Source organism: Polypterus senegalus, chromosome 1 (assembly GCF_016835505.1).
Source record: "Polypterus senegalus isolate Bchr_013 chromosome 1, ASM1683550v1, whole genome shotgun sequence".
Lineage (NCBI taxonomy): Eukaryota > Metazoa > Chordata > Cladistia > Polypteriformes > Polypteridae > Polypterus > Polypterus senegalus.
Window position 1 is genome coordinate 284,732,347 of NC_053154.1, and position 113,044 is coordinate 284,845,390.

The 113,044-nt window shown below is 40.0% G+C and overlaps 1 protein-coding gene across 3 annotated transcripts; it reads right to left on the minus strand.

The window, feature by feature from the left end:
• Positions 1-423: 423 nt before the first annotated feature.
• plekhs1.2 (pleckstrin homology domain containing S1, tandem duplicate 2) lies at positions 424-70,205 on the minus strand. Of its 3 annotated transcripts, XM_039742357.1 has the most exons (12): positions 70,167-70,205; positions 69,002-69,136; positions 62,521-62,599; positions 54,930-55,028; positions 52,486-52,584; positions 49,428-49,526; positions 30,503-30,589; positions 23,131-23,180; positions 15,157-15,249; positions 7,369-7,504; positions 2,200-2,288; positions 424-519 (listed from the first exon to the last, which is right to left on the minus strand). In XM_039742357.1, the coding sequence occupies exons 2-11, from the start codon at positions 69,076-69,078 to the stop codon at positions 2,247-2,249; spliced, it is 861 nt and encodes a 286-aa protein (XP_039598291.1). In that variant the 5' UTR covers positions 69,079-69,136; positions 70,167-70,205; the 3' UTR covers positions 424-519; positions 2,200-2,246. The 3 variants fall into 3 exon arrangements, with proteins under 3 accessions (XP_039598291.1, XP_039598301.1, XP_039598304.1); XM_039742367.1 differs by lacking the exon at positions 30,503-30,589; XM_039742370.1 differs by lacking the exon at positions 70,167-70,205 and having other exon boundaries at positions 68,991-69,063.
• Between the last annotated feature and the right edge of the window lie 42,839 nt (positions 70,206-113,044).

A 113,044-nucleotide genomic window follows, 5' to 3' on the forward strand; every position in this document is an offset into this window, starting at 1 on the left:
CATTGACTGAAAACACCTGACTCGAATTTCACCTTCAAACTAACTGCTAATCCTAGAGGTTCACATACTTCTGTCACACACAAATATGTAATATTCAATCATTTTCCTCAATAAATAAATGACCAAGTATAATATTTTTGTCTCATTCGTTTAACTGGTTTCTCTTTATCTACTTTTAGGACTTGAGTGAAAATCTGATGATGTTTTAGGTCATACGTATGCAGAAATAGAGAAAATTCTAAAGGGTTCACAAACTTTCAAGCACAACTGTAGGTGCATTGGTGATTCTAAATTGTCCCTACTGTGTGGGTGTGTGTGTGCCCTGTGGTGGGCTGGCGCTCTGCTTGGGGTTTGTTTCCTGCCTTTGTTGGCTGGGAATGGCTCCAGCAGACCCCCGTGACCCTGTAGTTAGGGGGTAGCGGGTTGGATAATGGATGGATGGATGGTAATCCACAGACACACATTAGGATATTCTCCTTTAGACTCCTGAAGATCAGTCTCCTTTAGAATGGCAGCACCCTGCAATGGTAAGAGTCAGAAAATCACTCAGACTAGTGCCGCTCTTGATGTATATGATGTATAACTAAGATTATCCCCAAGAAACCACACAAGTAAAAAAAAAAACCTTACACAAATGGTTCCCAGTTTTAGGGCACATTCACATTTGAGCGTTTGAAATTTCCAGTGTTTGTTTAATGTGTTCCAAAATGTCTAACGTTTTCAAATGCTGTTCAGGCTTTTTTGGCCATTTTTCAAGCATTTTCAAAGAAGCATTAGGGAGGGAAGATAAGATTGACATCATTTCCATTTTCTGAGATAACTGCTGTGTCTCCAAGATGTCTTCTATGACTTTAATGCCTTTAATCCTGGAGAACACAGTCCTGAAGTGCAGTTGTTGTTGGCATCATGAGTGAACATATCGGGTTCATCCTGTTATGCAGCAAAGGAAGTCGAGAGGACAATTTTGGGCTCTCTTTGAAAAACTTTGGTCATTTCGAAGTATGTAAGTAGTGATATGTGGAAAAAAATTGCATTATTTCACAAAAAATAAAAAAGCTGTCGGTGCCACATCGTGCAAACGTGTAAACTGGTCATCTAGTGACAGCTGGTGAGGAAGAGGGCATCAAGCACAGCAGTACACGACTCAAAAGAACTGAACACACATTGTATTCATATACAATTAATCCTGCATGGGCTGAGGCGTAAATTGAATCTGCCCAGTTTAGGGTCACTGGGAATCAGTGATTATCGCAGCAGCAGCACTGGGTGTAAGTAAAGAAGCAAATGTGGTGAATGGCATGCTGATCCTTTTCAGGGTTTGATCGCAGAGCCAAGCAAAAGAGAGTGTGCTGCCTGCAATCTGGTAACAGAAACATATTATTAAAGTATATGTTTAGCTTTAACTCAGTTATTTCCTAAATAAATTTTAAAATAGCGTGATTTGGTGGCATAGTTGACATCGTTCACCCGGGGACTCAGATTGGGGATTTACTTCATGAAAGACTAAAGATATTTTCTTAATTGAGAAGTACCTGTAAGACATATTAATATTCAGTGTTAAAACTCAGTTCAACACGCTCAATAATGCCAATCAATCCAGAAGTGCATGGACACATGCCAATCTTATTCTGCCTATTTGTTAAAACATCTGTACGAATCTTGAACCTGATTAACAGCAAGTGTATACCTATAACTTCTGTGGAATTCTTATCATTTGATTACTTTAATCTGTCCCTCAATAGTTTTAACAAGAAGGCCAATATGTATGTGTGCACAACGACATTGCCATGTTTTTTTTTTGTTTCAATGAACTACTTCGTCCAGGAAGAGGCAGTGACTTCCTGTAAAAACACTTCCAAAACGCTCTTTGGTTTTCTTTTACCATTGATTTCAGTGGAACAAGCAAGCACTTGGCCGAAAACACTCAAAAAGTGCTGCATGCAAGTCTTAGGTCTGAACAGTGTCATTGAGAACAATGGAACACAACTTTACAAGCAATTTAGGAGCATTCTGGTTTAGTGCTATAACTCTAGAAAACGCTTAGGTGTGAATGGGCCCTTAAAACTAAAAACGTTTGTGTGTCTATATAGAAATCGAAAGACAGTGTCTCTAAACTGTTATATCACAGATGCAAATAAACACAGATGTAGGTAAGAATAGACAATTCCGATGTATTATCAGTATATTTTGTCTGCTTACCATTCATTATACACAGAGTCTCTCTAAAGGCTGATCTGTTACTGATTTTAAAGCTGGCTTTCTTGTGTTCGTTGGATTTTCATTTTTACCTGAACAAAGAAAAAAAGACATAGCATAATTTTAAAGGAACATTGAGTGTAATAGAGCTAACATAAACACGTTAGAAAATGTACTTATGGTGTAATATTTAGGTGTGTTCAATGACTTTAGTTAACTGTTATGAAATTTAGAACATTTCACATATTTTATTTACTTCATCTAAGAGTAGGTTATTACATCTTTGTTTATTAAATATCTTTGCAACAATGACGCATATTCAAAAATAATAGTAATAATAGAATGCAAGTACTACATTAAATACTGCTTTTTAACAGTACAGGTAGTCTCCAGGTTACGGACCTCTGACCTACGACTTACGAACGGGGCAGCAGCTGCGATGCATGTGCCTCAGTAACAGCCGCTCGTCATCTTTGGCCTGGGGACGCTGCAAACAGTGGCTAGAGCGGGACGATTTCACTGCTTGGGCAGTGTAGTGTCCCTTGGGCGGCTCCTGGAAGCAAGCGGTGACCCTTGGTCCATAGTCACCGGGGCCACAGCTATCACTCGTGTGCAGGACAGAGGCTTGATGGGGCGGTTTGCTGCCCGCCCAGTACACTGCCGCAAATACCACTCCTGACTGGATGCAGGCTGGATGGAGCGGAGAGGGGCATTTCACTACCCGTCCACCACACACGGCTGCCCCGCTCATTCTCGGTGGACGGCTGGTGATGCTGCAAGCGGTGACCCGGCCATTGAGGGAGAACGGGGGGGCGGAGGGGTAGCATTGTAGTGTGCCTCGGATGGCTGCCTGTTGAATGGGGGCAATGGTGGCCGATTCACTACCCGCCTTTGGCCGCACCGTGTTCGTTCTCGGATAGCAGATGCTGCAGGCAGCATACTGTAACGGAAGTGACTGTGTGGTGGGCGCCCCATTCATTCTCAATAGCAAGCCTGCTTGTTCTGTTACGCACATAGCAGGAAGTTGCCTCTTGTCAGTACATCAGACGTGTTGATGACGGGTGCCTTCCTGCTGTGATAGCGTGTAGAGTGCTGTGCAGAAGAGATCCTCTTAACCTTTTGTCTTTACCCTTCAAGAATGTCTCTGAAACACAAATCTGATGCAAGTGTTGGTGATAAAGTAAAGAAAAGAAAAACCATCACCATTGAATAAAATTAGAAATAATAAAAAGGTCAGAGAGAGGTGAAACTCCATCATTCATTGGCAGAGCACTTGGTTACAGTCGGTCAACAGTAGCATTTATTAAAATAATGTACCTGTTCCGACTTACATACAAATTCAACTTAAGTACAAAACTACAGTCCATATCTCGTACATAACCCGGGGACTGCCTGTACTTTACAATGAAACACAAATAGGCTTGCAGTAGCTGAATAGCTTCCACAGACAGCACATTGCAATTCAAGTGATGTAACAATGGCATCAGTGGATGTGTGTTAGTGGTGGACGGTCTGTGACTAACTGTTGATTAGTTTTCTTCAACATTTTTGGAAGTAATTCCAATAGAGTAGTACCCAATAATTAACAAATGAAAAATAACTATCAATACAAAATGACCAATACAAGTATAAAATCATTATTAATATTACAATATGGAAGTATAAAAGTAAGTAAAAAAAGTTATACATCTAGATATTAAAATACATAAAATAAGTAACACATTAAAATAGCTTGCCTTAATGCTAGAAGTATTAAAATAAAACAAGCAAGTTGGAGTTGTATGTAGCTGAGCATAATTATGATATTATAGGAATAACAGAAACTTGGCTAAATAACAAGGAGTGACAGAACATAACAGAAAAGGAGGTGGGGTTGCCATTTATATAAAAGAGAATTTAAATGTAAGTCTTCTTCTGTTGGAGCATAAGCCACATCTTAGTGAGGATGTCTGGATTTGTATGGAAAGTACTAAGGAAAGATGTCTTATTTTAGGAGTGTGCTATAGACCCCCTTATGCAGACAGGAATTTACATGCACATCTTTTTAACAATATTAAAAAGTCAAGTATACAGGGGGATATTATAATCATTGGCGACTTTAACTGACCAAATATTAATTGGGCTAACCTTGCAAATAGCAGAGTACAAAAGCACGAGCTTATAGACGTAATCAGGGACTGGTTTTTAACACATAAAATATCCCATTGTATAAAAAGGGTGATCAGGCAGATCAAAGTAACTTAATGCCACTTAGGCAAGTAAGCTTAATGTGCATCACAGATAACTTATACAAGTGGATAGGACTGGCGAGCTCTGTTGGCTTGTAATATTTCTAATGTTCTAAATACACACAGAAAGAAGAAGCACAGACTTTGTGGTCTTTGTATTGACACCAGAGATGGCAATTAGCACATCCAAATGGTTGGACAGGAAGATAAAGAAAATGTGAGGTTGAACCAAAATAGTATTTCTCCAACCAATAACAGTTTGTAAATTATATAGCTATTCAAAAGCTTGAACTGATATGATACTAACGAAAACGCATTTTTCCTGCTGTGTATAAAATTTTATTTTACAGTTCTTTATAACTTTTTGGAAGGTTAATCTTTACAAGGTTTTTTCAAGTTTTGTATGGATGTGACATTGGGACTACAGTGGATGATTTATGAGGAAAGATTGAGAGAATTGAACCTTTTCATTTTAAGCAAAAGGAGATTAAAAGGTACATGAATGAAGTGTTTAAAAGTATGAAAGGAATGAGTACAGTGGATTGTTGAGTTCAAATGAGTTCAAGAACACGGGGAGACAGTTAGAAACTTGTTAGGGTTACATTTTACACAAACATTAGGAAGTTTTTCTTTGCACACAGAGAACCATAGACACATGGAATAAGATACCAAGTAGTGTGGTAGATAGTAGGACTTTATGAACCTTCAAAGCTAGACTTGATGTTATTTTTTAAGAATTAAGTGGTTGGGACTGGCAAATTTTGTTGGTCTGAATGGTCTGTTCTCTTCTACATTTTTCTAATGCTGGTTTTTTTTTCCCCAGTGTCAAGCTTGTGCTCAGCATTTTTGCAACAACAACCATTTTTTTTCTAAGCTAATAAGGCTAAGCCTTATTTTGTAATAACCTTTAATATGCAACTACAGTGGTGCCTTGGTTTGCGAGCGTAATTCATTCCGGAAATGTGCTTGTAATCCAAAGCACTCGTATATCAAAGCGAATTTCCCCATAACAAATAAGGGAAACTCAGATGATTCATTCTACAACCCAAAACTATTCATATAACAATGATTAATACAAAATATAATGTAAAAATACATCAAACAAATTAACTTGCACTGTACCTTTGAAAATAATCGTGGCTGGTGTGATGGAGACGACAGAGAGGAAAGGAGGTGTGTTGTGTAGGACGACTTTCACTCTAACTAACAGAATCACTGCTATCTGTTGGTTCACTGGAATCTTTTTCTTTTTTTGCAACAAGGAACTAATCACATGACAGATGCTTTTGCCTGACGAGTCACTACACTTGGACATAAAGTACTGTAAGGTTTCTAAACTCTTTTGGGACTTCTCCCCAATGGGATGACACATTGAAGAGTGTCCAGAAGCAACCGCAGGCTCCCAGCACTGCAGCAGTTCGCCACAAAAGTGAATCAGAAAAGAGTGCGGACATGCTATAAGCGCCTACCGTTGATGGGTGTTACAAGGAACATTATAAATGCGCAGGGCACAGTATTACTTAGCCACTAACCTGGCCATGACGCTGCCTGACTGTTGTGTTTGTATATAGGGGAGTGGCAGATCCCGCTACAATAAATAACCGTGCTGTTCCTGTTTCAAGCTGAATAAAACTGGTGTTGCTAAAGTACTGAGATTCAGCTTTGTGTTTTGGGATGCAAGACAGGGACTCACATGTTACAACACACACACACAGTCACAATGCTATAGTAAACAGTATACCCTCGTACAGGTGTTGACTGTACAAGTGAGGCACACCGACTGAAACCGAGCATGGGAGATGATTACCCAGAATCCCACAGAGGGAGAAAAATTTGTGATCACGTGATGCTCGGCAGACAAAATGTATACGTACTACTCGTATTGCAAGACCTCGTTTGTTTAGCAAGTTAAAATTTATTAAAATTTTAGCTCGTTTTGCAAAACACTCGCAGACCAAGTTACTTGCAATCCAAGGTTTTACTGTAATAGCATAGTTAGTGCAGGATAGACATGCATCTAATTTTAATTAACGTGCTTTCCTCCTGATTTTGGATTTCATTCTGAGTAAAAATAAGAATTCTGTTTGTCAGTTTACCAAAATATTTAAACATGTTTGTATTTATATTTATATGTTAAGAAGAACTGCAGACTCGGGGAAGGGAAAACTGCAGGCACTGGAGTCTGCCTCCCTTTGATATAGTTACTTTCAAGGCACTTTACACAAACTTTAATTCAAAAGCATATACCTACAACATTCTAAAACCAGAATAATTTAAATTGGGGTTGTGGTGTTGGTGGGGTAAACGGTATCCTGGCAATGTTGGCAAATGAAAGAAATCAGCCCTGAGCAGTGCGCCATTCCATCACAGGGCCCACTCAAACACACCCATTCCCAGACTGGGGCCAACTGTGAGAGGTCAATTAATCAAACTAGCAAGTCTTTGAGGATATGGGAGGTAAACACTGAAGACACATCAAAAATGTCCAAACTCCCCACATACTTAATAACTGTGCGTGCAATTCAAACCCAGGAGGCTGGACCCTTGAAGCGGCAGCATTCACTACTGCCCTGCTACGCCACCCACAAAGATAAATTGATCTCTTTAATTTTATTTTTGGAATCGCTGGGAGATCTGCCCACTTGCAGTATATGACTGGCTTGAAATAACCTTGAGAGCTAGCTGTAGGAATGAAATCTGTGGCATGGTGGTCTACATTCCATTGCCTTAGCATCTAAGCCACAATGCTAGCATTCATCTTTAAAAAATTCACATGTTTAATTATCACCATATTATTGGCAATACAAATACATTGTTCTTTTTCTCTAACAGGTTAGTGATGATAAATAGCAAAAATGTAAAACAAAGAAAACGTGTTCAATTGTCCATCCTATCTGGAGGAGCTCGGAGGCACATTTGAGTTTTTTCTTACAGAATTACTTACTTGTGTTTTCATCACTTTGTTCAAGTAGAGCTCCACATCCTTTGCTGTCTCAGTTCTGAGGTCATTAACGGCTAGAATGCGATCCCCTCTACAGAACAGGTGCCGGACGTGAGGGGCTCCTCTCCACTGAGTGATGCTAAAGAGGGAAGAGAGCAGTGAGGCCAGAAGTGTAGGCTGTGCATGTTATGCTCTCAAAGCACCAACCCACCATTATCATACTAGTAAAGACTTACTTTCTTTTTATCTCTCTTGTAAAATGCACTAAACAGACACCTGACCCAATACAGACTCACACCGGAGGCACAAATAAAAACCAAAGAAAGTTTTATTTGTCTTCACCTGTGCGGCACGTCTTCCCCGTGACCCCCACAGGCACAACACAGTCCCAAAACACCAAAAATGCCACCTTTCTTCCACCACCACTTCTCCGTCAAGCTTCATCCTCCTCCTCCCAACTCTGGCCATTGACTGGTGGTTGCTGGCCCCTTTTGTAGTCCACCCGGAAGTGCTCCAGGTGGTTGACCGCAGAGTTCCGGCTGCACTTCTGGGTGTGGCGAATATACTGCCCATACGGGCTCAGGAGTACCAGCTGCAGCACCACCTGGCGGCACCTGCAGGACCCAACAGGGCTACACCCAACTCCAATTCCCATGGAGCCCTGCGGGAAACCGAGGCACCGCTCCAACCCAGGGGGGCAGCCATCTAGCATCCTGGGGGAGGTATTACACAGTCCATGGCTGCTCCCCCTGAACATATAGCAAGGGGGTGTCCTGGCCCGGCATGGATCCCAGCCGTCTGCCACACTCTACATAACATTTGTGTTATACTGTATAGCTAAACCTAATTCATTCAGTTAAAATGTGAAGTTAACATTAATGGAGACTGGTGGTACATAAAGGTGCAAACTGCATTTGGAATCTTTTGTTTCATTCTAGGCATGCTTTTTTTAATTTTCTGAATATTGTTTTTCAATTTTTGTTTATCTTTGTGATATCACATCTCCACTTTTTTTTATCACATCTCCATTTTTCACATGATCACTATTGTACTGTTGGTGCTACCACCTTATTGTTAGCAATGACCCCATTTCTTGTCACCTGCATTGCTCTACCCCTATAAAAGATAGTGGTGAAGTGGGAATGACATCCAAGTTTTGGATTCATTCAAAACAAAAACAAATATGAATGTTAGCATACAGATCAGTCGGGGAAAAGGTAATAAGACAGGTTTGGTCGTTTTGTGGTTAGAATATAGGCTTTCTGATTTACTTTTTTGCTCTTTGAACTTGGTGCCTGGATTTTCATTTTGTGAAGTGGCAGCTGTCATTTTCTGCCCATTTACTCAAATGTTTGCCTTAAGGTACATTGTTTTCTTTTTTGTTCCATAAAACAAATGAACACTTGACTGCTGATAAACTAAATTGACCCAACGTTCTCTTCTCATTTGTTGAAAATCTGGAGTCAAAATGGGAGACAGCTTGTGGCGGAAATGCTTCCTTGTGGTACCAAGGCAATCTCTTGTCACAGAGCTCTCATGTCAAGCCCAAATCATTACAGGGTCATTATAAGATTCATTATTGTCAGGTGTACAGTGAAATTTTTACTTGTATGTGCTAAGCAACCTCCAACACGTCCCCACTCTCTGACACCATAATAATGACTATAACAAACCTTACTTTGAATCCTCTGTCTTTTTTACCTGAAAAATCTCAGAACCCATATTATATAATATACTATATTACTATATATATACAGTGGTGTGAAAAACTATTTGCCCCCTTCCTGATTTCTTATTCTTCTGCATGTTTGTCACACAAAATGTTTCTGATCATCAAACACATTTAACCATTAGTCAAATATAACACAAGTAAACACAAAATGCAGTTTTTAAATGATGGTTTTATTATTTAGGGAGAAAAAAAAATCCAAACCTACATGGCCCTGTGTGAAAAAGTAATTGGCCCCTGAACCTAATAACTGGTTGGGCCACCCTTAGCAGCAATAACTGCAATCAAGCGTTTGCGATAACTTGCAATGAGTCTTTTACAGCGCTCTGGAGGAATTTTGGCCCACTCATCTTTGCAGAATTGTTGTAATTCAGCTTTATTTGAGGGTTTTCTAGCATGAACCGCCTTTTAAGGTCATGCCATAGCATCTCAATTGGATTCAGGTCAGGACTTTGACTAGGCCACTCCAAAGTCTTCATTTTGTTTTTCTTCAGCCATTCAGAGGTGGATTTGCTGGTGTGTTTTGGGTCATTGTCCTGTTGCAGCACCCAAGATCGCTTCAGCTTGAGTTGACGAACAGATGGCCGGACATTCTCCTTCAGGATTTTTTGGTAGAATTCATGGTTCCATCTATCACAGCAAGCCTTCCAGGTCCTGAAGCAGCAAAACAACCCCAGACCATCACACTACCACCACCATATTTTACTGTTGGTATGATGTTCTTTTTCTGAAATGCTGCGTTCCTTTTACGCCAGATGTAACGGACATTTGCCTTCCAAAAAGTTCAACTTTTGTCTCATCAGTCCACAAGGTATTTTCCCAAAAGTCTTGGCAATCATTGAGATGTTTCTTAGAAAAATTGAGACGAGCCCTAATGTTCTTTTTGCTTAACAGTGGTTTGCGTCTTGGAAATCTGCCATGCAGGCCGTTTTTGCCCAGTCTCTTTCTTATGGTGGAGTCGTGAACACTGACTTTAATTGAGGCAAGTGAAGCCTGCAGTTCTTTAGACGTTGTCCTGGGGTCTTTTGTGACCTCTCGGATGAGTCGTCTGTGCGCTCTTGGGGTAATTTTGGTCGGCCGGCCACTCCTGGGAAGGTTCACCACTGTTCCATGTTTTTGCCATTTGTGGATAATGGCTCTCACTGTGGTTCGCTGGAGTCCCAAAGCTTTAGAAATGGCTTTATAACCTTTACCAGCCTGATAGATCTCAATTACTTCTGTTCTCATTTGTTCCTGAATTTCTTTGGATCTTGGCATGATGTCTAGCTTTTGAGGTGCTTTTGGTCTACTTCTCTGTGTCAGGCAGCTCCTATTTAAGTGATTTCTTGATTGAAACAGGTGTGGCAGTAATCAGGCCTGGGGTGGCTATGGAAATTGAACTCAGGTGTGATACACCACAGTTAGGTTATTTTTAACAAGGGGGCAATTACTTTTTCACACAGGGCCATGTAGGTTTAGATTTTTTTTTCTCCCTAAATAATAAAAACCATCATTTAAAAACTGCATTTGACTAATGGTTAAAAGTGTTTGATGATCAGAAACATTTTGTGTGACAAACATGCAAAAGAATAAGAAATCAGGAAGGGGGCAAATAGTTTTTCGCACCACTGTATATATATATATATATATATATATATATATATATATATATATATATAATAAAAACAAAGAAAGATACTGATAACTGAAATGAAAACTTTCAGCAGTAATTAGGGAAAAATACTTAGTATGTGATGTTACATTATGGCATTATAAAGATTGTGGATTGGTTATAGCTTAGAATACTAAATCTGCACATGCAGAATATGCCACTGCTATGAAAAGCAATACTAAGACTACCTTACTACAGCTGGCATTCTGATAGTGGATGGATAAAATAAAAGCTGGAGGAAAAATCCAACACAGACCAGTAAAGTTTTACTCTTGAAAATAAACGGCTAATAGATGAGGCCGGAAAGAACACATCCTGGAGGCAAAAAAACAAATAAGGTCGACCTCTCTAGGGATGTGTTGCTCAACCCAGATGTTAGTCTAAAATATGAGGAAACCAGAAAATAAGCACAATGTGTCCCAAGAAGCCCAGATGAAAAACAAAGAATGTTCTGCTGCAGGGTGTAAGAATGGAAGGCCACAAGAGCTAGCTGGTACAGGGATCGGAAGATGAATTGGAAAGAGCTATAGAATCAATAACCAAAACACATAAACCCAAACATAATTCAGAAATCAAAGTCAAATAGAAAAAAAATGAAAGTCAAAATCATAACCGAAAAAATAAGTTTGCACTTATCAAATGTCTTTGTTAAATTATAGATGATGCCATACTGTGTGACGTCTACAACACACCAGTGTGACAGATTGGGGCGCGTCGTCCCCCTGAACCCTCAAATCAGACACCAGACATTAGATAAAAGTCCAAATTATGAATTTATTTGAACAATACAGTGCCTAAAGCACCCTCGTCTCCACAATACTCATATAAATCACCAATACTAAACAATACACAATCCTCCACTCTCCCAGACGCGTTGCCACCCTTCCACCCAGCTCAGCTCGCCCATCTGGGATTTCTCAAAGTCCTTTATAGTCCTTGACCCGGAAGTGCTTCTGAACCCTCAGTCCCTGTGACTCCCCAGCACCTCCGGGTCAGATCAAAAGCTCTTCTTTTTCATCCCAGAAGTACGTCATTTCCTCTGTCCCTGTGACCAGGACGTACTTCCGGGTTATAGGGCACATAAAAGTCTCTGAGCCTCTCTGCAGCATTCCCTTGTGGCCCCCATGGTATCCAGCAGGGCTGTGAAGGAAAACTCCAATATCTATGATGCCGTGCTGGAATTCGAGGCACCTCCATGCTGCCGGAAGGGCTCCATCTAGCGGCGTGGGGGTATTGGCCGGGATGAACAGCTGGCCATATCTCACACCAGCTGATAATGGATCACAGCATTGTAGCAATGAGGCCACAAAATTGTGTAGACCACAAAAAACAAAATGGTGTCTTAAATTATAAATATACTGAGCAAATGATAATAACAAAGGATTGTGTTAAACAAGATTCTTAGAATTTAATTAAAAGTAAAATAAAATGTATTTAGAACAAAAACAAAATTCACATACAATGTTGACATATTGTAATAAATAAGGTCTGTCGGTTAGGGAATTAAACAGCACACTCAAGCCACACAAGCCCAACAGGTGAGAACACCTATAGAAAAAAACGCAATTAAAACTGCAGCAGACACATGCAGCCTCACAGGACAACCTTCATTTTGAAACCAGGACTATCCCTGGAGTTACTGAGCTTGACTGCAGAATACACTGGTTTTCGCCAATGAAACCCTAACCCTAAGCTTAACCCAGAAATAAAATCAACTAACCTTAAAAAACACACCCTAAGCTTAAAAAAATATCTACCTAAAGCTAAAATTAAATTAACCTACTGTAACAATAGTATACTTACTAAAAAAAAAAAAACACAAACTCTGTGACTCCCAGACACTTTAAATTATAGGCCCACAGACAAACCCAAACTGGACGAACAGGAAGAGACAACAACGGGAGATGGTAATCGGCCTAAACATAATACTTATAGGCTTGAAAAAAAAACAAAATATAGAGATGGCCCATACATTCTTAGATCACCCAAGAGACCCAAAATACAACAGCTACTACTAGGCAATGTAAAGGGGGCTCAGTATCACCCAGACCTAAACATGACATTCACAATATTGAGACAATTTTGTCAAAACACAGGAGGTACCATGCAATTCTGTATGTTGCAGATAGATTGCATGACCATGTAACAGTAAATAGTAGAAAAATGGCCCTGAAAATTATTGTTACTAATTGTTAGCCTTACAAAGAAGAGGCGAACAAGTTTAAAGGGGATGACCAGGAGACCAGCAGAAAGTCCCAAGCAGAAAGTCAAAACCAAAGATCAGTCCATTTGAACATCAATAACTAAATATATATCTAACAATCATAGTATGAGCGATGAACGCAAGTCACAAGCTGTGAAATCTTAACAGCAAAGCTAACACATGCACAAAGATAGATTTTTCTTTGATAATCCACAAACTTGGATAGTGAAGCTTAACACTTGCTGATTCTTATAATTTCATAATGATGATGTCAACCACATAACCTCTGGGATGTCATACCATAATAACCATCCATCCATCTATTTTCTTAATCATCATCACGTTGTGACAAGGGCCAAAAAAGGAGGCTTTCAGGGAAAACAAAATGGTGACAAAAGCAGCACAAAATATTTTCTAAGTGCAGGTTAGGTGCATTGGCGAATCTAAATTTTCCCTAGTGTGTGCTTGGTGTGTGTGGATGTGTGTGTGTGAGCCTTGCGGTGGGCTGGCGCCCTGCCCAAGGTTTGTTTCCTGCCTGTGCCCTGTGTTAGCTGGGATTGGCTCCAGCAGACCCCTGTGACCCTGTAGTTAGGATATAGCGGGTTGGATAATGGATGGATGGATAATAAAATGAACTGCAAAAATCTAATTCAGCATCTTAAAACCCCATAATGGGGCATTAACCATTAATAGAAGGCTTAAGCAAGGATACAAAAATGCAGAATTATAACACTGTTAAACAATGTAGACCAAACTGGATTATTTCCATAACCTAAATGTGTGGGAAATGAAGGTCCCTACCAACAAATCTGCACAGTTCCCAGCAGTGGCAGCACTAGGTATGGTGTCATCCAGTGCAGTGGCTAAGGCTGGGCTTCAGGAACAGAGCTGCTTAACAGAGAGCTGATCAAAGTCTAAACAATGCAGTGTGCAAACACTCTGCCATTTAATGCAGTGAGACAATTTCCACTATTAATGGTGCACAGACTCTCAGTTATTTTGTTGAGAGTTCCACTGTAGTGAATGCGTTTATTCATTTCATTGTTAGATGGGGCTGGGGTGGTCTCATTTTAGTGATCTGAGCCACAAACATTGCACCCAACGTTTACAGATGGTCATTTAAGTGTCATCCCTCTGACTGTATCACCACGTGTGATCCACACCCCACTTGTAACCCCCTAGGGATTCCATTGGCTCACTCTAAAGAGGACTGTTTCATTTATGTTAGGTAGAATGCCCAGAGGGGACTGGACGGTCTCATGGTCTGGAATCCCTAAAGATTTTATTTTTTCTCCAGCTGTCTGGAGTTTTTTTGTTTTTTCTGCCCCCCCTGGCCATTGAACCTTACTCTTATTCGATGTTAATGTTGATTTATTTTGTTTTATAATTGTGTCTTTCATTTTTCTATTCTTTAATATGTAAAGCACTTTGAGCTACTGTTTGTATGAAAATGTGCTATATAAATAAATGTTGTTGTTGTTGTCGTTGTTGTTCACCTGCATCTGGTTCACTGTCCAAAATCTTCTTTGAAAAGAACAGCAGGCAGATGATCTTGGGTCTCAGAAAGAGGACAGGAGTCTTCCTTATAGAAACTGTCCTTTGTAAAACCCAGACAGCGTACAAAATCATTAACTGAATAATGCTTCAAGCTCTTCAGGGGTCTTCTGTTTATGTCTGTGAAACACCTGACTGATATGGCAGAGGCTGACCAAGTGATAATGACTAATATTTGGCTTGAAGTCACCAAATGATCTAGCGTGTATGTGATCTTGTGGGAAGGGTGCAAGAGAAAGTAGAAGAATATTTGGGCTGAATTTTGTGCTGAGAAAAAAGGACCATCCACTGAGGGGGACAGAGACACGGAATTAGGTCTGGCTATCAACAAGCCCTCTTTTCCAATAAGAACCCATTTACTCGCTAAAATGTAACATGAAGGATTAGCCAGATGCAAATTACACTACTTTGTTACCATCTTGAACTTTAATGGCTCACAAGCATTAACTGAGTGCTCTTCATATACAGTCTCTGTCTAAAAGCTACCATCCAAATACATGTTGAAAATGAATGTGCTTTACGGCCAAGCATTTTAGCCTGAAATTCATTTGAAAGTGTTTTGCAAATTTATGCTAAGTGGAAAAACTAAACATAAACTGCCAGCAGCTAAATTTAAAATCGCATTCTGTTTCTTTGTCAGAATGAATCACTTACCAGCATCTTCCATCTATGTCACTGATTTTCATACAGTTTTTCAGGTCTTCTAGATTCACTTGCACATCCTTTTCCTCAATCTTCACAAGATTTCTAAAAAAGTAAGCCCAAAAACAGGCATACATTCTTCATATGTTTCTTGACACATATCAGTTTATAGAGAAAAAAGAAGTTTTGTTTTTCCATATCCTGAAAGACAGATTTTCAGCTGTATTCATCCAAACAACCATCCATTTTCAAACCAAATTCATCTTGTTCAGGGATTGAAGAGATTCCTGTTTAGTCTGCAGGGTTTTCATTTTAACCATATTATTACTGAATAAACTGAGGGAAAGATGGAACTTTAAAGAAAACCAATTTACATCAACCTTACACTAGTGTTTGAGAATTTAATTGAGCAAGTAGATTGCTTCATGAATTACTTATTGTTTGATTTTCTTATTTAGTAATTGATTGATGAACAACCTTCCTAATGAATTGAATACTTGACTGTTTATTGAATCTTTACTAAACTTAAACAAGAGAATGACACCCATACAAATCATTATAAGTTAAAAGTTAATAATTAACATAAGTATTAAAACAACCAGCACACATCTTCCACTCTTGGCACCAAACAGCCCAGAGAAAGAGGTCAGTAGAGGATCAAAAGTAAGTGATGGCCATGTAAACTGGAGAGAAGAGCACAAGAGACACAGCAAGTTTGATAACAGACAGAGCAAAAGAGACAAATTATAAATTATGACTGAAAAAGTGACGCTGACCACCGGCCAATCAGCTACTAAACAAGCAAACAACGGACTACTACTTGAAGTAGTAGTAGTAGTAGTAGTAGTAGTTGTATTGAAGCATCTTGATTTGCATGACTGAAAGTTCAAGCAGGACTACATTAAAGACAGAGGATTTCTAGAAATTTACAGAGAAAGAGCATCAGGAGATTTTCAGTGAGGGACTGGGACTACTTTAGCAGAGGTCGTATCCAGACAAAGTAGTTTGAGAGTAAGTGCAGAAATATCCAGGATAAGGAATGTATGAGACAAAAAGTAATATTAACAGAGGGAATTGGAGGCAGGCTGTCAGTGATGGATGACCGAAATACATAAACTAGGGAACAATCCCAAAACATATGAAGAATTGTGCCAGGGATCAGCAGCCAAATGCATGCAATTAAGTCAGAGTGTGGTAAGATATAAAGTATAAATTTCAATTAAACATGCTGAATATTCACTACTTGATAAATTGATTATTTGATTGATTGATTGATTAGTAGACTGTTTTGTGTTTACTTGATTAATCAATTTACTGTTAAGTGGCTTGTACTATTGACTCTGTGATCAGTACATCATCTATTCATTTAATAATTATTTATCTTAATAAATAAGTAGCTGACTGCCTGACAATTAACATACTGTCTTAGAGAAGGGAGACAATACTGTAATGAGATGGATCAAAAGAATGAGATATAGTCAAAAAAATATGCAAAGTTCATAGCCAAAAGGTCAGATTACACTTTTACCAAATCCAATAATCTTAGTCAAAAACTGCAGCAAGATAGAGAACAGAGAGAACAGAAACACAAATTGCACAAAAGCCTTTAAGGGGATTTATCTGCAAAATTGACACTAGTGACATTTTGAGCCATTGTGTTACTGACGTCAGACACTGTGACTCCAACGGCCATGAGTCATGAAATGCTAGTGCCTATCTATATACAAAACAAAATAGTGATGGAAATGACACAACATATTTTCAACTACATTAAGATACATTTTTCTCACAAAAAATAATTCACATTTTTGGAATCCTCATATTTAAAAAATTGTTAAACTGAATGAAATAAGGGATAAGCACTCGGCTAGAAATACAATGAGTACAATGCTACCTCCAACAGGAAGAAGGAGAGCTGATGTTCTGGATCGCACAAACAAAAGAAAGATGCCTGCCAATGTCCACTCATAGCATTCTGGGAATCATTGCAAGGGAGATGGCAAATACAAAATCTCTAAAATAGTGGCATATGTCAGAATAAACAAATGGTGACACAGTAAAGCATTAACAAAACATGAACTTAATATGCCAGATACACCATTTCTAACCAAATACAGTGGAACCTCAGTTCCAAAACTCTGGTCGTAAATCGATTTGGTCGTGAACCAAAGTAATTTCCCCCATAGGATTGTATGTACATACAATTAATCCATTCCAGACCGTACAAACTGTATGTAAAATATATTTTTTAAAAGATTTTTAAGCACAAATATAGTTAATTAAACCATAGAATGCACAGTGTAATAGTAAACTAAAAGTAAAAAAATTGAATAACACTGCGAAAACCTTGAACAACAGAGAAAACTAACACTGTAAGAGTTCGTGCTATAGCGCTAGGAACCACTCGCTAAAAACACTTTTTTTTAATGAGTTTTAAGCACAGGGAAAAAAATTATCATTTCAAAAATCCGTAATTTAATAAACCACCAAGAAAAGTAACATTGCAACAATGCACGCTATGAACTGATCACTGTACACAGAAGTGAAGTGGAGGTTAAAATCCAATAGAAAAAAGTCTTCATTAAATACAACGAGGTTAAAACAATGCTCGGATCTATGTCTTTAAAAACAAGCCCAGTGCATTCTTTAACTGCCTTCTCGGCCTTATGTGGCCACCCGTCTCTCTCTCTCTTTCTCGCGTGTATGTGTGTGTGTGTCTCTCGCTCACATGTATGTGTGTGTGTCTCTTTCTCTTGCTTGCGCGTGCGTGTGTGTGTCTCTCTCGCAAGCGTCTGTGTGTGTGTCTCTCTCACCACGTCTGTGTGTGTCTCGTATGCGTCTATGTGTGTGCCTCTCTTGTGCATGCGTCTGTGTGTGTGTGTGTCTCTCTCGTGCGCGTCTGTGTGTGTGTCTGTGTGTCTCTCTCACATGCCTCTGTGTGTGTTTCTCTCACTCATGTCTGTGTGCGTCTCTCTCTCTCGCTGCACAGCGAATGCACAGGGAGAGACTGAACACGTGCGGAATTCATCGGCGCGCACAAACCGAAAGGGAAACTGGCTTGTTTGTATACCAAGTGTGTGGTCGTGAACAGATGCAAACGTTTGGCGAACTTTTTGGTTGTAAACCGATTTGTATGTGTTCTGAGACGTTCGTGAACCGAGGTTCCACTGTATTCAGAATTCTTGAGTGTCAAAACCACTGATTCCATATATGGATTGTCTCGATTATATTCAACAAGATCTTAAATAATTTATAAAAAATCAGAGATCATAACAATGCTTGTAGTACTATGATAGAATTGAAAAAAGACAGGCAAAGATTGCGACAGCTTCCAGAGCTGTCAAGAAGCACTTTATTTGAATGACAAAATACAGTCAGCTCACAACACTTTGGAAATTTGAAACGGCACTGAAAAATCACAGGGAAGTCATATAATCCATTATCCCTTGTGATTTCTAGTCATGTCACCTGATAACCCTAAAGAAGTGAGATTCAGCAATTACAGCTGCTAAGTGTGACATTGTCTCCAACTCAAAGATGTGTAGTTTAGGCTAACTAGATGTGTTCAGTGTAAGTGCCTGCCTATTTAAGCTAATTCCTACAGAGCAAAAAGACCAAAACTGTGAAGCACAGTAAAGAGATAAATAAGCCTAAAATAAACAGTACTTTCCAATACTCATTAAGACTCATTAAGAAGTTGGACTTAGCCACAAACAAGGAAGTGAAATGGAAAAGACATTACAAAAAAACTTGTCACTTTCTAATAGGACCAAAAAGCAGTCTTTGTTTATAGGATTGTTTTATTGGGCCACAATTGTTATGCTCAGGCAAAATATTGATGGTCACCATGACTATGCAATGATGGATCATTGAAAAACAAGAAGTTGATTGCAACAAAACGTAAAAAAAAACAAAGAACTAAACTAAAAAAACTTTAAAATCACTAGAAAGTGCACTCACATGGCTGGTGAACATAACAGATCGATAGTCCTTATAACTGGATTGGCTGACTGATTCATTGATTTGGTTCTTTTGTTAACTTACTGTCTGATTGCCTGGTTGACCAAGTACTTAATCAATTGATTGAGTGTTTTGTTGACTTGACTGAATGATGCGTGCCTGATTAATTGATTGAATGTTTATATAATTGGCTGACCGAATGGTTGAATGATTGTGAGGCTGCAGGGCTAACCATGGTGCCACAATGCTACACTTCTTTCAGTGTTTTACTTTTGATATAACTAAGTGTTTTTAAGAATTTGAATGAGATATTTTAATTTATTTTGATTAAGAGGCGGTCAGGTTTAAAAAAGAAAAATCAAACTTCTTCATAGATTTAAGGGAGAAGGACATTAGGCTTTGACACACTTTTAATGGGTCTTCCCAGGTTACAAAAATTCTGATATTGGGATTGTGGATTCAAACATACTGTACATCACTATCAGGTATTATTGCATAAATAGAAGCCAACATTCCTGTAATTCTTTTTTCTAATCACTTTTGTCTACAAAATGTACAAGTGACTCAGACCCTACTAGACATTTAGTTTTACTTTGCTGGTGTCTAATCATTTTCTAATTGCCTTCTTTGGAGTTCTGCCAGATGAAACACTCTTTAATAAACTGTTAGCTCACCATCTTATTTTACTCAGTTGGAAAAATTCCATTCCATCATCTCTTTCACAGTTGTTTATGGATGTAATTTATTATCCAAATTGAAAAAGTGTGATTTACTCAATGGGGTCGAGTCCATCTATTTTGAAAAAGCACAGCAGTTTTTTCTCTAATGTATCTCTTTAATTTCAACCTGGAGAACTGTCTTTATTTTTATTTCGGGACATTTTTAGGAACCTGGGGGTGGGGAATGACTACTGGTTAAGGGGAATATCTAACAAAAACAGAAGTAACTATTGTATAATAAACATAATTATTTTATATTATAGTTCATTATAGTACTCTAGAAAAACTCAGCCCTGAAAGATTATGAAAACAAAAATAACACAGAGCATTAGCAAGATTTAAACAAAAGCACAATGTGGTGAGCTGCATGTGCCACTTGTCACAGGCTGCTAATTTGTTTTGTGGATGCACCCATCCTCCATTAGAAGACTTTATTAATTTTAAAAATAATAATTTGTTTCACAAAATAAATTGAACTGATATATTCAAACATCCATCCATCCATCCATTTTCTAACCCGCTGAATCCGAATACAGGGTCACGGGGGTCTGCTGGAGCCAATCCCAGCCAACACAGGGCACAAGGCAGGAACCAATCCTGGGCAGGGTGCCAACCCACCGCAGGACACACACAAACACACCCACACACCAAGCACACACTAGGGCCAATTTAGAATCGCCAATCCACCTAACCTGCATGTCTTTGGATTGTGGGAGGAAACCGGCGCCGGAGGAAACACACGCAGACACGGGGAGAACATGCAAACTCCACGCAGGGAGGACCCGGGAAGCGGACCCGGGAAGCGAACCCGGGTCTCCTAACTGCGAGGCAGCAGCGCTACCACTGCGCCACCGTGCCACCCTATATTCAAACAGGTAAAACTAAATTGATACACAAACAATCATGAAGCACACACTGTTATCAACACTCAGTATGGCCTGCTAGACATATAGAAAGTGAGTGGAGTGGACAAGGAGCTGAGGGACCAAGAAGGATATCGAGGGAATGATCAAAATAATCAAAGCCTAGAAAACATAGATTGATAGATATTGTGACTGTCATGCTGGATGGTCTGGCGTCCTGACCAGGATGGAACCTGGTTTCTTGCCAGGACATGAGGCCATAATGGAAGAACGGAGATGGAATAGAATCCTGACCGGGAAAGAAATTGGTTCCTTGTAGAAAAGTGAGGGTGTAATGGAAGGATGAGGATGGACTAACATCCTAATCAGAAAGGTGCTGGTTCCTTGCAAGGCCAGGAGGCCTGCTCAGAAGGAGAGTGGGTGGCTGCTTCCCAGGGCTATGCTTTTCCTTCGTTCACACAATGGGAGCATGCCACTAGTGGAGCTCTCATATAGATATCCGCAAGGCAGGCTGTGAATTGCAGTTCCATAGTACAGGCCTGTCGGGGTTTTTGGTTGCCACCTGATTGAGCTGCAGGGGAACAATATACCTTCTTTGAAGGGCTTCTGCTTGACCCAGAAGTGCTTCCAACATACAAGGCTGAGGTTCTGGAAGAACTCCTGGGTCCAACATAAAAGAAGTCAGTTTTCATGCCTCAGCAATCAGTTATTAGGAGATACCTGAAAGGTATGGAAGGAGAGTAAAACTTGTTGTTATACTGTGTACTGTTAAGGTATATAGACACATGCCAAAGAGTTTTAATCGTGTTTCAGTGTCCAAGTTGTGCAAAAGGCAGGAAGGAGAGAACTGAGCAGGAAGACCTCTATTCTGGCACTTGTTCTTGCAGTGGGATTCAGCTGCAGAGAAACAGGCACACTGGTTGCAATGGAGCCAGATGTGGTCAGCACAAGACAGAGAAAAAAACAGAAGACCAGGCGAGTAAAGTGCGATAAGTAATACATGATACATGACACATGGTTACAGTTACATGATACAGATAACAGCCATCGGGCAATCCTGCAGAAGCAAACACTTAAGCAAATAGAGTGTGTGTTTCATTCTGTGGCTGAACAGGATCAGTGCAATTAGGTACAATATATAAAAGATATAGGTACAGTATGTTAAATATTACACCATTTATCTGTATGCTGGTTGATGCTAAGTGATGTGTTTCTTGACTGTGTTACATAAATGAACCTAACTTACTTAAAATAACTGCTATGTTATATTCTGCGATCTTGCCATAATTAATTGAACTATTCACATGGGAGGCTTCCTCATGCTTGTTGTAATAAATGGATGCTCATCTTTGATTAATCAGTTATCTTCATCACAGCTATTTTTTATTTAACTTGGAATTTCTCAACAGTGACACAGCTGGGAGGTGTTTGTTTGAGGAAAAAGAACTGAAGATGCTGTAAATGATAAGAGAACATCACATAAAATGACTGGAGAACACCTTTGAAAGGCCAATGTGACGTCACCATGGGGTAATAACAATAGGCAGTTTTACAGATGGGAGTAACAAATTGAACAGCAAGTATAGGACGTATAGGGTGGTCCAGATCTAATTATGCAAATTTTTATTCCGCTATAACTTATTAAGTTTATTATATAGAAAATCACCCGAAAAATCCCAGACCATCGAGAAGTGTGCAAACTGACGACATGAAGAATCGTCTTCGCGCCGAACTGGAATCGTCCCCATATAAATCAGAGTCATCCAGACGATCTGGATCTGCATAATTAGATCTGGACCACCCTGTATATAAGCTCAATGTTTTTAAATTGGAGGAAAAACAATTAAAAAACTCTGATGGAAAGAAACAGGCAATGATCTAAGGGGCTTTTCAATAGAGAACACTGCTGTCCAAGTCCTCTCAAAATTATTTGATGCAAAAAAAGCAGATTTGGATGAAGTAGTACAAGTGCAAAATACAGCACATTACTTTCAGCAGCAGTGACAGAGTCTTCACTACTATTAGCGTATTAGCGTAGCGTATTATGAGTCAGGAAGGAGAGAATACAGAATGGACCAGGTTTTGAAGAAAAAGATAAGCCTTTGCTGATTTATAGGAAACACAACTCACAAGTTGATGGTGTAGTTTTATGTCAATGGACATGGTACAAAGATAAGGAAGTATAACTAGCTAGGAATGAAACGAAAGACATAAATTAGCCTGGATATAAATGAATATACAAATAGAGCAGCCATAAGAGACTTGCCTAGGACAAATCTAGACAGTCAAGCCGAGAAGAGTTTAGGATCAGATTACTTGTGAGGCTGTACCTTACACTTCTGCAGCGTAGTTTGTTTTAAGCCAGCCTGATATGAAATGGGCTATTTAAAATGAACTGAAACAAAGACTGACACATAAATGGCAGAAGTCTTTTTAATACTCACAGGGGGTTGATTTTCATAGACGGGTTCTCAGTGTCCAGCTGTCCGCTTTCCTGAAGATGACAGAACAAGACATAAAATAAAAATTGGACATTGTTGTGGGTAGAGCTACAGTACTACCTCATAGATCCAGCATTATTTTGTTTCTATTTATGTTTTATGCTTTAACACAGTTTTGTTGCATGTTGGTGGGGTCATCTAGGGCAGCCATTTTAGAACTGATTTCTGTAATGCCATGTGTCTCTGAAGATTGTCTCCTACAAGTGGTGCATGTGAGTCGTGGAGATGGGTGGCCACACGGATATGGTGGCCTTCTTATCCATGACAGTCTCGTACTCAGTAACTGTTTTCAATTTGTTTCAGTTGAAAACCTTTAATTTAGGTTGATGAAAAATAGTTTCTCTTGCAATTTCTTGTTTTTGACATAATTTAGTGTGCTTTAAATTCATTTAGTTTTAGTTTTGGTTGCAGATTTCTTTGACTATGCGTATCAACCCTTGCTTTGCCTAGAGTACTATATTTGTTTGGCCTACATTTATTAAAAGAGTTACAACAAATATTTAACAACTCCTCCCCAAATCTCTGCACAAAGAGCCAAGGTGGACTTCCCCTTGCTCCATAAGGGTTTTTGTTTGGATGAAGTGATTTACTATACCTTCTGGCTGGTGGTACTGAACAGAGTGACCCGCTTTGCTATGGCTTTCATGATGTAAGCAATGATCTACTACAGTTGATAGCACAGTGATGAACCTGATATACTGGGGCTTGACATTAGCAGGTAAAATACAAAACAAAAGCTATGAATACTGTATATGCATTCCAAAAATTCCCAAACTTAAAAATTCCAAAAACTGTCAACTGCCACAAAAACACAAACAAAATCTAAACATTATGCACAGGTGTGTAGAAAAATAACTAAATTAAGGACTGCACAAAAGGCACTTGTTTTCTTAAACTTGTTTTGTTAATATTATAATGTTTCACGTTCTTCTTGTCTATTTATAATATCTAGCATTTGTGATAATTGTCTGTAAAATGTCTTTAAAGGATGAGCTTGACCAGATTGCTTAAAAGAAAGAAGCAGCTTTCTGATGCATAAGTAGTAAGTGAAAAGTGTAAAAAGACTCTTAGGTATTGTAAGTCGAGAGTTTTTACAACTACTGTATGTGTTTCACTGATAAGAACTGTTGTGTTTTATGTTTTCAAAAGTCACTATGCACTAACTCCAGAGCTGTGGAGTGCCGAGGCATTTCTAATGTGCCACTTCTGAATGAGAAGTATCACAATTGCTTTTGGATGCATGGTAACTACCACAAACAAACCTTACCATCTACTTCTGGCTGATTTTTGAATCTCTGTTTCTGAGTAACTGTTTGTGGCAGCGTGAGAAGAGACAGGAGTTTAGATCTTATAAGCTTCTAGAAAAGGAGGACAGGTTTCAGATGGATGAGCTTACCTTTCTCCTCCAGGAAGATAGTCTGGGTGATGCGTGACAGGTAGAATTTAGGAGTGTCAGTGATAGGAGGACAACACAATTTCAGAAGACAGATGACTTAAAAGAAGGGAGCTTTCCAGAGATAAGCAAACAGAACGGGGAAGTCAAACAAGACTTCAAATCACAACACGATTATTGGCCTCCTGGGAAACATTTTCTACAAGTGCCACAATAACAACCTACATTTTAACTTTTCTTTAGCATTGGTGAAAATGATCAGTGTTGAATGTTTACTTTGAAGCTTAAGCTTAATGGTGGGCTTTAGAAACCATGGGACTCCCCTTTAGGAGTGCAAAACCATACTGGTGCCGGCATCTACTGCGTGTTTAAGAAAAGGGGATGGCTACAATACTTTGAATGGTTTTGTCGTGCAACCACATTGGAATATGACTATGTGTAATATCTTTAAAAGTAAAACAAAACCTCCAGTTTGGCAGTGACAATTGCCTCAAATGAGGCAAATATGTCTTAAATAAAAAAGGCTATAATATGCTTCAGATTGCAAGGGTCTTCTGAAATCTATAATGGAATTACCCATGGAGATGGATTTAAGTATTAAAAAAATGAAATTAAATCTGCTTTATTCTGATGGAAAACATGAACTGCAATGGAGTGTTGGTTCAGTATAAAGAAATCTGGATGCAATAAACTTATTGTTGTTATTGCAATTCACAAAATATTGTATACATCTGTTCAAATTCTGGTATTATTAGGTTTGATTTGATTTGAACTGCATATTTTAAAATATTCAGCTTGTGATTCTGTTCTCCTTTGCCCTTACATCTTCACACAAATGTCTACTTTATCTTTATATTGATCTGTAATGTTAATCTTTCAATTTTATCTCATTTTTTAAGGTAGTTAAAAAAGTCAAACTACAAAAAGGAATTATAAATCATATTTACCTGCAACTAATTTCTGGGTGTCATGGTGGCAGATTAGTTAGCACTGTCACCTGATCGATGTCTGGGCAGATCTGGACACACACACCCACGGCACAATTTAGAATCGGCAATGCACCAAACCTGCATGTCTTTGGACTGTGGGAGGAAACTGGAGAACATGCAAACTCCACGCAGGGAGGACCCAGGAACTGAACCCACGTCTCATAACTGCGAAGCTGCAACACTACCACTGCACCACCCCGTGATTCTAAATTAGCCTGCGTGTGTGACTGAGCCCTTTAATGTACTGGACCCCACCTAGGGTCTGTTCTTGTTTTGTACTTCTGGGTTATGTCTGGACTTCTCGCACAACCCTGAATTAGATCAAGTAGTCTGAAGAATGTTACGTTACATTAAGAGAAACTTCTACTGAACTGTGAACAGTGCTAGGAGCCCCTTTATTTTAAAGGGCACTATGAAATGACAATAAGAACTAATCAACAATGCATTTGCTGGGTCCACTTGATTAAATCTAGTAACAACCCAGCTTTCTTCTACTGAGCAGAGTACTATATATTTTAACTGTTTTATTAATAAAAGTGAGCACATAAACCATTCTTTCTCCTTTACTTCTTCCTTTGACTCAGGTTTCTCCAATCCATACCCTCTATTATATCCTCACGTTTCACTACTGTAAAATTTGAACGTGTGTTTATTTTTGTTTTGCTGGTTATTGTATTTTTTGCCTGTTTGTTTGCCTTTGGAACTCATGTACGTGATTGCTTCGAATTGTCTTTCAGGTAAATCTTTTTCCTATTTTGAGCATTTTTCTCCTTTTACTGCATTTAGTTATATAAATTACTAGCAAAATACCCGCGCTTCGCAGCGGAGAAGTAGTGTGTTAAAGAAGCAATGAAAAGAAAAGGAAACATTTTGAAAATAACGTAACCTGATTGTCAATGTAATTGTTTTGTCACTGTTGTGAGTGATGAGTGTTGCTGTCATATATATATATATATATTTACACACACACACATAAACATATATATATATATATACATATCTATACATATACACATATATACATACATATATATCTACATACATACACACACATATATACACACAAATACATATATATATATCTACATACATACACACACAGCTATTTCGTATCAGTGCAATACGCTGTTTGTTAAAACGGTTGACTCCCGCTCTTACGTGCAATAACAAATCAAATCATTCAGTTGTCTTTGCTCATATGTCATTTTAGAGCTGGACGCCTGGCATCTTTTTTTGGCCACAAGTTCGTTTCTGTTTGGTGTGAGGTTCTGTGTTGTGGAGATTCTCAGGATGGATTGCAGGTGCTCATCAGTGAGGCGACTCCTGTGTGCTGTTTTGTTAGTCTTTATCACTGAGAAGAGCTTCTCACACAGATATGTGCTACCAAACATGCACAAGGTTCGAGCCGCATGTAGACGGACTTTTTTTGTTCTTCAAAGTCACCAAAGCTCCGTGCAAACTCAGTGCGCAATAACTCTAGTAAGCGGTAAGTGTTCGGCAAGGCAGCTGAAGCGCTGCATTATGGGATCTGTAGTTTATTGTGTTACCAGCGCTTCATATACCCGGGCTTTAATAACAATAATCCAGTATATAAAATGATCTCGGGCGGATATAATTACACCGGGCGGATGTGGCCCGCGGCCCTTGAGTTTGACACATATGGACTAAATAGAACTTGAAAAGATATATTTTTTCAAATGTGATCGCGCAATTCAGATAGAGTTGACGCACTACAGCCTGCATGCCTCAATGAGTCATCCTCCCCTTGCCCTTACTTTTTACCGTTCATCTAATGAATACACTGAGTATGGCTTTACCAAAACAATCATTGATGGCAAATAAAGTATCCATTATTCGAGTATGTAGATCGGGATATATATATACATATATATATACCTGTGTATCGCAGCGGAGAAGTAGTGTGTTAAAAAAGGTAGAAAAAGAAAAGGGAACATTTTAAAAATAACGTAACATGACTGTCAATATACAGTATTTGTTTTGTGAGTGTTACTGAGTGTTGCTGTCATCAAGGATTTGATTATCATTATTTCTTTCAATCAGGTTCGTATTTGTAGGATGTGTTGTGTTCAAGTTACATTCCGTGTTTGTCAATCGTTGTAAAGATGACAGGTTTCATTCATCGATTCGTTTCTTACTGCATCAATAAACAGCTCGTCTTCTTCTTTATCTGAGACCTGACACACTGCATGCACGGGTTTTTTACACTGTCTTCCTTTAGCGGGACATTGACTTTTTCCACCGTGTGCTTTGTTTCCACAGTAGCTGCATTTATGAATATGCTTATCAGACGCTTCATATTTTTTGCTGCCTTTTCAATTGTGTAATTCGGTTTTGTTCAGCGCTCTTTGGAACTGTTGCTTTTATCTGTGCACTCGTCAGTTCACGTGAGCCACTCGGTGTACATGCATCGAAGGTTCCCAGCTGTGCTGGTGCCATCTCGTGCTATGTCCATAGCTTTATTTAATGTTACCTTAGTCCTGGCACTTAAAACTTTCTCTCGCAGTTTCGCTGAGTTTGTGTCAAACACCACCCTGACCATCTCATCTTCCTCTCCATAAGCACAGTCCTTCACCCGTGAATATTTACCCGTGGCAGTTTGCTATTGGATTGCCACTGACGGACGGCCTTATATGGGCAGGCACTAAATTACAAACGCCAGCGGCAGCCTGTCTATGAACTTAATTTAAAGTGTAGGTTTACATCGTGCTTTGTTTCAAGTAGCAGAACTCATGAATATGGTTGTATATGTCACTCGCTCGCTTCTTATTGTTTCGCTGCCTTCTCAATTATATAATGCATGTTTTCTTGAGCGCTTTTTTGAGGTCTTCCTGGTTTTCTATGTACTGCGTGATTACGTGGGAGGCGTGATGATGTCACACGAAACTCCGCCCCGGCGTTGAAGCTCATCTCCATTACAGTAAATGGAGAAAAACTGCTTCCAGTTATGACCATTACGCGTAGAATTTCGATATAAAACCTGCCCAACTTTTGTAAGGAAGCTGTAAGGAATGAACCTGCCAAATTTCAGCCTTCCACCCCCACGGGAAGTTGGAGAATTAGTGATGAGTCTGTGAGTGAGTGAGTGAGTGAGTGAGTGAGTGAGGGCCTTGCCTTTTATTAGTATAGATTCCTTGATAAAGATTTTTTGTTGACCTTCTGTTTACAAGCATGGAGTCTGCTGTCATCCCCTTCCTGATCGGGCCTTTTGATATATTTTGGCACATTTCCTTTTGTTTTAAATTGTTAAGCTAGTTCTCACCACTTTGGACCTAGCCAGGCCAAAGTCGTCAGGTAGTTGTCTAATGCAGGCTGGACTGGGTGTGCCTCACCTGGGCTTGCTGGGAAAGGTGCTGGCTTGCCTTTATATCCCTTTTAGGAGGAACATAAACCCTTTTTCATCATGTTTGTGTTTCTTTCTCAACAACAACTGCCTCGTCAGTACCCATTAGACATGACCCCACTCTTGACTGGTTTAAGACCTTTTCAAAGTAGCTTTTAAAAATTCTTATATCTTAAGAATTTTAATAAAAAGAAATACCTAAATCATTTCATGCTGTATGCTTTACTCTGTTCTTACTGCTGTTCAATTTTACCACAGCATTGCAATGCCATGTCTCCTACAGGTGTGCAGCGTTTGACACCATTGTTTTAATGGGATAAAAATTTGATGTCCAGCAGTTCCTGGTCATCTGGTCATCATTAGAAAAAAGTTTGATATTTGGTTAATGGGCGGCATGGTGGCACAGTGGTAGCGCTGCTGACTTGCAGTTAGGAGACCCGGGTTCGCTTCCCTGGTCCTCCCTGTGTAGAGTTTGCATGTTCTCCCTGTGTCTGTCTGGGTTTCCTCCCAAAGACATGCAGGTTAGGTGGATTGGCGATTCTAAATTGGCCCTAGTGTGTGCTTGGTTTGTGTGTGTCCTGCAGTGGGTTGGCACCCTGCCCGGGATTGGCTTGTGCCCTCTGTTGGCTGGGATTGGCTCCAGCAGACCCCCTTGACCCTGGGTTTGGATTCAGTGGGTTGGAAAATGGATAGATTTGGTAATGTTTTGGACTGATGAAAGATAGGATAGACCTTCTATTAATGACTATTTTTGGCTAGTTTTCTTTTCATGTTTCCTCTGCTGCTCACCTTCATTCCTTTTATTGTGCAATTTCTAGTGGAAGATGTAACAGAAAAGGTGTGATTTTTACTCTGTAAGAGAAGCTCATGCAATGCCCTATGGAAAGTGTCTTAGAAGGTAAGACCTACATAGCTAAAGAAGTGTTGGCTCACTTTTTTGGCTAAGATGTCATCACTTAGCAGAGCACACAGGAACCAGGCTCACACATGTCTGTGAGTGGGATGAACTACATGGATCAACAGAGTGTATTATGCAGTAGCCATGTATCAAAAAGCATGTGTTCTACATCAAATTATAAAAAACACAGTTTTTTTCTTGATTTTACAAATGCTCAATATGTACCCCCCTTGTGCCACATGCCACATGTCAATCCTGAAGCCTAATTCATCCCAGACCCTTTATAGCATATCATCATCATCAATGGATAGCACGACAGACATAATGCATTCCCTTGTTTACTCATGTACCAAAAGCTGGAAAAAAATGAACAATAAAAGTACAGTTTGATATATACTACAAAGTCATGATTCTTAGTTACTGGGTAATGCATTTTTGAAAGTGTTCAATACTCTGAATGAGCCTTTATTTTGGGTGGGTGCAGCTCTGCTAAAGTGTTTATATAATGCAAATAAAAGTTTGACTTTTCAGAATCTACAAGCAATGCTTCAAAAGTAGTTGTGCTAAAGGGAACGTATCCCAAAGCAATCTTAAACTCCCATTTTAAAAGCAATGGTGAACACGATGTCATGACACCATGAAAACTCAGCATATCCCAACACCAAAATAAGTACCAGAGCTTCCCTGAACGTTCTAGGCATGTCATAGTAGTACTCCAGTAGCTTCTTGTTTTCTACTGGACTTGATAATGATGCATCATCCTAGGAACACAAAAAATGTCCAACATGTTTACATCTGCAGGTAACAACAGTAACACTTCATGACATGCACAGCAAAAAATGTAAAGAAAATCAACGAATTAGTGTCCACATGTCTGTTCCAATCAATCTCTGCTACCACAAATCAAGAGCTTTCAGGGTATTTCTGATAACACAGCTGTCAACTGAGAGTGCAAAGGAGATCCTTTGTTATGGGATTATATGGTGGTACAGAACAACCTAATTAACCACCAAAACACATATCTTTATAAACAGCTGAATAGGACACTTTGTGTCACACACAGAACATTTGTCATGAGTTAGTATCATGGCTTTCTTAGAGCTTTTAAGTTGCATTTTTGTCACCACACAATGAAGGTGGCCATATTGTTTATTGTTTATTTGTTGTTTGCTGTGCCCTTTTCTGGTCACTTGACAGTGATCTTTGGTAAACAGTAATGCTGACCACAAAACTGTATGTATATTCATCCAATGCTCTGGGATGGTACAAAGGCCACTGATATCCTTTCGAGTACTTTTGGGACAAAGTCGAACTGTTCAGGTTTTGTTTCCATTCTTTGTTAAAATTATGTTTTAGAATCCAGCCACAGGGAATGCACAAACCAGTATGTTTCTTTGTGCTGGTGCCAAACCGGGATAAATGGGGAGGGTTACATGAGTAAGGGCATCCTGTGTAAAATTTTGTAAGATGAATATGCGGACAACGATGCAGATTTCCATACTGGATTGGTCGAGGCCCGGGCTAACAATGGCCACCACCAGAACTGTTAACCGTCACAGTGCTGGGGGAAACTGGCCAAAGAAGCTGAAGAAGAGGGGGAAGGAATGTCCTGAGACAGGGGGAGAGGAGGAAGGTTAAGAGAGTGGAAGTGAGAGTAGGAACTTTGAATGTTGACAGTATGACTGGTAAGGGGAGAGAGTTAGCAGATATGATGGAGAAAAGGAAGGTTGATATGTTGTGCGTGAAAGAGACCACATGTAACGGGAGTAAGGCCAGGTGTATCAGAGGTGGGTTCAAATTGTTCTATCATAGTGTAGATGGGAGGAGAAATGGGGTAGGGGTTATGCTGAAGGAACAGTGTGTCAAGAGTGTTTAAGAGGTGAACAGAGTGTCAGACAGTGATGATTATGAAGCAGGAAATTGAAGGTTTGATGGTGAAGTTTGTTAGTGCATGTGCCCAGCAAGTTGGGTGTGCAATGGATGAGAAAGAAGATTTCTAGAGTGGGTAGGGTGAAGTGGTGGAGAGTTTACCCAAGGGAGAATGAGTGGTGATTGGAGCAGATTTCAACAGATATGTTAATGAAGGGAACAGAGAAGATGAGGAGGTGATGGGTAGGTATGGTGTCAAGAAGAGGAATGGAAAAGGTAAGATGGTAGTGGATTTTGCAAAAAGGATGAACATGACTGCGGTGAGTACGTATTTTAAAAAGAGGGAAGTACAAGAGTGGAGGGAGATGCAAACAGGTGGATTATATCCTATGCAGGAGGGTCAGTCTGTCTGAAGGAGACTATAAAGTGGTGGCAGGGGAAAGCGCAGCTAGACAGCATAGAATGTTGGTCTGTAGGATGACATTGGAGATCAAGAAGAGGAGGAGAGTGAGGGCAGAGCCAAGGATCAAATGGTAGAATTTGAAAAAGGAAGACTGTAAGTTTGAGTTCAGAGAGTAGGTAAGACAGTGAAGAGTTACCAGACAGCTGGGCAACTACAGCAGAATAGTAGGGTTGGCAGCAAGAAGGGAGTTTGGTGTGACATCTGGACAGAGGAAGGAGGATAAGGAAACCTGATGGTGGAATGGGGAAGTACACAGAGTATACAGAGGAAAAGGTTGTCGTAGACGAAATGTGATAGACAGAGAGATGCAAAAAGTAGACAGAAAAACAAGGAGACAATGCATAAGATGAAGAGAGAGGTGGTGAAGGCTAAAGAAAAGGCATATGGTGAGCTGTATTAAAGGATGGACACTAAGGAGGGAGAAAAGGACCTGTACCGATTGGCTAGACAGAGGATTTAAGGAAAGATGTGCAGCAGGTTAGGGTGATAAAGGATAAAGAAGGAAACATGCTCTCAAGTGAGGAGAATGTGTTGAACAGATGGAAAGAGTACTTTGAGAGGCTGATGAATAAAGACAGAGAGATAGAGAGAGAGAGAGAAGGTTGGATGTTGAGGAGATAATGAATCAGGAAGTGCAACGGATTAGCAAGGGGGAAGTAAGAACAGCTATGAAGAGGATGAAGAATGGAAAGACTGCTGGTCCAGAAGACACACATGTGGAAGCATGGATGTATTTAGCAGATATGGCAGTGGAGTTTTTAACTCAATTCTTTAGTGCAATTTTGGAAAGTGAGAGGATGACTGGAGAGTGGAGAAGTAGCGCACTGGGACTGATTTTTAGGAATAAAAGAGATGTGCAGAACTGTAGTAACTACAGAGGGATAACACTGATAAGCCACAGCATTAAGTTATGGGATAGAGTATTGGAAGCTAGGTTAAGAAGGGAGGTGAAGATTAGTGAGCAGTAGTATAGTTTAATGCTGGGAAAGAGCACTACAGATGCAATGTTTGTTTTGTCGGTGTTGATGGAGAAGTTTAGAGAACTCGAAAAGGAGTTGCATTGTGTCTTTGTGGACATAGAGAAGCAGAGTGTATAAAGAGGAGTTGTGATACTATATGAGGAAGTTGGGAGTGGCATAGAAGTATGCAAGAGTGGTACAGGATATGTGCGAAGGATGAGTGACAGTGGTGAGGTCTGACAGGATAGGAGTGACAGGATGCATTGAAGGTAGTGGAGGGATTACATCAGGGATCAGCTCTTGTTTGCAACGGTGATGGATAGGTTGACAGACGAGATTAGACAGGAGTCCCCATGGACTATAATGTTTGAGGATGACATTGTGATCTGTAGCAAGAGTAGTGAGCAGGTTGAGGAGACCCTGAAAAGGTGGAGATATGCTCTAGAGAGGAGAGGAATGAAGGTCAGTAGGAACAAGACAGAATACATGTGTGTGAATGAAAGGCAGGTCAGAGGAATGGTGTGGATGCAAGGAGTAGAGTTGGAGAAGGTGGGAAAGTTTAAATACTTGGTCGTCAACAATACATAATTACGAGGAGTGTGGAAAAGGTCAAGAAGAGAATGCAGTCAGGTTGGAGTGAACGGTGAAGAGTGTCAGGAGTGATTTGTGACAGATAGATGCTATCAAGAATGAAGGGGAAGGTCTACAAGATGGTAGTGAGACCAGCTATGGAGACGGTGGCATTGACAAAAAGACAGGAGAGAGAGCTGGAGGTGGCAGAGTTAAAGACTATAAGATGTGCATTGGGTGTGACAAGGATGGACAGGATTAGAAATGAGTATATTAGAGGGTCAACTAAGGCTGGATGGTTGAGAGACAAAGTCAGAGAAGCGAGACTGTATTGGTTTTGGACATGTACAGAGGAGAGATGGGGAAGTTGGGATAAGGATGTTAATGATGGAGCTGCCAAATAAGAGGAAAAGAGGAAGTGCAGGTTTATGGATGTGGTGAGAGAGGATATGAAGATGGTGGATGTAACGGAGCAAGACGCAGAGGACAGGAAGATATGGAAAAGGATGATCTGCTATGACCCCTAACAGAAGCAGCCAAAAGAAGATGAAGTTAATATTATGTTTTTGCTGTAATATTAACCACCCTGTCTACAACAATGATTACCTTCTGGTTTATATGTTGTATTTTATAGCACAAATGACTTCGAAAATCTCTAGCATTCTGACTGGAGGTAACAATTTACAAATCAAAAATATCCAAAAGCAATAGGAGAAAACTAAAATTTCCAAAAAATTTGCTTGTATATAAATCTGAAACTGGTGATTGTTTTAGACCATAGATCTTCTGAGTGCATGATTTGAGAATACAGAATTCTGTAATTTCTAGTAGCAGCTGCAAAAAGTTACTCACCAGATTTTCTTGTACAGTGGCCAGAAACAAGCCATCATTTATCATTGACTCGACATTACTGTTATTGTTAGAAACAGTGGGTTCTCCCCTGAAGAGACACCATTCTTTCTCTGTAACACCCCTGTATGAGGACAGATTGACACAACATTTCATTTATCCAACGTTTTAATGTCTCAGTGAAGTTCACATCACCAGTAAAAGAATGTGAACACTACTCAGAGCCCCCAATCCACTTGCTGCTTTCTCCTGACTCTGTGCATCTGGTTGTGTTGATAAGTCGCACAGACCATATGTCAATCATGTGACGGGGCATATTAAAATAGTATCAAACCCTTTGGTGGATGGTCAAACATTTTGTTTTTCTTTGTAAACAAAGGCTTACATTTTCTTGTGTTTTGCTTGTTAGTTTTTTTGTTCTTTGCTTTTGTATTCCTCCTTTCATTACTTTTGCTCACCCGAGTTTTTTTAACTACTGCTATGTTCCGACTTTGTCTCTGCTTTATGGAAATGAAAAGATTCTTACCCTGATTTATGACATTGGACCACCTGAATTCACCCTCTTAGCATGACACATTTGACATGTTAAGCTTAGTTCCCACTAAACAAAGTCCAAAGTGGATTCTTGACTTGCACTCAGTGGGCAAAGCAATGCTAACAACAGAGCGCAGACAATAACGTTCTGCAAATCCTCTTTCTATCTCTCTCTTTATATATTTAAAGCTAGTTCATCATACCCAAGTATACAAAAGACTGCCTGTTATTCCTGCCTGGATCTTAAATATAGTGTCAGAGATTTTTTGGGACATTACATAAGTGAAGTCTGATGTTGGCTTAGTCAAAACACAAGACCTCAATGTACCAAATTTACAGGAGTTCTCAAGATTCATATGTAACATTAAATTTAAATCAATACCAGGAATTTTTGAACAGGGATTGCTTGAGCACATTATTCTTTATCAAAGTCTTCCCTTTGTTTTATAAAAAACTTTAGATAGTACTTTAACTGCACTGCCATCTTATATAATTTCTCAAATATTGTAAGTTGCTCCGGATAAAGGTGTCAGCCAAATAAGCAAATAATAATAGTAATAATAATGAAACCAGAAACAATAAATAATTTTTCAGCTTTTATGGGGTCTAAATTAACACTAGAATCCATGAAGCCTATGAAAACATTCGTAATGCAGGCCATCTTAAATTCCCTCACACCTCCTTGTCAGTGCCTTTGTTTTGCAAATGTGTCAATCAGCACTGGCAGCAGGCAGCCTGCTCACTCATCCCGCATCGAGGCATTTGAAGTCAGACAAAAAATTCTCAGAGCTGCAGTCTGTGTATCTTGGAGTTAGGTGTCTGAAATTGTATAGGGTAAATAATCTATCTATCTATCTATCTATCTATCTATCTATCTATCTATCTATCTATCTATCTATCTATCTATCTATCTATCTATCTATCTATCTATCTATCTATCTAAACACTTTCACAAAAGGTATAACAAAACAATTGTTCTTTTATTCAAGAACAATAAAGAAATTGTTCAGTTCACATGTTGCTGTCAATGTGTAAAAACTGAAGCCCAAATATCAATCGATACTAATGTCATTTGCTTGGCTGGTGCAGAGGTAAGAACCGTTGTCTCATAATTAAGAGGTCACTGGTTTGAGCCTTTGTTCTCCATGCTCTTAATATTTTGAGTAGTGAGCAGCTAATATTATTACTATTATGTAATAAAAACATACATTTGATTTTTGTCTGTAACAGCCAGTGTAAATTTAGGGTACTTGTAAAAGTTAGTGTTTTTTTTTGTTTTATTCACTTTTATTCTCTCACTCACATTCATACTTCCCCCTGATCTGACACTGTTAGTTTTCAAATAAAGATGTTAGCAAGGGGTTAGCAGTAGCAGCTTTGGATGTAGTGAGTTTTTCTGTGGAGGAAACCTAATAATGTGCACAGCATTGTCTTCATAGATAATAAGAAGCATGGTACATTTTTAAAAAACGTACTGCACTCCTTCATGGTGATAGCTTCCATTGCCTTTACATAAAGAGCATCTGGTTTGTGTATAGCATGTGGAAATGGCCTGGACACAGACAGGCAGACATGTTGTAAAGTCACCACCACACGTTTATTTTACAACTATTTACAATTCAAAGTGCACACACCCCAAGTCCCCAAAGTCCTGGCCACACACACCTTTTTTCTGGCCGCCTCCACACTCTCCTCTTGCTTCGTCCTACTTCCACCTGACTCCAGCCTCGAATGAAGGGAGGCGGCCCCTTTTATCCGCACCCGGATGTGCTCCAGGTGTTCCCCGGCAATCTCCCGCTGACACGCCCCAGTGTGGTGGAGGTGCCGGCTGTTCTCCCGGGAGCTCTCCGGGTGTCCCTGCTTCTCTTCCCCCCAGCACTTCCGCCACACCAGGGTCCCAAGGCATTGGGGCGCCCCCTGGCGGTGACCACGGGCCCCTACAGGGTTGGGCTTCCAAGCCCTCTACCTGTGGCTCCCAAAGCAACCAGGGTGGCGGCCCCCACGTGATCCAGGGCGGGCGTAGACCCTCTTCCAGTCCTTCAGGGCGTCCCGGCCGGGTCGTCGCCCCTGGCATCCCTGACAAGCAATATCCATAAACTAAAGTGCCTTTCTTGTATTTACCCAAACACTATCACTTTACAGCTGCCTTATGCAGTTTCAGAAAACAACACAGGTAAACACAGAAGTGATGCTTTAGGAATCAGTTTTCTGCCGGGGAAAAAAAAATCAAAAATTTCCGAAACACTCTTTTTTGGCGCGTTTCATGTTTTGCAGTTACAAAAAGGTCTGCAAAACATATTTTAATGTCAGATTCAGATAACTATATGAGAATCATAACTTGCCTGTTTTACTCATTAATATTCCTGATGAACTGCGCTGTTGATTATTTAGGTTGGCTGTCCAAATTGGCAAAAGGCAATACCTTTTTGTCCATCACTTCAGTTTGGTTCTGCTCAGAGTAATAGGAGTGTAATTCTTAGAATTGTAATAATTGAAACCGATGCTGCTCTGCAGCTGGAACTGGTTGCAAGAAGATTGACAATAATCAGTGAAAAGATGAAACGAACAGACTTAATGTTTTTTAATCTTTATTTTTTAAATTGCATTTCTCTATATTTACCAGGAAAATACCCCATGGATGTAAACATTTGACTTCAGAACTATCAATAACTTTCTTCTAAATTAAATAACTGCTTGACTGGATTTTGGTGATTTGTAAATGAAAATAAAACCTCAGTGTGGTCTCTTCTACAAGTAAAATATTTTATTAAAATCTCTCTCTTTTTTTTCAGCATTGCATCTTTAATAAAGGCGGTACACACCCTGTAATGCACTAAGCAGCTGTACAGTGATAGTGCTTGGGTAAATACAAGAAAGGCACTTTAGTTTATGGATATTGCAGGAGACACAAAACAGATGCTCTTTATGTAAAGGCAATGGAAGCTCTCCAAAATCACAACCTGAGGGAACAACACAGCTGCAATGAGTGTCACCTGTTTTGTGAGCCTGGAATATTTTAGCCAGAAGATGTGAAGTGAGATATAGCCCTAGGCATGATGTCATTTTTACCACTGAAATCAGTTTCTATGAAATATTCATCTTCATTTGATCTTTTCCAGATACGTCTGCTGCGATTCTTCTAGCCAGCACCTCCAGACACATCCACTCAGCAGTCAACCTCCCTCTAGGTCATTAAGGGACTTCTGTTAAGAAAGAGCTAATGCAGCTTCTCTGTAATTATCTGCTTGAGATGTGAGGGCTCATTAAAACGGCTTGGTACCTGACCTTTCTTCTAACACTCAGGTTCATGCCAAACTGAACAAATGACTAACACTCGGGCCTCCATAAAAACCTTAACAGAGCACAACAGTTAAGTCTTACTTCTGTGTTGCATGGCTAACAGTCTTTCTTGTTTGTATTTAGTTACAAAGAAATTAATGGCATCAAGTGAAGAACAGAAATATATTACTCACAAAGAATCATTCAGCATCTTCCATTTATCGTCAGTCTGCAGGAAATGTGTTTTCTAAAGTATTTAAGAAATGACAGAGTTGTACATTTATGTAAGTAAAGTTTTTAATATATCATAATTAAAAATGGCAGATTTTCAAATTAAAGTAAGCTTTTATGTTCTGTATAAATTGTCTTTCTGAACAATTGACTTGAAACCAACAAACTGTGCTGCAGGATCAATTATAATCAAATATCATTATCACACCCTGTAATGCCATTAATCTGGTTAAAGATGTCCATGTCTAGAGACGCCTTTTTCTGCAGATTCGTTCAGTTGAGCCTTCGGCACAGAGGTGAACAGCAGGGCTTCGCTGAACAAAGTGGACACTAAGACCCAATAGCAGCGATCTTTTATATGAATCTGAAATTGTACAATTGTGAAGAATTTATGTCCCAGTTTAGAAGTGTATTTTGGTTATTATTCATTCGAGAAACTTCTGAAATAATCTCACTTTTTAATTTGAATTTATATTATTACTTTTCCTGCGGTGGGCTGGCGCCCTGCCCGGGGTTTGTTGCCTGCCATCCACCCTGTTTGGCTGGGATTGGCTCCAGCAGACTCCCGTGACCCTGTAGTTAGGATTTAGCAGTTTGGATAATGGATGGATGGATGGATTATTACTTTTCATGCCATTATTTTGGTTTCATGAGTGACAGCATTTTGTAATTTTTACACACAGGTGCTGCAATGCTATTATGACACACGTTACATGAGCAGGGCGTACAATGTCATCGCACACACAAGGAAAAAGGATGGGAAATAAAAAATCCCCTAAAAATGTCATAGTATCGTAGCACAGTCAAATCACATCAGCGTTTTTAAATTCAATTGTCCATGCTACAATGAGAGGCTGGCGGAAAAGAATCAGGAGACGGATCATAATCTTAAATGTAGCAAGAGTCGAAAACAGAAGATCAAGAAAATTAGGCACCAGAATGCTAGGCAAAATCTTAGTCAAATAAGACTCGCTACAAGTCCGTCCATCCATCCATCCATTGTCTAACCCGCTGAATCCAAACAGGGTCACGGGGGTCTGCTGGAGCCAATCCCAACCAACACAGGGCACAAGGCAGGAACCAATCCTGGGCAGGGTGCCAACCCACCGCAGGACACACACAAACACCAAGCACACACTAGGGCCAATTTAGAATCACCAATCCACCTAACCTGCATGTCTTTGGATTGTGGGAGGAAACCGGAGCGCCCGGAGGAAACCCACGCAGACACGGGGAGAACATGCAAACTCCACGCAGGGAGGACCTGGGAAGCGAACCCGGGTCTCCTAACTGCGAGGCAGCAGCACTACCACTGCGCCACCGTGCCGCCCTTGCTACAAGTCTTGATTGGTAATTCACATAGAAGAAATCTCGGGTATCAATCATGGATGATATAACATGAGATGACTTCAAGGGGACTTGGCCAAGCAATCTGGAACCACATCTTAGCACCATCTATTCAAATGGTGGCACCCATGCATAAACTGTTCTTGTAGAAGTGGAGAGATAGCAATTTTAAAAAGGTGTTGGACAAGGAGATTAAACATAGTCAAAACATAAAAAAAAGTAGTGACTGGGAATATAAAGATATTGTTGTTGTAACTAAAACATGATTCAAAAATTGTAGTTAAACTTTCAAAGCCAAAAGATCATAGAAATGTAAGGAATTTGACAAACACGAGGAGACCATTTAATCTATTGGACTTGTTTGTTTACCTAATGTCCCAAAATCTTATTTGGATACTTCTTAAAGGTTTTAAAGGTTTCTGCTTCAATGGAAGTACAGTGGAACCTCGGTTTGCGAGCATAATTCGTTCCGGAAACGTGCTCGCAGTCCAAAGCACTCGTATATCAAAGTAAATTTCCCCATAAGAAATAATGGAAACTCAGATGATTTGTTCCACAACCCAAAACTATTCATATAAAAATGATTAATACAAAATATAAAGTAAAGATACATAAAACAAATTAACCTGCACTTTACCTTTAAAAAGAATTATGGCTGGTGTGAGTGAGTTTCTAAACTCTTGTGGGATTCCACGCAACGCGGAAGAGTGTCCCAAAGCAATCGCAGTCTCCCAGCGCTGTAGCAGTTCACCGTATAAGCGTATCCGAAAAGATCGCGGACATGCTATAAGCGCTTGTCGTCAATTGGTCATACAAGGAACATTATAAAGATCCCGCTACAATAAATAACTGCGCTGTTGCTGTTTCAAGCTGAAAAAAGCTGGTGTTGTTAAAGTACTGAGACTCAGCTTCGTGTTTTGGGGCGCAAGACGGGGACTCGCACTTCACAGCACACACGTGCGCGCGCGCACACACAAACACACACACACACACACAGTCACAATGCTGCAGTAAACAGTATACGCTCGTACAGATGTGGACTATATGAGTGAGGCACACGGACTCAGACGGAGAATAGGAGACGATTGCCCTCAAAAGAAGAGAGAGAGGAAGAGAGAGACAGAGAGACGCGCGAGAGAGAGACGCGCACGAAACCGAGAGAGATAAGGAGAGAGAGAGACGTGCGAGAGAGAGACGCGCACGAAACCGAGAGAGATAAGGAGAGAGAGACACGCGCGAGAGAGAGAAGAACCATCAGCTCAGTTGTAATCACATGACGCTCAGCAGACAAAGTGTATCAATACTACTCGTATTGCAAGACATCGCTCGTTTTGCAAGACGAGCTAAATGTTTTAATAAATTTTGACTTGATAAACACTCGTAAACCAAGTTACTTGTAAACCGAGGTTCCACTGTAGTTTGTTCTGGATCTCCACAACTCTTTGCATAAATAAATGCTTCCTGGCTTCTGTCCTAAATGTGCTTCCCTTTAATTTCCACTGGTGTTCTCAAATACATGATTCACTGTTAAGTTGAAAGAATTCTGCTGGATCTTGATCAATCCCTTTGAGTATTTTGAAGACCTGAATTACGTCCCCAATGCAGTCTCCTTCTTGAGACTAAACAAGTTTAGTTCTCTAAGTCAGTCAAAGTATGCCATGTATGTAAGTACTGGAATACACTTGGTTGCTCTCCTCTGCGCAGCTCCAAGTGCTGCTTTGTGTTTTTTGTAGTGTGCTGACCAGAACTGCACACAATACTCCAGAGAATCCTTAACAAGAGAAACTTATAAACAGAGAGGTGCTAACAAAAAGTAGTTTCCATCTAAAATGTTTGGAAATAAATGCCAGAGCTGTTCTTTTAACCTGTTGCATAAACATTTTGCAAACCTGTTGCACTCTATTGATGGGGCTTGCAAAATGGCCAAATCCTAGAGTAAACAAAATGGTGCTGGAACTGGGCAAATAGATTTTAATCACTTTAATTACTTACTGAATTCAAAAATTAACACCAACTTCAGATTCCTTATGATAAAAAATGTATATGTGCATAAAAGATCCATATTTATTAAAAATGTCCTGAAATGATCATTCAGGACATTCTCAGATGTCCAAAACCATCCAACAGTGTTAAATAACTGTGAAACTAAATTTTGTACAGAGCGGGATAATAAATTTTATTTTCACCAGTATCATATCAATTCAAGCTTTTGGATAGCTATAAAAATGAAATAAATTTTTTGGAAACAATTATTGATTGGAGAAAGGCTATTTTCGTTCACCCCTGCATTCTCTTTACCTTCCTGTCCAACCTTTTGGATGTGCCAATTGCCATCTCTGGCCTCAAAACAGACAGCACAAAGTCGAAATTCTGTGCTTCTACTCCTTGTGCATCTTTAAAACATTAGAAACATTAGATAAAATATTGACGCGAACAGGCAATTCAGCCCAACAAAGCTCGCCAATCCTATCCAACCTATCCCTATAAAATAACAACAAAATCAGGTCTTGAAGGTTCCTAATGTCCTACTGGCCACTGCACTACTTGGTAACTAATTTGTGTCTATGGCTCTCTACATTTTTGTGCAAAACTTACCCTTAGCAAGTTGCCAACTGTGTCCCCAGTTCTTGATGAACTCATTTAAAGTAACAGTCTCAATCCACCATACTAATTCCTCTCGCTATTTAAAAAAAATAAATAAATGTCACCTCTTAAATCAAAAAGGTTCAACTCTCTCTCTCTGTCTTTCTTCATGACTCATCCCCTGCATTCTAGTTGCTCTTCTCTTGCCTTTTTCGTGTAGTGCCCAGAGACCAAAACTGCATACAGTACTCCAGATTAGGCCTCACCAGTGTGTTGTAAAGCTTAGATTTAACCTCCCTTGACATCAGGAAACTACATAACTTAACATTCTGTTGGCCTTCATAATGGCTTCTGGTATTAATTACAACATGTGTAATTTCTTTTATTTTATGTCACTAATAATAATATTTATAGATTCAAACTTATTAAGCCTGTTTTCATGGCTGTACGTTTTGTTCTACTTGTGCTGCCAGCAGCCAGAAAAATAGTTCTTTTCCCAGCTAGATAGATCAAGGATGTAAGAAATAAGCTACAGTGACAGTCATACCTGGGTGGAGTCTTAGGCCACACTAGCAGTGTACGTACTTTATGTAAATCTGGAAGATTCCAGCAGGTGGCAGTGTGAGACATCATCATGATTAGAAAACGTTCAGCTCCTTTGTGTTGTGAATTGCCTGAAACATCTATTAAATTCCGAGGACACTTTGCCACAATATCTCTGAAAAGGATGGATATATAATGACGACATCCATCAATCCAGGGATGTGGCCATTCCAGCAAGCATCGGCGTGAAACAACAATTTACACAAGGTGAATTCAAACAAACACATACACTAACATCAAATCCCCAAACCTTCATGTTTTTGGAAAGAAGCCGGAGCACACTGTTGAAACCCACCAGGAAAACATGGAAACACCAGGCAGGGAACACAAGGGATATGACACCCTGCGAGACAGCAGCATTACTGCTCCTTCACCATGCCGCCCCTACATGTGTGTTTATTAACAGTATTGATTATTTAAATTAATGACTTATCTGTAAAATGTAATATACTGTATATACTTTAATGCATTTCATCCTAAAATTGATATCATGTATAAATCTAAGGATTCTAAATGTGCAGAAAGCTAGAATATCATAAATGCAATGTGTTCCGTGTGGCAGTTGCTGCTTGCTGCTGCTGTTAGATCAGGAGGAAGCCCCAGAAGCACATAACGAATAACAACTGGGTTGGTTTTAAGATGACATTTACGACGGTCTCCTTTAATGACAAAATAAACTATATGATTAAAGTGGAAATTTTGAGATTAAATATATTGTGTCATTATGACGTCCTCCTCGAACCGCCACCTTATCGTGGTGGAAGGGTTTGCGTGTCCCAATGATCCTAGGAGCTCTGTTGTCCAGGGCTTTATGCCCCTGGTAGGGTCAAGCCAAGGCAAACTGGTCCTAGATGAGGGATGAGACAAAGAGCGGTTCAACCAAACCTCCTATGAAGATCAAAAACCTTGGACGATGATTTCCCTCGGCTGGGCACAGCCCAAAGAGACAACGTGGGTCCCCCTTTCCATGGGCTCACCACCTATGGGAGGGGCCAAGGACGTCGGGTGCAGTGTGTGTTGGGTGGTGGCCAGAGGCGGTGACCTTGGCTGTTCAATCCTCGGCTAAAGAAGCTGGCTCTAGGGACGTGGAATGTCATCTCTCTGAAAGGGAAGGAGCCTGAGCTAGTGTGTGAGGTCGAGATGTTCCGGCTAGATAGTCGGGCTCACTTTGACGCACAGCTTGGACTCCGAAACCAATCTTCTTGAGAGGGGCTGGACTCTCTACTACTCTGGAGTTGCCCCCGGTGACAGGCACCGAGCAGGTGTGGGTATACTTATTGCCCCCCGACTTGGAGCCTGCTCATTGGGTTTTACCCCGGTGGACGAGAGGGTAGCCTCCCTCCGCCTTTGGGTGGGGGGACGGGTCCTAACTGTTGTTTGTGTGTATGTGCCGAATGGCAGTTTGGAGTACCCACCCTTTTTGGAGTCCCTGGAGGGGGTGCTAGAGGGCATACCTTCTGGGGACTTCCTCGTTCTGCTGGGAGACTTCGTGTGCAATGACAGTGAGACCTGGAAGGGCGTGATTGGGAGGAATGGCCCCCCCGATCTGAACCTGAGCGGTGTTTTGTTATTGGACTTCTGTGCTCATCATGGGTTGTCCATAACGAACACCATGTTCAAGCATAGGGGTGTTCATATGTGTACTTGGCACCACGACACCCTAGGCCTAAGTTCGATGATCGACTTTGGGGTCGTGTCATCGGACTTGCAGCCACAGGTCTTGGACACTCGGGTGAAGAGAGAGGTGGAGCTGTCAACTGATCACCACCTGGTGGTGAGTAGGCTTCGATGGTGGGGGAGGATGCCGGTCAAGCCTGGTAGGCCCAAATGTGTTGTGAGGGTCTGCTGGGAACGTCTGGCAGAGTCTTCTGTCAGAAGTAGCTTCAACTCACACCTCCCGCAGAACTTCAATCACGTCCCGAGGGAGGTGGGGGACATCGAGTCCGAATGGGCCACGTTCCGTGCCTCTATTGTTGAGGCGGCTGACCGGAGCTGTGCCCGTAAGGTGGTCGGTGCCTGTCGTGGCGGCAATCCCGAACCCGTTGGTGGACACTGGTGGTAAGGCATACCGTCAAGCTGAAGAAGGAGTCCTTACAGACCCTTTTGTCCTGTGGGACTCTGGAGGCAGCTGATAGGTACAGGCAGGCCAAGCGGAATGCGGCTTTGGTGGTTGCTGACGCAAAAACTGAGGCGTGGGAGGAGTTTGGGGAGGCCATGGAGAACGACTTTTGGACGGCTTCGAGGAGATTCTAGTCCACCGTCCGGCGTCTCAGTAGGGTGGAGCAGTGCAGTGTCAACACTGTATATGTTGGGGATGGTGCAAGTACTAGTCTCTAAAGAACACTGACCTGAGTGGGCAGATTTCAAGTACTGGAAGTGTATTACAGTGGGCGGTTTCAAAGCGTTGTTCTGACTGGCTAAAACAAACACTGGGTGGATTTCAAGCGGAGTAGGCGGGTTCCATTGGAGTTTCTGATTGGCTAAAACGACAACTGGGCGGATTTCAAGTTAAGTATCTGATTGGCTGTGTGACGGGACTTCTTATCATACCGGAAAAAGAATCTTAGTCTGGATGCATGCAGAAACAATGGCGGTGGATTGGATGCAGTACATGACCCGGTGCAATGTGCCTGCTTTGCTCTGTATTACGCGGTACAGTTCCAATTTATAACCACACACATCCACATGCGATCTCCTGCTGAGCACGCTTTTTTTAATCAATCTACCATTCTTCCCGATGTCAATGTCAGATACGCTGCACATTACATTTATTCTCGTCACTGTGCGCCTTGCTAGTAGCGGGTTGGACCCCCTTTTACTGTATACAATGACACTGCAAGTCCCCATCTCAGTTGAATTAAACATTGAAATCATACAGCACAAGACTTGGCATGAAAAAAACATATAAACCACAACCAAGGCAGGTAAAAGTTAGTAAAATTGACAATCATGTAAAAGATAAAAATATAAAGTGCTTAAAAGTGTACGGTGTAATGAGTGCCAGATTACAGCAGCCAGTACATGTATTATAAACAAGATTTATGAGTATGGATATTAAAGACGTTCAAAGTTATTATTGAACGACTGGAATTCTTTTTGAAATAAGCTGTTCGCCAGCCTGTTAGTGTGTATTTTGATTGACGTTACATTTTCGTGAGGGCAGAGGTTCGAAGTGTTGATGACCGGGATGAGACGTGTCCTTGATGATGTTCTTTGCTCTGCTATGGTACCGGGTGTTGGCAATGTCCTCGAGTGAGGGAGCCTTTTGTTTTAAAAGCTGGTGTTAGGTTTGTGGAATATCTACACATGAATAATCGTATAAAAGGTAAAGTGCATGAGCATTGCACGGAGACAGAATATTATATAGGAGCTAAATACGCATTCATTTGAATATTGTAGCAGAATATAAATATATATTGGACAAAAAAATATAGGTATTGTACAGTCATGTTACTGTGCTAAGGGGATGGGGAGGTAGACAGAATGTACACATAACACAGTGACGAGAATAAATGTAATGTGCAGCGTATCTGACATTGACATCCGGAAGAATGGTAGGTTGATTAAAAAAAAGCGTGCTCAGCAGGAGATCACGTGTGGATGTGTGTGGTTATAAATTGAACAGTACCGCTTAATGCAGAGCAAAGCAGGCACATTACACATCTCAGCTCATTGCATTTTAAATATTGAAAGTTAGTGTCGGAACCAAGCCGTTAAAGTTGAATTTTGCAGGTTGCGTTCCAGTTTCTGTGTTTTTTGTCACTGAAAAAAAGGTTTAACGATGATTGGATGCTTAAAACCAGCCCATACAGCTTGGGGAACGCCCATTACATTCTCTGATTGGATGCTTGAAACCCGCCCATACTGCTTGGGGAACGCCCATGTTGTTCTGCAGAGACTCCCTTCTCAGATGGTGTGCTGCTGACCTCGACTTGGGATGTTGTGGGTCGGTGGGGGGAGTACTTCGAAGACCTCCTCAATCCCACTAACATGCCTTCCAATGAGGAAGCAGAGCCTGGGGACTTGGAGGTGGGCTCCCCAATCTCTGGGACTGAGGTCACCGAGGTGGTTAAAAAACTCCTTGGTGGCAGGGCCCTGGGGGTGGATGTGATACGCCTGGAGTTCCTCAAGGCTCTGGATGTTGTAGGACTGTCCTGGTTGACATGTCTCTGCAACATCTCATGGACATCGGGGCCAGTGCCTCTGGATTGGCAGACCGGGGTGGTGGTCCCCCTCTTTAAGAAAGGGGACCGGAGGGTGTGTTCCAACTACAGAGGGATCACACTCCTCAGCCTCCCTGGAAAAGTCTATTCGGGGGTCCTGGAGAGGAGGGTCCATCGGATAGTCGAACCTCGGATTCAGGAGGAACAGTGTGGTTTTCATCCTGGTCGTGGAACAGTGGACCAGCTCTACACCCTTAGCAGGATCCTGGAGGGTGCATGGGAGTTTGCCCAACCAGTCTACATGTGTCTTGTGGACTTGGAAAAGGCGTTCGACCGTGTCCCTCGGGGAATCCTGTGGGGGCTGCTCCGGGAGTATGGGGTACTGGACCCCCTGATAAGAGCTGTTCGGTCCCTGTACAACCAGTGTCAGAGCTTGGTCCGCATTGCCGGTAGTAAGTCAAACCCGTTTCCAGTGAGAGTTGGACTCCGCCAGGGCTGCCCTTTGTCACCGATTCTGTTCATAACTTTTATGGACAGAATTTGTAGGTGCAGCCAGGGTGTTGAGGGGGTCCAGTTTGGTGGACTCAGGATTGGGTCATTGCTTTTTGCAGATGATGTTGTCCTGTTTGCTTCATCAGGCCGTGATCTTCAGCTCTCTCTGAATTTGTTCGCAGCTGAGTTTGAAGCGGCTGGGATGGGAATCAGCACCTCCAAATCCGAGACCATGGTCCTCAGCCGGAAAAGGGTGGAGTGCCCTCTCAGGGTTGGGAGCGAGATTAAAGTTAAAGTATCTTGGGGTCTTGTTCACGAGTGACGGAAGAATGGAGCATGAGATCGACAGGCGGATCGGTGCGGCGTCTGCAGTGATGTGGGCTCTGCATCGGTCTGTCGTGGTGAAAAAGGAGCTGATCTGTAAGGCAAAGCTCTCAATTTACCAGTCGATCTATGTTCCTACTCTCACCTATGGTCATGAGCTATGGGTAGTGACCAAAAGAACAAGATCGCGAATACAAGCGGCTGAAATGAGTTTCCTCCGCACGGTGCCTGGGGTTTCCCTTAAAGATAGGGTGAGAAGCTCAGTCATCCGGGAGGTGCTCAGAGTAGAGCTGCTGCTTCTCCGCATCAAAAGGAGTCAGATGAGGTGGCTCGGCCATCTGATCAGGATGCCTCCTGGACACCTCCCTGGCACGTCCAACTGGGAGGAGGCCCCAGGGAAGACCCAGGACACACTGGAGGGACTATGTCTCTCAGCTGGCCTGGGAATGCCTTGGGATTCCCCTGGAAGAGCTAGAAGAAATAGCAGAGGAGAGGGAAGTCTGGGCATCTCTGATCAAGCTGCTGCCCCCGCTACCCGACCTTGGATAACCGGAAGAGGATGGATGGATGGTGTCATTATGATGGGGAATAGGCGGCACTTGAATATAAAAGCACTATGAATGCATTTGTATATCAGCATTTTGCTTCAACACATCGAACCATTCACCAAACATTGAAGCACGCACATTGAGCTTGTAGGACCTGATCAAGTGGCTTGCACGATTGTGCAGTGGTTAGTGCTCCTACCTCACCGAGTCCTGTCTTGGGTCTGTAAAATGTTTCCCACGTTTCTCCATGTTCTCATGGACTGCACAATTTTTCCCCACAGCCTAGAGATGCACCAGCTTGGTTGACTACTATCTGTAAGTTGTCTGAGTGTGTATGTGTGCGTGTGTATGTATGTGTGGATGCACTGAGAATTACTAGCGTCCAATCCCGAACTGATTGATGCCTTGTGCTGCAATGGGCTCCAGGCCCACATCATCCTGTATTAAAATTGTAAGGTTTGGAAAATGAATAATTTAATGACTGCTCAGAATAATGTGATTCAAATTAAAGACCACTGAATAAAATCAACCTTCTCAATTTATTCTTCTTTTATCATAAAAATTCATACTGCCACAAAAACAATGCTTAGGGCATAATGGAGAACCTAATGATGGCTGACTCAGTCTGATGTTGGCAATAAAAGTAAAACAAATCAATAAAAAAGCACCTTAAGTTAAATGTGACCTGTCAAAGTGATAGAAAAACTTTCAGTCTCTTCATTAAATATGTCCATACTCATGAAATGCACAGAATTAAGTTTAGAAACGAAAATTCAATGAGATACCGGTAGTTGAGGTCCCCGGAACTGAGGAGGCTCCACCGAGGTGGTGTCCGTGAACAGAGACCTGGGGTAAGGCACTGGCTTGGATGAAGACGCAGCCACCTAGAAACACAAAGACATAAAATAAACACAAACCATATAGAAATCTTTACTAATGCAGGGCGGAAATCTAGGAGGTTTCTAGGCATTGAACTATGTAGTTAAGATAAGTAAAAAGTAATTTACATAGTGATGTTTTCAAGAAGAAAGACAAAGCAAAAAGAAGAAAAATAGAGAAAACTCTTACATTAAAAGTGGTTGCTTTTATCTTATTTAGTTCAGATTCCTGTGTTACATGTGTAAGGATTTGTAGTTTAAACCTTATAACACAAAATATGGATATGGAAGCAGAGAAATGCTCATGGGGTTAGAAATTCGGCTCTTAACGGTGTATTTTTATTAGAACATTAGAAAAACTGTGACACAAACAGGTCATTCAGCCCAACAAGCCCGTCCATCCCATTCCCCTAGATTGTCCAAAATGGCATCAAGTTGAGATGTGAAGGTCTCTAATAGAGATTTGAAGATTCAAAAACACATGCAGTTTCTTTAACTTAGCAGGCCTAACTAAAACTTCCCTGCTGTTATGAGCACAGAAAATTCCACCAGCATGACAAATGGCCACCCTTAATACTATCACAAGTCTGAGTCTTCTTCTCCTTTTCCCATTTACACTCCTTTCAGGACATGTGTGACTCCTCCAGCAGCATCCTCTCTTTGCTCAACCCCGACTCCTCTTTCTTCCATTGCACTTTTATTTAATTCATTTACCTCACCACTGGAAAGATTCTTCTACAAAATGATAAATGAGGATAAATGAGGTTCTTCTGGATGTGATGAAGTCAACTTTGCTTTAAGTTTTTATCTTTTGTTCTGTTTTGTTCATCTAGTGCACTGCAGGGGTCACCAGGTTCAGTCCTGGAGCACAGCTATGGCTGCAGGTTTCCATTCTTACCCATTCCTTTAGCGACCTGTTTTTTTTGCTGCTAATTAATTTCTTTTCCCTTCATTTCAATTGACTTGTTTATTAAGATTTACGTGTAAATCCTTGAATTGCTTTATTTTTTCCTTAAATGGCACCCAAGCAGAAATGAAATGTGAAGCGAGCTAACAGATGAGAAGCTAAGTCAGGGCTTCAAACTCCAACCAATTTCTAATTAGAAGCTGAATCTTGTTAATTAAACCCGTTATTTAATTCCATGGCTTGCTTCTGCTCTTATTTTACCACTAGCGACTGGGAGCCCGATCGAATCGGGCTACAAATTCTACGTTTGTGAAATCCATACTTTCTCTGCAAAGAATTATTTGTTTTTTTAAGTCCTTGAAATGATTTTGTTATCATGGCACTGATTTGTGCTTAAAAGACCTTTTCGGCTGATATAATGAAGAGCTTCCTGTTTAAACGGGGCTGCGAGATGTGAACTCAGCTCTTCGGCGCACCTCATTTGATTTGTTCCGGCAAACAAATTTTCAAAGCAAACCGTATTTTACAACTCTAATCAGAGTCGAAGTAATAATTATGTTGGCGTGGTCACTTTAGATCTGAGATCGGCTAAAATTTAAACAATGACCGTTGTTAATACTCAGCCGTCATTACTCAGTTTGCCAACAGATGTCAGAAGGACGGATGCCAAAACCGAACTGCCCAGAGAATGATTTCGATGTTCCAAGTAAATGGTGATACGTTCTAAATTACTTACAGTTCCGGAGTTGTCAAAGGTTTTAAGTCAGTCGACGATGTTAGTCCTGGAAAGTACGCTCCACCAAACCAACGTTCCAAAAACCAACCGCACTTACTGTTATCTGCTCGAACCAACACCGACTTACTATACTCGGCCGTCCAGCAGCGTCACTGAAGCATTTGAACATTCTTAGCCAATCATTCAATACTGCGTCCGCGTTTGCCACGTTACGTTCTAACTACAGAGGCAGAGTCCCATTGCATGGTTCTAACTTGTATTGAGTCGAGGTATTGACACGAACAACGTACATACGGGGTATTGACGTGAACATCATACATATGGATAGTATCAAATTATATATAAGGATACCAGACATTTTCAAAACAGTGCGTCCTAACTGTAGGGCCTTGCCTGAAGATTTTGGCAGAGCTAAATTACAGTGAGGTGCTCTGGTAGTTTGGCAAAATGGTAAAGTGCTTGCACTGAAATGGAAGGAGAAAAAAGATGTTTGTCTTCATAGCATTGTACATAATGCAACTACAATCACTGTTCATGCAAAAGGCAACAAGAAGGTTACAAAGCCTTGTGCTGTGGTCGACTACAATAGCACAATGGGTGGCGTAGACCATGCTGATCAAGAATTGACTTCCCACATAGCCCTGTATTAACATAAGAAGAAGGTTTGGAAAATGAATAATTTAATGACTGTTCAGAATATTGTGATTCAAATTAAAGACCACTGAATAAAATCAACCCATCCATTCATCATCCAACCCGCTATATCACAACTACAGGGTCATGGGGGTCTGCTGGAGCCAATCCCTGCCAACACAGGGCGCAAGGCAGGAAACAAACCCTAGGCAGGGCACCAGCCCACCGCAGGGCGCGCACACACACACGGGACAATTTAGGATCGCCAATGCACCTAACCTGCATGTCTTTGGACTGTGGGAAGAAACCTACGCAGACACGGGGAGAACATGCAAACTCCACGCAGGGAGGACCCGGGAATCGAACCCGGGGTCTCCTAGCTGCGAGGCAGCAGCGCTACTCACTGCACCACCGTGCCGCCCTAAAATCAACCGTCTCAATTTATTCTTCTTTTATCATAAAAATTCATACTGCCACAAAAAACAATGCTTAGGGCATAAATGGAGAACCTAATGATGGCTGACTCAGTCTGACGTTGGCAATAAAAGTAAAACAAATCAATTAAAAAGCACCTTAAGTTAAATGTGAGCTGTCAAAGTGATAGAAAAACTTTCAGTCTCTTCATTAAATATGTCCATACTCATGAAATGCACAGAATTAAGTTTAGAAACGAAAATTCAATGAGATACCGGTAGTTGAGGTCCCCGGAACTGTGGAGGCTCCACCGAGGTGGTGTCCATGAACAGAGACCTGGGGTAAGGCACTGGCTTGGATGAAGACGCAGCCACCTGGAAACACAAAGACATACAATAAACACAAACCATATAGAAATCTTTACTAATGCAGGGCTGAAATCTAGGAGGTTTCCAGGCATTGAACCATGTAGTTAAGATAAGTAAAAAGTAATTTACATAGTGATGTTTTCAAGAAGAAAGACAAAGCAAAAAGAAGAAAAATAGAGAAAACTCTTACATTAAAAGTGGTTGCTTTTATCTTATTTAGTGTCATTTTCCTGTGTTACATGTGCAAGAATTTGTAGTTTAAACCTTATAACACAAATGTAGATTTCATTAACATCAAAATAAGAAGCAGAGAAATGCTCATGGGGTTAGAAATTTGGCTCTTAATGGTGTATTTTTATTAGAACATTAGAAAAACTGTGACACGAACAGGTCATTCAGCATACTGTAACAAGCCCGTCCATCCCATTCCCCTAGATCAGGGGTCCTCAATCCCAGTCCTGGAGAGCCGCAGTGGCTGCAGGCTTTTGTTCTGACCTGGTTGCTTAATTAGAAAGCAATTCTTGCCAATAAAGCACTAACAAGCTATGAAATTAAATTAACTCTGCTATGTCAGGTCATTCTCATATCCTAGATTTTCTTTCCCTTTCTATCATGCAAATGATTTGAAGGCTAAAATGGACGAGTAATTCTCAGTCCTTCACTTTTTTCTCTTCATTTTTTTCCCAAGTATTTAATTAAACCCAATAGTACAGATAAATACACACAGGTGTAAATGTAAATACGCTAAATGGAGAAATGCTGCTCTCTCTTGTCATTTGCATGTTATTGATAATAAGGAGCAATTAAAATAGCTGTTTAAGACAAAATTGAGCAATAAGGGCTGAAAATCACTAAAGTGAAGCAGAAGTGTTACTTTAGCAATAAGTGCTTTTTATTAAGCAACTGGGTTAGAGCAAAAACCTGCAGCCACTGCGGCTCTCCGGGACCGTGATTGAGGACCCCTGGCCTAGATTGTCCAAAATGGCATCAAATTGTGAAGGTCTCTAATAGAGATTTGAAGATTCAAAAACACATGCAGTTTCTTTAACTTAGCAGGCCTAACTAAAACTTCCCTGCTGTTATGAGCACAGAAAATTCCACCAGCATGACAAATGGCCACCCTTAATACTATCACAAGTCTGAGTCTTCTTCTCCTTTTCCCATTTACACTCCTTTCAGGACATGTGTGACTCCTCCAGCAGCATCCTCTCTTTGCTCAACCCCGACTCCTCTTTCTTCCACTTGCACTTTTATTTAATTCATTTACCTCACCACTGAAAAGATTCTTCTAAAAAATAATAAATGAGGATAAATGAGGTTCTTCTGGATGTGATGAAGTCAACTTTGCTTTAAGTTTTTATCTTTTGTTCTGTATTGTTCATCTAGTGCAGGGGTCACCAGGTTCAGTCCTGGAGCACAGCTATGGCTGCAGGTTCCATTCTAAGCCATTCCTTTAGCGACCTGTTTTTTCGCTGCTAATTAATTTCTTTTCCCTTCATTTTAATTGACTTGTTTATGAAGATTTAGATCCTTGAATTGCTTTATTTTCTCCTTAAATGGCACCCAAACATAAATGAAATGTGAAGTGAGCTAACAGATGAGAAGCTAAGTCAGGGCTTCAAACTCCAACCAATTTCTAATTAGAAGCTGAATCTTTTTAATTAAACCCATTATTTAATTCCATGGCTGGCTTCTGCTCTTATTTTACCATAGCAGACATTTCCAAAACAGTGCGTCCTAACCATAGTGGAATGCCTGAAGATTTTGGCAGAGCTAAATTACAGTGAGGTGCTCTGGTAGTTTGGCAAAAGGGTAAAGTGCATGCACTGAAATGGAAGGAGAAAAAAGATGCTTGTCTTCATAGTACTGTACATAATGCAACTACATTCACTGTTCATGCAAAAGGCAACAAGCAGGTTATGAAGCCTTGTGCTGTGGTCGACTACAATAGCACAATGGGTGGCGTAGATCATGCGGATCAAGAATTGACTTCCCACATAGCCCTGTATTAACATAAGAAGGTTTGGAAAATGAATAATTTATTGACTGTTCAGAATATTGTGATTCAAATTAAAGACCACTGAATAAAATCAACCGTCTCAATTTATTCTTCTTTTATCATAAAAATTCATACTGCCACAAAAACAATGCTTAGGGCATAAATGGAGAACCTAATGATGGCTGACTCAGTCTGATGTTGGCAATAAAAGTAAAACAAATCAATAAAAAAGCACCTTAAGTTAAATGTGAGCTGTCAAAGCGATAGAACAACTTTCAGTCTCTTCATTAAATATGTCCATACTCATGAAATGCACAGATTTAAGTTTAGAAAAGAAAATTCAATGAGATACCGGTAGTTGAGGTCTCCGGAACTGTGGAGGCTCCACCGAGGTGGTGTCCGTGAACAGAGACCTGGGGTAAGGCACTGGCTTGGATGAAGACGCAGCCACCTAGAAACACAAAGACATACAATAAACACAAACCATATAGAAATCTTTACTAATGCAGGGCTGAAATCTAGGAGGTTTCCAGGCATTGAACCATGTAGTTAAGATAAGTAAAAAGTAATTTACATAGTGATGTTTTCAAGAAGAAAGAAAAAGCAAAAAGAAGAAAAATAGAGAAAACTCTTACATTAAAAGTGGTTGCTTTTATCTTATTTAGTGTCAGCTTACTGTGTTACATGTGTAAGGATTTGAAGTTTAAACCTTATAACACAAAATATAGACTTCAATAACATCAAAATAAGAAGCAGAGAAATGCTCATGGGGTTAGAAAGTCTTAATTCTTAATGGTGTATTACTGGTAGAACATTAGAAAAATTGTGACACAAACAGGTCATTCAGCCCAACAAGCCCATCCATCCCATTCCCCTAGATTGTCCAAAATGGCATCAAGCTGAGATGTGAAGGTCTCTAATAGAGATGTCTGTCTTCTTAGCACTGTACATAATGCAGCTACAATAAATGTTCATGCAAAAGGCAACAAGCAGGTTACAAAGCCTTATGCTGTGGTCGACTACAATAGCACGATGGGTGGCGTAGATTGTGCAGATCAAGAATTTACTTTCTATCCCTTTATATGGAGGCAACAAAAGAAATACTGTACTACAAACAGACGTTTCATCATCTGGTGGAACAGTGCATTTGGAATGTATTCATGTTATACAAACAAAAAGCTGGCAAAACTGTATTTCCTGCAAACTTTACATGCCAGCTTGTAGAACAAATCATTGCCGCAAATCCACCGTCCACCCTAACACTAAAGAGACACGGTCGACCCAGCACATAGCGAATAAATCCAGAGCATCTTATTGGTAGAGATTTCATTGATTATATACTCCAGCAGAAAACAAACTGAATCCAACTCATACCTGTTCAAAAACGGATAAATCTGGAAAGAAAATCCAAAAAGAAACACGCTATTATTGTCCTGATGGTGACATTGGATTGTGTCTTTCATCGTGATTTAAGATTTACCACACAAAGGACTCATTTTGAGATTATATACTGTTTTGGCATCATTAGTAGTGTTATTATTATTGTTATTCTTCTTCTTCTTTCGGCTGCTCCCGTTAGGGGTTGCTACAGCGGATCATCTAAATTACTGTTATTATTATTTCTGTTATTACAGTATTGTTCATTTCACAGTACAGTATTATTTTTATTCATCATTACTATTATTAGGGTGGCATGGTGGCGCAGTGGTAACGCTGCTGGTTCGCTTCCCGGGTCCTCCTAGTGTGGAGTTTGCATGTTCTCCCCATGTCTGCGTAGGTTTCCTCCGGGTACTCTGCTTTCCTCCCACAGCCCAAAGACATGCAGGTTAGGTGGATTGGCGATTCTAAATTGTCCCTAGTGTGTGTGTCCTGCGGTGGGTTGGCACCCTGCCCAGGATTGGTTCCTGCCTTGTGCCCTGTGATTGGCTCCAGCAGACCCCCGTGACCCTGTGTTTAGATTCAATGGGTTGGAAGACGGATGGATTACTATTATTATTTATATCATTATTATACTTTTTAGATTTAATAAAAATGTAATTTTTCATGCCAAAAGAATGCAACTTTTTTTATGTTTTTTTGGAATAAAATGTAACACTAAGGAGTTTAAAGGGTGATCAAACTTCTTTTAAAATAAAGAAAAGATTCCTTGCAAGCAGACCTTGACTTCATTTTGCCGATTGATTCACATTGCCTATCTCAGATCTTAAGTGTTTCAACCCATGCTTGTCAGGATATAATACCGTATTTACTCGTGTACCACACACACTCGTGTAAGAAGTGCACGCTAGGTTTTACAAATAAAATCACGAAAAAATTTTTTGCCCCGTGTGCGACATGCGTTGTGATTTTATAGGAAGCAGGTGAGGTTGGAGTAAGACACCGACGTGAATAACTGTAATGAAGAATAATTACGTCTTGTTTAATTCTTTCTGCACATGATACAGTGTATTGTATTGGAGTACTCACTGTAAGCAGTACCCCTACTGTAGAAAGTTCAGTGTTTGTCACACCATGCTGCGAAAGGTGGGAATGACAAATAGCTCTGTGAAACGAGAAAAGAAAGAACCATATAGAGACAATTGGTAAAGGACTATAACGGCAAGTGGAAAATTATTGTGCTCACCAGACTATTCCAGTTTAATCATCATCTTCCGATTTGCTGCTGGATTCGGATTCGCCACCGCTACTGACATCGTCACTTCCCTATAAGACGTCGTCTTAGCCTTCCATCGATTCTGTTGGATATGCTGCACTTTTTGAAGCTTTTCACAACCAAATCCTCTGGAATAAGCTTCCAAGCAGCGATGATCCAGGCACACATCTGTATCAATGTTGGGGCTTTCATTTTGCCAGTTGGCATTGTGTCGTGTACCACTGTTGCAGCCCATTCGGTATACATTCTTGAAACATGAGCCTTAAATGGTGATTGATGCAGACATCTTGAAGTTGGAGGAGCGAAGTCATGCCTTCAGGAATTATCACTTGATCTGTTTTCCTATCTTTCAGTCTTTCTTTAACACTTCAGTTAAATGGCCACGAAAGCTGTCCATGACCAAAATGTTTGGCATTTTCAGGAGACTGCCCGGCTGACGTTGCCACACACATTTCAACCAATCGATTACAAGATCATTGTCCATCCAACCATTTTTTTGAGGTCTGACGATGATCCCAGGATCTCCTTTTAAATATTATGTACGGCGGTAGTTTCTTTCCATCTGCAAGAATCATCAACATCACGGTACACCGCTGCTTCTCTCTGCCTCCCGTGCGTACTGGGACACTCTTGTCTCCGACTGCATTAACAGTAGTGTTTGAGGGGTTCTCAAAATAAACTGTCATTTGATCAGCATTACCAATTTGCCCCATTAAATACGTTTTCTGCTGCCTCAACTGAACAACGTATTTTTGGAAAGCTAGTAACTTTTCTACATATGCGTCTGGTAGACACTGCGAAATGGTCGTGCGGCATCTTAGTGATAAGCCATTCCTTCTCATGAAGCACGTAACCCATCTGCGGCTTGCTTTGAACTGAGTGATGGGTATTCCATGTTCTTTCGCTATATCACGAGCTTTCATCTGAATCATTTCCGTGGACACTGCATATCCAAGCTGACACCTGTCTTGAATGTAATCAGCGAGTGCAACTTCAACTTGTGGGAACTGGGCACGTTTTCCGCGAAATGCCCGTCTGTTTATGTTGCATGATGAAAGTTTTTCTTTTTTCCGTTGCCAGTCTCGAACACATGACTCTGGAACACCGTACTTGTGACCTGCTGCACAATATCCTATCTTCTCTGCTTCCAAAATCACTTTTAGTTATTCTCCCGCCGTGAAGGTGCGTAAATGCTTGCTACTATACATGCTGAATGACGACGCCAAACTGATTCAAAAACAAAGAAAACCCTACCCTACCATATTCCTCATGTATGACGCGCACCTGATTTTCTAATGCTAATTTTCAGGAATAAATGTGTGTGTGGTACACACGTAAATATGGTAACCCCATTTATTTCTATCGCATATTTCCATAAAAGACATGTAGCTCAAAGTGTTTTACAAGAAGCTAAATGACAAGAAGAGCAAAAATCAAATTAGAAATAAATAAGTATATAAGTGAATAAATAAATTGCCAAAAATATTAAATATGTAATATTAAAATAGCAAATAAGAAAAAAATCACTGCTCATTTTAATATACAAGTAATAGAGTAGAATTCTTAATTCTGGATTTATTTTTAAAATTCTCGTGATTAAAACTATAAGATGATGCTATGGTGAGATGTCCAAATATGACAAAAAAATAAAATTAAAACTCCAGCTAATGAGATGCTGGAGAAAAAAAAAAATCTACTGCATCCTGACACTGAAGATTCTCATTGAACGCAAACATGAGTATCACCAGAGTTTCTTTGCAGCCTTTGTTGATTTTCATAAAGCATTCAACTCAGTTGATCAAGCTGCCCTGTGGAACTTCCTGAGACTTTGTGGGATCTCCCTGAAGTTGCTGGATATCATGGCCGGCCTCTACACTGGTACTGTCAGTTGGGGCAGAACCTCTGCATTTTTCCCAGTTGATTCGGGGGTTCGTCAGGGGTGTATTCTTGCTCCTACTCTGTTCAATGTTTGCATGGACTGGGTGTTGGGCAAGGTTGTGGGATCCAACGGCTATGGGGCATCAATTGGTGAAGAAAGAACACTGATCTTGACTTTGCTGTTGATGCTGTGATCTTCGAGAAATCAATGGAGGTTCTGATCGGGGCTCTTGAGAGATGGAATGAGGAATCTGAGTGTCTGGGCTTGTGAGTGTCCTGGATAAAAACCAAGATTCAGGCCTTTAATGGTCTCTTGGGCATGGCCATCAGTAGTGTGTCTGTTTGCGGAGAGAGTGTTGACGTTGTCGAGAGGTTTACTTACCTCAGCAGTGACATTCAAGTCTCTGGTGACTCTTTCTATGAAGTCAGTAGACGGATTGGGAGAGTGTCAGGAGGTTGCTGGAAAGGGGTGTGTGGCACTCCTGATATGTTTGCAAAATGACAAATATCCAAGTCTTTAGAGTCCTGGGGCCTCATGTATAAATGGTGTGTACACACAGAAATGTTGCGCAAGAATGCTTGCACATTCAAATCGCGATGTATAAAACCTAAACTTGCCGTAAAGCCACACACATTTCCACGGTACCTCATACCCTGTCGTACGCAAGTTCTGTGCTTATTTTTGCAGACTGGCGGCACCCAGCATCAAAGCAGTGCTACTGTTCCTGTGTGCTTACCCTTTTTTTCTTAGATCCACATTCCTGATGCAGCTTTATAAATACACTGAAACTAACTGCATATTGTTTATTAGTGTAATGCATCTGATTGTAATTAACTTGTAACAATATAACGGCCCAGGGAATATCCATAGTATTCCAAATACCATAACTGCTTTAGCGTTGTTACTGTCACTGCACTTTCTTTTTCTTCATTTCAGCTGCTCCTGTTAAGGGTTGCCACAGCAGATCATCTTTTCATCAGTTTCATCCCAAGAACTTTAAACAATCAATCAGTCCATCATGTGCTCCTTGTAGAACTGTTTGTACTGATAAGTAAAATCACCTCACTGTAAACTTGCACTACAGTTATAATATTGCACAACCTGCGCCACTTTATAAAGCGTGTAGTTACATATAATGACAATATCATTTTTAAGATGAAATGCAGCAAAATATGTTTATTATACTATACAGATAAAACTTTAACTTCATTTAAATAATCTATATTGTTAATAATTAAACATGTGAGGACACGGTGCCGCAGCGCTAGCAGTTCACACATTGATCCTACCTCGTGTTGTATTCTTGTTGGGCTGGCACGACCCTAGATGGATAGATGGATGGAATAATTAAACACGTACTACAAAGATATTTTAATGTTCCTTAAAAGTTTTGAAGAATCGTCGTTGTAAGCTTACAGATGGCTTAACGTCTATTACAGAGCTGATTGTGTGGCGAGTGGGTATTTGGAAAAAGAATAGTAAGGACAGGAATTGGAGGTTAGTACTTGAGACAGTACTGCTGCAATAATTTCATCGAAGGTAGCGCACAATCACTGCGCCACCGTGCTCCCATGTTTAATAACGTGCTTTAACTCCTATCATCATGAAAATGACATCACGTATACATCTCAGTATTTTAATTATTCAGAGAGCTGTAATATCACGAATGTAATGGATTCTGTGTCCAGTCGGAGAAAGAGAAAGCCAGTAAGCATGTAGTGATTAACATACATAGAGCACATAGAAGATCAAATACAAAACAAAGCATTTAATGTGCTACTTTAGTTACGATGGGATTAAGAAACTAGTCAATTAAACAATTTTAAGATGAAGTTTATGATGTTCTGCTTTAATGACAAAATAAACTATGTGATTAAAGTGGAAATTTTGAGATTAAAGTTGACATTTTGTGCTTTTTTCACACTGTGTGCCTATTTTTTTTTTGTCTGTACCCTAATAAGCTTTCATATGACACTCAGACGGTGGGCTATGACTCGCCTTTTCACGGCGACTTTGATATGTGACAACTTTTTTATTTCAGGCACTGTGCGACTTTGTGAACTTGAGATTTCGAGTTTCTCCGACACTCTGTCACTCGATCAACTTCTTTACCACTGTTTAAACCAACAAATAGTAAGTTTTTCCTTTCCCTCCACTTGGTATTTGCTGAAATTCTTATATTTTCCCCCGTACTTTTCCCATTGTCTTTTCACAGAAGGCTGAACTTAAGGGCTATTTATATTGATTTGCATATCCAAAGAGGCATAATTCTGCGAGGAGTTGGGGCGGGATAGCATGCGCATGCATGTGCGCTACTTTTCATGCTGGTCAAGATTTATGTAGCGGAAGAACATGGAAGTTTGCATACGCACAGTTTCCTGCATCTGGATTTTTCTGTGCGTAAGTACATTTCTGCTTTTGTGCTTACATCATGTTACAGAGTGAATTCTACGCATGGCGTTATGCATGAGGCCCCTTGTGTTTCCTGTTTTGCTATATGGTTACGAGACATGGATGCTATCCAGTGACCTGAGACAAAGACTTGACTCCTTCATTATCATGTCTCTTCCGAGAATCCTTGGGTGCTGCTTGTTTGACTTTGTGTTGAACGAGCGGTTGGTCACAGAGTCCCAAACGAGGTACATTACCTGCATTGTGAGGAAGCGTCAGTTACAGCACTATGGCCATGTGGCGCGATTCCCCGAAGGTTATCCAGCACGTAGGATCCTGAGCAGCTGGACTAGACCAGGGGGAGTGTCCATGTAACACCTGGCTGCATCAGATATATGCTCATTTCTGGAGAGTGGGACTGGCCCGTGTGTTTGCCTGAGGGGCTGCCAATAGGGATTCTGAGCTGTTTCGTTATTGTGGTGGGTGCAGCAACATGCTGTTCCAGCACATGCTCCCCAACCTGACCTGACTGGATCTAAAGGTTTAGTTCCCACTAGTGAATTAATGATAAATTACTGCATGTGTTGTGCTAGAATAGATAGCAGAAAGACAAAGAAACGGAGGAAAATGAAGCATTGACAAAACAAAAGCAAAGGCCAAAACTGTGTATGCAGTGCTGCTTCACTTGTAAAAATATTATATATTAATGGTAGGTAGTTTCATTAAATTTGTAAAGCAAAATTTCCGTTATAATTTTTTCTAAGCATATAGTGTAAATAAACAGAATTTGAATCTTTACTTCCTGGAAAACAATCAATAATCATGTGAAGAAATGGTTAGGCTAATGGCATCTGAAATTGTCTTAACTTAATGGTCCAAATCCTGCTGTATTGTAGATGCCTCCCCTAAAGCGTGTTACACATAAAAAGAGCCGTTTAATATTACATACTAAATTAAAACATAAAACTTAAGAATATCTGATAAAAACAAACAAAGAAGATTATGTTATTAAATCCTTACCCCTGATCCATGAAAAGAAGATGGGAATTCACATAGTAGAACAGAATACATGACATTATACCAGTGGTCCACACATTCCCTAAAACACACAAAAACTTTATGTGAATTGTATTAACATAAAAACTAATAAAACAGTAAAAACATGAATATTACATCCCCCCATTCCATGCATTTTATGCACAGTGTTTCTAGCACATGGTCATGGGAACATGAAGCCTATTCCAGCAGCAAAAAATAGTTATAATCGAATGGTATAACTTTACAATAATTATCAATATTTCAGTACATTTCAAGTTGTATTGGTTTTTCCAAGTCATAGTAGGAATAACTCTATATATTGTATATTGTTGAGATTGTGTTATTTTTGGTGTTATTTCTCATATCTATAAATTATTTCTGTTTCTTTTATATTTAATGTAATTGTGCATTGTGCTTTTAAATGTAATTCAGTTCTTTGTTCTTTTTGGGTGGAGCCCCTAGGAGGTGGGGTCTCCCTGTCATCACTGCTGCTGGCTCCTCCCTCTGGCTTGATAAGTAGCCCAGAGGAAAGGAGTCAGCAGTGGTAAATTCTAGTGTGAAGGAGTTTATAGTGAATATGGTTTTTTGTGTGGGTTTTCTGATTATCTCTGCGTCATTAGCAATGTGTGGAATTCCAAATCATAACATATATGGTCAAAACGTTAAGAACACCCCCATTTTTCCATTTGTAAATAATCTGAAATACGATAAAGGTAAGCAGTAACCTGCTTGAAGTTTAAAAAAACGTTAAGTTAACCAAAAATTTGAAAATAAAGTAATTTTCAGAGTTATACAAAAAGACATTTTTTTCAAGGAACAAATAGTGGGTTAACAACTTGCACTAATAGTAATTAATAAAGTAATTAATAAACCCTTGAAAGTTGATGCAAACAGTTCTTACAGGTGTACCAATTTTTGCTGATTGCTTACAATTTTGAAGGCTTTGCCAAATTTTCTGGTATTTTGTGCCCGATTTCCTAACAGATGCCCATTGCCTGACAAAAGCGGTGTGATACATGACATTGTGTAGGAGTCGCTTATGAAATTGTTGTACTGCCCACAGGAATGAAAAATCAGAAAAGAGATCTCCTTCACATTGTGAGTGTTCATTTTTACTGGTAAATATGATGTTCACAAATTGATTATATATTGATTATATTGAATGACTTCTGTCCTTGTTAACTGATTAGCTTTAACCTGTAGTACTCTTAGAAACCATTTTAATTAAGGACTGTTGATCTGTGCCCCAGTCCCGCTGCTGCTTTAGCACATGGACAAGTATTGATAAGAGAACCAGTATAATCTCGTGTAGCAGAATCCTGACTCCATGGGCCCTGTTTATCAGTAACTAGCAAGGGCATGAGAAATGAAACTAATCACGCACTTAAGTAATGAAAAGTGTATTTAAGAAGTGTTGCCAATCTGTAAGTCAGTCATATTTTTCCACGTACTGAGTGGCTCCATGTATGTGTCAAATAATCAATCAATCAATCAATCAACATTTATTTATATAGCACATATTCATACAAAAAATGTAGCTCAAAGTGCTTTACAAAATGAATAGAAAAACAGAAGACACAATAAAAAATAAACATAAGTCAACATTAATTAACATAGAATAAGTAAGGTCCGAAGGCCAGGGTGGACAGAAAAAACAAAAAACTCCAAAAGCTGGAGAAAAAAAATAAAATCTGTAGGGGTTCCAGACCACGAGACCACGTGATGAGAAATAAAAGTATTCTCATCCTGAACTGGCTTTGTGATCTGACTTTGACAATATCTTTTTGGTTTCTCCTACACATCAATGAGATCTGAAAGGAATAGAATGGAGACATTTTCTTTGTCTCCTGCTCCTCAGCCTTTTAACTCCTGAGAGAAAATATTCTTGTATTATAACATGTGTCTCTTGTTGAGATTCTGCAGAGATCTCAGCAACACCACCTAATGTGCTCAGATTTTCCAACATCTTAAAATATTCAGCATGTTTACAACGATTCAAAGACATAACCCTCTCTGATTTGATGCTACAAATTGCTGTTATCATGCTATAAATCCATGCTATAAATTGTGGAAGGAACGAGACATAGCCTTAAGAAGTATTGTGGCCCACCCTGAACCCTGTTTAATGACTAATTTTGTTGCTTCCAAATTCAACTCAACGTTTGTAAAAGAACGTTTTGGACTGTGCATCATACAAATAAAACAGCTTCTTCAACTGAGGTCACATCCACTTAAGAAGCTGGATTCCAAATTAACAGCAACTTCTGGACTTTGGGCTGCTTAAATCCTAAGGGGACAACTGTAAAAGATCTGGGGAGTCCCAAAGATACAGGTACCAAAAACACTTTCTAAAGTTGCACACTAGATGGGGGGTGGTTAGATACCCAAAGGGCCGAGACAAATCTTTAAATGCTTTATTTTAGCAAAAAGGCTTTGCAAGCCCCAAAGCTTCAAAAAGCACAACGGAATTGCCTGAAAGCCAAGGTAATACACAGCAAACAAAGTCCCAACACAGAATTGAAAATCAATGTTGAAAACAGAGCAGAGGTTCAAACATATCAAAAAAACACAGGCCCAACACGAAATCCAAAAATGAAGTCACAAACAAACCACAGGTTAAAAAATCCGGTAATACAATAGAAAAAAAGCACAATAACACTCCACTCCAACGTGTTCAATGAACCACCAGAAATCATGGGAGGTCCTCCCTTAAAATGGGTGTAGGACCATTCCTAGCAGTGTTTAGCAGGTGGCCCCACCCCATGGGGAGTCACCTACAAAACACAAGGGACATTACCTAGGCCACGCCCCTTTACCAACACACACACAAAAAGGTACATTATAAACAAAAGAAACATTAATACCAATAAATAATACAAAATTAAACAATACAGACACAAAACACAACAGTGAACACCAGCCAGGGGGGAAATGCAGGCTGAAACAGGACAACTGGTAAGGGCAGACGTTCTGCTATTTGGGCATAAGTGACGTCATTATTCCATCAGCCTCTCTTCCTACACTCTCAAAGGGAGCGCTGAAAAGCTGTTACTGATGATGTTCTCTTTTTACCCTTCCATGCTTTGCTTACCTCATCAGCTGCATTGAGACCTATGATGTAGGCTTCAGTGTGTGATACCATATTAATTTTATTACGCTATAGTTTCACTCTATAACAGTTACTGTATCTCTTTGCCCAGTATATGCATAAACCTGCCTTTGGTCTAACCAATTTGTTTGGCTTTCGCAGTAATAAAGTACTAGCAGAAATAGATAGATAGAATTCTTTATTGTCATTATGCATACACATAACAAAATTTTTCATTGGTAGGACTCGGCTTCAAGGCAGAATACTTAAAATACACAGTACACTATAAATAATAAAATAAACATAATAAGTATAAAAGACAGCAGCAATAAAACATCATCAGGTCCAGACTTTTCCTGAGGTTGTACGCCTGCAGAGACCAATGATCTGTGTGCGTGGGTCTGCAGGGGAGGAATACGAGTGTGTGTGTTTGATTATGAGGGAAAGTGCGTGTGCATGTCTACGGGGGGGGGCAGGTTAGGGGTAGACATAGATTTATGTGTGTGTATCACCAGGGGCAGATGGACTTAACAGCTCTGGGGAAAAAGACGTTTTTCAGTCTGCTGGTACGTGTTTTTATGTTTCTGTACCGCTTTCCCGAAGGCAGTGGTACAAACAGACCATTTCCCGGATGGGTGAGATCCGCAGCTATTCATTTGGCCCTCTTCCCTCTTCTGCACCCTTCCAGTTGTGACAGATAGGGGGTGCTGTCGTCCCCTTGAACCCTCAGATCAGATGCCAAGCACCAGGTAAAAGTCCAAATATTAAATTTATTTGTACAATAATGTGCACAAAGCACCCTCCACTCCACTATACTCATAAATCTACACAATACAATAATCAATAATCAAATCCTCCTCTCCCAGACGCATTGTTCCCTTCCTCCCAATTCAGCTCATCCATCTGAGATCTCCCACAGTCCTTTATAGTCCTTGACCCAGAAGTGCTTCTGATCCCTCAGTCCATGTGATTATCCAGCACTTCCAGGTCAGGTGAAAACTCGGAAGTACGTTGTTTCTTCTGTCCCTTGTATTGAAAACAATCGGCTGTCGGCTGTATTGAAAACAATCCTTGAGCCTCCCTGCAGCGTCCTCTGGTGGCCCCTAGGGTATCCAGCAGGGCTGTGAAGGAAAAGTCCAATGTCCATGATGCCCTGCTGGAATTCGGGGCATCTCTACGCCGCAGGGAGGGCTCCATCTGGCGGCATGGGAGTACTGGCCGGGATGACTGGCCGGCCATATACCACACAGCATGTACAGAGTCGAGGTCTAGGAGAGGACTTCCCATGATCCCCTGTGCTGTTCTCACCACCCGTACCAAGTCCTTCCTGTACTGTGACAGAGAATGATTTCTATAGCGGATCTGTAGATGTTTGTGAGCAGCTGAGAGGAGAATCTAGCACATCTCATCTTCGTGAAGAAGAGTCTTTCTTGGGCCTTCTTTACCAGGTGAGATGTGGTCAGATCCAATGTGATGTGGATACCCAAGAACTTGATATTGTCCACACACATTAAAGCCTCCTCATGTATGAATATAGGAGCATATTCTGTTCTTCTGGACCTCCTATAGTCCACAATGAGCTCTTTGGTCTTGCTGATGTTCAAGATAAGGTTGTTGGCTGAGAACCATAGTGCTAGGTGTTGGATCTCCTCTCTGTAGTGAGTCCCATCATTGTCTATGAGACCCACCACGGTCGCATCATCCGCAAACTTCACAACCATATTTGTGACATGGATGGCAGAGCAATCGTGCGTAAATAATGTGATGAGTGCTTGGCTGAGCACACAACCATATGGCATGCCTGTGTTCAGAACCAGTGTGGCTGATGTACGATCTCCAATTCTAGCCACCTGAGGCCTGTTGGTGGCCTGTTGGTCCCTGATCCACATAGACAACGATGTGGGCAGATCCAGATTATGAAGCTTTTGTACCAGCTTGTCTGGGATTACAGTGTTAAACGCTGAACTAAATCGATGAATAGCATCCTAACATAAGTGTTAGGGCACTGCAGATGATTTAGGGCTGTGTGAAGTACTATTGAGATGGCATCCTCTGTCAATCTGCTCCTCCTGTTGGCGAACTGATGGTTGTCAAAACCAGCAGGGATGGCATCCTTGATGTACTTTAGGAGGATTCTCTCAAAGCACTTCATTATTACTGGGTTCAGAGCCACAGGGCGGTAATCATTAAGGCAGGTGACCGCTGATTTTTTAGGCACTGGCACAACAATGGAGGTTTTGAGGCAGACAGGGACCACTGCAAGTTGTAGAGAAAGGTTGAAAATGTCCAGAAAGAATCCTGCCAATTGATCAGCACATATTTTTAATGTCTTACCCGACACCCTGTCTGGTCTTGAAGCTTTCTTGGTGTTGATCCTCCTCAGGGTGGACCTCACTTGGTGTAGTTGCAGGACTATAGACTGATGCTGCTCCTCCAGCCAAGTGAGATGTACAGTCTCCCTGCTGCTACATGCATCAAAGCGTGCAAAGAAACTGGTCAAGGTGTCAGGGAGACTAGGGTCATAGCTGACCTGCTGATTGCTGTGCTTATAATCTATTATGGTCTTTAAGCCTCTCCACTGTTCTGTGGGTCATTGTTATCAAAATACTCCTCGATACATTATTTGTATCTGTATTTTGCCAGGTTTATTCCTTTTTTTTAGTTCTTTCCCGGGCTTTGCTATATGCCAGCCTGTCTCCTAACCTACAGTGCATCCGGAAAGTATTCACAGCGCATCACTTTTTCCACATTTTGTTATGTTACAGCCTTACTCCAAAATGGATTAAATTAATTTTTTCCCTCAGAATTCTACGCACAATACCCCATAATGACAACGTGAAAAAAGGTTACTTGAGATTTTTGCAATTTTATTAAAAATAAAAAAATTGAGAACACAGGCAGGTGAAGTATACCCTGGGATTGTTTGGGACATGACTGTTTTTTTTACTACATTGCACCAAATACTTCCAAGAAAGGCTAGCTTTCCAAAATCTTAATTTTGCCTGTTTAGTTCAGAAAATAAATGTATTAATAAATCAATGGACTATTTATCAATGAATTAATTAGTAAATCAACATAAGGAAACATTATATAATTTTTTACAATATTAGAAATATTTCAGTGTTCTGAAATGTGCCCTTTTTCTAGCTACAACGCTGTATTAAAGGAGACTCAGTAGTTCACCAACATCAGAGCAACTGCGTCACAAGTACTTTCAAAACTGCATGCGCCAGTAAGAATTTCACTGTACTCACTGTACTCTGCACAGGTGATAATACCATTAGTACATAATTCTAGTTTTGTAGTAAATTGGATAATATGGACAATGCAGACCACACATTTTATACTTTCTATATTGTCTTACAAGAAACATACTTGCTTTCACCGATGAGAAAATAGTCTCTTTCTTTGGTTATGATTAAAAGCACCAAATCCAGATGACAGTTGAACATGTTTTTAAGTAGACTCCATTTCTTATGACATTCAGGATGTTGACTGAGAACAGTAATGCTGTTTGACAACAAAAAAAGAAATTATAAAAGGATACTCCGAAAATACAACATGATACAATTATAAAGTGCCAAAACCTGAGTTTCATAGTCAAAATAGTAGAAAGTGCTTTATTAGGAGCTGTGAAGGGATGGCTGGTAAGGATCAGAAACATACATTGTATACCACCAGGACACTGCAAAACATATGGTTATTGAGAACTAAAGACTCCAGGGGTGTACACATAGGAATAAGGCAATGGGGATCATTTATGGTTATGCTGGAGATACCTTATCAGAATTGAGTGATGTTAAGAGTGGTGTTCCGCCAGGTTCGTTGCTAAGGCCGTTTCTATTTTTAATAGATATAAACTAGGGGGCTTCGCCCTCTGCTCGCCAACCCCCGTGTTTGGTTTTCCAGATACACACTTGTAATATTTTTTTTTCTTTGAATTGTTGCTATTTCATTAGTTTCACTTTTATTTCAGAACTTCTGTAAAAACAATATTTGGAATCTTTCATGTCCCAATATGCTGAATCTTTTAAATGAGGTCTGTGAGACTTGTGTTTAATGACTTTGTACCATAATTTAGGATAGGATTCTCAGTTTGGAATTTCAGCACAGACAAAACGATCCACATCATCAGCAGTTAATAATTTTCTTGCAAAGTAACCAATAAATCCATGTGAGTTAAACCCCGTTTTTGAAATTGTTTGACTTAAACTAATTTCCGTTTGTTCTGCGGTAATGTGATCTGTGCTCTCTTTTTTTTGATACTGTAGCAACTGACATAATAAAGTGTCACAAAAGTTCTACTTTAACAATCGCCGACTGCGTAACCTCAAACACAACTTTCTAGCACCCTCTCCAACCCCTCCTCCCACGGGTCTCGCCTCCCCCTTGCCGCATCAATCAGCACCGAGCTATCAGTCTTCTGTGCTGCACTCTGCCCTTCCTCGATCGGACCTAACAGTCACTTAAAACAACAAAGGCTTCAGCTTGGCTGGGATGCTACAATACTTTCGACTGTTACTGCTTTCATATTCTGTACCTTTCTCTGCATAGGTATCACGCCTTGGGTCTCTTTTCTCCGCGCTGCTCTTTCTTCTTTGCTGAGAGCACAGGATCTGTGTGTGCCACGTGACTTTACATGACTGAATGTTTTTCTGGCTGTCTGTGCTCTTATTTGATAAGAAGGGCGTGTCTTGCAAGAATCTTATGTTCCATGTCCCCGCGAGACTGCCCTGGGACAATCTCTTGGCACCAAGTCTCATGTTTATGGTCCCTGCGAGATGCTCCGTGGCCAGTCTTTTTTGTCTCGCAAGTCTTTAAATTGTCTTTCGAGAACTTCCGTAAAGATTACGTATCGCCACCTTGCTTTTACATTCCAGGATTTTTTTTATATATAGAGAGATGATTTATATAGGAATATATAATATATGTAAGTAACAAGCTGGTTAAGTTTGCAGATGATACCAAGATAGACGGATTGTCAGATAATCAGGAATCCACTGAATGCTTACAGAGGGACTTGGACAGCATACAGATTTGTGGCAGATGAAATTTAATGTCAGTAAAGTATTACATGTAGGAAGTAAAAAGGTTAGGTTTGAATATGCAGTGGGAGGTCTGAAAATCAAAAGTACATGTTATGAGAAGGATTTAGTAGTCGTAGTGGACTCAACACTATCAACCTCCGGACAGAATGTTAGGTTACATAACACTCTGATGTGTAGAGTTCAAGTGCAAGGAGGTTATGCTGAAGTGTTGTAACACACTGGTGAGGCCTCATCTGGAGTACTGTGTGCAGTTTTGGTCTCCATTTTACAAACAATACATAGCAGCACTAGAAGAAAGTCCAGAGAAGAGCGGCGACTAGGTTGATTCCAGGGATACAGGGGGTGAGGTATAAATAATGATTAAAATAGTTGAACCTTTTTAGTTTAAGCAAAAGATGATTAAGGGGTGACATGATTGAAGTGTTTAAAATCAGTACAGTTGATCGACACTGTTATTTTAAAATGAGTTCATCAAGAAAATAGGGACACAGTTAGAAACTTGTTAAGGGGAAATTTCGGCCAAACATTAGGAAGTTTTTCTTCAAGTGAAGAACCATAAACACATGGAATAAGCTACTAAATAGTGTGGTAGACAGTAAGACTTCAGGAGGAGGAAAAGGAGAAGGGGGGGAGGTAGGGAGCATGTGCTGATTACACTGTGCTGCTGCACCCACCACACAAAGAACCACCCAGATTGGAACCCAAGTGTAGGCGTGCAAGAGGTGACACCTCAGGGACTTTCAAAACTTGATGTTATTTTAGAAGACTTAAGTGGATAGGACTAGCGAACTTTGTTGGGCTGAATGGCCTGTTCTCATCTGGATTGTTCTAATGTTTAATTAATTTAACAAAGGCTCCCAGTTCCAATAGTTGGCAATAGGGCAGCCTATTAACAGCGTGCACGATTCTCTGCTACATTTTATTGTGAGTGTTGAGACTCAAGCCTGCATACAGACCCTGGAAGTGTTAATGGGTATGGGTAACTAAATGTGCCCTGACTGGGGCTAAAATCAACATTCTGGCCAGACAGTGCTGAAATTGGACTAGAGAGGTAAGCTGGACAAGAGTTCAAGTGGTAGGAGGTAGACGGGCAAGTACTGTAAGGAAGAAGTGCAGTTTTCCTATCGGACAAAGATTGGTGTACAGGATGCACCAGATTTTTTCTCACTTGGAAAAAGCTGGCAGCACTGTGATGATTATGTCTTTTTGATTTCTCCAGTGCCTTCAACGCCATCCCGACATCCCTATTTAGTGGTAAACTCAGAGATATGCAGGTGGATGAGCCTGTGGTGTCCTGGATAATGGACTCTCAGGCAGACTGCAGTTTAAGAGACTCAAGGACAGTACCTCTGATGTGGATGTGAGCAACAATGCGGCACCACAAGGAAAATTCCTGTCTCCTTTTCTCTTCACTTTGCATCCTGCACTTATGGTGTGTATTTATATAGGGAATGAGACAGAGTATAGGACTCAAATGGAATACAGTGATCCTTTGCTATATCATGCTTCGACTTTCACGGCTTCACTCCATCGCGGATTTTATATGTAAGCATATTGCAATATATTATGGATTTTTTGCTGGTTTGCGGATTTCTGTGGACAATGGGTCTTTTAATTTATGGTACATGCTTCCTCTGTTGGTTTGCCCAGTTGATTTCATACAAGGGACGCTATTGGTGGATGGCTGAGAAGCTTCCCAGTCAGAGCACATATTATGTATTAAATAAAACTCTTCAATGATATACAATTTGCTTCCCGCATGCTGCTTCGCATACTTAAAATCCCTAACAGCACCTATTGATTTTTGATTGTTTGCTTTTCTCTCTCTCTCTCTCTCTCTGACATTCTCTGCTCCTGACGGAGGGGGTGTGAGCAGAGGGGATGTTCGCACTCTGGCCTAAAGGATACGGACGCTCCTCAAAAATGCTGAAAGACTACCTTCACATTGCTCCCTTCCTTGCGGCTGCTTTGTCGCACGGTGCTTCGCATACGTAAAAGCCCAACAGCACATATTGATTTTTGATTGTTTACTTTTCTCTCTCTCTCTCTGACATTCTCTGCTCCTGACACGCACTCCTTTGAAGAGGAAGATATGTTTGCATTCTTTTAATTGTGAGACGGAACTGTCATCTCTGTCTTGTCATGGAGCAGAGTTTAAACTTTTGAAAAAGAAACAAATGTTTGTTTGCAGTGTTTTAAAGTCCCTGTCTCTACAACCTCCTGTTTTTCAGCGACCTAAGCGTGACAATATAAAAATAACAATATAAACGTATGGTTTTTACTTTGCGGATTTTCACCTTTCGCGGGGGGTTCTGGAACGCAACCCCCGCGATCGAGGAGGGATCACTGTACTTTGTTTCTTGGTGCAGAAAGAACTGTCTGAAACTTAACACGACCTTCTCAGCACCACATAGCCTCTATGTGTGGCCACTATTCAGGGAGTGGATGTAGAGGTGGTACGCTCCTACAAGTACTCAGGGGTCCACTTTCATGACAGGCTGAAATGGTCTTGAAACACATAGAAACTGTATAAAAAAGGGCACAGCAGGCCCTTTCTCTTTAGTAGACTAAGTTACTTTAATGTGGCAAGTGACATCCTTCACAATTTCTAAATTGATTTTCTACATTATGGAGTGCTGGGCTGGTAACATCAAGTGAGGCCCACCGAATTCACAAGTTAAATAAAAGGTTATGGGACACATTATGAGCCCCTTGGAGGTTGTAGCAAAGGAGAAAATGAAAACAAAACTGAGTTCCATTATAAATAATCCTATAAATCCTTTCTCTGACACACTAACACTGAGGACCTTTATACCAACAGCAATACTCCTACATAATGCCTCATTGGGACTGCCAAAGTAGAGGTTTTCTTTCTTTTTAAATTGTATTCCTTTATAGTCATTTGGGTGTGTTTATTGTATTTATTTATTTAAAGAGCTTCACTAAAACACCAAATTTAACCCTGTGGTTAGGTTCTCCCTATCTATCTTAATGCGTGCAAGTTTGTTGGGTGGGGCTGGCCACCCCACTATAAGGAAAAGGGGCTTGCTTAACTGTGTGTTTGGTAAGAATGCTGAGAGGCTTGTGCGTGTTTATTGTTTTAGACATTTCTGGGGCGGTGATTGTTTGCTTTTCTTATAATCTTCTTCTTCCTCTTTCTGCTGCTCCCATTAGGGGTTGCCACAGCGGATCATCTTCTTTCATATCTTTCTGTCCTCTGCATTTGGCTCTGTTACACCCATCACCTCTCACCACATCCATAAACCTTCTCTTAGGCCTTCCTCTTTTCCTCTTCCCTGGCAGCTCTATCCTTAGCATCCTTCACCCAATATACCCAGCATCTCTCCTCTGCACATGTCCAAACCAGTGCAATCTCGCCTCTCTGACTTTGTCTCCAAACCGTCCAACTTGAGCTGACCCTCTAATGTACTCATTTCTAATCCTGTCCATCCTTGTCACACCCAATGAAAATCTTAGCATCTTTAACTCTGCTACCTCCAGCTCTATCTCCTGCTTTCTGGTCAATGCCACCGTCTCCAACCCATATAACATAGCTGGTCTTACTAGACCTTCCCTTTCACTCTTGCTGATACCCGTCTGTCACAAATCACTCCTGACACTCTTCTCCACCCATTCCACCCTGCCAACATCTCTCTTTTTCACCTCTCTTCCACAATCCCATTACTCTGTACTATTGATCCCAAGTATTTAAACTCATCCACCTTCACCAACTCTACTCCTTGCATCTTCATCAGTCCACTGACCTCCCTCTCATTTACACACATGTATTCTGTCTTGTTCCTACTGACCTTCATTCCTGTCTTCTCTAGAGCATATCTCCACCTCTCCAGGGTCTCCTCAACCTGCTCCTTATTATTGCTACAGATCACACTGTCATCAGCAAACATCATAGTCCATAGGGACTCCTGTCTAATCTCATCTGTCAACCTGTCCATCACCATTGCAAATAAGAAGGCTCAGAGCCAATCCCTGATGTAATCCCACCTCCATCTTGAATGCAACGTCACTACTACTGCAGACCTCACCACTGTCACACCTTCCTCGTACATATCCTGTACAACTCTTACATACTTCTCTGCCACTCCCGACTTCCTCATGCAATATGTTCATATTTAGACTGTTATACCTGCCTCACACTCTCCACCTTGCATTTTTTAACTTGCACAACTTTTTTTATTGCTCTTTAATTAATATTGTTTTAAATATATATTGTTTTTATCAGTATGCTGCTGCTGGAGTATGTGAATTTCCCCTATAAAGTATCTATCTATCTATCTATATATCTATCATATAGTGCTCTCCATGTCTGTATATGTCAGTTATCTATCTATCTGTCTATCTATCTACGAGGCACGGTTTCATTTTTAGTTGTATTAATGCCTTGTGAGTACATTCTAAGGCCAGGTTTATACTTCACGTGACGTGACGCATGCTCCAGCAGACGCTACTGCTACGCAAGCATTGTACTGTTTATACTTGTGCACATACTTTACATAAATCTGGAAGATTCCACCAGGTGGCAGTGCAAGATATCATCACAGTGAGAAAATGTTTGGCTTGCCTGAAACATCCATTAAATTCCGAGGGCACTTTGCCACAATATCTTTGAAAACAATGGACGCTTAATAATTACATTCATTAATTCAGGGACGCACCCATTCCAGGAAGCATTAGGCACGAGACAGAAACAATCCCTGGATGTGACATCAGCTCATAAAAGGTGAGTAAAAGCACACACATACACTAGCGTCATTTTAGCATCACTGAATCCCCAAACCTGCATGTCCATGGAAGGAAACTGGAGCACACTGTGGAAACCCACCAGGAAATCATGCAAACTCCAGGCAGGGAACACTAGGGACATGACTTCCTACTGCGAGGCAGCAGTGCTACCACTCCACCACCATGCCCCAAATGTGTAATTATTAAAGTATTCATTATTTAAATGAATTCAACGATTTATCTGTAAAATGTACTATAAATACTTTAATGTATTTCATCATGAAAGTGACGTCATGTATAAATCTAAGGATTATCATATTATAAATATCATAAATGTAATGTGTTCTGCCTGCTGCCGCTGTCAGTTCAGGAGGAAGCTCCAGAAGCATGTAGCGATTAACAACTGGGTTGTTTTGAAGATGACGTTTACAATGGTCTACTTTAATGACAAAATAAACTACAAGATAAAAGTAGACATTTTGAGATTAAAGCCAAAATTTCCTTTTCACCGTGTCCTTAATTTTGTTCTCTGTCGCTCAAATATACTGACATACATTCTAATGCTGCTGTGAAGGTGCAAAACAAAATGTATTGTGTCATTACGTAGGGGAATATGTGACGCCTGAATATAAAAGCACCACTTTTTTTCATTTGTATGTCAGCATTTTGCTTCAGCACATTGAACCATTCATCAAACATCAAAGCAGGCTCATCGATAATGTAGGATCTGCAAAGCGGTTTTCTGTCACATGTACATAGTAAAACAGAAACTCTGACGTCACATCCCGACTGTGCCCCCTGACTTTTTGCTGGTAGTGCAACTTGCACACTCATTGCGTTAATTTCTGAATGCTGGGAACGCGTGGCAGCCATCAGGCGTGCGTGTATGCGTTCTGAGCGTGAAGTATAAACTGACCCTAAGACAATGAAAGTGCAGGACATCAGTTGGTACTCAGAATGTCTGGATTGTCCCTGTGAAGGTTCAACAAATACTTCTAATACAATCTGTTTTTTTTAAAATGTTTGCTCATGTGGAGGGTGGCACGGTGGTGCAGTGGTAGCGCTGCTGCCTCGCAGTTAGGAGACCCGGGTTCGCTTCCCAGGTCCTCCCTGCGTGGAGCTTGCATGTTTTCCTTGTGTCTGGTTGGGTTTCCTCCCACAGTCCAAAGACATGCAGGTTAGGTGTATTGGTGATAAATTGTGCTTTGTGTGTGTGCCCTGCCTGGGGTTTGTTTTCTGCCTTGCTCCCTGTGTTGGCTGGGACTGGCTCCAGCAGACCCCTGTGACCATGTAGTTAGGATATAGCGGGTTGGATAATGGATGGATGGAAGCTCATGTGGAAGTGTTGGTGCCAACTCCATGTTGTGCGCCCACAGACAGATGTAAAAACGATAATTGAAAGGACCAGCTATCTGAGCATAAATGGAACCAAATAAAAGAAGATAGTAAGAGAACTTAATATATTTTTTATATTTGAGCCTCTTATGCTTTGTGAGTCTTAATTTTCAGGATTATATCAAATCTGTACTTACAGTGATAAATCAATCCTTCCCTGTGGCTGCTCAGTTTTATGTTCATTCTTGTAGTAATTCAGATGGTAGGTGCCACTGTCGCAAAACAGTATGAAATATCTTTTTTTCCAGGCCGTCTATCAGGAGAAAACAAGACACAAGATAAGTTTACAGAGTATACATCCTTGAGACTGAGTTCTGGATATTCAAGAGTTACCCAGCAAAAACGTAGTTGTTTAGTTGTGATGTTCACCTATTGGGCCCACTAGAGGTTATACCAAAAAGTATAGATCATAAAGGAATATTTTCAAACCTGCTTAATAAATTCACAGTTAAGGTGACCAGAGCCAGTACCTGCAGCAGTGGCTATAAAGCAGAAAACAACCATGGAATGGGCTACTTACAGATACAACCAGAATGGCTAATCTGAATCACAACAACATATGAAATTTGGCAAATGATAGGAGACCATTCAGTCCATCCAGCTTGTCTGTTAAGTTAATAGCTAAGCTTTCCCAATATCTCATCCAGGTACTTCTTACAAGTGTGAAGGTTTCTGCTTCAACTACATAACTTTATACTTTGTTTCAGATCCCTACAAATCATTCATTAAAGAAGTGCTTCCTGGTTTCAGTCTTAAATGCAGTTGGTGTTCATTACATTCAGTGGTGTAGCAACAGGACAGGCAAGGCAGGCAGTTGTCTGGGACCCCAGACTGTGTGGAGGCCCCTAAAGGTGTCTTTTTACAGAAGTACTTTTTGTAGTAACAAATCTGTGGGAACCCCCTTGAAGTATAGCATTGGCACCGTAAAATAGCACAGTTTTCTGATGGGAGTCTAATCTCTGTTGCTTTTCAGTAACATTAAATGTAATCAGTGGTGTTTTCACAAATCATGAAGAAGATTTACATGTCTGGAAGCAAAAAACATAAAAAAAATGGACACAAGGGAAGGGCAGTGGTAAGTCACAGAGAATTGTTGATTCAATTGAGTATGCCATGTTAAGCTGGATACTTGGCACGGGTGGTGAGAACAGCACAGGGATACTGGGAAGTCCTCTCCTAGACCTCAACTCAGTATATGCTGGATGGGTTGCAGAAGAGGGCCAAATGTATAGCTGAGGATCTCACCCATCCGGGAAATGGTCTGTTTGAACCACTGCCTTTGGGAAAGCGGTACAGAAACATAAAAACACGTACCAGCAGACTGAAAGACAGCTTTTTCCCCAGAGCTGTGAAGTCCATCTGCCCCACACATACGTCTACATCTACCCCTAACCTGCCCCCCTGTAGACTTGCACACGCTCTTTCCCTTGTAATCAAACACACACACACTCGTATTGCTCCCCTGCACACAGATCACTGGTCTCTGCAGGTGTACAACTTCAGGAAAAGTCTGGACCTGATGATGTCTTATTGCTGCTGTCTTTTATATTTATTTTATTATTTATAGTGTATTGTGTATTTTAAGTATTCTGCTTTAAAGCCCAGTCTTACCAACCAAAAATTTTGCTATGTGTATGAATAATTACAATAAAGAATTCTATCTATCTATCTATCTATCTATCTATCATATAGTGACTCTATCTATTTATCTATCTATCTATCTATACACTGGGCGGCACGGTGGCGCAGTGGGTAGCACTGCTGCCTCGCACTTGGGTCCTCCCTGCGTGGAGTTTGCATGTCCTCCCCGTGTCTGCGTGGGTTTCCTCCCACAATCCAAAGACATGCAGTTTAGGTGCATTGGCGATCCTAAATTGTCCTTGGTGTGTGGGTGTGTGTGCCCTGCGGTGGGCTGGCGCCCTGCCTGTGGTTTGTTTCCTGCCTTGCGCCCTGTGTTGGCTGGGATTGGCTCCAGCAGACCCCTGTGACCCTGTAGTTAGGTTATTGCGGGTTGGATAATGGATGGATGGATGGATATCTATACACCTAATTAGAGGGGTTTAGAAGTGAACGAGCATCTCACACACTCTGAACAGCAGCAGAGGGGAAAAGCTGATACTTTACCTGGAGTGTAAAAATAACCAAATATGTCAGTAAAACAACATTAAAATCCATTAAAAAGCCGAAATCCAACTAGGAGAAGAAAGCAACAACCTGAAGTTGATTGTCCAGCCAGTGGTGAAAGCTTCAACACGAGTGTCTCACAGCGATCCTGCTAAACTGTGAAGGCACAGAAGCAACAGAAACACACCAACAATGGTAACCTCGACAGTAAACAGAAATTCAATCTGCTCTGTGCCTTTCAAGAGCGAGTTTATATATATTATGTGTCCTGCAGCATGTACACCTTAGGTTTCAGGCACTCAAACAGTGATTTTTAAACTTGTATCTTTTTTTGTAATTTCCATTATGTGTAGTTTATTTATTTTTAAAATGTTATGATGGACACTTTGTATTTATTTGTATTATCATGTGCAACTTACATTTATTTTACTTTTTTTAACATATTTGGATTTTTAAAATTCTGTTATTATTGCTTTTCTATACAAATGTTGCTTTATTGTGTAGTATTTATATAATCTGTTTTTCCATAATACAAATAAAGGATTTGTACTTCTAATTCTCCCTGTGATCTTATTAATTTAGACTTTGCACTAAAATAACGTCGGAACTCAGGGGAGTGTGAGCTGGAGGGCCCCATGGAGTTCTTTGCCTTGAGACCCCCGAGTCCTCAGAATCGCCTCTACATACACTAGGTGTGTTTCAATTGTGCATCATCTGAAACCCCCAAAACTTTTTAACAGTTGTGATAGAGAGCCAGGGACCCTGCCCTGTTGGGACACCTGGAGGAAGGAGGGACCGGGAGAGCAGCACTTCTCTTCCCTGGGCACCTGGATAGTCCTTGATCCCTGGGGGACAGCGCTTCTGGTACACCAGGAAGTGCTGACAGACCAGGGATGGGGTACGCCCGGAGTGCTTCAGGGTGCAAGGGCAGCACTTCCACCACACTGGGGAGTGCTGCCAGAAATTCGTCATCAGGCATCTGGAGCACGTCCGGGGCATTATAAAAGGGGCCGCCTCACTCCATTCGGGGAGCCGGAGTCAGGTGGAAGAGGACGGAGCTTGCAAGACAGGAGTGGAGGCGGCCCGAAGGGTCAAAGACTGAGTGCAATCGTGTAAATAGTTATTATAAATAGTGTAATAAACGTGTGTGTGTTTGGACATTGCGGTGTCGTGTCTGTCTGTGGCCGGGCCAGCTCTTACACAGTGCAAGACTACAGATCTAAGCATTATATTCAAATCTGATTGAAGCTGCCATTTTTAAAGGGTATCCTACATGAGAAATTATATTTATACCCAAAATTCCCACTATTCCAACTAATTACCTGTTGCAAATCAAAACAACCCAGTTTCATGTAAAATTCTGTTTTTCAATGACCATCAACAGAACCAAAGGTCAGTCACTAAAAAGAGCAGGAATTGATCTATGGCAGGCATGCTTTACTTGTGGGCAGAAGATCCAGTGAACTAATTCTATTAGCCCCTCGTAAAAAACTCCAAAAAACACAGATATTGTATACAATAAAGTTACTTAAGTTAGTTATAAAGTACTCGTGCTACATCTGATTAACTGCAGGCACTATAACTGAGGTCCATTGACTTAGGGTGAAGCCAAGTAACACAGCTAGCTGCATAATAAAGACGACATGTTTGTTTATTTATGACCTACTTAAGCTATGAGAGTTTCTGTTGACTCGTAACATACGTTTGGGAAGTATGAGAAAAATCGGAGTATCGATAGAAACATCCAAGCAGACAGAGATGAGAACAAGAACAAGATGTAAACTCCGCACAGACAGGGATTTTAACCTGAGACTGTAGAGTTACATTTGCAGTAGCTGTGGTGAGCTGGCGCCCTGCCCGGGGTTTGTTTCCTGCTTTGCGACCTGTGTTGGCTGGGATTGGCTCCAGCAGACCCCCGTGACCCTGTAGTTAGGATATAGCGGGTTGGATAATGGATGGATGGATGGATATTTGCAGTAGTGTGGACCACTGTGCCCCCATAGATGAATCAGCTCTTCCTAGTGCATGTTTACTTCACAGAATGTGATTTAGAAGGCTGAGCGATGTTGTCCTGCTGGCCATATTGTGGATAACAGCAACTGAAAAGAATGGCTAAAGTCACAGGATTCCTGTCATGCTCTTTATTCAGGTTCTGTTCATTTATGAAATTATTTGTTATTAATAGCTTGCTCCTTTAATTTCTACTAATGAGCTTCTTATAGAAATGACAATTAAGTGGCCGCAGGATGTGGTACAAATGACAAAGTGTTTTAAATAGGAGCATATCATTCAGGGCTGTGTTGTCATCATTAAGTGGCGGCTGTAATGAACTCAGAATGAAAGAAAGTAGAAAGAAAATCGTTAATGAGTGACCTCAGGAAAACTAATCTATCTGTGCACATAAAAAATACAGAAATCTATATGAAATGTGTTCAGAAGAGAAAGACAAATGCTGAGAGACTGACATATCAAAGGTCGAAAGAACAACAGCAAACTCAATGAGGCTGGTGCTCCTATGATGTCTGGGTGGGCTGCAGCTCACATACGCCTTTGAACCCGAAGCATCAATAATCATGTACTGAGGACGAGGCAGTGCAATGAGGACTCAAAAAACCAAGGGTAGCTTGTAAAAGGGATTTGTGCTTTTATTTCACACAAAATCAAAGTGCAGTGCAGTTTAATTGATAAATAAGTCAATAAATAATTCCAATAATAAAAAAGTGTCCGTTGGATGTTTAAAGTCAAAATAAATAAAGTTAAAATCCAAATGGAAAGGCAGACTTTTTCATGTTTCTTCCTGTAACCTCTCCCAGCCCACCACATTTCCCTCGATCTGCCACCTCAGCCAGTACCCATGGATCCTAGAGTGCCGTACCCTCTCTTGGACGCCACTGCGTCAGGACCCCAACCCTTTTTCAGCTCCATTTGACAGTTTGTCAGCTGCCGAGAGCACGACCAGCTCTCAAAGCTAATTTAACTCTCTACCCTGCTCTCTGCAGCACTGATACTCTTCATCTTGTCCTCTTACATTTACCTTCCCCAAACTAGTTTTTTTTCCTTTTGTTTTTTTCTTATGATTCTCAACTTTTCTTTCCTGCTCAGAATCGATTTTATCCTCTCATGGGAATGGCGTCCCAATTACAATCCGTGGAGTGCATGTGTGGAACAACTAATCAATTAAACAGCGAGCGTGCCTCCTCACCAAACATCCATTTGCAGCCAAACTCCTCAGTAGCAACCACAGAGCCAGAGTCGCACTGATTTTACCTAAAAACTAGCACACTGCCACAGACCCCTAACATGCTTCAGCACGGCTCCTTTTACAAGAAGAAACTGATCACTGCACTTGAACTTCCATCCATCCATTATCCAACCCACTATGTCCTAACTACAGGGTCACGGGGGTCTGCTAGAGCCAATCCCAGCCAACACAGGGCGCAAGGCAGGAAACAAACCCCAGGCAGGGCGCCAGCCCACCGCAGAGGCGCACGCACACACACACACATACACATCAGAGACAATTTAAGATTGCCAATGCACCTAACCTGCATGTCTTTGGACTGTGGGAGGAAACCGGAGCACCCGGAGGTAACCCATGCAGACAAGGGGAGAACATGCAAACTCCACGCAGGGAGGACCTGGGAAATGAACCTGGGTCTCCTAACTGCGAGGCAGCAGCGCTACCCACTGCGGCACCGTGCCACCCGCACTTGAACTTGTGCAGTAAAAAAAAATCAATAGGTGAAGTGGCCCTGGCTTTCTTATCTTATACTCTTTATAAGGTTTTGTATTAGATATCTGTATATATATATAAAAGTCAATGTGTGTATGTATATATGTTCCAGCATCACGTCCAAACAGCTGGAGCGATTTTCATGAAACTTGGTACACTTGTTCCTCATTGGTCGACTAAAAATACTGTAGGGTGAAATCAGCCGTAACCTACCCCCTTCTGGGTAGGGTCGGGGTTGATCTTGCGGTCTTGTATGCATGTTATCATCCAGTTGACTCTTGGAACGACCACCAGAGGGCGAACTGGAGGAGAATGCCAGCATTCATTATGTTTGAGCACCACCACCACACCCCTGTTGCTTTAGAAATTAAATAGAGTTCTACGTGTGCAAGTGTGTGTGTCTGTAGGGCCCAGAAGTGAGATGTAGAGTCAGGGTGAGGGCTCCAGCTCTGAGAATACGCAAGCGAGGCCAGCACACCAGCAAAAGGAAACATCCTAAGAAAGACAGACGCTTAGCTGCTAATGCACAAACGATGCAAGCACGTCGGCAACATGAATCCTCATAGCAGAGAGATGCCAAGAGTAGTTCTGACGATTTCAATGCTTTCTAGGATCCCGTGCTTTTAACAGCACAGGCTTACACAGTTAGTATATAGCAGGCGACTGCCAGCATTCTTTATGTTTAAGCAGCACACGCCCCTGTTGCTTTTCAAATTAAATAGAGTTGGCCGGTTCTGAGCATCAACTGGATGATACCATACATGCAAGACCACAAAACAAGGACATTAGTGAGTCTTTATTGTTTGTTAATTTATTTTTATTTTTAAAGTTGTGTTTTTTTTAATAATGTTTTTCTAAAAAATTACAAAAAGCAATTTATTTTCCTCCCAGGCAACACTGGGTATTTCACCTAGTTGTAGATGAAGAGTATACAGTGATAGATAGATAGATAGATAGATAGATAGATAGATAGATAGATAGATAGATAGATAGATAGATAGATAGATAGATAGATAGATAGATAGAATGTAGATTTAAAGGAATACTTCACAGAAAAATTATATTTTTTTAAACGTTACTTAACCCCTGTAATTTGTAGTGATGGTTTAGAAAAATTTTTAATCTCATGTTTTCATGGAGAATGGAGTACTGTACAACAGCAAACAATATAAAAAGAGTCCATGATTAAATCTCATGTTACGCATGTTAAACCATCCATTTGTATGCTCACAATGTGCAGCATACAAGCATTTTTTGCTAAAATAAATACCTTCTGAAAATGAAAGGAACAGGAAATCTGTTCACATGGGATTGCACTTTTACCCCTAACCCTAAACCACCTCACCCCCTCATTCATTGAGCAAGAGAAAGAAAATCAACAGTGCAGGATGACTGAAGTTTTTAATTAAGCTGTTAGCCTTTCTAAGGATGTGAGTGTTGCTAATATCCTGAGCAGAAAGATGTTCGGTGTTGGTAATGTTCTGTGCCACCTTTACCACCTTCTGCAGTAATTTGCAATCTGTAACTGAGCGGGTGCCATAGCAGGATGTGATGCAGCTAGTGAGGATGGATTGTACAGTACACCTGTTTGTGACAACAGATGTAGAAATGCAAACTGCCCTCAGATGTCTGAGGGAGTAGACTTGCTCGTGAGCCTTTTTGACTATAGATGAAATGTGTTGTGCCCACTTTAGTTTGTCAGTGAAAGTCAAACCAAGACATTTAAAACTGCTGACCCTCACAACAAGCATCCCCTCTGAAGTTAGCCCAGATTGCCTTCTGCTCTTGTCTATTCCGCATGGGCTCAATTTAATTTAAACAGAGTTCCTCATTTTCTTCTCACAGGTAATGTTGTATGGTTAATTGGTAAATCTAAACTGAATGAACTTTCTGTCCTTGTATTTGTGCAAGTGTTTCTCTTGATGGACTGGCAAACCAGGCGGTGTTAATTTCTGATATATTCAACAAACTTCTACTGGGTAATGCAGGTTCAGAAAAAACACAGATGTATGGATGGATAATATAATACAGACTGATTCATAACACTGCTTACATAAGACTTAGCTTTATATAATCCTAATTATTTTTGTGGGTGTTTGAGCGCTCACAGTGATGTCTTTGTTGTTGGAACATAATGGCAGTTACGGACAAGTAAGTGATGCCATCACATTCGAATGATGAAGCAGCTGCCATAAATATATTATCTATGTAACCAATTTAATTGAATAAGCTTGTTTATTATACTACAATATATAGACTCCAGCCTGTTGCATCCCTGAGTCACATTGAAGAAGTTACTAATAGATGAAAAGAATAATATAATAGTGTGGCATGGTGACGCACCATCCCAAACACAATCAAGTGTGTGAAAATTGTAGGTGTGTGTCATTTTGGATAGGCTGGAATCACATCCAGGGATGGTTCTCTCCTTGTGCCCAGTCCCACTGGGTTAGTCTCTGGCTTTCCATTATTTCGAAATAAAGAAAAGTTGCTTTTGAATATGGTTAGTTGGATGGATGGCAGGATATAGGATGGCATTGCCTACCTGTGGGTGTCAATACTATTGCTTAGTGCTTGGTCCCGCTTTCAGTTCCCAGCTGATAAGCCTTCTCCTGTTCCATATATGCTTACATTATTGAAATCCTGTTTTTTTAAAGAAACTAATGTAATCACATATTTGTCCCATGCAAGTTCATAGTAAACACGTTTTTAATACGTCCGGATCTTAACTTTGTAATTGTGAATGTAGCTTGAAACATACAGCTTGAAGCCCTTCTCCTTTTAGCTCCTGACGTTTGGCACAATGTTTCAATAATGAGACTTGCATCATTTGCTGTAAGTCTGGGCACATCTTGAAGTGATCAGGCGAAAAATGCCATCGCTAGTCTATTTTGATATCAGCGGCACAAGTGAAGCAGCTGGCTGACGCGGAAAGTTTTTTAGCTGTTACAAATTTCAATTCCTAAATTCAGTTGGAACACACACACACATACTCGAGCTGTCTATGAACAAATCAATGCCACTATCATAGTGCAGGAGAGAGAAATTAAATATCTTGTTATAAGAAAGTATTGATTTTGACCATAATACTCATACGATCAGAATTCATAAGTTATGTGTCTTTTCTGTAGGGGATAAAAAGCTCAACTAAGCTGGCATAAATTTGTTTGTGTGGCTTGTTATTGTCTTTCATATATATCTATACATACTTAAACAAATATATCTTCTATTATCCTGATATTATGTATAATGCCATATGTTATCCAGGATTCCATTACTGGCCGGGGTTCAAGTGCTTATTTTGTGTCTTTGTTGTACAGTTTTTATTTGCATGTGTTATAATTTCTTTTGTTTATAATTTGCAGTATATATAGTTTTGCCCCATAAATCTGGAGAGTCTCCCACAGTTCCTGGCAGTTTATTTCAAGTCTGCTAGGGAGCTGGTGAGCTTATTTCTGTTCTACTGTGCTGGGTGATTTTGTCTGGATTACTGATCATTTTGCTGTTTTTTGACTTTGCCTTGGATTGTGTGTTGGGACTAGTTTGCTTTGGATTGCCCTTGCTGGCAACTTCTTTTTGTTTCTGTGCTGTATGGAACGACATGTACATGCAGAGCACATTTGTGACAATTAATCATTTATTTCATAAAGATTCTACATGGCCCTTTTTGTACCTAGATGGGGTTTATGATGGAGCATTTTTGGAAGTACTTTTGGTACTTACATGGTTTAGGACACCTAGTTTGTGACTTACATATTGTATTACTTGGTTAGCTAGCTGCACCCAAACCTTTTGGACCCACTTTTCATTGTCTTGAGCATTCCTTCAGATGAAATCCATTCTTCTCATATCACCTGACACCAACTCCAATCACATCTTCTTTGGTCTCATTCTGGACCTCATACTCTCTACCTCCATCTTGGTGCAACTCTTCACCTAATCATAATGTGCTTTTTGGTCCACATGTCCAAAATTACCTCCTCAGTATAACACCCATCACCTCCACATCCAATATTTCTCTTAATTCAGAATTTGTTTTTCTCTGTGTCACAATATCATTCTCATTTGTATTTTTTCCAGCTTTACTTTAAGTTTGGCCTTCATTGGCTTCATCTGTCTTTCATTTGGTCTACTAGTCCTCACACATCACTCATAAACCGTTCCCTTTAACAAAAGCAAGAGAGGCACCTTTAGGGGCAGCTTCCAGAATTTCTTTCATACCTACTTACACTATCGCCACTTCTTACTATTGTTATCTGCTGAGGGAGAACTAAATTGTACATTTTTGAGGTAAAAACATAATCCTCTTTAACGACTTACTTGTGTGTTAAACAGATAGGAAGGAGGTGACTTCAAAAAGTTACCAGTCACAAGTGCATCCTTTTTGTCTGGAGTTTTGTAGGATTTCAAATTCTCCCCTGTTTTAGAATAAGTATTTCAATTTAATGACTATGAAAAAGAGAACAGACAATACTAATATTAACTTTAGCACACCATAACAAAAGTTATACACAGGCAGCTTAAGTCATTTAATTTTTTTTACCCTTTTTCTGTATTGAACAAACTGTACTGTTACGAAGACAAGCCATACCTGAATTTGCAGACATGCTGTGGGGTGACTGCTACTTCAAAACCTGTAGCTGTAGATAATGAGACACTGTAAATGTATATTTCACATTGTTGTTCATGCATCCATTAAAAGTTAACATTTAGAATGAAATGTATAATATAAAAATAATCAAACAATTTGACGTGCATGCGCTTGAGAGGCAGCTTAAGGGCTCTGGTGATGGTAGTTACACACCAAAGCAGAGGTTGGCGCTGTGTGCTAATGCGTTCCCCTCTCCCTCCCTCTGCAAAATGGAAGATTGACAGCCGTTACACCTTGTACGTCACATCCATTATCCGGCAGTCAGTTCAATATTGGACTCCTGTCTTAAAATAATGTCAACCTTCTCTTTGTAAAAAAGATAATTTCCTTATTTTTGTCATAACAGATTACAGACATGCCCACACCTTTTTCTGTGTCTGTTTCTTGTTTTACATCAAAAATACATCAAGACAAAATGGTTCATTTTATATACATTTTTTCATGAAGAAAAAAAGCAAGACACACATCATACTGAACACATTGAGACTGTCACATCCAGGCTGAGTAATTACTAAGTCTGGATGGGAAACTCAAAGCGTCTGTGTGCAACTTGTTACTGGTCTAAGTAACAAGGATAATCGGGCAATAAGTTATGGTCCAATAAATGTATTTAGAAAAAATAATGGAAACACCACATGAGAAAGTTTAACTATGAAGAAATACTACTTACAAAAACATCAGCAAGGCTGAGTCATATCAGGTTGATTGTGCATTAGCAGTATGTGTCCGACAATGAGCACTTTGATATGCGAGTTTTCAAAGCAACATGAACCATCTAAAGGTTGCACAACGTAAGAGTATGCATTGCAAATGTATCGATTACGCAAACAACCACATGTATCAAAGGGAATAGTCACAGAAATAATGACAGCATCTGCCAAATATGGACAATTTGCATCAACAAAGAGAAAACAGTAGTTATAAGTTGAAACTCACCAACAGAGGCAAGCAGAATGTCATGAAATAGCTGCAAAATGGCATAAATAGCACAACTTCAAAGCTTACCACAGAAATTAATAAGCGCTTCTGTAATCCTGTGTCTAAACAATCTGTATATTGGAACCACTAAGTGATGGAATGTTCTAATGAGGCGTCTTTCACCCAACTTCTTACATTCATCTGGAATTACATTTGGAAAAAGCTAAAGGACACCCTCAACCAACAATTTTTGCTACTAACCATTGAGCATAACAGTGGACCTATATGGCAGTGGCAGCCATTTTATGGTACAGTGATTGCTTTGCATGGTCTTACAATGACCAAAGAATATAAGGCCATTTTAGAGGACCAGGAACACTGTATGGTACAAACACTGTTGCCTCATGATGCTCCCATATTCCAGCACGGTAATGTCTTCATACTCATTGCGACACTTACTTAAGAGTAGTTTCATGAATACCAGGATGAATTCATTTGCCTTCCATGGCCTCCCCAATCACCAGAACTAAACATCTTCAAGCCTTTTCAGGAAGTTTTGGCATGCAGATTACAAAGCCCATTTCCACCTCCTTCATTCCTTAAAAAGCTGGAGACTTTTCTTTCTGAAGAATGGTTCAGTATTCCACTACACACGGTTCAGGAATGGTATGACAGCATTTCAAAAAAAGAGTGAAGCTGTTTTGAAAGAAAATGATGGAGCTACAGTATACATTATTAAGTCCTTGATATTAATACATTGTAAGGTGTTTCCATTATTTTGACCACTCCATACGAACCGGATTCAAGTAAGAATACTTTCAGTAGACAATTTTGTCTTTTTATCAATCTGAAAAAGAGTAGGTTTCCATAATCTTACATCTTCATATATTCTGTTAGAAATATATGAAGTTCAAAAAAAAAAAATGGAACACACATGACCTCAAATCTCTTTCAAATGACACAATTCACACTTCAAACAACAAGCACAGATGGCAGTACTGCAGAAGCAAAACATGAGGCTTGAAGCCATTTCATCTTTTAAATTGTCACATTTTTGTACAATTATTCAATAGTGTTAAAATTTCCTTTATAGCATAAGCCACACCATGTATTCTGTAAAGAAGGCACATGGCATCCTGAATATTTCTTGGAAGAAATTTAACCATTTAATTGATAAAGATAAAAATAAATGAGGTGAAATGAACTTGCATCTAACATTCTAGCCTTACATTAACACTTGTTATTCGTGTAATTTATATTTTTTTTACCTGAGGATTCGGTTTCGGTGCTTTATTTTTTAACTTAACATGACAAAGAGTATTTTTTGTTTGTGTCTTGATTTATTTCATGCAATGCAGTTTTGAGGCATCATATAATTGTGATCACTGCTCTAATGACAGGGCGGTCACCTTACACATTTTTTTTGGTAAATACATTTATTGACAGTCTTTATTAATGTACAGGGTGGTCCAGATCTAATTATGCAGATCCAGATCGTCTGGATGACTTATGCAGGGACAATTCCAGTTCAGCATGAAGACGATTCTTCATGTCGTCAGTCCGCACACTTTCTCGATGGTCTGGGATTTTTCGGGTGATTTTCTATGTAATAAACTTAATAAGTTATAGCGTAATGAAAATTGTATAATTAGATCTGGACCACCCTATAGTTAGTTTCTGAATTAAGATGGCTCTAGTGTAAGGTGTGTGCTTCAGGTCCTGACATGTTTTTCTTGAGACTGCTGATCAATAGTCTTCCCTTCTTTGTTTTCATTTTCCATTGTTTCTGATCTTGTGGTTTTTATCCCTTATTTTGCCTGACAATGTTTTATTCTTGGTTAACAATCTTCTGGGGCATCCTTTGCAAAACTTTGCATGGATATAAGCGTGAGCATATGTGCATGGCAAAAAAACAGGACAATGTGTATGCCAAAGAAAATCAGATTAATAAAATCTGGCGTATGCACATTTCTATAAACTTTGTAAATATGCGTATGGGAACACATATTGAATGCCGTCCGGAAACATGGATACATCGTGGGGTAGATGGGTCCTTTCATCGCATTGGCTGGCCCAGCGCTGATTTAGCTTTGGAATGGCCAAATGGTGGAGGCAGCTTGATGGCTGAGGTCTTCAGGACTCTAAACAAATCCAAATCATATTATGGGATATCATCTACTGTTTAATTCTGCTCCATACTTGTAATTTTTTTAATTTTTCATACTGTATCGAGGATTTATTCTGTTCTGTGTATTGTATTGTATTGACCCTCTTCTTTTTGAAACCCACGGCACGCCCAACCTACCTGGAAAGGGGTCCCTCTTTGAACTGCCTTTCCCAAGGTTTCTTCCATTTTTTCCCTGCTAGGGATTTTTTTGGGGAGTTTTTACTTGTCTTCTTAGAGAGTCAAGGCTCGGGGGGCTGTCAAGAGGCAGGGCCTGTTAAAGCCCATTGCGACACTTCTTGTGTGATTTTAGGCTACACAAAAATAAATTGTATTGTATTGTATTGTATTGTATATGGAGCACGCTATTCAACCTCATTCATATGCAATCACAGTGCTGCTTAACTTCACTGGCAGGTAGAAATGCTTTTTACCTGACATATTGAGACACTGCTAGCTGCCTTCAAGAGTATCTGACTGTGTTCTGTAACTGGGAGCGCAAGATCATGTGTTGTATTATAGCGCCTCTCCTCTGTGTTGTGGGGATCAGGGAAAGATGTAAGGTATTGACGATTCAGCAGGTAGCCAATATTTCCTGGCACGTGTATTGACATAATTGCTGTTACAAAAGAATAGTTCAGTATATGAAACACTGAGGGTCCAGCTAGTTAGTTACTTTACCAATAAGCCAGCCACCATTTGCAGCACTATCACATTGGTCTAAGCTTCTTTGCCTCAAAATAATTGAATTACAGGCTGACCTAGGACATTGAGACACGATGTTTCTCAGCCACATCTTGACATTACAAATGATTTGTGCATTATTAGAATGTAACTACTTACGGTTAACAAACGCTGCTTCATTCTCGCTAGGTGCCCTTATTGCAACATGAGTGTAGAAAAGTGCTCCAATTATATTAGAACTGGACAATACTGTAAATTGCCTGTTTATGTTGGCAAAAATGTTTTATATATGTATACACACATCATATGAAAACTGGGTGTACTGCCTCGTTGGTTGGTCAATGACTTCCAGAACAGCTGAACTTTGTGTAAATGTTGTTGAAAAATATTTTATGTTGCAGATAATTGATTTATAATAGGTTACATAACTTCATAAATATATAGTTTAAGTTTAAATATCTAAATTTAAAATGTGATGTATATAGTAAATTTACATGTTACAATTTGTTTGTTATTGTTAAGTGACTTTAAGATAATACAGTAATCCCTCGCTATATCGCGCTTTGACTTTCGCTGTTTCGCTCTATCGCGGATTTTATATGAAAGCATAACTAAATACATAACGCGGATTTTTCGCTGCTTCGCGGGTTCTGCAGACAATGTGTCTTTTTACTTTCTGTACATGCTTCCTCAGTTGGTTTGCCCAGTTGATTTCATACAAGGGACGCTATTGGCGGATGACTGAGAAGCTAACCAATCAGAGCACGCAGTTAAGTTCCTGCTTGCTGAATGCAGTGTTAACCAGGAAGTCTCGTCTCGCTCATTCAGCATCAACGTGTTTCGCTGTGTAAAGAGTTGTGCTCTTTTGTGTTTATCTTTGTGCATAGTCAAGCCCTTCATTATGGCTCCAAAACGATCTGCAAACGGAAGATGTTAACGATTGCCGAAAAGGTAAATGTTTTGGATTTGTTGAAGGCTACGATTCTTTTTATTTAAAAAGTAGGAAAGGAATATAAGATCTACGGCCGCAATGTCCTTTTAACCAGGGTGCAAAACAAGTTGTAAGTGGATGTAATAAGGCAGTAGTCTGGATGGAATCTGCTTTAGGGATTTGGATTGAAGACTGCCAGAAGAAGAACAACGGCAGTGCTACACAATCGCCTGAAGTGGCTCCTTTAAGGGCTGTAACGCTCTCCTTTGTTGTGCAGTAAAATAAAAATCATTGTTATCGGACAAGTCATCGTGTCATTGTTGGTGAGTAACCATAATTAATTTTCTACTTACAGTACTTAGTACATTTACTGTATACTATTTTTGTTGCAATGTACGTATTTATTGCTGGTGGCATGTCTATCGTAATGGCTGTAACATGTGATATCGGAGACACTCAATATCTTTAAAATAATATTTAGGTTTTACTGTATATAAACAGTGTGTTTATATACATAATTTCAATGAATCTTACCTAATATCTAAGAGAATACAAAGGGATTATGCTGTATAACTCTGCGGGGAATATTTATAAACAGTGTGGGAGAGTTTATAAGGGATTAAAATATATAAAAATAACCATAGAAACATATGATTTCTACTTTGCGGATTTTCACCTATCGCGGGGGGGTCTGGAACGCAACCCCCGCGATCGAGGAGGGATTACTGTATGTACTGTATGTAAAGTAATGTGTCTCGCGAGAACGCACTTAGGAGTCACCGAGAGAACATGAGAAAGACCTGCCCCATGGAAAGCAGGTGGGCAGATGTCTCTCACGAGGCTCTGCCATGTTGCATTAAAGGTTTCAAACTATAAATGTCTGAAGCTAAAACAGACAATCAAAGTAATTTAAGGACCTCTTTTCATGACAAGTGACCAACGAGGTATTTTATTTGTAAAACGTCTTTTGCTTCATGTTTGCACTGAATGTTTTGTATTCCATCGTATGTGTATGCAAGTTACTGTGTATCTGCTAATGTGTTTTGTACTGATTACTCACCATGCAGTTCTCAAGACGGTGTGAGTAAAACAAACCCAAGCAATAAACGCCTGTTTCAAAGAACCGACCTGTGTCTGTGTTGTTGTGAAGGGAGCTACACTTTGCTTAGACATTCTTGACCCGTCGGTAAGTTCCTAGTAAAGTGACAACAGGTATCTGATATAAACTGACAGAAAAACAAAATAGGCTGCACTGGCCCTCACAAAAATGAACTAAAATACAGTCTCTTCATCTTATTCATCACTGTTGAGGTGTAATATGTTTGTAACATAAACACACATTATAATATATGAATAATGTATGTGAGTCGTCATTTTCCTGGATTTCCGTTCTTGATCAAAGGTGTCTTCATGTCCCAGTTTCTGCAAAATGCTGCACAGGGGTGGGTGAGAGTTGCCACAAATATATGCACGTTCCCCCATCAAGTTTTCTTTTATATATACAGATGTTTGTGTGGAAAGTTGTGTACACAGATTTTGAGCCTCTTTTTTGTGTCCTTGGTCTTTTGTCCCTCACAATAATCCTTGGGTGTGCCTTACAGTATGTCTCTATATAGAGCAGTGAAAAAAAGGTGAATTTCAATCTAAAATAATCCCAGGAGGAATATCATTTAGGTGTAAAATGTGTTGAGACAAAACCAGTATTAATTCTAAGGCACAGAATACATTTTACAAAATGTGCAACTTTAGGAAATAAAAAATATATATGAACAAATTTTTAAATGAGCTCAACCTTTGGGTGTCCAACAACATGTGAAACATGACCCTCTTACTCTTAACAGTTTATTACAATTGAGTTTTCCTTGAAAGAACAGCTGGTTTTTCCCCTTCTCACTGATATTTACGTTAGTACGAAGGCCTGAATAGCATCACACTCTCGTCTTTTATTGTTATTAGGGGTGTGACAGTCCAAAATCCACAGCCATATCTTTAGCAACATCTGAATTTTTTTAATGAACATTTTCAACACTAAGAAATCCTCAGCACCTCTCATACTTTGGAAAAGTCTAACAGTGTAACAGATACAGACACATACAGCAGTGGACTAACATAGTAAATCACGTTAAGAAGCCAATTCTGTTAGGTACAAAACTATCATGTCTGAACAGGAATGGTCATTTAGCTTCAGAATTGAAATGACATGATGATTATACTAGACTGAGATGAAAAATCAATGCGAGTTTTGCAACAAGTGCTCATACAGCATTTGCAGACATGTAGCATTAAAGCCAATTTCGCTTGTTGTCTTTAGTTGAGTTCCATAACTCTGTTTGCAAAGGATGCTAAACATTTCTCAAGTCGCAGGCTCCAAGAAGCTGCGTGTTCTAAAAGTAGCGGTTTAAATGCGTCATGGATTACAGGTAACAGGTGACCTTTTTCAGATAATAATAAAGATAATTTCTGAAGCTGACCTTGAATTTGTTTTATTTAAGAGACCGTCGGAATATATTATTATAAAACATACTACATATGCATTACGTTTGTTACTGTCGTACTATAGTCTGACTTCCTAGCATCCCCCTGGCCAGCTAAATGTCATTACATTTTAATACCGCCAGCACTTAAAGCACATATCACGTTGCACAGAAATTCGTAGTAATTTCCTCTATGTCCATGTCTTTTTGTTCAAAGAGAATGCAGATTGGTAAAGATCTATTTGGGCCTAGGTTCTACTAGGCTTATACATGTGGATCTCGACAAATGCAATGACAGTGGGCAGTTTTAAGTAAATTCAGAGCCATAAGAAACATGGGTAACATTTTAGTTTTGGTTCTGCAAAAATGCATCTATTACTGATTTACTCTTATGTAACAAGACCTTAACCAAGGCTTCCTTTGGTCTTTGTTTGCCTGTGTGCAGTGTGGCATATCGGCATGATGGTTTGTTGGAGAAGCAAACTGTGATTACATTCACTACACTATTGGCACGCTGGCTTATTTTGCTAAACTGGAAGAATGCTAATTCTCCTCTTTTAAGTCAGTGGGAAACCGATGTTTTATACTATTTGAAATTGGAAAAAATCTAATTCTCAGTTAGAGGATCGGTACAGAATTTTTTCAAAACCTGGCAGGATCTAATCAATAATATTTTACAATAAGCTCTTAAAGCACCGAGGAAGCAATTATTTCCACAATTCTTTTTCTTCGCCATTCATCTCTATTGCCCTTTTAAACTAATCAATTTAGGTATATTTACAAGCTTTAAGTTTTACTCCGTAGGCCATGCTCTCTTTCTTAGGGGTGGGGGTTAATCTGTTTTCATCCTTCATTTTGTAAAAATTTATCTATTTGTATGGAATGATTACAATACAATTAATAAAAAAAATTTAAAAAAAAGTACTTGTTGATATGTAGTATTTACAGGTCTTAATTCATTCCAGTCTATCCACCCATATTCTAAATCACTCATCCATTTCACATGTTTATTCTAGCACCACTGGGCAGATGATGGAAACTAACCTCAGACGAGGTGCCATCCATCACAGGTCACACATGTCCACACTCACTGATAAGGGTCAATTTAAAATCGCCAGTTAATTTATCACACATGTCACTGGAACATAAAAGGAAGGTCCGATTACCTGCAGAAAATCCAGTGTAGATACAGGAGGAACTTCAAACAGACGTCCAAACCATAGTTTAAACCCAGAATGTCGGATCTATGAGGGACCAGTACTAACTATGTTGTATTGTGTTGGATTAATGACCTAGATCAAAATAAGTTTCATACTAAATATGTAATATGAAGAAAAGTGTGTCTCAGTTAAGCCCCCTCAGATGTTTTGTTAGTAGGTCACATTGCAGAGATGTATAAACACTGTACTGATGCTTTGTAAGTGTTATGAAGAAATAAGGAAGTGTTTGTGAAGGTCTTGTTATGTAATAGTAAATGAGTAATAGATGCATTTTGCAGTACCTAAACTAGTGTTCCCGAAACATACTTAGATGTCATGCCAAATTGTTCTGTGCAGAACTAAAACAGGTCTCCATGTAATCTGTCAAGCCCAGAGTTTACACCTGTTTTGTTTGTAGTTGGTTCTTTTTAATGAAGATCTCTGATGTACTGTTGACCTGTATCAGAGTAGGTGGTGTGAGTTACTTCAATTAGCACAACGTGCAAGAAAAATGGACTTTAATCAAATACTGAGATATGTCTGCCTTGATGAATTCAAACCTTTTGTTATTTCTCTCAGCACCAGTTTTTCATTCCTTCCAGATATATCAGAATTTTTGTAACCCCTGGAGGAGGTTTTTACAGGCTTTACGGAAGAACCTGTTGAAAGCATGAGTCTCAGTGAAGAATAAGAAAAGGAGGTCAGGCAGAAGGCGTGGCACAATCTGCAGGATATCCACCTGAGGTTTCCATCTTGGAGGTTTGCCCAAAGATTAATCAGATCTTTGAATATTTTAAAATGAGTTGGCCCTTATTGATTATTTTCAGATTTCACCCCACATTTCCTGTGTCACATTTGAAACCATTTCAGCAGACGTCTCAACCATGTCTTTTGGTGGATGGCGAGTAGGATTTTTGAATTTTAATTAATGTGTTGCATTATTATTATTTTTAAACATCTTGGAGGTCATGTGGTCACAGCACCATTTTGAGTTTTGTCCTGTTTTGTGTATCTTTTGCTGTTGACAATGACGCTTATTGTTGTTCACATGATTTTCTATGGTACCATGTGTAATATCATAATTGTCAAATGCTTTAGGATTTTAAGATTTATAAAGAAAACAAATGACTTTCTGTATTATTAGCTCTTTACGGAAGTGATATTAAGGCGGACAGGATGTATGACGTATTTGATCACCCTTTTCTGCTCTGAGAATCAGGCTTTTTGTCTTCCTGGGTTTGACTTTGGCCAGTGTAAAGATGTTTTATTTTGCTCTTTTTCTACCTTCATTTTCTAGTTCTTGTTCTTATTAGACCTTTCTGACATAATTTTATCATCAAAGTGCACCCTTGTCATATTTCTGCATTTCCTTCTTTAAACTCCTTCTACAGGAACTTTCAAATACCAAGAGTTGGATATCTTGTCGTGCTCCAGAAGCTTACAGCTGTCTGCTTTCAGAGCATTCTGGAGGATGTCACTCCTCTTCCGCTTGGTCCTCCATTAATTGATCACTCCAAACCAGACTAGCAATTATAAAAATGTAAATGCTCCCCCAAGCCCTGATTTAATTTTGTGGGCTGCTTGCTTCATTTTTGTCCTTCTCTTTCTCTAACCCCTGAAACCCCCAAGTACTGGACTGCCATTCTTCATTCATTTGGAATCATATCATTCTGCATGGCTGTTGTACTAGTCCCTTTATCCTCATGCCAACCTAGTCCTTCACAGAATTCCTTTGTTTCTTTATTTTGTTGCTTTCCTTTAGTCATGGAGGCCACTCCACCTCCTCTTCCTCCCCATGGTCTCAGTTAGACACCCCCACATTTGGAGACATTTGTAATTATTCAGGGCTTGAAACCTTATTCTCTTTTCTCTGGTCTGGTCCAGGTAGTCTATCCATTACAGTTCCTACATTTTATATCCACAGTCAATGTCCTTGTTCTGACTTGTAGTTCTGTGTGCTAGCAGGGTGGTGCATAACTGCTAAAACACAGTCATCTTTGTGTTTTTAGGGGATCCTAGCTGAGAGTGCATGTGGTTGCTTAGCTTACTTTGATCAGGAAAGAAGCTCTGTTCTCCTACGGCCTCACATATTGGTTTGTCCACTAAGATTGGTTTATCACTTCTCTTATATACCATTGTACACCAACTCCTGCAAGGCTTTGGTCACATCTCAGCCTGACTTTATCAAGAAGGTGACTGTGGCTACAACTGGCACACACATTCTGTTTCAAGCTGTAGGCAAACAGTTGGAGACTTGCTAGACTGAAGAATATCATATTATTGCAAAAGCTTATAGCCAGGTTTGCTTCCAGCTTTACTGACCTTGTGCTTGCCTTTTGGGTTTTGCTTTTACATCATTTGTCTTCATTTGATTAGCTTTGTCCAGCAACAGAACAGATGAGAGAGGCCACAAGCACACGACACAAAAAGGAAAAGGCAAGACTGTCGCTTGTCTGTTATTATTGCATCCAACTAACATCAAAAAGTCCACATGTCCAAGAATTCTGAAAAATCCTAATGGCCACAAAGCACAGTGATACTTACCTGAAATTAAACTGATGAGGGATTAAAAATAAAGATCTTACAAACCTGATAGAGGAAAGCAACAAATTTAACTATGGCGTCATTGAGGTAACAGAATGTAATGAATGAATGGTATGATGTGCAGCTTGCCAAGTTTCAGATACATGGTTTTCAATGTGGGGATAATTTTCTTAATTTTAAAACCTAATGGCATTAAAAACGTATCCAAGCAAAATAAGGTAACTGTCTATCAGATAGTATCAGTTTAATGGCATTCCAAGGTTAAGTAGAGAAAGTAGAGTTTGGCAGTCAAAACAGAACTAAAGACATTCCAAATTTAAAATAGATGCCTTGCTAGTTAACCCATCCACTCTTTACTGAAAACACTTACGTGTCCATGAAAATATGTATGTCAAAATGACCAAAATTAAAATAATTGGAGACCTACAGTATCATGAAGGTGGCACACTGGTTAATGCCTATACCACAGAGTTCCAGAGTCAGGGGTTTGAACCTTTACTTGTGTGGAGCTCTCTTTGTGTATAAAAAAGTTTCTTCCATAGCTACTACGGTTTTAATTCATTGCAGTCTACCTACCCATATTCTAAATCACTCATTAACTTCACGTGTTTATTCTAGCACCACTGGGCAGATGATGGAAACCAACCTCAGACAAGGTGCCATCCATCACAGGTCACACATGTCCACACTCACTGATAAGGGTCAATTTAAAATCGCCAGTTAACTTATCACACATGTCATTGGAACATAAAAGGAAGGTCAAATTACTTACAGAAAATCCAGCGTAGATACAGGAGGGACTTCAAATAGACGTCCAAACCATAGTTTGAACCCAGAATACCGGATCTATGAGGGACCAGTACTAACTATGTTGTACTGTGTTGGATTAATGACCTAGATCAAAATAAGTTTCAGATTGAGGGGTGGATGGATGGATGGATGGATAGCAAAACACATACCATGGCACGATTTTATATTCGTTTTAGGATTTTCAAAAGACTGTGCTGAGTTAACTCTAATGGTAATATAAAATATATATATATATATATATTCTCAAAAAAAATTAAAGGAACACTGTTTAATCAAAGTCTAGCATCAAGTCAATGAACCTTCTGAGATGTTGATCTGGTCAGTTAAGTAGCAGAGGGGGTTGTAGTTTTAGCTGCTTTGGTGTTAATGAAATTAACATCAGGTGCACTAGAGGGGCAACAATGAGACAACCCCCAAAACAAGAATGTTTAACAGGTGGAGTCCACTGACATTTTTCCCTCCTCATCTTTTCTGACTGTTTCTTCACTAGTTTTGCATTTGGCTACGATCAGTGTCACTACTGGTATCATGAGGCGATACCTGGACCCTACAGAGGTTAACAGGTAGAGCAACCTCTCCAGGATGGCAGGCACATCAATACGTGCCATTGCCAGAACGTTTACTGTGTCTCCCAGCACAGTCTCAAGGGCACGGAGGAGACTCCAGGAGACAGGCAGTTACTCTAGGAGAGCTGGACAGGGCCATTGAAGGTCCTTAACCCATCAGCAGGACTGGTATCTGCTCCTTTGGGCAAGGAGGAACAGGATGAACACTCCCAGAGCTGTACAAAATGATCTCCAGCAGGCCACTGGTGAAAATGTCTCTGACCATTCAGAAATAGACTTCATTAGGGTGGCCTGAGGGCCCGACGTCCTCTAGTGGGCCCTGAGCTCACAGCCCGGCACCATGGAGCGGGATTGGCAGGTCCACCACTGGTACCCTGTGCTTTTCACAGATACTGTAAGTGCAGGTTCACCCTTAGCACATGTGACAGATTTGAAAGGGTCTGGAGAAGCCGTGGAGAACGTTATGCTGCCTGTAACATCGCTCATCATGATTTGGTGATGGGTCAGTGATGGTATGGGGAGGCATATCCATGGAGGGACACACAGACCTCTACAGGCTAGACAATGGCACCTTGACTGCCATTAGGTATTGGGATGAAATCCTTGGGCCCATTTTCAGACCCTATACTGGTGCAGTAGGTCCTGGGTTTCTCCTGGTGCACGACAATGCCCAGCCTCATGTGATGAGCGTATGCAGGCAGACCCTGGAGGATGAAGGAATTGATATCATTGACTGGCCCCCACGCTCGCCTGACCTAAATCCAATAGAACACCTCTGGGACATTATGTTTCAGTCCTTCAGACGCCACCAGGTTACACCTCAGACTGTCCAGGAGCTCAGTGATCCCCAGGACAACACCCGTCATCTCTTTAGGAGCATTCCACCCCCAATGTTTTCAGGCATGCATACAAGCACGTGGGGGCCATAAAAACTACTGAGTACGATTTGGAGTTGCTGCAATGAAATTTTGCTTAATTGGACTAGCCTGCCATCATTTTTTCATTCTGATTTTTGTGGTGTCTTTGAATTCAGCCCTCTGTACGTTGATAATTTTCATTGTCATCAAACTCTGTGGCAGTCTTTCATTCCTAGCACATTACCCAGTCCATACCAGTATAGATATCCAGCATGGTTTTGTTTCCTATTGAGATCTGATGTGTTTTATGTGTTCCTTTAATTTTTTTGAGCAGTTTTTATGCATAAATATATATATATATATATATATATAAATATATATATATATATATAAATATATATATATATATATATATATGTGTGTGTGTCTTTAGTAGGACTTATATGAAAGGCACTAAATAGTAGACAGATATGTCCACCATTAGTGTTTATACTTACTGTATTTGTTTTTCACACAAACACATTTAAAAACAAACTTTGCCTTTCTGTTTAATCCAGTTTATGTAGTGCTTTAACACAACAGAAAATCATCTTAATTTATTTGAAGGATAAAAAGATCTGACAAAGTGACATTTCAAAAATAAGAATAATGAACTTACTTTTCCGATGCAGCCACTGTGTCTGCCCTTGCGTTTTTCTCCCAGATAGATGCCCTTCTATATGTTAATGTATAACAAATAAGATGATCTTTGAAATCTGATCTTCGCCTCCTTAGTCATACTTCCTGAATCTTGCACGAAAAGCCATACTTCCAAGTTGTTTAGAAGGCACATTTCCCTCCTCCTCCTCCTTCTTTACTGTAGGAAGTAAATCTTAGTCTGTGCATCTCCATTGACTGTTTGATCAGAGTTACAATGGAAAGCTAAATTGTATTAATGGTATAACAGGCCACCATCCGTACTAACAGGATCCACATGCTCAAGGAATAAGCATAAAGCCATTATGAGCTAAACAGAAGTCCCAAATGATTTAAGCATGCAGCTTGCAGTACTTGTGCTTTAAATGTGAATACATTTTATTTCACAACATTTGATGATGTTACTGTTTATTTACATCCCTATAAACAGATTTTAAAATCATCAAAGTGTTTGTTAAATTCACCAAACTCTGTAAAATGCATTGAAACCATAAGGGAAGGAGGACCTGAACTAGTGTTGAGTAGCTTATAATGGTGCGATGCTGGTTAAAGCGTATGCTAAATATGCTGGACTCATTCTGGCCAAAAACGTGAGCTGAGCTGCAAGGTGGCAGTGTTAACCACTGTGGCACTGTGCCTCAAACAGCAAGACAGAAAATGGAACGATAACCACAATCATTGCGCTAAACAGAGTGTTGTGATGTGACATTTTGCATATAACTTGATAAACATTTTGTATGTCTTTATTTGTAACTTAGGCAAAGCAATGTAATATTAGTGTTACATTATCTATACTAATAAAAGGAAAAGCCCTCACTCACTCACTCACCACTAATTCTCCAACTTGCCGTGTAGGTAGAAGACTGAAATTTGGCAGGCTCATTCCTTACAGCTTACTTACAAAAGTTAAGCAGGTTTCATTTCGAAATTCTACGCGTAACGGTCGACAACGTCCGCCATGTTGAACTTTCTTATTTATTGCCCTATCTTCACGAAATTTGGTAGGCGGCTTCCCTGCGCTAACCGAAACCAATGTACGTACTTATTTTAGTGGAATGACGACACTGTCGGCCGCCATATTGAACTTTCCAACGAAAACGACGCAACGTGTCATGGTTGAGGGAGAGAGCTATCCTGACACCAAGAAATGACATGACTACGACTATAAACCACATTTTACTTCAAGAACTACTTTCACAACCGAAAACATATCAGTCTGTTGATTCAGTTGTAGAAGTGGAAGACGTGGTACACTATCCGGTAGAGTTTCTCAACACTCTGAATCCTCCAGGCACTCATGAGCATAATCTAATTTTGAAGGTTGGGGCACCAATAATGTTACTGAGAAACTTACAGCCACCGAAACTTTGTAACGGCACGAGACTTCAGGTCACGTGTCTGCAAAAGAACCTAATTGAGGTAACTATTTTTACTGGCAGTGGCTCAGGGGAGAAAGTTTTTATTACTCGCATCCCTGTTATACCATCTATTCTCCCATTTCAATTCAAACGCCTCCAATTTCCAGTGAGGCTCTGCTTCGCAATGACAATAAGTCTCAGGGACAGACCCTACAAAAGGTTGGCATTGATTTGAGGCAAGATTACTGTTCACATGGCCAACTGTTTATTGCATGCTCAAGAGTAAGCTCAGTGCACAGCTTGGTCATATTACAACCGGAGGGCCGAACTGACAACGTGGTATACAAAGAGATCCTTAACAAATAATCATTGGTATATTTTCCCTCAGTTTAAAAAGGTTTACTTTTCTTCTTAATAAAAATTTTAAGGCAGTACTTCGCCGCTGCAAAGCGCAGGTATTTTGCTAGTTGATAATAACAGCAATGGTTTGATGGTTTAAGGACTGAGTCTCTTTGAATTTTACGACAGGATTTGGGGGATGTGCCTTAAACCGGTTTGGCAAGTGTTTCTCTGCTAAAGTCTAACAACCCCTGTAACAAAGCCTGGTTGCACAAGTGCCAAGCTTTACCTTAGCATATGGTCTTGGGGGGTGGCAGGTGTTAAGATGTTTTATTCCCCCATTGGTCTGAAGTATGGCTGTTTGGAACTGGCTTGTATCAGAAGCCTTTATGTACCAGGATGTCCTATTGGCTCTAGGTGTTGGACAGAACATCTATAAATTTGCTCACTCCCTCACACTCTCTCTCTCTTACTAACATCTGATGAAGGAGCATCTCGCTCTCTTACCAAACTGATGAACTGAAAGGACAACACAATGGAGAGCACAGCTTGGCAGCCATATTGAGACAGGCATGCGGCCTGTTCTGAAGAAAGCTGACCAAAACTAATGACTTAACAAGAGACATTTTAAATAACTAACAAGTCTTTGTGCCACCTGAACTACACATCACCATTTATCAGGTTGTATGGTTGCCAATATTCAAATGTACTTTGCATACTGTTATTATTTATGAATATTATCAATAATACATTATTTTATGTGTAACTTAACTCCTGCTTGCCTTTTACTACAACTAATTGCCTGAGGTTATAGATGTAGGAGGGAAGGTGAGGAGAAGTTATATACTATAATACCTTATAAACAGTGGTAAGTCTGTGAGATCTGAGGCATTCTGACAATAATAATACAAAAGGGGAAAGTAGAGTAAAATATTACTCTACCAAGACAAAACGCAGAGTTCCAGTCTTAGGAAACACATTAGCCGTGCAGTGAAGCAGAGGCTCATTCCATTATCTGAAGTCCCTGGTGTCTTTTTTTGTTCTGATCTCTATACAGGTGCTTTGCACTGTAGACCGTAATACGTATTTTGCTATTATTATTATACAGGGTAGCAGGTTTTCAGTTCTTGGGGAGGTGGAGAGCTCCTTTAAAGTTTGTTTTGAGATCACAGCTTGGCACATGGCTACAGTAGGACTAGAATTACCATAAAGAAAACTATTAATATTGTGTTTTCTAAATTTATTAGAACTTTTTGGCTGGCTCAAGTCTCAAGCATTATGCATTTTTTTTTCTCTTTACGTGAGCAATCACTTTTTTCTCTAGTCATTTCATTTAACTTTTAACTTTGATTTTTGGACCATTTTTCCGACGCCGTTTTGCTTCTGGTTCCAACAGTGTCATATTGATTTCTGTTGTCAGGACGTTCTCAGTCGGTGCAAGTCCGCAGAGGTCATGATCCTGTCAATCACAACGCAATAGAATAAAAGGATCATTTTAGATTCACCTCCTCCTCCGACTAAACAGATTCCAAAACTCTTCTTTGTTTCATTTTGATCTCCTGGTTAATAGCTTTGTGTTTCCTTTTTTGACTTCAGTTTCTTGATCTCCTGGTTGTGACCACTGCTTTGACTTTTGACAATGTATTTTTCTCCCAGTTGTCTTCATTCTCTCTCTTGCTCTCTGGGAATAAATGGTAACTAGAAATAGGTGTTTAATAACACATCACATTATCTCTGAAAGTAGATAAAGAAATGAGAGACTGCCAGATGATTAGCTATTTGATGAACAAACAGTTATGACTGAGCAAACTGCCTGACCTTACATACAAATGCTTCTGGTTGTAAATTATAATCCTGTTTTGAAACATAGAATCCTGTCATAATTGATTAATCCACCTACCGGACAGCTTCTAGAACTACAAAAATCTAAAACCATTAGAGGGTAAAGGAAATTCCTAGTGAGGTCATACTGGCATTTATATTGGTTACTAATGAATTTACTTTGATAGCAATCAATGGCACAAGAACAAAACAAACTGGTCTTTAAAGATGTTGTAACAGATGTTATGCAGAGATTATATGATTTTATTTATTCATTTATTTGTAACAGCCTGTGTGGCTTTTACCGATGAACGAGGCAGGGAAAAATACAGCCTGAGCCGACTGAATTTTTCGACAAATCTTTATTGAGATTTCCCTGTAACAGCTATAAGGGCTCAGTCATTAACTCTCATGCAATTCAAATTCACACTCCAGACATTAAACAAACAAAGCAATCCCAATGACAGGAATTACATTCTTACTTGTAAAGGAAAGGACTTAAAATTGCCATATTGGAGAACTATCCCACAATGAAAAAATAAACCTTTCTTTGCAACCATTTCTATAAATGGCATTCAGTTTACTCATATTTTGTTGCCAGTGCTCATACAGGAATCAGTCAATTAACTTGCCACCCTCTCGCTTCTTCTGCCTGCATTTAAACAGGCCTAAAAGTGCCAAGAAGTAATTAAAATGCTACCTCAGTACTACATACATTTTGAAGTTTACTCAATGACTTCCCTCCCACCACCTTTCATACAAATATCTTTTTTTAATAGAAATTAACTGCTCAGAAGTAGGTTGTAAAAAGTGTACCTATCTAATGGAGTTGCAAAGATTAAAAAGAAATCTCCACCTTTCACAAAGCAATTCCAAGTAAAACAAGGCCTCATTAGTGCACAACAGTCGCTTGTGGTGGTTTCTGTTCTGTCTGAGCTTATAATTCATAAGCAATATTCTAATATAAAATCATATGTTACACTACAAAAGTAAGATTATTTGTAACAACAACATTTATTTAGATAGCACATTTTCATACAAATAATGTAGCTCAAAGTGCTTTACATGATGAAGAAAGAGAAAAAGACAAAATAATTAAGAATTAAAATTAGAAAACACTAATTAACATAGAATAAAAAGGTCCGATGGACAGGGACGACATTATTTGCTTTTCCAAAAAGTGCTCACAACCTAAATGGACAGAAGAGAGAACAGCAGGACTCAACAGAACCAACGCAGCACACAGACATACAGTATGCCGATTTACAAGAGATGCGTAGAGACACTTCTGTGCTGTGTGCCGTCAGTCAAGTGTAAAGAGGTAATTTTAATTGAAAAACATCAGATACTCCATTACATAATTAAGCAAGCAGTTCATCCTCACTTTATCCAATACAGGGACACGGGATGCTGGGCGGACTGGACGCAAGGTAGGAACCAGCCCAGTAGTATAGTGCAGGACACACAAACGTGGACTCCTACATTAATTCAGTTAACCTCTGGGACATGAAAAGAAATAACCAAAAAAACATAGAATGGGAATACGAATGGCACAGATCGGTAAGAAGATTGTGGGCTTGTCATAATTTTCTGTATATATTGGTGTAAGACAGTTAATTTAATGTGTTTTTATATATGTACTGTACTTTTTCTTTCTTGTATATGAAGTACTGGGAAAGTATTGTAATCGTTCAAAAATTCAATGTTGAGATTTTGATGAATCTCGACATTTTAGACCTCTCTGTATTTCTCATATACAAAGTATAGGGAAAGTATTGGAATCTTCCAAAAATTCCATTTTGAGATTTTGATGAATCTCGATGTTTTAGACTTCCCCAAGTCTGAAAATACCATTTTTGGAATTATTTCTGTGTGTGTATGTAAACATGACAACTTGAGTACGCCTTCACTTGGGTCAACCAAATTTTGCATACAAGTATTAGGTACAAAAAGTAGATTTCTAACAACTTTTGGGCTACTTCTGCTAACCGGAAGTGGTACTTTATCTTTAATTCATGCAATTGCAGAATCCGATTTATTCAACTTTAGTTTTATTATAATTGTTCAATATATTGTTATTTATAATTTAGTTGCTTTGCCCTTCCATTTATTTTCAGAGATGTGACTTTTTTTTGTGCTCTATTTGTTAACTTACCTAAAGCAGTAGGAAAGGGTGCTGTTGTGTGAGCTGTTTGTTTGTCTCTGCCCGCACACTCGTACCGGCACCTGATAGACCTGCAATGGGCATTTGAGTGGCTGTCAGACGAGTTAAAGAGGGAAATATATAAAATTTCAAAACAACCGCTCTCAAGGTTCCAAGTTGTAATTGCACAGAACGTTTCTCAGTTTTAAGACGGACAAGTTTGCAAATTCGCCAGTGCTTGACAATGGGAGATTTTGAAATTTAAAAACTTGCTACAGTGCGTTCTTTTCAAGATATGTGAACGGAACTGTCTCGACCCATTTCTTTGAAAAATAAGTATGATGCTACGGCTGAACAATACTGGTGCACAGGGGGCCGAGTTGTTTCATGAGGACAGACAGTAAAAAAGAAACAAGGGCTTTTGCAATGGATACTCACATTAGCACATAACTAAAATGAATATTAAATAATTAAGAACACTTAAAAATAACAAATTTTCACTCTTGACATGATCATATTATAATTACTGCCATATTTAAACAATTTACTCAAGCAGTTTAAATACCTTTATTTAATCCCTCAATACCTAGAGTACAGCGGGCTTTGCTTACCTCTGAATCCTCTCACCGTTGTACATAATGAACACAGGAAGAGGCGCACACTGATGACGTCACACAACACGTTGCACATATTAAGATGGGTCCTGCTGTAGACCTTGGCTGCTCCACGATTCACTAGCTCACCTGGACAGCCAGTTGAATTGCTGGGTTTTGTCACCTGGTTTACTCGACTTGAGTCAGAAAACCCTCCCCAGCCCTAATCTTAACCATAGTGTAACCAGGCGTATCACTGTCGTATAATGTAAGCTGACAATCTCCTCAACAGAGTGGAGATCTGGAGGTCTGCAGCTGGAGTCCATTGAATGGATTAGGAAAATGCAAAAGGGAACACAACAGGAAAACTTGCAACACAGCAAATATTATCAGGATTTGGTGATGCTCTAAATGACTCAGATTAGTATGTTAGACACCTGTTCCTCCAATTTAATTCACGGATGCAGAGAATCAAAGCCGATCCTGACAATTTGGTCACACTGCAGAAAACAAAATGGCCATTTTGGTAAACTCAAAAATACAGCATTCCAAAAAATAGTAAGCAACAGGTTGAACACAGATTGGTTTTCAATTTATTGGCTTGTCATTTTTCAAATCAGTATAAAAATGTTTATTTAATGAAAATCATCTGCATTGAATAATAACAACAATTTTTAGAACATTTTTGGCAAGTGGTTATCCTTGGTCAAAATGCAGCATATCAATAACTGTCAAACTGGAAATCTCTCTTCAGCCATGAGAAGTGGACTTTGTCTCTGTGATCATTGACATGGCACTCAGATAGCTCAATTTCATTCTTCTTAGCACCTGGCTTTTAACACAGACAATGAAGGCCCGGGGCCGTGTACATTTTCATGAGCAGGAAACATCCATGAAAAACTGGGACAGTTCAGTGCAACAGCGACGTAGACCTTTAAACCCTTACACCAATGATCATTAGGCATTTCCCTTTAAAATTAGTGAGTACAAATTAGCAATCATGTAGGATCAAACCCATCAAAAACTGAACATAAGTTGCCAAGAGACTCAATGAGGGTGTTGCACACTGGCTTCCCTAGGCACTGATGGTGAGAAAACAAAGTCAGCAGTAACCTTGTAATAATGCAAGTCCACGTGAATGAAAGAAAGACATGAATGCCAATGCGAAAACAGGAACGCGCAATGCAGTATGCAGCCACGTGTAAAAACAGTACTGTAAATGGCAGTGAGCGGCTGAAACATAAAACTGGCATTGCTGCAGTAATTTTCTTAAGTGTTTATCCTCAGTAAGAGGAAAAGTGAGACTGAAACATTAAATAACACTTAGTATATTGTGGCATCCGGCCGGGGCTCGGTTAAAGGGCTTGCAAGTCCAGCCCTGTAGGGACCCGTGCCCACCGCCAGGTGGCGCCCCGGTGCCTGGATATCCCTGGAGCCCAGCACTTCCGCCACACCAGGAAGTGCTGGTGGGGAAGACGACAGGGGACACCCGGACGGCTTACGGGTGCTCAGCCGGCACTTCTGCCACACTGGGGCGTGGCTACGGAGGAATGCCGGGAAGCAGCTGGAACCCATCTGGGTTCCTATTTAAGGGGCCGCCTCCCTCCAGTCATTGGTGGAAGTCGGGTGGAAGAGGACGGAGCTAGAGAGAGGATGGGAGGAGGCCAAGAGAGAGGCATTTTGACTGTGTGGCCTGGACATTTGGGGGGAACGGTGCAAGAGGCACTGGGACGTGCACTGACTTGTAAATATAAACTGTGTAAATAAACGTGTGTTGTGTGAGAATTACGATGTCCGTCTGTCTGTGTCCGGGCCAGCTTTTACAATATTTATAGACGGAGCTCTTTTTTACAATTAAGGAAGTACTAAGGTTAAAAATGGTGATAAAACTAACAATGACATCTTCTTCATCTTATGACAGCTTCAGTGTTTACAATTTTACCCTTAGAGACATTTAATTCACATGAAAACGAACACTTCCTGCTGCTTCCAAAACATGAACATGCACTGTAATGCGTTAAACAAATTTAAAACTGAACTTTTTTTTTTTTTTATTCAATGCCCTTTCGTATTAAATGTCACTTGTTCCGAATTCTTTGTAAAGTAACCTGTAGTCTCCTAATTAAAGCTTTGCTCTCCATCACCCTATGATGTGTTTGGGTCAAGAATTTGAACTCCCATTGTTTCTTCCAGGCACTGTAAACAGTTAATCTCGCAATTTACATTCACTTAAAAAATTATTAGGAACACCTGCATACCTACTTATCTATGTGGCCAATTGTGCGGCAGCAGCACATTGCATAAAATCTGGCAGATACAGGTCAGGAACTTCAGTTAATATTCACATCAGGCACCAGAATGTGGATAAATGTGGCCTCAGTGATTTAGACTGAATATTGGATTGATCTCCTCTGACACCCTAAGCTCAACAAGGCAAAAGGCAAGTAAAAGGTAAAGTACAGAAAATATGAAAGCATCATGGTATTTATTAACATATAACAATACAAAATGGAAGAAAATATAATAGAAAATAAAATAAACAGCAACATCAGGATATAAACAGTCTTAGACAAGCTTACAGAAAGTTAGAAATATCAAGCAATGGATGTTGTGCTGGGAAGGTTTAGAATTAGCAGTTAGTGTTATTCATAGATTACGTTCTCTGGTGTCCAGATGAAATGCGCACAAGTGTCTGAAACTCTCATTCATTGCCCTTCTGTCGTCACTTTCTGCGGTCGCTCAGACAAGGCATATTTATGTTAAAATGCGCACAAGGGGTTTCAGAACATGTGATATTATACACATTTGATCGGCTATCTTGTCTTTGTGATAAATGAGCCTGCTCAACGCCTTTAATCTTTTTATGTACGCCATACTTCTTTCCTTTCACAAGTTACAAAACTAATTGAAAGAGGTTCTAGCCCTGAGGTGGCCATAGTATTTTTCCGCTTCCAGGTTATAAACTAATTAAATAGCTTCTAGCTCCATGGCGCCTATACTTAAGCTAATATAAACAGATGCAGTTATAAACCAACTGAAACAGATGCGCTAAGGTTATAATTTGCTAGTACAATATAGGAATAATGTATGAGAAATACCTCAAAGGTAAATTGCCTCTGTATCCAAATTTCTTTTAAGAGTCCTGTAAATTCAGTTCATCAGCTTTCATTTGAGCAAAGGTTAAAACTTAATATAAGCAATCTGCAGTTCAAACATATAAGATTTTATATTCCAGGACACCTCAGCTGCACTTTAATATGCAATGAGTGACAAAGAGTAGTAAGACAATGCATGCATTCATTGTACCAATGCTTTCCAAACTTTTTACATTTTTATCTTTTCTTTATATCCAGAGTGATTAAGATAATAAAGTAACTGCAGGGCATGTGGTGTAGGGGAGATTGCTACTTTCATTTTCCTACAGGGTTTGCGGGCTGAGGTAGGATGTTTCCAATAGAGAGAAGCATGGTAGGAATAAAGCATCGTTTCTGGGTAAGTGAATTAACCAAGGGGTATCAGCCTCCATGTGTCTAGGTTATTCGCAGTTACCAAAGTATATCAGCCTATTGGTGTAGGATATATCTTAGGTGTAGGATATATCTAGGGGCAAGAAAATCCTAGTGAATCCTTATATGGAGTACTAATGGGGGACAGGCAATACAAACATCACACATAAGCAGCGCTTAAGTGGATAGGGGGCCTCTGTGTGTAAGCCTCTCTGTTTGTGTGCTGATCTCTGGGAGCAAGTGTAGAACAATCCGATAACCAACTTGGTGAGTTCCACTCATCCCATAATACTACACACCTAATCTGTTGTCTGCCACAAGCAATCTTTTTTGGTTGCATTTAACTTGTTCAAACAATCTGTATGATTTTGCTCAATTTTGTTTGTATTTTGTTTTGTGTTAACTGTGACATGTTCCTCTTTGTCTTTGATCACGCCACTTTATGCGTACAGAGAGTCACGTTTTTGTGAAGGGCTTCTTTTCAAGAGTCACATTCACTTGGAGGCTGCTATTTTCATTTGCTTAAGTTATTGTGTGTCACTCATAAGAATATCATAGTCTGAAGATGCATAACAAGCAAAAAAAGGGTTAATGTTAACGTATATTGTAAAAATGTATGTTACAAACTATAGGCACCATCCTGAATACTTAAGATACATTCTAATATTTTTGAATATATATTTATTTATAAAATAAGCACTCAAACCTTAATTTTTGGTTAGTTTGATACTGCTACTGCAGATTTGCTGTTTTTATATTGATGGTCAAAACTGAAACCGAGAATATAAAACAAATACTGATTTGGCTACACTCTTCATCCTATGGTATGCAGACACAGAAAAAAACAAGTCAGTGGTGGCAAAGGCAGATAGGGGAAGAGACAGAGACAGAGAACTTGTCACAGTTTCAGCTACACCTCAAGAAGCACAAAAATCCTGCTGCATTTTCAAGGCAGACAAAACTTTCATTATTAACACCTTTGTCCAAAATGGGATTGCTTCAGATATAAAAAAAAAACAAAAAAAAAAACAACACGTGCTTGCTTTAAGAGTGACCAATAAGCTTTCAGTTGCAGTCATGCATTTTAAAAAGGGAGTTGAAATGATGGTGAGATCAGCCTTTATTTAATACAGTACGCTATGAAGCCAGGATAAATGAATGGAATGAACAGGGTTGGAGTTGTGGGTACAAACACCTATTCATTTTAAAACCAACTAATCCTGCTTGAATCAACATGTTATGAGTTAAGTGAAGAGTATAATAAAGTTTCTTTACACTGTTGGAGAAACCAGTTCAAAATTCAAATCTGTGTATATAGGATTATGACTGCGGCTGGAACTGTAGGTTTTAGGATGATTCATACTGTGCATTAAGGTCACTACTACTACTTCTGTACTTAAATATTCCCATACTTTTTTAATAAATAAAAATTCTATTATTTGTAAAGATTGTAATGCATAGAGAACCTGCAAGTTATGTAGATACATTTTTTTATTAAGTTACATTATACACTGTATTGGGTATTGAAAGTTATATCGAATTTCAATCTTTTTCTTTGTATCATGTTGATGTTTGAAATTTTGGTATCATGACAAATTTTAATGACGCAAATTTGGATGGTACAGGAGCCTTTACTTAATTATTGACGTATTATTTAAGTAAATTGCAAATCACAATACAGTGAAAAGAAAAGGCACAGGTTAAATATTGTTGCTCATGTCTCTGTCAGTTGCTCTGAGTCTGGAATCACGCTACATGGCTCGGAGTCAGACAGAATGTTACACTACGCCGCCGTTACTGGATCTCATTACCATGACGATATCAGATTATTAAAACTAGGAATTGCAGGAGATGCTGGATTACACAGCTCACTCAGGCCTTTTCAGCATAGTTTCAAACTTCTTATTACATTTTGAAAATATAATTTTGGCAGCCAATCAATGAGCTACCTGACAGCGGCAGTAGCTGTATGAATGATTTCCACGATGATAATGAGCTCGGCTGCAATCCAAGCCTTTATTTTTCCATTCTGTCATGGTACGACTAGCACAAGACATCACACAAACAAGCGTCACTTTTGTTTGTGTGGTCCAAAACACCTGTTCTCCTTCTTTTCTTGTG

Coding starts and splice junctions, on each gene's coding strand:
- plekhs1.2 (XM_039742357.1), bottom strand. CDS start 69,078: ATGTTCAACTGTCATCTGGATTTGGTGCTTTTAATCATAACCAAAGAA. Junction 7,505..15,156: donor GACATAGATGGAAGATGCTG/GTAAGTGATTCA, acceptor TTCCCTCTTTAG/CATCACTCAGTGGAGAGGAG. Junction 2,289..7,368: donor ACAAAGTGATGAAAACACAA/GTAAGTAATTCT, acceptor TTCTTTGTTCAG/GTAAAAATGAAAATCCAACG.